General features: G+C 51.6%; 11 protein-coding genes and 3 long non-coding RNA genes across 24 annotated transcripts in view; 10 read left to right on the top strand and 4 right to left on the bottom strand.

Annotated features, from left to right (window-relative positions):
• Positions 1-26,150, bottom strand: part of CDC42 (cell division cycle 42) — a 28,416-nt gene extending 2,266 nt beyond the window's left edge. Inside the window, exons 1-6 of one of the 2 annotated variants that reach the window (XM_075773474.1) lie at positions 26,044-26,146; positions 12,644-12,785; positions 7,754-7,826; positions 5,243-5,352; positions 4,938-5,135; positions 1-671 (exon numbers count right to left, since the gene is read on the bottom strand). The exon at positions 1-671 is cut by the window's left edge and continues 2,266 nt beyond it. In XM_075773474.1, coding sequence (XP_075629589.1) covers positions 582-671; positions 4,938-5,135; positions 5,243-5,352; positions 7,754-7,826; positions 12,644-12,748 — 576 coding nt within the window. In that variant the 5' untranslated portion in view covers positions 12,749-12,785; positions 26,044-26,146 and the 3' untranslated portion in view covers positions 1-581. Of the gene's footprint in view, positions 672-4,937; positions 5,136-5,242; positions 5,353-7,753; positions 7,827-12,643; positions 12,786-26,043 lie in introns of both variants that reach the window. The other variant, XM_075773473.1, reaches the window with a different exon arrangement.
• Positions 26,151-29,680: 3,530 nt separating this feature from the next.
• Positions 29,681-32,868, bottom strand: C21H1orf50 (chromosome 21 C1orf50 homolog). The gene is made up of 4 exons (XM_075773475.1): positions 32,683-32,868; positions 32,016-32,102; positions 30,790-30,921; positions 29,681-30,184 (listed from the first exon to the last, which is right to left on the bottom strand). Exons 1-4 carry the CDS (start codon positions 32,824-32,826, stop codon positions 30,002-30,004), a joined length of 546 nt encoding a protein of 181 aa, XP_075629590.1. The 5' UTR covers positions 32,827-32,868; the 3' UTR covers positions 29,681-30,001.
• Positions 32,869-33,008: 140 nt separating this feature from the next.
• On the top strand, positions 33,009-42,612 carry P3H1 (prolyl 3-hydroxylase 1). Its single transcript, XM_075773423.1, has 15 exons — positions 33,009-33,509; positions 34,002-34,154; positions 34,373-34,562; positions 35,033-35,164; positions 36,723-36,862; positions 37,601-37,690; positions 37,803-37,855; positions 38,225-38,346; positions 38,512-38,639; positions 38,746-38,841; positions 38,967-39,117; positions 41,328-41,445; positions 41,662-41,737; positions 41,905-42,045; positions 42,126-42,612. Exons 1-15 carry the CDS (start codon positions 33,051-33,053, stop codon positions 42,249-42,251), a joined length of 2,175 nt encoding a protein of 724 aa, XP_075629538.1. The 5' UTR covers positions 33,009-33,050; the 3' UTR covers positions 42,252-42,612.
• A 1,176-nt stretch (positions 42,613-43,788) lies between these two features.
• CLDN19 (claudin 19) lies at positions 43,789-47,802 on the top strand. 3 transcript variants are annotated; one of them, XR_012838585.1, is made up of 6 exons: positions 43,789-44,020; positions 44,932-45,096; positions 45,325-45,412; positions 45,866-46,012; positions 46,894-47,012; positions 47,406-47,802. XR_012838585.1 is itself a non-coding variant. In XM_075773467.1 (5 exons), exons 1-5 carry the CDS (start codon positions 43,798-43,800, stop codon positions 47,452-47,454), a joined length of 672 nt encoding a protein of 223 aa, XP_075629582.1. In that variant the 5' UTR covers positions 43,789-43,797; the 3' UTR covers positions 47,455-47,802. The 3 variants fall into 3 exon arrangements, 2 of the variants coding, with proteins under 2 accessions (XP_075629582.1, XP_075629583.1); XM_075773467.1 differs by lacking the exon at positions 46,894-47,012; XM_075773468.1 differs by having other exon boundaries at positions 46,894-47,802.
• A 5,619-nt stretch (positions 47,803-53,421) lies between these two features.
• On the top strand, positions 53,422-56,254 carry LOC104640473 (claudin-16). Its single transcript, XM_075773469.1, has 5 exons — positions 53,422-53,535; positions 53,901-54,003; positions 55,069-55,233; positions 55,382-55,573; positions 56,121-56,254. Exons 1-5 carry the CDS (start codon positions 53,422-53,424, stop codon positions 56,210-56,212), a joined length of 666 nt encoding a protein of 221 aa, XP_075629584.1. The 3' UTR covers positions 56,213-56,254.
• Positions 56,255-58,115: 1,861 nt separating this feature from the next.
• On the bottom strand, positions 58,116-67,785 carry YBX1 (Y-box binding protein 1). 4 transcript variants are annotated; one of them, XM_075773455.1, is made up of 8 exons: positions 67,393-67,785; positions 66,935-66,998; positions 63,588-63,621; positions 61,248-61,337; positions 60,727-61,029; positions 60,266-60,348; positions 59,899-60,164; positions 58,116-58,495 (listed from the first exon to the last, which is right to left on the bottom strand). In XM_075773455.1, exons 1-7 carry the CDS (start codon positions 67,547-67,549, stop codon positions 59,930-59,932), a joined length of 966 nt encoding a protein of 321 aa, XP_075629570.1. In that variant the 5' UTR covers positions 67,550-67,785; the 3' UTR covers positions 58,116-58,495; positions 59,899-59,929. The 4 variants fall into 4 exon arrangements, with proteins under 4 accessions (XP_075629570.1, XP_075629571.1, XP_075629569.1 ...); XM_075773456.1 differs by having other exon boundaries at positions 58,116-58,490; positions 67,393-67,781; XM_075773454.1 differs by having other exon boundaries at positions 58,116-58,490; positions 59,899-60,176; positions 67,393-67,722.
• Positions 67,786-71,445: 3,660 nt separating this feature from the next.
• Positions 71,446-81,843, bottom strand: LOC104631924 (peptidyl-prolyl cis-trans isomerase H). 2 transcript variants are annotated; one of them, XM_075773476.1, is made up of 10 exons: positions 81,740-81,843; positions 80,881-80,945; positions 80,234-80,257; positions 79,694-79,738; positions 79,231-79,273; positions 77,171-77,263; positions 75,521-75,608; positions 74,674-74,714; positions 73,279-73,367; positions 71,446-71,645 (listed from the first exon to the last, which is right to left on the bottom strand). In XM_075773476.1, the coding sequence occupies exons 1-9, from the start codon at positions 81,803-81,805 to the stop codon at positions 73,299-73,301; spliced, it is 534 nt and encodes a 177-aa protein (XP_075629591.1). In that variant the 5' UTR covers positions 81,806-81,843; the 3' UTR covers positions 71,446-71,645; positions 73,279-73,298. The 2 variants fall into 2 exon arrangements, with proteins under 2 accessions (XP_075629591.1, XP_075629592.1); XM_075773477.1 differs by lacking the exon at positions 80,234-80,257.
• Positions 81,844-83,689: 1,846 nt separating this feature from the next.
• On the top strand, positions 83,690-88,907 carry LOC142604743 (uncharacterized). The gene is made up of 5 exons (XM_075773459.1): positions 83,690-83,991; positions 84,180-84,334; positions 84,776-84,864; positions 87,287-87,502; positions 87,848-88,907. The coding sequence occupies exons 1-5, from the start codon at positions 83,798-83,800 to the stop codon at positions 88,013-88,015; spliced, it is 822 nt and encodes a 273-aa protein (XP_075629574.1). The 5' UTR covers positions 83,690-83,797; the 3' UTR covers positions 88,016-88,907.
• A 1,601-nt stretch (positions 88,908-90,508) lies between these two features.
• Positions 90,509-92,037, top strand: LOC142604755 (uncharacterized). The gene is made up of 2 exons (XR_012838593.1): positions 90,509-90,768; positions 91,487-92,037. It is a non-coding gene; the product is annotated as an uncharacterized LOC142604755 (long non-coding RNA).
• A 2,069-nt stretch (positions 92,038-94,106) lies between these two features.
• On the top strand, positions 94,107-99,464 carry LOC142604745 (uncharacterized). Its single transcript, XM_075773462.1, has 5 exons — positions 94,107-94,387; positions 94,576-94,730; positions 95,172-95,260; positions 97,683-97,898; positions 98,244-99,464. Exons 1-5 carry the CDS (start codon positions 94,194-94,196, stop codon positions 98,409-98,411), a joined length of 822 nt encoding a protein of 273 aa, XP_075629577.1. The 5' UTR covers positions 94,107-94,193; the 3' UTR covers positions 98,412-99,464.
• Positions 99,465-101,102: 1,638 nt separating this feature from the next.
• Positions 101,103-102,428, top strand: LOC142604756 (uncharacterized). The gene is made up of 2 exons (XR_012838594.1): positions 101,103-101,164; positions 101,878-102,428. It is a non-coding gene; the product is annotated as an uncharacterized LOC142604756 (long non-coding RNA).
• A 3,140-nt stretch (positions 102,429-105,568) lies between these two features.
• LOC142604744 (uncharacterized) lies at positions 105,569-119,237 on the top strand. Of its 2 annotated transcripts, none has more exons than XM_075773461.1 (5): positions 105,569-105,653; positions 115,362-115,516; positions 115,958-116,046; positions 118,470-118,685; positions 119,031-119,237. In XM_075773461.1, the coding sequence occupies exons 1-5, from the start codon at positions 105,613-105,615 to the stop codon at positions 119,196-119,198; spliced, it is 669 nt and encodes a 222-aa protein (XP_075629576.1). In that variant the 5' UTR covers positions 105,569-105,612; the 3' UTR covers positions 119,199-119,237. The 2 variants fall into 2 exon arrangements, with proteins under 2 accessions (XP_075629576.1, XP_075629575.1); XM_075773460.1 differs by lacking the exon at positions 105,569-105,653 and adding an exon at positions 114,870-115,173.
• On the top strand, positions 111,497-112,823 carry LOC142604757 (uncharacterized). Its single transcript, XR_012838595.1, has 2 exons — positions 111,497-111,558; positions 112,273-112,823. It is a non-coding gene; the product is annotated as an uncharacterized LOC142604757 (long non-coding RNA).
• A 3,745-nt stretch (positions 119,238-122,982) lies between the features above and the next one.
• Positions 122,983-133,216, top strand: LOC142604748 (peptidyl-prolyl cis-trans isomerase H). Of its 3 annotated transcripts, XM_075773472.1 has the most exons (10): positions 122,983-123,086; positions 123,713-123,777; positions 124,402-124,425; positions 124,922-124,966; positions 125,388-125,430; positions 127,399-127,491; positions 129,055-129,142; positions 129,949-129,989; positions 131,296-131,384; positions 133,022-133,216. In XM_075773472.1, exons 1-9 carry the CDS (start codon positions 123,021-123,023, stop codon positions 131,362-131,364), a joined length of 534 nt encoding a protein of 177 aa, XP_075629587.1. In that variant the 5' UTR covers positions 122,983-123,020; the 3' UTR covers positions 131,365-131,384; positions 133,022-133,216. The 3 variants fall into 3 exon arrangements, with proteins under 3 accessions (XP_075629587.1, XP_075629585.1, XP_075629586.1); XM_075773470.1 differs by lacking the exons at positions 131,296-131,384; positions 133,022-133,216 and adding an exon at positions 131,023-131,289; XM_075773471.1 differs by lacking the exons at positions 124,402-124,425; positions 131,296-131,384; positions 133,022-133,216 and adding an exon at positions 131,023-131,289.
• Positions 133,217-134,368: the final 1,152 nt, after the last annotated feature.

Here is a 134,368-nt window from a genome sequence, read left to right as displayed (position 1 = left end):
GTAGCAAGTACATCGATATTTCCTTCCCCCCAAGGACTGACAAATACTCCACTACAGCACAGACAGCCAAAGCAATAGCAACAGAAAAACATCTCACTGCACAAAGGAGAACCAGAAAACCCTTCACATTACAGCGTAACTTGCAGATCACCGTTTCATGTACTTTTGTCATGCAAATACAGTTAACAAGAGTCACAAGTAGAAATTGAAAAAACACACATCGCTTCTTCCAGCTGGATTCAGGAAGATCCAACATCATGTCTTATTCTTTTGATCTTTCTTTAATAATGATGTAACCAGATCCTTTCCCCCAACAGCCTGAATTATAAAGCTACCCACATCTGGCAACCCAAGCAGCAGAGAGTTAAGCGAGTCCAGTTCGTGTTCCACAGTCACAATGTTTTACTAAAGATCTTAAGTATTGTTTTCAGTCCAAGAGTAATACAGAGGTTGCTCTAAGATGGTAAGCAGACACAACAGCTTTCAATCAAGGTGGTTTTATTCTTTTTTTTTTTTTTTTTAAACCAGGTTTCTACAGTAGTGGGACAGAGGAAGCAGCAGCAAGAGGGGAAGGAGAAAGTTTAGAATATACAGCACTTCCTTTTGGGCTGAGTTTCCGGAGGCTCGAGGGCAGCTAGGATAGCCTCATCAAACACATTCTTCAGACCTCTCTACAAGACAGAGGGGAGGAGAAAAAACAGCAGCCAGGTTAGAGGATTAGAGAAAAACAAGCAGATACAAAGAGCATTCAGGATAGACCAGGCTGAATTCACAGAGGCAGTAAACAGATTTACTTTGCAAAAAAAACCAAAGTAGATCCCAGGAGAAAATCTCATTTAGATGACCCAGAAGTCAATGTCAGAGACAGACAGAACATGTGACAGAGTTAGACAAAATGAACACCCAGAAGGGCAGAGGCACAAACACAGCAGCAACTGGCAAGAACACAGGAGTGGGAGGGGCCACACAAAAGATGGTGGTTTCCACTGAAATGCTGAAGATACACTTAGGGAGTTTACAGGGGAATAAACACAGCAAGAGCAGCTTGCCCCACCACAGGGATCGAAAAGGTCAGGGAAACCTTTTTTAGTCACCCCTGTGGATAAGCAAGCACATCAGATGCACGGACTTACTGCTCCCAACCACCCCAGCAGCAGCTAAGTCCAGAGCAGAGGTTCCCAACAACTCCTCTGCTTTGTGAATTCAGCCCCTGAATAACTGAAGATCCCCAGACAGCTGGGAAAACAGGCTCTGGGATTGAAGCAGTACCTCTCTGGTAAGCCATCGTCACCTTCAGTCTTTTAAGAAGCAATGCAATACCTTACCAGTGCTGCTATTCTGATACCGAGAGCCAGCATGGAAATGGTGCATTTCAGTTATTCAGTTTAGTTACCAAAGCAAATATAACCACTCAAGTCACGGGAAGACAGATACGGTGTTAGGATTGGAATAACTGAGATCCAACAAGCAGTCACAGAGCTGCGAGGAGTCTGCAGGGATTACACCGGAGCATGAAGCATGCATTGCATTTGCTATAAGCGCAGTAGGAACACTGCGGTCTGATACCACTCCCACACAACTCTGCCAAGTTACACATCACACCAGAAGTGAAACCTGGCTCAGTTTATGCTAACTGGACTCGCCTAAATCTACTGTCATGAGTGCAACCTTCAAATTCAGAAGAACTACTTTATCCCAGCTAAAGACAAACAGAAAAGCTTAAATTACTTTCTGTAAACAACTGTAGTCTTTGCAAAATAATTTTTTTTTTAAATCATTCAAATATAACTGGTTTCTCCCTCACAGGTTAGACTGGATATATCCCTTTTAGAAAGTCTTTAATCTTATTTTACTGAAGCACATACATGGGAGATCTCTAAGGCAATTCCATCTGGAAGCATTTAAGTCCATCATGTTACATGCAAGATTATACTTGAAAGAACAGAAGTTAAGGAAATTACCATGTACAATCATTCTGTACATCCTCCCCAGCAACTTTTTTTTAACAAGTTGCAACCCCAGCTGACAAAAGAGCTAGAGACTTCAAATAAATAATGCCTATGTAAAGTCTGAGTACTAATTAGATTTTCTTCCTCTGCAAGAACAAGGCTGTAGCATAAACTCAATTATGTACTGTTAGACAGATTAAGAACCCAGGCAGGGCAAGAGTCAAGAAAACACACTTCCTTAATTCTCCTACTCAGGGACTCTTCATTTGTTTTCCTATTGCGCAGGAGAAATTAATTTGTTCAAGACAACAGAATTTGGGATTTGTTTTGAAGGACCTAGCAAAAAATTGGGATAAGGGAAGAGGAGAAAAAGACAAGACAGGGACAAAATTGTTGTGAAAATGGAAGTGGGGTGAAAAGCCTGGATGATACAAGAGTAACCATATAAAGGGAGCTGTGTTTGGTACCACTGCACACAGGCCTCCACATGCTATTAAAGTAACATGGCTCCTGTGCTGCACTGGGAAAGAGGTTGAGCTCAGGCTCCCTTTACCCCCTCCACTCATGGAGTTTAAGACATTTTATAAATCTGACTGCATCAAAACTGCCAACCCAGCATCCAGGGGCGGGGGGAGGAACTGAATTCACTCTTGTGTTAGGTACTATTTAACTCGTAAGTGTAACAGAAGCAACAATCACTTCAGTTGTATTCTGTTTCAGTCACCCTTTGTTACCCACTTTTTACAGGTACTGGGTACTATTTTGTAGAGAAGGGTTGAAGACAGACATTGAAAGTGCCTTCATCACAAAAAGGGATTCCACAACCTGAGGAAAGGGGGGATAGAACTGACAGCTCAGTACTGCAGTTGTTCAAACTCAGGGAGAAGATACTCTGTCTTCACAGCCAAGACTCAAACTTAGCCTCTTACTACTCACCTAGTACTTTCAGAACATCAACTCTTCCATAGAGAAAAGCAAATTCTTCCTCCCAGGGGAAAAAAAACCCAAACACACACGCTCTGGCTCCATCATTTTATGATTATTGCTACTGTGGTGTCAAAGTAATTTCTAAATTAATTGGGAAAGAAAAAAACACCCTAGACTGCAGAGGTGAACTGTGTAGACAGAAGCCAAGGTAAAGAGAGACTGAACTACCCAGTTGAGTCTGGCTTCAGCTGAAATCAGCTCCTACAACATTGCCTTGCAGGTAGGAAAACAACCCTCCCGGCTAGGAAAGCCAGCCGACTGTGTTTAGCAAGCAGCCAGCTAGATCACTGCTGGGAACTTCAAACAACCCTTCACAGATAACCTGTGTGTCTTTTTGGCAGCTGTAACTGAAAGACTGAGAAAAAAGGCGGGGGGGGGGGAAGTCAACAACAAATGAAGGAAGAAGAGTAGGGCAGATGCAAACCGACTTGTCTTCCAGGTGAGAAGGCTTCTGAACCCTCCTCCCAGGTTACTCTTGATTCCTAAAACCATCAATGGATACACAAGCACTAGTGCTCTGGAAGAAAGTCAGGCTGAGCTTCCAAGTGCACAAAACTGTTCTCTGCAACAGATACAGTTTAGTCTATATCCATTCTTTTTATTTCCAGAAACACTGAAATTTCTAATCATATCAACTCATACTCTGGTAATTCTAAGTGCTTCTGTCCAATGTGACCAGACTAAACAAGGCAAGTTTAAAGCTACAGAGGAAAGGGTCTTGGTGAGCAATACAGGACAGAAAGTCCTGGTATGTATTTAACCAACTAGCAGGTTCTACAGCCTAGTTAGCAGCAGCATTCAGGGTGTGTCAGACATCATCTAAAATGGTATTTCAGAACTGAATGGATCTAAGAGAATTACAGCTCAAGCACAAATAACCCTGAACTTGCATGTAAGGAAGCACAGCCAAGACCACCTTTTGATCAGGGATTCCCAGGATGAACTGCAGCATGCCTCGCCACACCACCTCCAGTGCCAGCATCCTGCACAATTCCATCAAAAGCCTTGTCCTTCTCAGCAAACACTCAGGCAAAGCTTTGTTGCAAAGAGTCACAGGATCCCAAATGGAAGAGCCAACGTGCAATCTGAGCAAACGGTGCAAGATAAGTAGAACTTCAGGCTTCATGAAGTTTAGCTATAAAGCTTTGTGCTCAAGATACTACAGATGAATGCACAAAACTGAAAAGAGTGAGGGACTTGATACTGTGCACCCCTACTTCCATGAACATTGGATAGGGACAAATTCTTTACAGAGTAGCATTATGGAAATGGTTAAAGAGTTGTAGTAAATTCTGCAAGAGTAGGCACACAAGATTAAGTTCCCAGGGCATCCGAAGTCAAGGCAACAGGCCAGCAAGCCAGCCAGTGGTTCCCATCCACCCCACCCTAGTATTCCTACCTTAAAGGTTTCCTGGCCTCAAATCACCTATTTTAGTTGGCTTTAGACTCACATTCAGAAGTTAGTTCACACGATATCATCATGTTTATGTCTGAAGAACTATTTCACTGTTATTTGCTGTTTCAACAGAACTTCCATCTTAAGGCGGGCACAGGAAACATAGCTCACCACCGACTGCGCAGGAAGAGAAAGCAGCTCTCACAATACAAAGGCTTCTAGTCTTAGAAGTACCAGAATTGACTTTTCTGAAAAGTTTTTTCTTCGCCTGCTTTCTTCAGTAGTGAGATGCATTCTGTGTCCTAACCCACTTATTGTCTGTAGCATGCCTTCTAAGTTTTCGATAGCTGTTTTCCTCCAACACAAAAGCAAACACAGCAAGCGCATCCTCCTCCATAACCCCTCTACACTACACCTGATCTTTACAGCCTGCCTTTCTTTGTACCACTGCCAACTCCTTGTGCCTTAGAACAACAGGACAAAGCGAAACTTACAGTGTCAACAGCAGAAACAGACTTTATACCCTTTCACATTGATATTCAGCTGGTTTTCCCTTTAACTGAAAAAAAACGTATAAGCTAAGATGGTCAAAGACCAACCCTCACCTGCGTAAGTGCAGAGCATTCCACGTATTTGACAGCCTTCAGGTCCCGGGCCAGTTTTTCAGCCGTCTCTGGAGTTATGGGCTTCTGCTTGTTCTTGGCAAGTTTCTCAATTGTTGAGGGATCATCTCTAAGATCAATTTGGGTCCCAACAAGCAGGAAAGGAGTCTTTGGACAGTGGTGAGTGATTTCAGGTACCCACTAAAGACAGAGAAGACACAATATTTGTTACTAACCACTTAAGAGAACTCCTGACCTATTTCCAAAATCACTGCAGCTGCCCCCTTTTTAAGCAGAGTTCAACCAACCTTTTCTTTCACATTTTCAAATGAAGAAGGAGACACCACTGAAAAACAGACCAGAAATACATCTGTCTGGGGATAGCTGAGGGGTCGTAATCTATCATAATCTTCCTGACCTGGAAGAACAAAAATTAATAGAGTATTAGACCCAGACAATGAAATACTGCCCTTTACAGGTGGTTAAAATGCACACGCCAGCACAATAGCATTATTGTGATTAATCCTAACTCTTAAGCAAATACCCATGCCCTGAACCCAAACATTCAAAGATCCTAGTTTTCAAATACAGAATTCATTCAGTTGCTGTGTAACAATGAGCTGCTTAAAGTCACAGGACAGCTGGGAAATCTGATAGGAGTACCCTCTAATAAATTTTTACATTTAACACCCTCAGACTGCATAACACTTTCCTCAATTATAACGATAGTTGCAGAACATGGATCTGGTTGTAGATGAGGTCTTCTGCCCCTAGCCCATTCATTAAAAGTATTATGCCACCAAGTTTCATCACCCTGCACTTTGAGGAGGGGCAGGGGGAAAGCAGTTTTGTTCGCTAGAACATTCTGATTTATACTCATGAATACTTAGTGAAGTGTCCTCCAAGCAGTAAGAGGAGAACGCTGCTGTTACCAGGGAGTGTGTTCAGGCAGTGAGTGTGCTTCAGAGGAAGCCAGCCTCTTCCCTTTGGATCCCTAAGAGAGCAGGCAGTCCCTGCAGGCCACCACCAGCACTGACCCACAGCCCGACTCTGCCTGAGCTCATTCTTAAACTTCCTCCTGCTCAATTCAGTAGCACTCTGTTTTTAGAGAGCAAACCTGGCACTAAAGGAGCTGCTGTACTTGCTGGCAACCAAATCAGAAAGACTTGCTCAAAATGCCTCAGATTTCAGCTGATGCTCTCTCACCTATCATACAGGACAGAGACCTGAGATCTCAAAAGAGGGGACTCAACACCTGGGACAGCTAAAAGGAAGAAGACCTACAGTTTGAAGACAGAGGTCTAAACAGCTTGTTACAGCTCTCATGCTTGGCTGGACACAGGGGAGCTAAGCACTGACCAAAATACATTGTTGTGATTAACAGACTACTCCAAAGAGCTTTGTCTTCATAGTACAAGTTCAAAACAAAGACTTTTTTTATTAATTTGACAGTTAGTAATAGGGGGTTTATCCATTGTTAAGTTCTCTAACTTGTGCTGGCTACTATTTAGCAAAAAGCAGGTGACCTGTAAAGAACAAAAAGCCTCCCACTTAGAAGCCCAGCTCTGAAAGGAAAGCCCGATTTTCTACAAGTGCGTAGAGTCACCTACATGTACTAAAGCCACTTGGTAAGTTTTCAAGTTTTCAGAATTACTCACTGGATTACTGCTCTCATGTTGATAGACTTTACATGGATATTCATATCTACACATGCGACAGTTTCCAGAGGGCTGAACCCAGAGGACATCAGCAGGAACACAGGCAGAGAAGGACCAAACACAGCTTTTACCCACGCAGCTACCAGACTGCTGTAGTTGAGACCCATGTGAGTATGGTCCCTCCAGCAGCCTACACAGTGTGTGCCAGGAACTCTACTTAACTCCTTATCCATGAAGTAGGGAGTTTGCAATAACTAACACACAAATCACATTTGGGAAAAGAATGAGCTAATTGAGGCTATAACGTTTAATTGGAAGCCTAAGATTGTTTTGTTAATCAAATTAGACAGAAATGATGCATCTGTAAGATTACAACTGGAAACAGTCAGATTAAGTTCTATCCAGACAATTTTAGATAACAGCTTATCAACTAAGCTCTCTGGAAGGACTCTCTTGAAGGAGAGTTTACAATACCAGATGCTGCTATATCACTTTGCTATTATTACAGGTTGGGGACGGGGTAACTAGCAGATGAACCAGTTTCTACTCTTTCTTGCTAAGTTTTCACACAGGCAAAGTGATGTGTGTAGTTGTTTCATCACTGTACATTTCTCCAGCCAGAAACTGAGATGCAGTCTAATAAACAAAGAAGCCTACAGATTTATTTTTAATTTTATAAAAGCCCACAGTTAGAGGGCTTATGAAACTCCACTCAACATCCTGATTTCATCCATGCTAAGAACACAAACACATGCCACATGCACATTTGGTCAAAAAATAGGCTATTTACTAAACAAAACCACATACAACCCACATATTTTATTCAATACAATTTTCTCCTTTAATTTTGTTTAAAAACATAGAAACCCCTTATCCTTCAGGTATCATCTGGATTAGAGGTGAGAGTTTGAAACATGTCATGTGGTGTCACAAAATAAAACAGCTCTAAAAGTGGAAGGTTTTCTTGTTTTGTTTTGGGTTTGTTTGGGGTTTTTTTTTAAATAAACTCAATTTAGCAACTCACCAAAGGTTAGGAAAGGAGAATCAAGAAAGATTTTTCCCTTTCATTTAAAAAAAAGAACCAACTGTATGTCTTCACATTCAACATCATCTGAACTACATCTTGGGCAGGTACAGTAACACAAGCACTTGATTTCTCACCTGCAGTATCAAAGAGGCCTAGGGTGTAAGGCTCTCCTCCAATCATCACTGTTACAGCATAGTTATCAAAAACCTGGAAAGAAAATAGAAATACATTTAAAAGGATGTGAATAAGCCATCTTTCAAACCATCATCCTACTCACCTTGCCAGACCACCTCCAATTTGTACAAGAGTCATCTGCGCAGGATAACAGAAGCCATTAGGCTTACAGTGCTATTACCACTAAGACTGTTAATAGGACAATTCAATTTGGAATAGGGATGCAAGGGCTGTTTCCATGAGGTATCCAGAGCAAAGGCATACTAGGTATACCACTGCATATAACAGGGTAGAAGCCACTGAGCAAAACATCTGCAACAGCCCTTGCCTGTAATTGCAAAGAGGCTTCCCACATTGCTACAGAAATTTCAACCTTCACACTTAGTCTGACACAGTAAACATGTCCCCACAAGGACAGAACTGATAAACTTCAGCCTTGCCCTTCAGGACACAGAGCTATGGGACTTCTCAGAGGTCTGGAGTCCTCTTAAGTTCATCTTTCTGAACATCTAGGGAATTCAATACAGAGTCCAGCTTTTCAACAGGAATTTATCCTCCCTCTTTGGAGGAAGCAATATAGTCAGTCAAAATCAGTCTGTGTCAAATTCACTCTCAATCTAAATGGAGAATCTAGCTCCAGAAAACCAAGTTATACTGTCTCTGTACAGCATCTGGCACAACAGTCCTGTCCTCAAGGGCAGGCCTGCTACGCAGGTCAAAAGCTAACACTACCAAAAATGGTTCACCCAGTTACTTGTTTACAACACAACTGAGCACAAGGACCTACCAAAAGCCTTCTTGTCAACACCCACATACTCAACAATACGGAGGATACTGTCTGAGGTCAGTATCCTTAATTTCAATAACTGTTTTATCTTCAGAACTGCAATAGACAGTATTTCAGAAAGTACCTTTAGCAAAAATCCTTCCCACTGTAAAAAAACCCCACACCTGCCCCTGCATACTGTGCTGCAAGATTACTTGCAGACAGCCGAGGTCTCCGAGTAAGAACAGGGAAGCTCTGCTTCAACGCAAAACTGAGGTTGAGCAGCTCCCGCAGCTGAAGTAAACTGCAATATTAAAGAGGCCAGCAGTCATTACAAAAGCTTTTCATGGAAGTGAAGAGGGAGGGACATGGAGAAATAAGCAGTCACATGCATCTATTAACAGGGCTTTAGTAAGAGCTTGCGTCCTTGAAAAAGTCCCACTAAAAACTGAGATAAGACCAGCAAGACAGTACTTCAAAGCTGAACTTCCAAGAGTTCAGACCTGTCTCCTTTCCAACTGACTGTTCTCATTAAAGCAATACCTGACACCACACTAATTTTTTCAGCTTTTCACAATTCACAGTGATTGAGAAAGCAGTTATGGCCACAGCATGCTGCACATCCCCAGGAACATCAGCTAGAAACAGAAGTCCACCTCTCATACTGTTTTGGATTAGCATTCAAGCTTTGAAATTACTGCAAGAGATTTCAACACTCATCTCCATTACCTGCAGCCCAATCCTTTACACATTGCACTGAGTTTGCCTTACTGAACACCCCAGAAAGTGTCCAGCTACAAATAAGACCTTCAAGCAGGAGGAGGGTGGAAGGCATTTCACAGGGCATATTCAATATGCCACGACGACTACTACTTCAAGATTCCAAAGGACAGGTCAGGATGAGAACTCATCTATTGCTAGGCACAGAACAAGAAATTTGAATGCTCAACACTGAAGGTCAGAGCATTCGCTCTTTCAGATGTCAGAAGATGGTTTGCAGCTTAATCCCCCAAAGATAGCCCCTCATTTTCACCCAGTGAACAGCAAGTCAGTAATACTACTTGTAGGTGCCCTTTAGGGGGATTAGCATGCACGGTCCCTCATCATTTTTTTTCCTTAAGCTCCCTATCTGCAAAATGGGACTTTTTCCCCCCACCCCAAGGTACAGCCACTATCGAAAAGGTCTGGGGTTCAGTCCTAAGGAGGCCAGGGCTACAAGGCTAGCCTTCAGACAAACCTCGCAACTACAGTCTCATAGCATAATCCACAGACAATTTCATCCTCAGTTGTGCCAAACAGGCTAAAAACCAGAGCAACAATTAGCACAACAGAAGTTTCAATTCCTGCCAGTGCCAGGCAGCCCACTACAGCAGGTGGCACAAGCTTTCGTGTTACAGGACTCCCACCTGATCTACCACTGCCTTTCCACAGACATGCCCCTCACTGCCTTTTTTGACAATGGGAGTGACACCGAAAACATGCAGGTGACAAACTACGTGAAGTACCAGTATGAAACCCATCTCCCACCAAGAAATAGCCTCAAAAGAGAGAAAGCTGCAAAACAAAGAGCCAAGAGAAAGAAACTAACCTCTCAGAACTGGAGCATTCTCCACTGATGTTTTGGCCATGTAGCTGCACAAGTACAGCTACGCAGGGCAACAGCACAGGCAGTTTACAGCAGCCACTCCAGTGCCTGCTCGCACACAGAGGAGCTCAGTTTGAAGCCAGAGTGCTACTACTTTGCTAAAACACCCCTACCTTCTACTAATTGCTTTGTGCTCTGTACCCCTGGACACTATCAAGGAAGAAGGGTGCCACCTTCCTCTCAAGTGGGACTTTGCAGTAGCTGCTGCAGCTGGATTCCTGGTGTTTGTTGGTACACTGGCCTTGAGCTACCTCCAGTACTTACCATGTTCTCAAGGTCAGAAATTTATCTCCAGGTTCTTTTCCTGCTTAAACATTTTTTGTTAAGCAGTTTGAATCCTACCCACTTTGTTCTAGGGTCCTTCCTATTCAGCCACAAACATTTGGGAGATGTTAAAGCTTGTCGACCTTCAGACAGCTTGCTTTCATTTTGGGAACAGTGCTAGCTGTTCTATTTCTTTGCCCATATATTACTAGAAGTATTAGCTGGAATATGAGAGGTTACTTACCAGTTTCCAGAGTATGCAATATGCCTCCAGGCCACCCACAGAATTAGGAATAGGCCTGTGATATCCCCAGAACAGTGAGTTCCTCAAGCCATGAGGTTCAGAGGTAAATACTATTCCAGAAACATGGGACAGTTTTAAAAGACAGTATAAATAAGCCTTAGCACATATTAAGCACACTTTATTGGCAAGTAACTTTGTTTCTCCAAGTAGCTTTTCCACATTGCTTGTCAGCAGGGATTTATAGACAGTACTACCATCTGCAGGAGAGCAGACAAACTTGCAAGCTTTCAAAATACACATTTTAAGATTATAACATTTTCCAACAAAATTAAGGGTCATTTCACTAGGGACAAGTATAGAAACGCTCACTGCCTGAACTCACTAACCACTTTCATTTTGGCTTGACCATACAGAACAGCTTAAACAGGGCAAGCAGGCTTCCACAGGTTCAGCACGGGAGGTGGCTGTCCTAGAAGCATCACAGCAGGGTACCTGACACCACTCTCAAGAACTTGAGAATGGCAAAACAGTTTCAAACCCAACTTCTTCCCTACCAGTCCACAATGAGAGGACCTCCATGAGATGAACTTAGGTCTCCACGTCTACAGTACAACCCTCAGGTTCCTAACAGTGGTCACTGCATCCAACCTGAACACTCTCAGGTTTGGGAGGCCTTTCATCTTTAGTTCCAGATCTACAACTGAACACAAACATTTTCATTCTGTGGAAGTCTGTCCTATTCTTAACAAACCTCAAATTTGGCAAGTTGAAGATCTCCGGATAGTGTACAAAGCCAGTACCTCAAAAGGAGGCAATGAAGTTCACTGCAATTTCTTTTCCATAAAGAGAGGACATTTTTATAAAGAAGTAGCTAGTCTAAAAGAGCTCTCAGGCAGAGCTACCTGGCTTCTTGGAGGAGCTACCTGTTCTTTTAAGTTGCTTTATAATAACTGAAAATATCATTAGCCCTTTCACCAACAGGCATTCAACCTCTTTGCAATGCATTTCTGATCCACGTTTGTTTGGGGGATCTGGATAAACTCTTCAATTTGTATGTGTAGAAGGTGGCCTTTTCAGGTCCATAACAGAGAAAACTAATAAAAAGAGCATCCAGATGTCAAAGTCTCTTGCAGCAGCCTCACTAAAAAACTGAACCAGCTCAGTGTCAGCACACCGATCTTGCATATGCAGTATTAACAAGAAAAGCACTTTTCTGTTAGAAAGATAACACGCATGTGCCTCACAGGCAAACTGCTCCCAACTGATCTTTAGATAAGCCAAGGGATTCAGTATCTGAGAAAACTGAGCCCATAAAACTCAAAAAAGTTACTTAGAAATAGTCAAGGACTATTCAAAAGTTGACAAATGTTTGAAAGTAGAACTTGAATGAGATTGCAGTCTACATCCAAACATGACTTCAGCTAAGCATGAAAAATATCTAGCAACACTCCATAGTTCGTTGCACGACCCCTGGATCTTTCAGAGTTGCAAAGCAAAAACGACCATCAGAAAACATTAATTGTTGTCACTTACTACTCTAGCAACATAAAATACTATACTACTTTCCCTAAAAATGAAGATGTGGCAAGAACTGAGAGCGCAAGCTGGAGAGCAGGTGTTCCTGCTGCTTGCCCTCCACTTCACAGTCCTAACAACTGCAATCTTGTTCACAGGACTCAAATGGCAGCCACCAAACAGAACTGACCAGACACAGGAAAGGCATCCCAGCACTACCAGGTAATGCGAGAGATAAGTAGCAGCACTGTACCAAACACGCTGATCGTTACTTTTCCACGACATATTAGTCTCCAACAGGAAAGCAGGCTACAAGAACAAATATTATGGCGTACATGCCACAAAGCTTAGTTAGGAAGGAAACTTGCACTGCCCCACCATACCCAAAGAACAACTGGAACCATTCTTTCACTTACCGTTGGTACATATTCCGATGGGAATTTATTTGTTGTGTAAGAAATTAAGAGACAGGTTTTACCAACAGCACCATCACCCACAACTACACACTTGATCGTCTGCATAGCTGAAGTCTACTAGAATATCAACTCCAATGAGAACCTAGAAGAAAAAAAAAAAGATATACATATATTTAGATGTTTCTCATTGTCACTGGATAGCAGTACATCATCGATGAGCTTCAACCAGAGCCCAAACCACTAACAGCATGTATGGGATCTGAAAACAAGACGTTCCTAGATGAGTTGGTAGATCCATTCTCCCCATCACACACACGGGATGGGAAGCTGCTTATTTTCATAAATGCAAATACCTCCTCCCTACAGCTAGACCCCTCCAACTGCATTTGACTGCCAAACACCACCTAAAACTATGTTTGCCTATAGTTGCTTTTCTACACTGGGCAGAAGGACTAGGTAAACACAGTGCAATTTTTACCTAGTTACCTAGAGGTGGGCAAAAAAAAGTCTTTAGGCTTTTCCAGACCATTTTTAATGCATGGAAGCATCCAGCCTTAAATGCACTGAAAGCTAAAGTGCAAGCTTGGGTCTTGATAGCTGCTAAGTAACATATATGCCTCCCAAGAGATGTTCCCTCTGGAGAACACTTCAGTAAAAGCTCAGCAGTATGAGCTTTGAAACAAGTTTATGGGATAAAAATAAGCAGGTACAGACAGAAGTAAACACAATTAATTCCTCCCCCCACCTTTTTTTTTTTTTTTTAAAGCCCAAGTACAGTTCTACTGTCTTTTGGTTACCGTTGCTACTTAACACATATTTTCATCCCCACTTTGAAGCGGCTAACAGCACTGAAGCTCAGCAGAGCATCAGGTTCCCAAGGAATAACATTGGTTTCCAGACATTACAAAAGTCACAATGCACCCAGCTACTTCAACATTGCCCCAGCACAGACTTTAGCACATGAATTAAATCAATACTTGCCATCAATACCTCCTCCAAACATTATTTAGCTACCTCCAGTGCCAGACACAGCTGCTCTTCATTAATATATTAGTTTTAATTAGAAAAGTACCAGGCCTTTGCCCAGTCACATATAGGTGTGAAATCCTGACCCCAGCAATCCTACTGACAAAAGCTCCCAGTGACTTTCAACATTTCCATGTTATTGGAAATACTTTTATATACAGCAGCAAAGAGTTGCAAACTGAGTTACCCTCTGCCAGAGTGTGGGGGAGAGGACAAGAAGAGACATCCACTGCAGCAGATTTACTGTCAGAATGGTGGCAATGCTTTAGCCCAGCAAGGATGTTGCCATGGCTCTCATATCTGGGTAACTGCATTAAAGAGCTGAACCAATCCCTACTGAACTATGCATTTGGGCACTTCCTGGGGATTTCACTTCTCAGAGTGATCTGGAAGAAATACAATGCAATTCCAGGTTTTTGAGTGTTCTGGCCATAGCTAGCAATATGATTTGATACTGCACATCACATCGCCACGCTTGCAAGGAAAGGTAATTGCTAGTGACTCAAAATCAACCTTGTACCACTAGCTTTTCTTCAGATGCTGCAGGGATGCTCAATAATTTGCACACAGCCAGCTACCTTCATAATGAACATCCTCAACAGTTCCTAAGAAGAGAAGTTGTAGGGAAATACTAATCACCACCGTTCCTAGAAGCCACGGAAAGATCCACAAGCAGTCGATTTTAGGAAATGGCAAAGACTCCTTCTCAGAGCAGGACATCAGCCAGCATCTGGTACGTCACACACTCAGAACACTGCTATCTATACATCTTCTTTCAACACAGAGACAACAAGGGATTGGCATAGGCATCAGGTGTTATCACCAGTTCTGCACTTGGTGCCGTATTTCAAAAATCAAAATAATAAAGTCTGATTTATGCAGCAGACCTCAGTTTCACACAGGATGATCAGCAGCATGCACAGCAAAGCTGTATCAACAGGCCCTCCATTAATACTACAAAAAGCTCTGAAATTTGGCCCAGTAGCAAACATATTTACTCAGAAGGACAAAGCAATCATTTCCATTTCAAAAGGCATTTTCCGTGTTCAGGTCAGCTCAACTGTATCTAAGTAACATCAGTCAACACCACCTCAACTGCTAAGGTGCTCACACAGTTCTGCCTTGCCACGCTGGTGGCACTGATCACAAAGTCACATTTTTAGAATAAAAAAAGTCACCAGAAAAAACAGGCAATGGAGCAGAGTAGCTCAATCCCAAATTAAGAAAGGCTCCATGCTCAAAACAAAGGTGGAAAAGGATGAGTCACTTGTTAAATAGATTTATTTTAAAAGAAAAACAGATCAAAACAAGTATCAGGCCTTGCTAAGAAACTCAAGCACACTCAAACTAAAACCAGCCTAAATTACCAGCATGCCTCACTAGCTTGCCAGCCTCACCCATGCAATAAGGCACCATCATCAGCGTTTTGTTTCGGGATTTGCCCAAACACAGCCATTCAGCTGTGTCGCTGCACAGCACAGGTAACAACCTCTGTGAATTCCTTTCAGAATTAATAAATTTAATAGAAAACAACTCTCCACACTGGATTTCCCAGCCACTACTTGTATGCTTTTTCAGTTTCAACTGGAATTCCTTATGCTGCCCACCCAGACTCAGGAAATCCCTGCCTCAGCTGCCCTTGCTCACCCCACGTTCTATCACAAGAGGATAAGCCCAGGTTAACAGCAGCCACCCCTGCAGAGGAACCTGATCTCACTTTCCACCCTGCCTTTCCCCAGCAGACACCTCCTTCACTCTGTATTCCTCCCTTCCTGCTCTACCTCCTCTTCTACCTTCTTGCCCCACATATTTGTATTTCCTTGTTTACTCATAATTTGCAGGTTACGTATATGCTTCAAGACAGTGTTTCCAGAAACAGGAAAGCACTCTAGAGGAAAAATCCAAACTCTGAAGCACTTCCTATGCATTGCAACATACCAATCCTGTAAATCTTAAAATGTATATGCACTCATACAAGAAAAGCTCACAGATGCCTTTGGTTTTTTTTTTAAAAAAAAAAGAAGGATGTGTTTAACATTAGTCTCTAAAACTCATTACTCCAGAGAGCATCAAGCAAGCAACAAAATGAAACCATGGTATCAGAAAGCACATCAGATCACATGGCTATACTGCAAACCTCCATTTTTTCCTCTCCTCAGACACAGCTACATCCCCATGCTGGCTCTGGGAGAGAAGCTGCTATACTCTGCTAAGGGCTCAGGTCAAAGGCTCCAGCTAAGACAAAGCACAAGCTGTACACACACGCCTTGCACGCAGACTGCATCATTCCTGCAACAGTCAGTACCGACTCTTGCAGTGAACGAGCAACTATCTACATAATTAGTCTTGTACAGTAGAGAACATCAGCAGTTCAAATTAACAGTATTTCCCATAAAAGCACTGCTTATTCTTCCCTGCGCTTCAAATTCACTTAAATTCACAGACTTGGTATGATCCACATCACTGATTCAAATGTGTACCACCCTACACTGGGTGTGAGGCAAAGGCTCCAAACTCAAACCAGGCACCAGCTTTTCCTACCAGGTGACCCAATCCTTTCAGTTTTCTGGCAGTGGGGACAAAATAGAACACAAATAACCCAAGGCCTCACTCTGGAGCGTAAAGCAGAACCTGAACTGCACAACAGGGAACCTGGAAAAGCCTGTGGCAGATGGTGGGTTTTTTCTTTCTAAAATGAAGAAATTAATAAAATTTACCATCAAAATATTGAAATGGCCCACTAGAAGTTCTCTATGTGCCAAGCAACTACCACTTCTCTCACACAGCTCTTTAATTGCCCACCACCTTGCATTAGACACTTCAGGATTAGAGCTTTAAAGGCCCAAAATCATTCAAGCACATCTTTAGGTAAAGGGATCCCCTCACCCTTTTTTTTTTTTTAAATGAATATATAGCTTTATCCTTAAATGCTGAAATAAGATAGTCTAAGTTTTAAACAGGTTTAGAGTCTTAGGCGTAATCCTCCAAAGCCTTTCTTACCAGTGGGAAAGTGGAGTTGTTGAATAAGTTATTTTACTTGGATTAGTAGGCTTTCTAGGTTAGCTGGATGAGCTACTTTATGTTTTCCACTTCTAAGAGGTCCACAGAACACAGCTGAAAACAAGCTCATTTTTCCATAGGAAAAGCTTCAAAGACACATACATCACTGACTTGTGGTTTAAAAGTAACTTAGTCCAGTATGAGATACGACTAGAGAATAACTCATCCCTGGAGTGCAATGCCAAGGGAGGGAGAAACAAGGAAGTTAAAGAGGTTTGGGTTTGTTCCCCCTACAAAGTAGCCTAATAAAAGGAAGTCTACATATAAAACACCCAGCAGGACTAAAGGCACTCCAAGTAGTTTTAACTATCTGACGGAATTGAAACAGACTGGAAAGCGCTGAAGTCATCCCAGTTTGAGTGCAGTGCATGGATTTTGAGCCATGTAATTGTGAGCCATCTGGCCAAGCCCAGAGAGGAGAGCTGATAGACTGGGAATGTCATGCAAGTCAATAAGACTTAGTTCTGTTCAACAAGATCTAAAGACTAAAGTCATTAAAAAAAACCAAACAGTGAATTGATTTAATTTCTCAAACGTCTCTGTATTGTAATCAAAAACTTCAGTGCATTGATACACATTAACTGATCATACTTCTAATATTTTTTGGATTTTATCCTGTTTAGCACATGATCACACCAGCGGGATTTCACAGAACTCAACACTATCCTGGAGCATCCTGGAAGTTGTGGATTACAAAGCCTTGTAAACTACTTCGTCAAATTCATCAGATGGCCCTATTCCAGACTGAATAGGCCCATTTTACAGAATTTTGCTTTAAATCTCAGTCACACTTTTTATGAAAGACAGCTGATCTGCATTTAAGATTAATCTCAAAAAAGTGGTAAAACAGATGCAGGTGTTGCAATGAACAGTAAACTGAAGTCTCCAGTGGGATGTTGTATAGATAGGTAATCCTTCCTAGGGCAAACAAAAATGGGGAATTATGCACTTTCTTCACACAGCCCTGTGCACATATACCAAAAGACAATGACAGATGACAGAAGGCTGAAGAAATCCATGGTACCTACGGCAGGTTCCCATTTACTAAGCACAAGTTGAAAGAAATGCTGTCCCAAACACACCCTGACACCAAGGGCCACAACCCCCAAGCCTAATTTTCCCATTTTAATGGCAAGCACATGAAATGTGGTGTTACTATGGGAGCTCTTTAGTTTTTAAAACTGCTTGTAACGCAGAGTAGTTGCAATATATTCTAGCAGCTGTATGAAGTACTGCCTGTGAAGAATTAAGTGATGTTTTGCGGGTCTTTGTACACAATCAGTGTTCCGTTCTAAACCAAGAGGTAATGATCTGCATGATCTTGTCTTCATTCTTGCTGTACGAGCAATATAAAGTAGAAACCACAAGCCTTCAAGCTTGCTAAGATTCCTTTTATTTTTAAGCTAGTAAAGTCTGTTTTCAGGTTAAAAATGTGTACATTATCCTAACCAAAGGAAACAGCTGTCAAATCTGTCTACACATCCTGCACTAGTTTCCTGTCGAGCCTCAGCAGCACGACGACTTCCTCTTTCAGGCAGGACTCAAACTGCTGCCATTTCATCGCAGGTACCAGCTAAACTCAGCATACTGCAAGCAACTGCCAGCTGATGACCAAGCACCATTTCACGATGCTCTTTAGTACACACCATTAACTCATGAGCCTAAGCTTAAGCAGCCCATCACAGCTTCCAGATCCTGTTTGACAGCCAGCTACACATTACAAGAAAACAGAACCATTTCTGAAGACTAAGACCATTCCCCCCCCGCCCCAAACAATGTAATTGTACAGTAAACAGGTTATTCATCTAACTCCTGCAGGCACAAAGCACTCGGGAGTCCACAATGAAAAGAACAGTATTCACAGGATTTTACTCATGCTGATCTCTGTTAACCACTTTCACCCTTCCACCTTACTTTCATTTCCTAGCTTATAAAAAGGCCCACATTTCTAAAAGTATTTGTTTGCATTTGATAATTTGTTCCTTGATTAAATCACAGCCACTTCAAGGCACCCTTGCCCTACCATTTCAAGGTACTTGCCCTCTCCCACCTCCTCTATCCCTACTACAAACTAACACTTTTGCTTTTCAAACTGACAAGTCTCCCAAACCAGGGGCACCAAAGAGAGAGAATCAGCTACTACGATTCAAGCAATCAGGTTTTCCCCACCAGGTACCTACCAGCATTATACGGAGAAGGTACTAATTGCATGCCTGTATTACAAACCTGGCGCAGCAAACGCTTCATCGCAAAGACCACCACGTACAACACACCAGTTCTCTGCAAAGATCACAAACCACTAATGAAGAGACTGTACAAGTTCAGCTCTCAACCACAGAATTAGAAGACCCTGAACCTCCTGGTACACCGACAGTGTTGCAAACCCATGATGCAAAACAACAGAAGCCACTCTCTGATTAAGAGCTGAACTCCAGAAAGACTAATTGGCACAGAAGGCAAAACTGATTTCAAGAGCAGTATTGCCATGGCCAGTATTCTCCCCTGCAGGTGTACAGCAGCCATTTACAGACATTATCTAAACCTCCCAGCCCAAAGCCCACCTTTCAGCCTGCTAGGAATCATCTTCTTAATGGAGATCTGACCCCAGAGCTAAACACATCTGCCACTTCTACACTAATAATGAGGTAAATGATATTTAAAAGAATCTATTATGCTCTAAACCACCTGGTGCCCAGATCACCTGCCTGTCTTCCCCACAGCTCAGACTGCTGCAGGCACACAAGCTATACACAGAAATGCATTTGCTCCCAAAGGTTCCAAGTTGAGCTTAAGGCCTGGGTATTTAATTGCTTAAACAGAGCTTAAAGAGGCTGTCAAACCACAAACCAGCACAGAAGTTAGACTCCCTCAGAACAAGGCAAATCATGAAGTCCAAGGCAAACCCTGCAAAAAGCAGAAGGGACAGACTGAAGAAACAATCCTGTATCATATCAGTTCAGGATCTTGAAAAAGATATCCTTTTTAAGCATCGGTTGTTTGTTTGGGTTTTTAACTGCCACTAACAAGTCAGACAATTCTTTAAATACTATCTCAGAATTTGTGCTCCACAAGGGAGAACTCTCTCCAAAAAAAGTGTTGCTATTTGGTTTATATGGAAGGTGTCTAATTATGAGACAAAGTGCCAAAAAAGCTCAGTTGCACTAAGCTGGTGTCAAGCCAAACACAAGGATTTGGGCAAAGATCCAGATCTGCAACCTATGGGTCTCAATCTGAAGAGACTTCACAGCAGCAGAGCCCACTGGCAGGCTCCATCTCACATGCCTGCCCACACTCACTCTCAACCTGGTGATGAACACGAGAATGGAAAACATACAGGCAGGCCCACAAAAACAAGCTGTCTGAAGAGACACGGGATCACCAACGTAGCTGGACCTAATTGAGCTCTCGGGCTGATGTTGTTCTTGAAACCCATGAAGTTTGCTATCATTATGGGAACCTCTGTTTGAGATAGGGGTGCTCCAAGATCCCAGGCGCACACTCTAAGTCTGCCACCCAGAGCTTGTGTATCCCAATGTCTCTGTCATTTTGAAGCACCCGTTTCTGGACAAGTTACTGCAAATTACCAAGGAAGACGAGATCTCTTCTCAAAACGCAACTAAGATCAACTGGTATTTTCTAAACTTAATGCAACTTTCTTTGTCTAATTATGTAAGAATTGACAGCCACCTTGCACATCTTCCTAAAGGCTCCTTACAACAAACTGTTGAAGCAGAGACATATACAAGATAGGAAGTGAAGACATCTGGGCAGGGGAATTTTACAAGCCTGAACCTAAGCTACCACCTGTAACATGTGTCAAGTTCTGTAACTTCAAAAAAAGAAGGGGAAAGCCTTGTCGTCCCATTTTAGTCCTAAACTCAAAACATGAACACTGCCCATGCAGCCTGGTCAGAGTATGACTCAGTGGGCTCTTTGGTGCCACACCAGTTAGACTGCAGTGCCCACCTGCCTTTAGCGCTGGAGTTGCCTGTCTATCCCACTTCACCGCTCAAAACAACCACCAAACTTAACTTTATCACAAACTCAACAGAAAAAAGCAAAAGCATCAACTTCCGTTATCACTCTGGTTAAGGTTACATTGTCAAAACCAGCCGTCAGCACTGGGAAAACCTGCCCGAGATTAAACACTGGGAAGTATGTGGGCTTACATTGCCCTTTGCTGTCAAAGGCATTTTAATCTTACCTTATTGCTCTTCCCTTTCATATTCTACAGGAAGCTGTTTTACTCTGCCATGTAGCAAAATCCTCTTCAGTATTTTAGTACCGCATTAAAACCCCATCTTTTTTAGCTTAGTTTCATACTGTTAATATTTAAAAAATACGATCTGTACCTCTACTCCTATTCACACATACTACCAAAACATGGCACACACTGGCCTCGATATTTCTCCCCATAGCCACAGCCAACTACATTTAACAGCGGTAAAACAGACACTGACAGAAGTTCCTCTATTTTAAGGCACATTTTTGCATAATGGCAAGCACCCTGCATGCACGTCAGTTGCAACAGATCACCCCTCATTCCTGTTATGCTCAGGGAACGGGACAATTGTGGGGGCTCCATGCGCACAGCCCGAAGGGTGCAGTGTGTTCAGGGGGGATAGCTCAGGCTGAGTAGCAACATACTATCTGAAGACTAAAGAGATAAAGCTTTGCTTTTTAAAAAAAAAATAAGATTGTAAAAGCGACTTTTCCCAGCCATTGAGCTACCTTGGTGTTTCTGTTAAAACTAATGAAGTAGCTGAAAAGCTCGCTAACACCAGGACAAAGGAGGAGAGGTTGCCCTGTGCTCACCTAACCAGAGGCAGGAACCAGAGCAACTAGAACCACCCTCCCTCACACAGCAGAGGACAAGCCACCCGCCACGACCATGGCGGAAAGACCAAGAGCCTGTTGGGCAACTGGCAGCTTCTCAGTGGTAGGTAAATGCAGAAGACACTCACTCAAGAAGAAGTAACAGCCCCCACTCCAGGACATGGAAGAGGATCCTTCTGAGAGGAACTAAACCTTTAGCTCACCAACAGCTCACAAGCACTAAAAAAAGTCACTAAGCTCAAGCAACTGCTCAAACACACCAAGGTGAACCACAACCAGAGCACACCCGCTGTCAAATCCAAGCCCAGTACATCGCCCTCCCACAACAAGCCCTTTTGCATTCAGCTGTTTACCAGCCACAGCTGGCCCAACACAAACAGCTCCACCAGTTTATGAAGTGGCAGATGCTTTCTCTCCTTACATCCCAAGCTGCAGGAGCATTTTTGGGTTTGTTTTTGGTTTGGTTTTTTTCCCCCAAAACAGAACACTCATCATTGGCCAAAAACACAGCACAGCATCTTTCAACTCGAGAAGAGCTGAGCAATTCAAAACAGCCTGTTACAAACCAAGACAATTCTGGCAGCCTTAGCTATTGCTGGGAGTCTGGCACCACAAGCGACAGCAATCCTCTCCCATTGTATGGTCTGTCTCTGGGCCTCGACTACTCCCACTCCACAGTTTAAGGTTTGCTCTAACACTGTATTAGCTTGGTAAAACCTTCACCCTGACGTAGTTTAGTCTACACTTAGAAAACACACACTGATACCACGCAATCTGATCACAGGCAAAGAAGTCTCGATACAGATGATGGCGCTCTCAGTGCGGACAGAAAGGCTCAAAGCAAGCTCCTGCACTGCCATATTAAAAAAGGCTTTGTTTTGGTTTTTTCAAGAGATAAGAGAACAGTGCATAGGATAACTCTCCTGCTAAGAATTATGCCATAACATTCAAAAGTAATGGGGTGAATTAGCAGCACAAGAGCTTAAAATAGAACGAGGTTTTTTAAAAGCTTTTGCAAAACTAACTCTTTGTTTTCTCTTTATAAAATGTCATTTGTTTAGAAGAAAAGCCAATATATCAAGAAAAGAACAATTCTTTTACAGCTGAGAAAACAGGCCAAACAGTAATTTGAATTTTTAAAACAGAAGTCACTATCTGAAACTCAAAGGGAAGATTACAAAGATCAATTACATGAAAGCAACATTGAAACTCTGCTTCTCATATTCACTATTTTCACTTTACTGCACACCCAGGACTGGATAAACAAACCCAGTTCTTCCACCCAACAACAATCCACCACCAGAAGCTGGGAATACCTTGCCTTAATGCCATTTTGGTCACTTATCTCAGGCATTTACATGCACACCATCACAAAGATGCACCGGGGCTGTAAGAGGCAGCTAACCACTACCTATGCAGGGCCATACACACTCAGGGAGGGATAACTTTGCGCCAGGCTTTAGCCCTACGAGATGCTCTGGTGAAAGGGGTTTACCTACCATTTCCATGGGCAGTCCTTTCTGATGGATACCCTTGGCTAGTACAGTGTAAGCTATTTTAAACAAGGCTTGAAGGAAGCCACCTAGTTAAATTATAATAGGCTGCAGAAGTGTAAACATACCTTAATTTCTTTAGAACTTCAGCATAAAAGCTTATCTAGTCAATACATTGTTTTATTTGTCATATATTAAATACTAAAAATAAGGGGGGTTCACTTGCATTTAGCATAATGGGGTGAGAGGAGCCAAGGGAGAAGTCTACAACATGCTAAGCAGTTAAAGAGAGCTTCTTACTACCTGGAGTACCAGAAACCAATTTCATTTCCATTTAATTTGACAGCACCTTCATCTTCTACAAAGAAAGTGGTGTTCTTTCCTCAGGAACGGAGCATCAAGAGCAAGGATAACTACCTCCTCCTCCAATTCCTCCTTACAGGCTATTACTCTAGAAGCTCGGATTATTGAAATTCATATGATCGAGCCTAATGACAGCATGAAAGCTTGGCTGACCACAAAAAGCAGGCAGAGGAAAGAGAGAGCAAAGATACACAAGCCCATGGATGACTTTTAAAAGCTGTAAGCGCTCACATAAGCGTAAAACAGATTACACACACCTCAACTGCAATGATGCATATTCATTTATTGTACAAGTTCTCAGGAGCCAGATGCAGGGTTGGAACCCAGCTACATCATACGCTGCATTAACTTTGAAGCTTGTAGGGCAACAGATAGCTGTTGAAAAGATTTTAATTAAGATGTCCGGCTGTCTATGCTCATAAGACTTGGAAATTTATTTTAGTACTACAGCTGGATTTTAACCAGAAGGAACTTTTGCATCAGGATTAGCAGTCAGCTTCATGGTATGCTTCACATAGGCCTTGCGTATGCTTTACAGCAAAGTAAGAAAAGCACACTGCACACTCATCAAGGAAATCCCTACGAGTTTCAGATGGGCTCCATTTCTGTTTACTATTGTTCTTTTAGTAGAAGATCTACAGTTTCCATTTCATGCACTCCAGTCACCCTAGGACTTCCAGAGCATTTCTATTCAACAGTGTAAACATCATAAACTTCCCAAAACTTGCCATCAGTTTCAGGCAAACAACCAACCCCAAAGCAGTGCATACAACAAACTAAGAGCATCAGTTGCAGGCCATGAATAACCGAGTTCAAAGTATGCAAATCTAATGATTAAAATTTCTGCCCAGAACACGTTACCAAACTGCAAGCATGTTTTATCTCGCATCACAGTAGTTTTTATTCCTTGCCAAGACTTAAAAATCCTTTTCCTCATTGTTAGTGAAGCACACAAGTGAACAGTTTAAACACAAAATTATTTCTACAGTTAGCAATATGCTGATTCAAGACTTACGTGCATCCACAAGACCTGTTTCAAATACACATTTGCCTATACTGCCCTCCCCGTAACCCTACACTAACAAGAAGGAACAATTTACAAAGCAGAACAACAGATTTTCCATGTATAGCTAGCTGAATACAAAGGCTTTCTATCTAAAGTTGGTTTTGCATAAGACCCTTTTTTGCTAACTGAAAGAGAGACGCTTTAAGTGCTTTACTGAGTTATTCCGATTAGCAATATGAGAAGCTCGATTCAGGTTTTAAATATCCTTCCAAAAAAAAAAAAGGACATTTGGAGCACTGCGATTTAACACTTTGAATAAAGACAGCTAGCACCTCCTTTCCTAGGAGAGAAGAAGCACAGATGAACACAAGACAAAGACAATCACAGATGGCCAGACCGAACTACTTCTGACTACACAGTTGTCATCTAACATGGCCTCCTCATTAAGGCCTTGTCTTCCCCGTGCTTTTGTCAAAAGAGCGTAGCAAAGCTGTCCTGGCTCCACCGGTTGCAGTACCCACACAGACAGGGCAACAGGAATTCTGACCATTTTGCAACTCTTCATTAAGCACAGGTTTCAAAACGCCCGTTGCTGAGTTCACAGCTACCTGCCTGTTGCCACCAGCTGCAAGTTCTACCCGTTTATAGGAAAACACACTACTCAAGTCCAGATCACTAAAACAAACCTTTAAGACGCAGCTAGGTGACATGGCGCTGTAGTACATGCATCTTGATGATATTTCAAGGGAGAAAAAGAAATGCATGCCAACAGCAACCCTGGAAGTAGCACTGGCTCCTACCCTAGCCAAAACCAGCAACATCGCTAGCACTGTATAAGGACAGCTACGAGACGGTCTTCAGGTAAGCCAATGACCGCACACCTACGGAAGCAAACGTGAAAAAGCACCTCCAACTCCTTTACGTGTAGGAACTGACTTTTTTGCAGTGCATACAGCTTAAGCTAAGCCTTTCACAGTGCACTGCACCCCCGCTGCGGTTGAGAGCACTCTGGTGCCCGGAGCCGCTCGCCTGAAACAAGCCAAAGAGCCCAACCTGCAGCCCACAGGCAGCAAGCTGAGCCTCGGGGCTTTTCCCTACAGCCCCCGAGCGCAGCCAAGCTGCACGGAGAAGCAGGAAGCCGCCGCCGCAGCCAGGGCAGGGCAATCCCCGCGGGGAGCGAGGCCCGGGCCCCCCGCGATCGCCGATACACCCAACCCAGGAGCGGGAGCGCTTCCTGCCGCCGCTCCCGACCGCCGAGGGTCCGGCCCCCGCCCGCCGCGCCAGGAAGCGGGGGAGGGGAGGAGAAGGCCTGGCACCGCCGCCCCCCGGCAGACCCGACCCCACAAAGGCCGAGCCCCCCACAGCCGGCACCGGGGGGAGCTCAGCGTGAGACCGCAACCCCAACCCCCCCCCCGCGGCGTTGGGAAAGGCCCCCCCACACCCCGCGGGCGGCTGCCCGGGGAGGCCCCGCACAGGCATCGCGGGCCCCGGAAGGGCGGCTCCCACACGACGGGCGCACCGGCCGGCTGTGCGGGGCCGGAGGATGGGGAAGAGGGGATGGGGGGGGAGGAGGGGGGTCACGGCGGTACCGTGCCCGCCCAGGCGCCGCCGCTCACCTCAGAATCTCCGCCGGGCGTTGGCAGCTCGCTGCGGGGTCTCCTCGGCTCAGGCACAGGGGCACGCCGCCGTGACGTCACCACGCAGCAGACGCCGGGCGGGGCGGTGGCGAGGGGCGCGGCCGCCAGGGGAGGGGAGGGGAGTGGCGCGGCCGGCAGGGGGCGCTGCTCGGCCCGCACGCCCCGCCCCACCGCGGGCGCGCGCCGCCTCTGAGAGGCTCGCGCCAGTGCCCGGGGGTCCGTGTTGTGTATTGGGGGGGAGGGGGGGCACGGGCGGTGCCCGGGGGTCCGTGTTGTGTATTGGGGGGGGGGGGGGGGGGGGGCACGGGCGGTGCCCGGGGGGCCGTGTTGTGTATTGGGGGGGGGGGGGCACGGGCGGTGCCCGGGGGTCCGTGTTGTGTATTGGGGGGGGGGGCACGGGCGGTGCCCGGGGGTCCGAGTTGTGTATTGGGGGGGGTGAAGCACGGCTGCCGGTCTGCCCGCACCCGGGGACCCCGTCCACGCCGGGGGAAGCCCCGGGGCCGTGCCCGCAGCAGCCTCCGCGACAAGCACACGCCGCCGTGCGTGCACCCAGGGGCTGCGGGACCCCCTGCACGGCCGTGGATGCATCCAAGGGCTGCAGGAGCACACGGAGGGTAAAGTCTCCCCTGCAGGGTGCATCCCCACATCACCGTTTCCAAATTCCCTCAATTTTTTCTTTTTCTTTTTTTTTTTTCCCCCTCCTGCCTGGAGCTGAAGCTGAAACAAAAAGGGCCAAAAAGCCACAACTGCTCTTGTTGGGAGACTCCTGGCTGGGAGACTCAGGGGGTGTTACAACCCCTAAACCACACAAATAAAATAAAAACTACCCTTCAGGAAGAAGGGCGCAAGAAGAAAATCTCCGGGCACTGCCAACTGGAAAAGCAGGAGCCAAAATCTGGCCTGAAACAGAAAATCTGTTTAGACTTAATTCGATTTTTAAAAGCCAAGAAGACCTGTGAGCCTTGCAGCGCAGCACAAGAAGGTGATGTGGAAGCAGCAGAAAGCCTGTGATTAAAAATCCCTGCTCTGGGCAGCTGAAAACCATCTGAAAAGACTGGAAAAAAAAAAAAAAAAAAAACAAAAAAACCCACCTCTATATCTTTTTTAATTTTGCCTGCAGTGCCTGGCCCTGGCTCGGTGCCTCCTGCAATTTTAGCACATCCGAGAGATGTTTTCCCTCACTCAGTTACCGTTCTCACCATCGAGCCATTAATAAATCCATCTCTCAGGACCAGAAGAAGACAAGGGGGCTCACAACAGCCCTAAGAGTCAGCGAACGTCACCTCTGGGGAGCACCCAGGGCAGATCAGACGTTAAGAGCATCTCTCTGCCAGCCCTTCTAAACGAGCCCTGGTTTATCTGCACATCCAAAGATAGAGCAAAACCCGCTCTGCCCAACGTTAATGGTGTCAGAAGCCCATCTCTCTCTTCTCCTGTAAATATTACCCATCCCTGGGGATTTTGGAGCAAGCCATTGCCTTCAGACCAGGTTCACTGCTGCCCTGAGTGCTCACAGAGAGGAGAGGAATATTTTCAAAATGAATTTTCAAGATGAAGCCACGAATGGAAACAAAGTCTTGCAGGAGACAGCTGATTTTTAACCTTTTTATCCAGGAAATGCATTCTGTACTGCAGCAGGAACAGAACATCACTGCCCCGTCCAGTCAAAAGCCCAGAAAGGCAACAGCTTGGTAGAGGGTGAGCAGAGCAGATGAGATCGTGAGCCTTGGGGAATCCTCCGCCAAGCACCAGCTCCTTGGTTCTCCAGAAACTCATCCTCACCGCAAGCATTACAGGAGGCTCCAGCTCATCTTTCTGCCACCGGCTCCATCTTTGCCTGGCTACTCAGCTCTGCAGCAGCACCTTCCAGTATTTCTGATGTTGCCTCAGCTCTTTGGGTTTAATTAGATCAAAAACCAGCCAAGATGGCAATGCTGGGCAAGCTGTTTTGGGGGAACGGTTCCCCCTTTCCAGCATCACCTCCCTGCATCGCAGCGGGACCATTCGGCAGCCGCATCTCCGCTTCCTGCGGTGCGGAGAGCACCGAGCATGAGCCCACCATCATCTCCATGTCCTGCCTCTTCATACCTTCTGTGTATTTTCATACAAAGCTGGTGGGGTTTTTTGGGGGGGAAATCCAAGAAAAAGACTTGCAGAGGAACCGCAGGACGCTGGAGAGTTATGGGGTACAGAGGGTGAGGGGTGTTTGCTGGAGATGTAGGAAAGCACGCGTGGAATCCCACCAAAGGCCAGCATGTGAAATCACAAGCTACAAAGGTCTACGGACATCACCTCGATCCCCTCACACATGTCATTGTACAGATTTTAATGATGGGAAACTGAGATAAAACTGGGGCAGGAATCCCCTCTTCCCAGAGGAGCATAAATCAACACATGTGAACATCTCTGACGTTGCTGTAATTAGCACCATGGCAAAGCCCATGCAGTAATTAACTTTCTCCCTTCCAAGTTAAGATTTAATAACATGCAGTAAAATAAGACCAGGGGCGATGAAACAAGCAGGAGGAAAAACCCATCAAATTAGACACTTGTGACTCGATAAGGAATTAATTATACCCTGGTCTAATAATAATAATACTACAATGCTTTTAATCTGCCCTTGTGCTCCAAGTGAGGGAGGGCGAGCTGGGAAAAAGTGCTTGAAACGTCCCGCATTGTCTCCGAGGAACGGGAGGCTGAACCATGCTGGGATGGGGCTGAGCCAGGAGAAGAAAATCCAGGACAAAAAAAAAACCAACCCTGGGCTGCCAGAGAGCTGTCTCAAACCTCCCGTCCTAGCAGGGAACGGGTCTTCCCATGGGGAATCGGTGCTGCCAGCAGCCCCAAGCATCTCTGAAGGCAACTCCCCAGGGTGTGCCAGGGTTATGGGGACCAGAAGAGAGAGAGGCTGGAGGAGAGGGAATAAATTACAGCGATGGCAAGCCCCAGTGATGGTGCTGGTCCCCAAGGGCTCAACTGCAAATGTGGGTAGAAGTGGTGCTTCTTGGTGGAGCCCAACCTGCAGCTGGCGAGCTCCTGGAGGAGCCCTGTCCGGCAGGGAGGACATCTCCTGAGCAGCTCTGATCTTTGCCTCTCCCCAGTTCTTGCTGGAAAAAAGAGAAGCTGGACACGTCCTACCAGTCGCACCGAGTCTCCCTGGTAAAGCCAAAGGGATGCTTGCTGTGCAGACAGGACACAGGGCCTGTCTCAGGTACATCTGAGATCAAGACTGATTTATCTTATTTCCTCCACCGCTCTGGCACAGAGACATTCAGTGTCCCTGCACGTTCCTGGCAGCCAAACCACTCGAAGCCAAGGGGAACACACCAGGACTGTGAAACACCCACCTTTTGAAGAGCACCTGAAGCCTGCATGGCACTTCTGAGGATGCTCTTCCCAAAGAAGAGCGCTCCAGGTCACCCTGTGTGCCAGACTCAGGGGTTCGGACCAGCCGGGACAGAGACCAACAGACTCAGGTCACAACAGACAGGGTTTCAGCCGCTCTTCCCAGGCCACAGAGCTTCCGAAATACAGGCATTTTAATGAGGGGCAAAATCCAGCCCTGAAATCATTACCTGCCGCAGGCAGTCACAGTGAGGCACACCAGAGCCGGACAGATAGGACATATTTTATAGCATTACCACATCTGCCCCAAGGATTTTTACTTTTTGCCCCAAGCCCTCTTGGAACTGACTCCACCTGATGTTATCTGCTTCTTGCTACAGCTTGGCATCAGTCAAAGAAATAAATTACTCAATTACTAGAAAATCCAGTAAGACTGAATGCAGAATAAGTCTCATTAAAGCACAGAGCAAGTACTGGCAGCATCAGCACTTTTGTTTCTTGGTCTCGTTCCTTGCTCTGCCTTTGGCAGCGTGCAGGCACCGCGTGTCCTCACGCAGGGACTCTGCTCGGGGGGTCCCTGTGGTCACTTGTGTCACTTGGTCAGGCCCTGGAAGTTGGGCTCCGTACACGGTGGCAGCGCAGCTTGCCGGCTCAGCAGCTTATCCAGGATGTTTATTTCAGCATCTTGTCTCTCAATGTCCTCAAATGGAGTCCAGGACATGTCGTGCTGGAGCTTATAGGCACCGAGAAATTCGTGGGGACTGGTCCCCCATTCCTGGAAGAGAAAGGAAAGGGTCACGTGGCTGCTCAGTTTCCCTTGGAGCTGGGCTGTGCTGTCCCTCAGCCCAACCTCTGCCCATGCTGGATAGCCCTACTACCTTTGAAGAAGACCCAGCTACGTCATTATCCCTTTTTCTAACCTAAAAATAGGCTCAACTATCCCACGTCTAAGACCAGGTGCTGCTGACACAGGCAGGCTTGGGGATACAAGATCTCCCTGACCTGCACAGAGCTGCTCTGCCTGCTCCGTGCTTTGCTCTAAAGCCTTCACCCTACACCTAATAAAACAGGAGGCCTGGAAGGAGGATACCATGGCAGGTTAGCAGTTGTTCCAGAGAAAGAACTGCAGGGACCAAGAGGCAGAATTCAGGTCCACGCACCAAAGGTCATCTTGCCCACCATCCACCAAGAGCTAAGAGAACTTCATAATATGGTTCTTACACCAGCAGAGTATCTCAGACCAAGGACAAACGCCAGCTGAGCAGGAGCCAACAAATGCCTCCATCAAGTCGGTGCTTTTGTCCGAGGTCCAGAAGTGCCCAAGCACTACAAACATGGTTTTTTGCCCTCCCTGCTTCCTCAAGGGCTGCTACCACCCACCTTGGGAGACAGGATGGAGAAGTATCGCTGGCCACTCTCCCGCCTGTACATGTAGTAAATGTTTCCTGGCTTCTTCACAAGGTTGCAGGCCACATGGTGCAGATCAGCATCTCTGTTAGCTTCATCCAAGACCTGAAAATCAAATTTAAAATTTCCACACTCGAAATAAAATGACAGCACACTGTCACCTCTCAGCCAGAGCCCGAGATACATCACTTGGCACACCGCTCGCGAGGCCTTGTCCTCCTCGGCGCACATCTGGCTTCAGGCAGCCCATCTTCACTTGCCCCAGGAAGCAGATGTTTTCCAAACAGAGGAAGTTTTCTCCAGGTTTTCCCTGTCAGTTGGACCTCGGAGCTCCAGCCCCCCTCCACAGAGGCGGAGATACCACCAAGCATCAAGGACATCTTCACCACAGCCCCAGGTTCGCCTCTGTGCCTGACCCCACCACGTGCAGGACTCGTTCCTCGTCTCACAGCTGCTGGACCCTGGGGGCTTCCCCGCTGCAGTCCCCGGGGAAGGGACAGCAAACAAAGGGGAATTCATCTCCCCAGCTCCACCAGCTGACTGCTCCACCACAGCTCCACCAGTTAACGATTACATGACGAAGCGGCCTGGATGGCAGCGGGCCAGTCGCAGTGACTGGCAGATCCTTTCCCACTCAGGCTCTGAGATTTCTCCCCCAGGGTGAAGTCTGAATTGAAGAGGACAGCCAACCCCCCTGGGCTTGCTGCTGGGGCCACCTGCTCCAGCAAATGAGCTGGGACAGACTGGAAAGCCAAGCCCGTCATCAGCTAACAGCTCATCTTCTCCCAGGCGCTCAGATCCGGCCAGAGCCACGTCGTCACCCCGCTGCGCCGAATCCTCCCGGGAGCACAGCCCACACGCTACGGTGACAGGAGTTGCCTGTCCCAAAACCAGCGTCATCTCTCTGTCCTTCCTGACACCCGAGCTGCTTTTGACCGGCCGCTCTCACTCCTCCACCTTAACAGGATGCGCAGAGGACTCAGGGGAAAGCACCAAAACCAACCCTCCCCCAGCCCCAGCTGATACCAGACAACAAACCCTCGTTATTTTCCCACTGAATCTTCTCTACGTGGCTCCTGGCCACGACCGACACCCAGGCCCCAGCTCTCCCCGAACGTCTTGCAGTTAAGACGGACGTTAACCTCCCTCACAAGCGCCAGACGACGAGCCTTCTGCCCAGCTCGCGGAGGCGTCCTCACCTTCCGAGCCTGCTCCTGCAAGTACCGGATCTGCTCGGCAATGACGGTCAGTTTATTGCAGGCATTCGCTCGGATGAAGTTGTCCGCCTGCGAGGAAGAACGAGGATTGGTCCGAACGGGGAAGAGCCGCGGCCCTTCGGACCACGCTGGACGCGGCCTCGCTCAGGGCTTTACCGGGGCCGTGGCGGTGCAGGAGCTGCCCCGCGAACGGCTGGGGGGGGCGGCCGTGGCACCCCCGGGCATCGGGGTGACAGCCGTGGAGCAGGGACCGGGCGCCGGGAGCTGCCTCGGCACGCTGGGTGGCAGCGGAAGGGAGCACCGGGACGGACGGGGAGGCACCGGGACGGACGGGGAGGCACCGTCGGGGGAACAAGAGCTCTCGGCGGGTGCTGGCACGGACCGGGAGAGGCACCCGGGCACAGCGGGTGGACTGAAGGCGGCAGGGCGTACCGGGATGTTCCGGGAGTCACCGCGGGGCTGCCGGGCACAGCGGGAGGTACCGGTGTGGGCCAGGAACACGGGAAGGTACGGGGGCGTACCGGGAGGGGACACCGGAGAGCAGCGGGACGTGCGGGGAGGCCCCGGGCCCGCCGGCGGCTGAGGAAGCCCTGCAGACGGCGGGACAGCGGGTACCCGCGTGGCCCCGCCGCCGGGGCCCGACCCTCACCTGCTGCACCTGCCGGGCCAGGGCCACCAGGTCCCCGGGGTCCCCGACGCGGGCGGCGCGGCCCGTGCTGCCCTCCACCAGGGCCAGAGCCAGGGCCGGGCCCGCTCCGCCGCCGCCGGGCTCCGCGCCGCCCTCCGCCGCCATTACCGGCCCGTCGCGCCACGCCCCTTCCGCCCAGCGGGGGCGTGACTACGGACGGTACCGGGGCGGGGCTACAGGCGTCGCGGCTGCGGACGCTGATTGGTCGACGGGCGGGGCGAGGCGGGAGGGGCGGGGCGTGGTGCGCCCCGGTGCCCGGTTCGGGGGCGGGGCGTCCGCGCCTGAGGGGCGGGACGGGTGGCGCGCGGGCGCGGCCCCGAGGCTCGGCCATGGCGCTGCTCGCGCTGCTGCCGCTGCTCGTGCTGCTGGTGCGGGCGGCGACGCCACCGGAGCCGGGACCGGGGTCGGTACCGGCCGACCCCCCGCTGCCGGCCCAGCCACCGGATGCTCTGTTCGCCGCCGGCGCCGAGGCGTACTCTCGGGGCGACTGGCCCGCCGTGGTGCTGCAGATGGAGCGGGCGCTGCGGGCCCGGGCCGCCGTGCGGTCCCGGTTGGTGCGGTGCCGCCTGCGCTGCGCCAACGCCACGGCCGGACCGGCGGAGGGGGCCGAGCCCCAGCCCGAACCGGTGCTCCGCGACCTGCTCTTCTTCCGGGGGCTGCTACGCCGTGCCGCCTGCCTGCGGGGCTGCGGGCCCGCCGCGCCCTCCCGGTACCGACTGGGCGACGAGCTGGACCGCGAGTTCCTCAAGCGCAGCCCCTACAACTACCTCCAGGTCGCCTATTTCAAGGTGCGGGACCGGCGGCGGGACCGGGGGCGTGGGGGGGGTGTCTGAGGGCGGCGGGACCGGCAGCGACCCCGGGAAGGGTAGGGGGGGGTGTCCCGGTGCCGGGCGGGGGTGGGGATCCGGGATGGGCGGGATGCCCGGGGGGATCCCCGAGCCGGAGGGGGGTGATGGTGGGATGAGACCGAGAGAACCGGACGTGGGTGATCCGGGGGGGGGGGTGTCCCGGGACCCGGGAGGGGTCCGATTGTCCGCCCCGGTGGGGTGGGGGGTGTCGGACGGCGGCCCCGGGCCCTGCCCGTCCCTCCCCTGCCCCCCCCCGCAGTGCCACGTCGGAGCTCGGCGGAGCCACCCCCCGTCACCGCCCTCCGTGTCCGGGCTGCGGGACCCCCGGCCACCGTGACGCCCCGGGGACGGGGGTCCCCTCCGTACCCCACGGGGGGTCCGTGCCATGGAGCGGGCGCTGTCTCACACCCCCCCCACCCCCGTCCCGCCTAGATGAACCGGCCGGCGCAGGCGGCAGCGGCCGCACACACCTTCTTCGTGGCCAACCCCGGGCACCAGGAGATGAGGCAGAACCTGGAGTACTACCAAGCCATGGCGGGCGTCCGCGAGGACGACTTCACCGACCTGGAGGCCAAACCTCACATGGTGAGACCCCCCCTGCCTTGGGCAACCCCTCCCAAAACACCCATCCACTGCTGGACCTGGGGGGTTAGTCACACCACGGCTGTTGGCTCAGCAAGCTCATGAGATGTCACCTTGGTGCTGGAGGTCCATCCCCATCCCAGGGGGACAAGGCACCCTGGGCGCTTCATCACAGGGAGCGGGGCGTTGAGGCCCCACCATCACTTCTCATCCCTCCGCAGAGCGAGTTTCGGCTGGGTGTCCGGTTTTACACGGAGGAGCAGCCGGCTGCTGCCATCCTGCACCTGGAGAAGGCGCTGGAGGAGTATTTTGTGGCGGACACTGAGTGCCGCGCGCTCTGCGAGGGACCCTACGACTACGAGGGCTACAACTACCTGGAATACAATGCAGACCTTTTCCAGGCCATCACAGGTGGGAGCCGCCCGTGCTGCGTCCCGTCTCAAGAGCTGGGGACAGTCCTGGGGGGGGTGGTAGTCCCCAAAGAGGTCCCAAAGACCAGGGGGAGTGGGTCCCCAAAGAGGGCAAACCCCATCCTAGGTTTTGCTAGGAGGAGTGTGGCCAGTAAGTGGCTGGAGGTGTTTGCCTGTGCTCAGCACTGGGAGTGATGCCCAGGAACCCCCCCAAATTCCAGAGAGATGTGGGGAAGCAGGAGAGGGACCAGCAGAGGGTCACCAGGACACAAGGGTGGGAGGCTGAGGATGGTCACTCCTTCCCCAGAGAGCAGCACAGAGGTGGACAACCACCATCCTTGAGGGTTTCCACCACCGAAAAGCTGTCAACAGCCCTGCGGCAAGCAGGAGATTGGAGTGGAGACCCCTCAAGGTCCTGTCCACCAGCCCTTGGGTGACCACAAGCAGTGACATGGGGTTTTTCTCCACCAGATCACTACATGCAGGTGCTGAGCTGCAAGCAGGGCTGCGTTACGGAGCTGGCCTCACAGCCTGGCCGGGAGAAGCCTTTGGAGGATTTCCTGCCCTCACACTTCAACTACCTGCAGTTTGCCTACTACAACAGTAAGCAGCTCATTGCCCTGTCCTCTGTTGGCCATCAGCGCTGGACATCGTGCTCCACATGGGCCATTCTTCACAGGCAGAAATCATAGACCCTCAGAATGGTTTGGGTTGGGAAGGGACCTTCAAAGATCATCTAGTCCAGCCCAAGATGCAGGGACATTTTCCATGAGACCAGGTTGCCCAAAGCCCCATCCAACCTGGCCTTGAACACTGCCAGGGAGCCAGGGGCAGCCACAGCTTCTCTGGGCAACCTGTGCCAGGGCCTCAGCACCCTCACAGGGAAGGATTTCTGCCTCACATCCCATCTCCATCTCCCCTCCTGCAGCTTCAGGCCGTTCCCCATTGGCCTGTCACTCCCTGCCCTTGTCACCAGCCCCTCTCCAGCTTTCCTGGAGCCCCTGCAGGGACTGGAAGGGGCTCTAAGGTCTCCCCGCAGCCTTCTCTTCTCCAGGCTGAACAACCCCAACTCTCTCAGCCTGTCTCCATGGCAGAGGTGCTCCAGCCCTCCCATCATCTCCGTGGCCTCCTCTGGACTCGCTCCAACAGCTCCATGTCCTTCTTGTCCTGGGGACCCCCGAGCTGGACTCGGTACTGCAGGGGGGTCTCCCCAGAGCAGAGTAGAGGGGCAGAATCCCCTCCCTCGACCTGCTGGCCACACTGCTGGACACGCAGCCCAGGACACGGGTGGCTTTCTGGGCTGCAAGCGCATGCTGCCGGCTCATGTCCAATTTTTCATCCACTGCTATCTCCAAGTCCTTCTCCATAGGGCTGCTCTAAACCCATCCATTCCCCGGTCTTTACTGATACTGGTGGAGGACCTTCCATCTGACGTTGTTGAACTTCATGAGGTTCACACAGGCGTGCTTTTCCAGCATGAAATGTTCCCCAGGAGGTCTGGATCTCGCTGTGCCTGGCTGCGGTAACCCTCCATGTCACTTCAGATGCTCAACTCCCGGGCAGCTTCGCTTTCCAAGTAAAATAACAGCCTGGAGAAGCATTTTTATTTTTTTTTTCTCCTTCCACGTCTTGCTCCAAACCTCAGAGGCACCCTCCCTCTCCAGAACAGTTAGTTATAACCCAGGCAAATATGCCTAATTTTATTTTAGTTTTTAATCACCTCCTTAGAAAATTCTAAACTGTTATTGTGCAAATTTCTCCAACAGGAGGAAAAAATATATGAAGTCCAAGAAGATCAAAAAGCTGCAATCCTGTAGATGAAAGTGGGTCAGAGTGCTCAAGTGGCTGAAAATTGCAGGTTAGGCTGGAAATGGTTGGGTCTTGCTGCCTGGAAATAGGCTTCAAGATGTTTTCCAAGCCATAAAACTACCCAAGCAGTGGCCCTGATTTCTGGTGAGGTGATTTCTGGAGGCAGGAGAGCACCTTGGACTCTTAATTTTGCCGTTGTGGCAGCAGTTATCTTTGCTCCAGAGTATCTGCCCTACTTAGGAGATCCTTTGGAGAACAGCAAGGTCTTTCTCTCTTGTTTCTCCTCCATATCCGTGTTTGCCTTGTCTCTGATGCTCTTGGTCGTGCCATAACATAACGTTTCTCTTTGCAGATGGGAATTACGAAAAAGCCATTGAATGCGCCAAAACGTACTTGCTCTTCTTCCCAAACGATGAGGTGATGAACCAGAATTTGGCCTATTACACTGCCGTCCTGGGGGAAAACCTGGCAGGACCCATCCAGCCCCGAGAGGTGAGCAACCGGCTGGGATGAGCCATCCAAGGGACATCTTGTGCCCTCCTTGGGGACCTTTGCAGAGGTTGTGGCATCTGCTCTGGATGGGTCCGCTCTGGTCCAGCCGCCTTTTGGTGGCAAGGTGGAGAGGAATGGATGGATGCAACAGCCAACAAACTGGAAAATAGCTGAGAGACTGAAAAACATCACTGGCAAAATATCTTTGGCCAAGTGAAGGCTTGATGGCTTGCACAAATGGACCAGCTCTTGTGGGAGAGGTCTGCGAGAGGCAAACGGACAGACTTTTTAGGAGGATCTGAGCCCACCTCTGCTACAGACTTCTACAACTGAAGTGAAATTGCTTAAAAGGGGAGGATTTGGCTTCAAAATAGCTGGATCCAGACGCTTGGGTGCTGCCTGGGATGTGGTAGGCAGGGAGAGAGGTCTCTGCCCCATGTCAGCTGGAGCAGGGAGGCGAATCTGCTTCTAAAGAGCTTCCTGCGGGAGGGACGTGCCTGTGCCTCTGTCTCCCCCCGTCCTCTCCCCAGGGCTCATCCACACGGCACAGGGAAGGTCATGCATGATGGGGAAAGCCACTTGCTTCCCAGCTGCCAGAGGGACCGGGAAACCAGGGCTGCGGGTCCGGCGCAAGGACCATGGGAATGATGTAAACCCAGCACCCTCCTGCCCTCGCTTGGGGTCTTTCCAGAGCCCTCGTGCCGTGCCCTCACCTGGTCCCTCTGCCCTTCGCCACAGGAGATCCAAGCGTACCGCCAGCGAAGCCTGATGGAGAAGGAGCTGCTCTTCTTCAGCTATGATGTCTTCGGCATCCCCTTCGTGGACCCGGTGAGTGGTGGTTGACCAGGCTGGATGCAGTGTTGATGGAAAGGGGATGAGGGGTCTGCATCCCAGCCAGATCCTGATCCAACTTCTGATGATGTTGTTCTTCTGGTTGCAGGACACATGGACACCCGAAGAAGTGATACCAAAAAGGCTGCGAGAGAAACAGAAGTGAGTGTTCTCCCAAGCTGATGGCCAAGACTACCCAATGGGGGGGCCGATGGGACATACCCCTCTTCCTCTGTGGTGTTTGGGCCAAAGACTGTGGCCATGGAGCTACTGCCATGGAGAGTTTTTGGTGTTGGGTCTGGAAGAGGCTGCTGGAGGGCAGAACTTAGCTCCCCATCGGCCCTTGGGGTGATGGGGATGGGTCAGTCATCCTGAGCAGCTCAGGGTGAGGGATGTGTTGAGATGACTCTGTCCAGCCTTGAGCTTTGTCACCAGCCCCTGGAGACAACTCATCCTGTCCTTTCCCTGGTGCCCCTTGTTGTCAACACGGGAACAACAGGGCAGCAGAGCTGATGGCTGCTGCACACACAGGGTGGAGCGGGAGACAGCGGCACGCATCTCAGAGGAGATCGGCAACCTCATGAAGGAGATTGAGACGCTGGTGGAGGAGAAGGCCAAGGAGTCTGCTGATATGAGCAAGTTCATCCGAGAAGGTACAGGGAGCCAGGAGGGGAGGTGGGATGGGGACCTTCATGTCCCTGCTGCCAGCCCACGGTCCCTCCACACGGGTGGTGGCAAGACCAGAGCTTCTCCCAGTGCTGTACCCCAGGGTTGGTGGCACCCATCCCTGCATCCTCCTGATCCCGTTTGTGCCACAGGTGGCCCCTTGGTGTACAAAGGAGCCAGTGTCACCATGAACTCCAAGACCCTGAACGGCTCCCAGCGGGTCGTGGTGGACGGAGTCCTCTCTGCTGAGGAGTGCCGGGAGCTGCAGAGACTCACCAACGTGAGCATGGGGACGGGAGGAGCGGGCAGGGATGGGGCAGGGGATGCTGAAGGGTCCCATCCTGCGGCGCAGAAGTCAGACCAGTAACACCAATTGGGTTTTGCAGGCAGCTGCCTCGGCCGGGGACGGCTATCGTGGGAAGACGTCTCCTCACACCCCCAGTGAGACCTTCTACGGCGTAACTGTCCTCAAGGCCCTCAAGGTTAGGGTGGCTGCGGGGGGAGAAACAGGCTGTGGAGACAAGGGAGGGGGGTTTGAAGGCAGGCAGCTGCCGGTGCTTGCCCAACCTGCCTGGGGCTGAGCGTGCGTCCTGTTCATCCCCCACAGCTGGGCCAGGAGGGCAAGGTGCCCCTGCGGAGCGCCTACCTCTACTACAATGTGACAGAGAAGGTGCGGCACATGATGGAGTCCTACTTCCGCCTGGAGGTCCCGCTCCACTTCTCCTACTCCCACCTGGTGTGCCGCACAGCCATTGATGGTGAGCATGGCCTCGGAGGAGCACGACCCAAGGACAAGCAAGTCTCCTTCAGCCTCTTGTCCTGTCTGGGTCCCCTCCAACAGCTGGGGTGGTCTGGTCTTGGACCTTTCCTTGGAGACCTCCTTGCTGCTGCCTAACCTGCTCCTTTTCCCAAAAGGAAGGTGTGGGAAGCTTGTCCCTAAGCCTGGTTTGGGAAGATGAGCAGCTCTGTTGGTTGCCTCCAACGGGGCAGGTGGCTTCATGCCATACAGGATTTCAGCACTCGGTGGCACTTGGGATCAGGTGCTGGGAGAGGCTGTGTCTGGAGGGCCATGGAGATTCACAGTTTCACAGATTGGTAAGGGTTGGAAGGGATCATCTAGTCCAACCCCCCTGCTAGAGCAGGATCACCCAGAGCAGGTTGCACAGGATCGTGTCCAGGCGGGGTTTGAATCTCTCCAGAGAAGGAGACTCCACCACCTCTCTGGGCAGCCTGTCCCAGGGCTCGGTCACCCTCAGAGGGAAGAAGTTTTTCCTCATGTTGAGATGGAACTTCCCGTGTTCCAGTTTGTGCCCGTTGACCCTTGTCCTGTCACTGGGCACCACAGAGAACAGTCTGGCCCCTTCCTCTAGACACCCACCCTTTAGATATTGGTAAGTGTTGATCGGATCCCCTCTCAGTCTTCTCTTCTCCAGGCTAACCAGCCCCAGCTCTCTCAGCCTTTCCTCATACCAGACATGCTCCAGGCCCCTCATCATCCTCGCAGCCCTCCGCTGGACTCTCCCCAGTAGTTCCCTTTCTGTCTTGAACTGGGGAGCCCAGAACTGGACACAGAACTCCAGATGTGGCCTCACCGGGGCAGAGTAGAGGGGGAGGAGAACCTCCCTCGACCTGCTGGCCACACTCTTCTTAATGCACCCCAGGACACCATTGGCCTTCTTGGCCATGAGGGCGCACTGCTGGTCATGGAGAGCTCGTTGTCCACCAGGACTCCCAGGTCCTTCCCTGCAGCACTGCTTCCCAGCAGGTCAACCCATAACCTGTACTGGTGCTTGGGGTTGTTCTTCCCTAGGTGCAGGACCCTACACTTGCCCTTACTGAATTTCATTGGGTTCGTCTCTGCCCAGCTCTCCAACCTGTCCAGGTCTCGCTGAATGGCAGCACAGCCTTCTGGTGTGTCGGCCACTCCTCCCAGCATAGTGTCATCAGCGAATTTGCTGAGGGTACACTCTGTCCCCTAGCCCAGGTCATTGATGAATATGTTGAACAGGACCAGACCAAGCACTGACCGTTGAGGCACACCACTAGATACCGGCCTCCAACTAGACTCTGTGCTGCTGATCACAACCCTCTGGGCTCTGCCATTCAGTCAGTTCTCAACCCACCTCACTGACCCCTCATCTAACCCACACTTCCTAAGCTTGCTAACAAGGATGTTATGAGAGGCAGTATCAAAAGCCTTGCTGAAGTCAGGGTATACAACATCCACTGCTTTCCCTTCATCCACCCAGCTGGTCATGCCACCATAGAAGGCTATCAGATGGGTCAGGCATGATTTCCCCTTGGTGAATCCATGTTAACCATTCCCAATAACCTTCTTCTCCTCCATGTGCTTATTGATAACCCCCAGAATAAGTTGCTCCATCATCTTTCCAGTGATGGAGGTGAGGCTGACTGGCCTGTAGTTCCCTGAGTCCTTCTTGCCCTTTTTGAAGACCAGAGTCACATTGACTTTCCTCCAGTCCTCAGGCACCTCTCCTGTTCTCCATGACCTTTCAAAGATGGTTGAGAGTGGCCTAGCAATAGCATCTGCCAGCTCCCTGGGCACTTGTGGGTGCATCCCGTCAGGGCCCATAGATTTGTGGATGCTGAGTTTGCCTAGGTGTGCTCTAACTCAATCCTCCTCGACCAAAGGTCTTCCTTTCTCAAGACTCTCTGTCCTGCCTCCAGGGTTTGGGTTTCCTGAGGGCCGACCTTAGCATTAAAAACTGAAGCAAAGGTGGCATTCAGTAACTCCGTCTTCTCTGTAAGGGACAGAGAAGGCCATGGGACAAGGCAACAGAGGCTTGTGCCACCCAAGTGGCCTCTCATGGTCTGTGCTCCAGTGAGTGGAAGGGTTTTAGGCTACAGGTGACTTTCTTGTCACCTCCAAGCATGTGACACTTGGGGACAGACCCTGGTCCTGCAGGGACAAAGGGGTCCTGACGTGCCAGGTCTCGTTCCACCCTAGAGAAGCAAGAAGGCCGGAGTGACAACAGTCACGAGGTGCATGTGGACAACTGCATCCTCAACGCAGAGGCGCTGGTGTGCGTGAAGGAACCTCCAGCCTACACCTTCCGGGATTACAGGTATTGGTGGTGTCTATCAGCCAGAGCTTCCCCGCCTGAGGGCACCATGGCTTGGTGGCACCTGAGTTGGGAGGAGCAGGGTGCGGTGCGAGGACAACCCAACCTGGGCTCTCCTGCCTCTGGCTCTTGCCATGGTGTTGGGGGAGCTCCAGACTCGCCTGCTTGCTGGAGCTGCAGTGATGGTTGTCACCTCTGCTTGTCCCCTGCTTCCTTTAGTGCCATCCTCTACCTCAACGGGGACTTTGAAGGAGGAGCTTTCTACTTCACCGAGCTGGATGCCAAGACTGAGACTGTAAGTAGCTCAGCTCCCTGAAGATCCATGTGCAGCACCAACCCCAGCTCCTGCCTGCTGGCCCCATCCCCTGTGCCACCCCAAGGGATGAAGTTGGGTTGGGGGAGGACCAACTCATCCCCTCGCCCACCGGGCGCATCCTCACTGGGGTCTCCCATCCATTGCAGGCGGAGGTTCAGCCGCAGTGCGGCCGTGCCGTGGGCTTCTCCTCTGGCTCGGAGAACCCCCATGGGGTGAAAGCCGTGACCAAGGGCCAACGCTGTGCCATCGCCCTCTGGTTCACCCTAGACCCTCGGCACAGCGAGCGGGTAAGCTCCCTCCCCGGGCAGCGGGTGGGTTTTTTGGGGGGGATGGCAGCCATGCTTATCCCCGTGGGTCTGCCCCACAGGAGCGCGTGCAGGCGGACGACCTGGTGAAGATGCTTTTCAGTGCGGAAGAGGGAGATTTGCTGCAGGAGACGGAGACGGAGCAGGAACCACCAGCTGCCATCGCGGTGGGGAAGGACGAGTTGTGACGTCCCACGGGGACCAGGATGTCCCTGCCGGGACCAGACACCAGCGTTGCGGCTTCAGGCTGCTCAGCCATGGGTCTGCCGGATGGGACCCCCTCCTGTCCCCACCCCACGTGGGATGGGGAATTGGGGGATGCCCTGCACCACCCCTGTGGCATCCAGCATCCCCCCTGCAGAGCTGACCTGGGGGGGGGGGGGTCACAGAGACTCTGGGGGGTGACATGGGGGACAAGGGAGGGATGCTCTTTTAGGGGTGAGGACCTGGTGCCACGGTAGCAGACGTGTGCCTTTCCGCTTGCTTGAACCTGCGGCTATTTAAGTGCCTTCTGCAGAAAATGGGTAAATAAAGGTGGTTTTTTTCTAAGCTGTCGCTTGCTGGTGTGGGGGGGCTGGAGGCTGCTGTGTCCCCCTGCCCCTTGGCTGTCATCCAGCGTTGGGACACATCCTTCCCTCCTTGCAAACATTTAACCAAGGGTTTTGCAGCCGTGCAACCCCGCAAAGGTGTTTGTGGGGACAAGGGGGACTTTGGGGGGGGGGGGGCAGCAAGTCCCATGGGCACCAGGGGATTTTTAACAGGGGCGATGCAACCCCCGGCATCTCGGAGCATCCTCTGGACCCTGCTCGTGCCGCGTGGGAAGGGACCCATGATTTTGGGGAGGAGGGAACTGTCCTTGAACAAGAAGGACATTGAGTACTGTGGCACCCCCGAACAGGGCATCGAATTGTTCCCGCCGGTGTCCAGCCCCGGCCATTTCCATAACCATCCGGGGAATGTGAGTAAATAAATCCTGCCCCACGCCACCGGAGCCGGACACCCCCATAATATTTGGAGAGGGCGTAGGGCAGGTCCCGTTCAGCATCGGGGTGGGATAGGGGGGTCCTGGGGGACAGTGTCTCTGGGATGAATGGCTGGTCCCACCAGTGGCTGCCCACCATCCCGGCGTCCGACCCCGGCTGGCCAAGCGCGTGAGCAGACTGCTGATGAGGCCAGGGCGGTTAACGATTGCCAGGTCCTGGGGCTGCCGCTTGTTTGGTATCACCAGGGCAGTGGCACGTGTGCCCCCCGCACCCCGTGTCCCCCTCCTGCAGGGGGGACGCCGCCATCAATGCCGGCTCTTGTTGACGCCGTGGCGGCGTGCCCGGGTCCCCCCGAGGAGAGGCGAGGGTCAGGCCCGGCGGCGTGGGGGGCACAACCCCCTTCCCCGCTCCCCTGCTGAATTCCTGGAGCCACCCCCGGGGCCTCTGTGGCCGCAGCGGGGGGTCCTGGCCACTGCGGGGGTGCAGGCAGCCATGGGTGGGGTGGGGGCTCACCTCCCCCAGTCCCCCCTCCCGCGGGGACCCCCATTTTCCCATCTCCCTCCACTGTCACTTGGGGGTTCCCCATCTCCCTCAAGACCCAAATCCCCCCCCAGGCCCTAAATCTCCTCCCAAGGACCCAAATCACCCCCCTCACCCCCTCCATCTCCCCGGGGGGGCGTGGCCTGGAGGGGCGTGGCCGCGGCGGGCCGTGGCGGGGCAGCGCGGTGCGGCCGGGCGCGAAGCGGCGGCGATGGGCGGCGGGGCGCGGGAGCTGGCCGGGTACCTGGCGGCGCTGGGCGGGTGGGCGGCGGCGCTGGCGGCGGCCGTGCTGCCGCAGTGGAGACAGAGCTCGTACGCCGGGGACGCCATCATCACGGCCGTGGGGCTTCACGAGGGGCTGTGGATGAGCTGCGCCGCGCAGAGCACCGGGCAGATCCAGTGCCGCCTCCACGACTCGCTCTTCTCCCTCGACGGTGGGTACGGGAGGGGGGGCCCGTGGGGATGAGCCCCGCTTCCTTCCGTGGCATAGGGCCGCCCCTCCGTGGGTCTGAGCTCCCCTATGTTTCTGAGCTGCCCTCGCCCCCCTGCAGGTCTGAGCCCCTCTGTGGGTTTGACCGCCCCCCAAAATGGGTCTGAGCCCCTCTGTGGGTTTGAGCCCCCCCCAAACAGGTCTGTACCCTCTCCACGGCTGAGCCCCCCCGTGGGTCTGCGGTCCCTCGCCCCCTCCAGTGGTCTGAGTCCTCGGCAGGTCTGAGCCCTTCTAGCACCCCCTCAGCCATGGGTCTGAGCCCCTCTAACGCGCCTGAGCACCCCCTCAAAAGTGTCTGAGCCCCTTTTGCCCCTCCATTGATCAGAGCCACAGCATGGGTCCAAGCTCCCCCCCCTCCAACCCGCGGGTCTGAGCCCCTCTTGGCCCCCAAGCCTCCCTGTGTCTGAGCCCCCCCATAGGTCTGAGCCCCTTTGTGTGTCTGAGACACCCCCCCGCCCCTGTGGGTTTGAACTCCAGGGCGGGCATCACGTTTGGGGACCGACAGTGCCCCATGGGGACATCACAACCCCCGAGGCTGTGCATCACCCCCGGGGCATTTGGGGACTGGGGTGCTGCTGTGGGCAAGGTGTTTCCCAGCCCTGGAAATCATGGCGAGGATGAGTGCGGCAGGGAGGAAGGTCAGGGAAGGGATTGGGAGCGGTGCCTTGGGTTGAGGCTGAGGTCTCCCCATCAGCCATGCGGGGAAGAAGTGACACGGGAGCCATGCAGCGAGAACAGGGTTAAGGACAGGTTCATCCCCAGCGTGGGACGAGGTGACCTTGCTTTCGGAGACCGGCTTTGGCTGAAAGCACATGCTGGCGAGTGGCTTTTCTTCCCCCTGCCCCCGCCTTGCAGCTTACATGCAGACCTCCCGGGCTCTCATGGTGATTTCCCTCCTCCTGGGCTTCTTCGGCATCATCGTGAGCGTGGTGGGCATGAAATGCACCAAAGTTGGGGAAGAGGATCCCGTTACCAAGAGCCGCATCGCTGTTGCTGGAGGTGTCCTCTTCGTCCTCTCCGGTAAGGCAGCTCCACCCTTTGCATCTCTCTCATGCAGGAGACCTCAAAACACCTTTTAAAAGCTGTTTGCTGGAGGAAGGGGAAAGGTTTGGTGATGGACTGGGTGTTGCTGCTGTTCAACATTTGATGTCTAGTTCAAGTTGTCCCTGCTCATTGTGGGGGGAGGGTTGGACGAGTTAACGTGTAAAGGTCTCTTCCAACCCAACCATTCTATGATTCTACATCCAGGTCTGTGCACGTTGGCTGCCGTGTCCTTGTACGCAACACATGTGACCTACAAGTTCTTCGAAAAAAGCACGGTCCCCATCAATGCCAGGTAAGAGCCCGGCTCAGGGGATGCTATTTATTTGAATCCCAGATTGTCCCTGTGCTTCCCACAGGACCTTCCCTTGCCGGTTTTGGCAGCGTGCAGGGTCGTAGGCAGATGTGCCACACGGGGTGGGACCTATGCCACCCCACAGCGGCCATATTGCAGAAGATCTCCCCGATGCTAAAGCTTTAGTTGGTACCACCACCGACTTTGCGCTGGGACAGAGTACGAGCGTTCACATGGAGTTTCAGCCCAAGGGACAATTGAAGTGGGGGGAAGCCTAGTAGCTAGATCTGGCCAACGTGAAAGGTGGGGATGGCCGGAGAGAAGAAGATCCAACATTTGCTTCAACATCACCTGTAGCCTCGTCAGGGCTTTGAGCATCCTTGTGCCCACCTCAGTTTGCACCTCTGCCTTTGCTGCCTTCCCCCCGATGCTCTCCTCTGTTTATTGCCGTAGGTACGAATTCGGCTCGGCTCTCTTCATCGGCTGGGGGGCCGCCAGCCTCACGCTGCTGGGGGGCTCCCTCCTGTGCTGCTCCTGCCCTGCCAAGGACCGGCGAGGACAGCAGTACTACCGGCAGTCGCAGCCTTCGACGGCTCGGGAGTACGTCTGACCCCTAATCCTGCCCTCCTGCCACCCAGCGCCTCCCTCCCCTCCCAAAAACAGGCAAGACCCCGGCGGTCCCACCCTGCGTGGTCACCGGATGCCCCACGAGACCTTTCTTCTTCTCCTCATCTTCCAGGTTGCAGCACCATTTGCAGCACCATCCTCTAAAATAGGGGGTTTTTGGGGGGTCATGGCTCTGTATCCATCATTGCCGGCCCCCCCACCCCAGCCAGGCGGGTTGGCCTCCCTGGGGACCGTGGGTGGCTGGACCGCGTCCGTCTGTCACGTGGATGCTGCGGAGCGACGGGGTGATGCCGGTCCCGTGGGGGCATGGTGCTGGTCCTGCGGGGGTGTGCTGCACAGAGGCGCTTTGTGCTGTGACCCCCCCACTCTGCCTCCTGTTTTCGGGAGCAAGCGGGGAGCGAAGCCGGCGCTTGGTTCTCCCGGGATAAAGCTGCTGCCCACCCCCGTCAGACCCAGCCCAACCCTGGGCTCGAGCATCCCTGTGTCCCGCTTTCGGGGGCAGAGGGATGCTTTCAGGGTGCAAGTGTACCCCCGCCTCATTGCTACCCAAAAGCAACATTTTTTTAATTAGTGTTAATTCTTAATTCGAGCCCAGTTGCTGGTGCTCCAGCTGAGCTTTGCCAGCTAAAATCAGCCCTGGGCTTATTTCTCACCAGGCACAAATATGTGGCCTTGTTAAGCAGAAGAACAAATGGCGTTGTGCAAATTAAAGCAGGCAAAAAGGGGGCTTTGAACACAAAGCAGTGGTTTGTTTTTATTTTTGGTGCCCAGCGCAGCTATTTTGGGTAGCAGATGGACAGACCCGTGAATTTTGATGCCTCCCCGCTGTGTCCAAATCCCTCTTCCCCTGACAGGATCCCCTGGAGCAGGCGGTGAAGTCTTCAGACCCGACATGCTAATTGCCTCCACCTCCTTGTACCTCGTCTGGACCGCTACTAACTGCTCTGCAAATGCCGTAGCTCCAATTTCATCTGTAAATCCCCCAAACCCCCCCCGTACCTCCATCCGTCCATCCGTATTGCATGTGCTATGCCAGCTAACCTGCAGGAAAAAATAGTAGAAATCAACCAAAGAGCTTGATTATATATTTTTTATTATTATTTTAATTTTTTTAATCCCAATTAGCTGAAGGAGCTGATTTTTTTAAATTTTATTTTACTCCATTTTATTTTATTTTGCTCTATTTTATTTTATTTCCCTGTGTTTTATTTAGCTTTCCTCCACTATTTTTTATGCCCATGTGCTGCTTTGGGTCCTGGTCTGTGCTGGAGGGGAAGCCATGCTATTTTTGCCTTGGGGGGGGTGGTGATTTCTCTCTTTCTCTCTCTTGCGGGACTAACAGCCCTCTTTCTCTTTTAAATTGCAGACCCCCTGTAAAAATGTCTTCACCCATCAGGGGAGAGCAGTGCTTATAGTCTGTCTTCACCCGTCAGGTGCTTGGTTGGCTGAACCCAACTTACGGGGTTCCCCTCCAAAAATACACACCAAAAGCTACTGCAGTGAGGATTGAAAAGGAAACACGTGCTTTAAAAAAAAAAAAAAAAATCAATCAAAAAGGCATTTTTATATCAAGAGCTCAGCATTGTGTAGAAGAATTTTTTTATTCTTTTAATATAAAATTGCATTAACTTTTCTATGGGATGCGTGGCTGTGGGAATGGGACCAGCTGGGATTTTTAAATGCATTTTTTTGCTGATTGTCTGTACTAAAAATTGTGACTCAGTGGTATTAAAATATTTCCGATCATGGGCATCTTTGTAAAATCGTCTCTTTGTTCTTCCCCTTTCCAAATCTGCGCCCGTCCCCTGCAAGCGACTCCTTTGCCAGGACAAAACAACTTCTGCAGCATGGTCCAGGCAGGAGATTCTCCCCCACGCTGAACATTTTTTTGCCCTCCTGGGCAGGTGCCGGCTAAATATCTCAAGTCTTTTGCCATGTGTCACTCTCGAAGGAGATGTGGCCTTAAAAATTGCCTTATCTGACCAGGTGACCCTTAGTGGATGAGGGAAAGGCTGTGGACGTTATCTACCTGGACTTCAGCAAAGCCTTTGACATGGTCTCCCACAGCATTCTCCTGGAGAAGCTGGTGGCTCATGGCTTGGACAGGTGCACTCGTCGCTGAGTAAAACACTGCCTGGAAGGCCGAGCCCAGAGAGTTGTGGTGAACGGAGCTAAACCCAGTTGGTGGCCGGTCACAAGCGGTGTTCCCCAGGGCTCCGTCTTGGGGCCGCTCGTGTTTAATGTCTTTGTCAATGATTTGGACGAGGAGATAGGGTGCACCCTCAGTCAGTGTGCAGGTGACACCAAGTTGGGCGGGAGTGTCGATCTGCTCGAGGACAGGAAGGCTCTGCAGAGGCATCTGGACAGGCTGGATCCATGGGCCAAGGTTTAACAAGGCCAAGGGCTGGGTCCTGCCCTTGGGTCACACCAACCCCAGGCAACACCACAGGCTTGGGGCAGAGTGGCTGGAAAGCTGCCCAGCAGAAAAGGACCTGGGGGTGCTGGTTGACAACCAGCTGAACACGAGCCAGCAGTGTGCCCAGGTGGCCAAGGGGGCCAACAGCATCCTGGCTTGTGTCAGGAATAGTGTGGCCGGCAGGAGCAGGGACGTGATTGTGCCCTTGTACTTGGCACTGGTGAGGCCGCACCTCGAGTGCTGTGTTCAGTTTTGGGCCCCTCACTCCAAGAAGGACATTGAGGTGCTGGAGCGTGTCCAGAGAAGGGCAACAAAGCTGGTGAAGGGTCTGGAGCACAAGTCTGATGAGGAGTGGGTGAGGGAACTGGGGGTGTTTAGCCTGGAGAAGAGGAGGCTGAGGGGAGACCTGATTGCTCTCTACAGCTACCTCAAAGGAGGTTGTAGCCAGGTGGGGGTTGGTCTCTTCTCCAAAGTAACTAGCGATAGCACAAGAGAAAACAGCCTTGAGTTGCACCAGGGAAGGTTTACATTGGATATTGGGAAGAATTTCTTCACCCAAAGAGTGGTCAGGCATTGGAACAGGCTGCCCAGAGAGGTGGTGGAGTCACCATCCCTAGAGGTGTTCAAAAAATGTGTAGACGTGGCACTTTGGGACATGGTTTAGTAGACATGGTGGTGTTGGGTTGATGGTTGGACTTGATGATCTTAGAGGTCTTTTCCAGCCTTAATGATTCTATGATTCTAATTCAAGGCTAAACCCATGGAAAATCCCAGATGTCCCATGCAGGAGGGTTGTGTCCAGCATTGCGTGCTTGCAGCCACTACTTGATCCCTCTGCAGGGCTCTTCCCAAAGCTGAAATGCCACCAGCATCCTCCCCTTATGGACCCTCAAGGCTGGGCTCTCCTCTATTTTCTCCCATTTTCCGTGAATTCAGAGCTGGCTTGTGCCTAATGGGGCACTTTTTGCTCATTTAAGCTGATTTGTGCTTTCCCCGTGGAAGGGAAGGACCCCCTTGCCCCATGACGCTGTGCCTGGTTTTCTTTGGGGAACGCTGCTTTCCATCCAGGTTTTCGCACAGCCAGTGTCTTATCTCAGCATCCTTATCCTGCCCGCAGCACCTGGTCCACAAATACACCCCCTCGCACCTCCAAAAGCAGGGATTTGGGGTCCTTGGTGGCTCCCGTGACATCTCCAAGGGTCACCCGAGGGCTTCCTGGGGATGGCTGCCTGGGCTGGAAGCACATCAAAGGGGGGGGGGTGGGGGTGGGAAAATAGCTGAGTGGTGATAATGGGTTTGGGGGTATAAAGAACCCCACTGTCCTCCGGACAATCCCTCATGTGTTTTGCATAGGGCAAAGCAGGATAAAATACGGGAACGGGACGCTGCGCTCACTGCGATACGTGGGATCTGCGCCCATCCACATCGCATCCAGGCTAAAACATGTTGTTCCCCCCCCCCCCAACATGCTTCTTTCATTTAATAAAACCAGTATGAGGAACAATATTTAGGTTTCTGGTCATATCGCTTGCATCTAAAACCCTGTAAAATAGTATTCATTTTTAAATAAGCAGAAATGAGGGAAAAGGGACAATGACCCCCCAGATGCCAAGATCACAGCAAATCTCACCAAATTGCCATGGCACCAAAATTCCACATAGATAATAGAGTAGGAAAAAAAATCACATTTTTTCTTTAAAAAAAAAATTATTAAAATAATTTTAAAATCCATTTCAGCACCCGTTGTTATATTTAGCACAAAGATGTTTCTGCGGCAATGCTGCCCTTTGCCGGGGCCCCGCAGCCGGTCCACACGCAGAGGGGTTTTTCTCACGCCTCTGAGCCATGACTGTTTTAATTGTTTTAATTTTTTCATTTTTATTCATTGGCCTGCCCCAACGGCATCTACAGAGTCCTCTCCACTTCTATGAGAAGGTCCCATAAAAGAAAACATCTTTATTTCTTCTTTTTTTTTTTCCTTTCAGCCATAGCAGGTTTATGCTGCACAACATGTGCTAAAACGCAAAGATTTGGGTCTCCTGTCAGCACTATTTTTTTAACACATGGGTTTTACAAACGTAGTGGGACACAAGATCTGATTTTCACCTTCATTAACCAGGGAAATTATCTTAGTTATTCAACGATTGATAGATCTACCCCTCTGCCTGTATCTTTTTAACCTTCCGAAAGGTTTCAATTGAGAATCGACAAGGCAGATTAGTTTGATATATAATAAACTGACTGTTTAGATGAGCAGAAAATAAAAATAAATCTATTTTGTAGGTGTTACCAGGGCATGCAGCTGCAGTTTTATATTGTAGAATTTCACCTGTCATGGATGTCCAAGTACCATAAATTTTTGAGATGTAAATGTTGGAAAATGAAGGTACACAAACTCCCCTGGAGGTTTTCAGCACTAATTCACCGCTACGTGCCCAAGCGTTGGACCTGCCATGGGTCGAAATCCTGGGGAAACAGGAAAACCTGAAATAAAGCCACAGCAATAGCAGACACCAAGCACCTCGGTGCCTCCGCGGGGCTGAAGCTCAAATTTGCCAGGAGCCTGGTGCGTTCCCCAAATCCCCACAGTTTGACGCTGTAGAGGATTATCTAGAGGGGAAAAAAAAAAACACCAAGCACCAAAATAAACCTAAAAAACCCAAGTGCATCTCTTAAATATAACCCATGAAATGGAAATATGGATGTGTTTTCCATGGGTGTAGGAGATGAGGGCGTAGTGACGTCTGGGAGCCACAGGCACAGCTGAGCCCAGCGATGCTCAGAGGATGCCACAACATGATGCTTTGCAAGAAAGTGAGAGCAAAAAGTGGGTTTTTTTCTAAATAGCAGGGGATCAAGGAACAAACCTGCAGTTTTTAGCGCAGCGCCAAGTGCTAGACAGCTGGGGTATGACTTTCCAGGGCCACAAAAAAACCTCCTCAGGCGCTGACCAGGCACGTTGTCTGAGCCATAACCACTGCAACCATTATCACTTGTTTTCCACTTAATGGGGGGGGGGGGGGGAATAGCTTAATTATTGGCTGCATGCCTGGCCAAAGGGCTTTAATTATCCTCCTTGTATTTTAGCTTTTATCTCTGGCCACCTCCACCCCTCTGTTTCTCTTGCACCATTCCTGGGGACCCAATATGTCTTAGGCCACTCACTCCAAGGCAGTAATTAAAAGGTCTAATTAAAAAACATGGGATATTGGCCCAGGACACAGAGTTCCCCACCTGGGGAGTGTTCCCAGTGGGTTCCCACAGGTTTCCCCACGTGATATTTTTTTGGGAGGCTCCGTTTCCAACCTATTGCCGTTTTAACCGCAGGGGTGCCCATCACGCCACGGAGCACAAAGCCCGTCTGACATGTCATGGAAAAACCTTAAATAGCCCAGCACGGCTCCGGCAGGCGTTGCATTTCCCCGACTCCATCAGGTGGGTCAGGATCGAATCCCATCAGCGCTCGAAAACCTTCAAGACCCAAGTCCCCAGCCCCAGTCATCGGTGACAAAGAGCTTTTGCCATCGTCCCACCCAAGCAAGGATGAGCCTGCGGTGAAGGTAATGCTCCCCCCCCAAAATTTTTATTGCTAACAGGGTTCAGAGCTGGTTTTTGCCACAGTTAAGGATTTCTTTCTTTTCTTTTTTTTTCTTACTCATATAACTCAAATGGCTGAACAGATTTTCTTCAAAGGCTCCAAAACAGCCAGGGTCTAGCAGAAAAAAAAAAAAAAAGGTTATGGAGAGTTAGCTCAGAAGGGAGCCTGGGAAATTAAAAAAAATACTATAAATTAGGGTCTGAGAGGCTGCCTGTTAATAACGTATGCTCTCAGAGCAAAGCTGATGGAAGTGGTCAGAGACAGGGTGAGGGGCACCTCTGCTCCCAGCGACATCCAAGAGAGGATGTCATGGGAGATGTTGCTCACTGGGTGTGGGGATCATGACCATCCTGCCGCCTCTGTGCCATGCCAGGGTGGGCAGCATCTGGCTGAAGGTCACAGATCTTGCCATGGTGAAGAGTCGTCACCCTACGATAATTAACCCATGCAGTTCAGAGACCCATCGGGTCTCATTAATTAACCAAATCATGGGAACTCCTCTGCCCAAAGGGCTGTTCAGGCACTAAAACATTTAGCAACCTGGGTTGCAAAACACAGCAAAGTGAGATTCCTGGCCAGGCTGTGGAGATACAATGTCCTCTGCTCCATCCCTTGGGCACAGCTCCCCTCTCTGCAAAGTCCCTCCATCTCTGGCTAGGATGGAAAACAGATGGTCCCACCTCCTCTGGTCTTTGGAAAGCCTTTGGCAGCGCTCAAGGGCACCCACATCCAGCCCCAGCAGCCGTCATCCACCTCCATAAAGGGAGATGCTTTCTTTGCGCTCACTGTTTGAGATCAGGACACCTCCATAGGACACTTGCTTGTGCTCCAGCCTGGATGTTTCAGCACTTCATTGCTTTTCTTGGGAAAAAAAAAATCAAGAAAAGGTGGGTGATCTTCCCACCAAATCACATGGATGCAGGGATGGAGGCATCAAGAAAATGGATATCATATCTCAGGATATCAAGAGACACATGCTCAGATCACAGGCCTTGACAATAGTAGTTGTTTGACAATGGTTTCCAGCAGCTTTTGATTCCTAAAGGGCAAGTACTAATGGTTGGCAACCTCAAATGCTCTATTTGGAAGAGAGGACATCTAGAGAGCAATCCAATGGGGGTATATCTCCACTGCAAGTGTAATGTGCCCCTGAAGGCCATGTCTGCATGCAAACCTGGTGGCCCAACCTCAGCTAAGGGTATTAGAGCACTTTGGCAGCTCTCAGGACCATGAGATGGGCCCCAGATGACTCATAGGGATCCAGAGGACACCCTGGCCCAGGTGGCACTTTGTCCTTGGTGGATCAGGTACCTGGGAAGCGGCCAGAGCAGAGGTGGCAGACATCTCTATGCCTTTGCAGGTAACTCCATGAGCGCAGCCTTGCAGATGATGGCATTCGGTCTTGCTCTTCTCTCAACCCTCTTCCTGCTCCTTGCAACATGCACCGACTGCTGGATGGTGAACGCTGATGACAGCGTGGAGGTGAGCAGAGCAACCGTCTTCGAGGTTAGCAGAGCAACCACATTCAAGGTTAGCAGCTGGGAGCAAGGTGGGTGCCTTGACATCTATGGGGTTGCACCCCATGCGGGCTATGGGCTTGGAAAGGGGACATGGCGGGACAAACCCCCTGATTTCTGCATGAGTTGGAGGGTTAGACGATTAGAGAGAGAGAGAAATGCCAGAGCAGAAGGAGGACACAGAGAACAAGGCATGGGTAGGGAGTCACTGGGACATGCCCAGCTGTGGTGGTGAAAGCCTGAAGATCCGCATTGCTGGGCTGGGATATTCCTGGGGAGCTGGGGTGCTTTGTGGTGCTTTTTGCTCGAGTGTCTTTCTCCTGCTTCCAGGTAAGTCACAAATGCCGGGGGCTTTGGAGGGAGTGTGTCACCAACATGCAGGATGGGGTCAGGACCTGTGACCAGTATGACTCCATTTTGGCTGACCATCCAGGTAAGATGGCGTGGCCTGGAGGCATTTTTAAAGTTCACAGCTAGAAGTTTTTCCTCTTCCCTTTTCAAGATGATCCTCATTACAAAGGGTTGACCTTCAATAGTTAGCAATGCAGGCCCAGGGCTTCTCTTGGTCTCCTGACCCATCAGCACAGCCTGGACAGCAACCCATGGTTCAGCCAGATCTGCCATGGGTTCACCAAGCAGGGGAGAGGCCATGAAGCTGTGTCACCTCACAACAAAGGTGTTTTGGCACACAAAGTCCAGGTGCAGCTCCTGCCCTCCATTGCATGGTGGGATGTTGCATGCCAGGGGTGAGGACCATTCCCACTGGCCAAGGACTTGCGTCCTCAACTCAGGGACAGTCATATCATGGTATGGTGACTTCTGGCCTGCACAGGGCACATCAGGCCCTGCACAGAAGAACCATTGTACGAGGTGATGACAAGGGTCAACACAGATTCAGGCAGTGGAGAAGGGAACAAGAAGTCAGCATGGACTAAGTGGGCTCTTGTGCTGCTCTGGGGAAAAAGTTTTATAGGGAGAAGTCACATTGCACACAGCTGGTGATGTGACCTGTGCCAGCTCTCATATTTTTCACTGCTATGTTGACATTTGCTGTTCAAAACACCAACTACACAACTTGGTGGAAAAAACAGACAGTCTGGACAGCAGCATCTTCTGTTTAAGCCTGTGCAAGAGGGTCCTGAGTAGGTGACCACATCCCAGCTGCTGATTGGTGCGCCTTAAGTCGTTTGGTTTCTTGAGCTGGTCTAATAATGGGCTTATGAAGTTCTGTCACAAGATTTCAGAAGAGCCTGGTGAGCACCTTGCCTACAGCACATGGCAGGCACGGGGTTAGTGGGTCCCAATGTAGGTATCTCCTACGGACATGCCCATCAGTGAGCTGGATGACTCTAGCAGTGTCATCCACTGCTAGCTGTCATCCAGCTAGACACTAGCATGACTCTCACAGGCAGCAATCTGGACTGGGGAGACCAGTTCCTCTGACCATTCCTCAGTCCCCTTTCTGTTTTGTTTTTTTTTTTTTCCTTTCCCTGCCTAGTGAAGATTGTGGTGACACGGACCCTGCTGATCACAGCGGACCTCCTGGCTGGCCTGGCTTTGGCTACGTTGCTCCTTGGGCTTGACTGCATCAAGTTGCTCAAGGAAGAGCCTCACGTCAAACTGAAGATGTGCTACGGGGCTGGTGTCATCCTCAGCATTGGGAGTGCGTGGCTGGGAGAGCTCAGGGGCCAGATGGACCTTGTGGCCCATGGAAGCTGGGGAGATGCCAGGAGCCAGGGGCACCTCCTCAGAGGTTGTGGGGGGTCGAAGGGGTTGTGTGGCTCTTTTTTAACTGGCCCTGTTCCTTCTAGGTATCCTGGGTCTTGTGGGCTCCATGTGGTACGCAGTGGATGTCTACATGGAGAGGGCCATGCTGGTGTCGCACAATATATTCCTGGGAGTCCACTACGACTTCGGGTGGTCGTGCTGGCTGGGGATGGCTGGCTCGACGGGCTGCTTCGTGGCATCTGTCCTGCTGACCTGCTGCCTCTATGCCTGCACAGGTCAGTCTGCCCTGTCCCACCCCATCCCACCTCAAATAGCTTTTGATCAGGGATGTATGTGGGGTGAAGGACCAGCTCTGGGGGTGCAGGGACTTCTTGTTGGGTCCGGCCAAATCAAGGGAAACCCCTTCGCAGTTTGCCCGTGCCCCTTGGCTGGGGAGGCTGGGTCATGCCAGGCAGGACTGGGCTGAGTGAGGACCCCATGAGCCCCATAAGGGCAGGGAGGGGGTGCAGAAACACTCCATCCACATCTGTGGGATCTTGAGGTGCCGGTGAGGTGTGTTGATGTCTACCCAAGACAGTGGCCGTGCTGGAGCTGTGACCAGCCAAAGCCTGAGCTGGTGGCTACAAGGACATGCCAGTGGCAATCTGGCCGTCCCACCATCAGGGCCACGGGGCAGGTGATGTCTTGCCAGACATCATCTCTGTCCCTTATGCCTGGTCTCACGGGGTGGAAGTGAACCCCTGCCACGTCCCCATGCTGTGGCACCCCTGAGCCCCTCCTGCTACTGCCAGCCATGACACAACCCCAACTCTCTCCTGCCAGACTCCAGCAGCCGCTGGCAACCCCAGAGGCTTCCCCAGCCCCAGGGCCGAACAGCCACTGGCAAGATGTACGCCATGGACTCCCGCGTGTGACGGGCAGCAGTACCTCCCGCACCCGGCCCCGCTGTGGGATGCTCTCCCCATTAAAGCACCATCGCCTACACTGGGACATCTCTGCAATTGCTTTCAGGCTCTGTTTGCAGGGTCCACACGAGCTGGAGCATCAGCGGCTGCAAAAAAGCAAGGGTGCTGCAGAAGTCACCCGCAGAGGAGGGTTTTTTTCTTTTCCCATTTCCAGCCAGGTTTCATAAAAATAAAGCCCAGGAAAGTGTTGCTTTCAAAAAAGACACTTCCCCAAGTCCCCTGGGGAAGCTGTTGGGACACTGAGGGAAGAATTTAGTGGAAAGCCTTTTCTGCACAGAGCAACACTGACTCCACGTGGCTGGTGGCCCTGGTCGCTCACACACCCGGCTGCTGGAAGTTGCCCCTGCGCTTGGAAGTGGCAGCACAAGGTTTGTAGCTAAAAACGGGGTACAGCTAATGGCCTGGAGCATTAATTAACATTACCACGGGGTGATCATTGGAGGAACTGGGTCAGTTTGAAGCCTAATGGAGTTGCTCTACCTGCAAAGCTGGGTTTTGAAGTCCACATGAAATGGGAATTCTGTTTTCCAAGTGAATGATCATCTTTCTTCACTTACAAACCATTATAAAAACAAACCAGAATCCAAAAATACCATCATCTCCCCCCAAAATTGATGACCGCTTAGTTTTTGTCCTTAATCCCTCGCTTCTTACCCCGAGGTCAGCACACAAACTGTGCAGAAAGCTCCCTGGCACGGGCTTTGCAGCCCCAAAAGGCAGCAGATCAAGCCCACGGCCCGAGCAGACATTACAGCTGGTCCCTGCAACGGAACAGACGTGCAGTCACTTCTGTAGCCCAGGCAGGCTGCAACACACCCGCAGCCCAAACCCGAGGGGCTGCAAGGGCCCTTCCGTGACATCATTTCTAGTCTCACCCACAGCAGAAAGAAACCTCTTGCTTTCTTGCACAGCTCCCCGCTGTGGGTGCTGCACAGAAACACCACTGGCCGACTGCTCCCATGCTGCAGGATACAGCAAGTCTGTCACTGCTATTAGCACAGGGTAATTTATTAAATGACCTTTTTTTTTTTTTTTTTTTGGAAAGGCTAATTTTTCCTCAGGGACCTAAAAAAAACAAAACAAAAAAACCCCCAAAAAACCAAAAGGAAGCTGCACAATGGAAATAAAGAGCACGACTGACAGGCTGGGTGGAACAGCAGGACAGCGGTGACCCAAAGGATGGATGGCTGACGCAGCTAGAGGGGTTAGAGTGCGAGCAACAGCCCCGGGGCAGATGGGGGAGCAATTACAAAGAGCAGCATTTGCATGACAGCGAGGTGGGGGCTCAGGCTCCTTCACCCCACATGACAGCAGAGCCACCACAGGGACACAAGGAGCCCACACCTGAAAACAGCTCAAACCACCACCGAGCAGCAATCTGGGGTCTCCAACGTGCAGCTGCTGTTGGATGCTCTGGATTTCAAACCCAGCCAGGAACCTGCTTTTCCCCCGCTTTCCCCTCAATTCCCATCCCATGCACCAGCAGCTCTCGCAGTGACTCAGCTGAGAGACATCACCCCTGTGATGTACCAAGTCAAGAACAGCAGTTGTGCTCTGCACAGCTCCAGCAGCTACTTTTAGGGGTTTGGTGTTTGGGGCTTTTTTTTCCCCCCTCCCTTTTCAGCACCCTCCCACCATCTCAGTTTTGTGACAGCCATATTCCAGCAGAGACACAGCTGAGCTGCTCCAGTTCAATTACTTTTTTTTTTTTAAATTTTTATGCATTTTACCCCAACTGTCTGTATGTTGAAGAAATAAAGCAGTCTTTTTTCCCCAAAAAAACCTTTTAGGGACACTGAATTTCAACCCTTTTACATCCGTAAACAGGTTTAAAACGACCAAGCACACATGGTAATTCTTTAAGACCTTTATTAACAGATGCTTGCAGTTTGACTTGAAAAAATCAGGTGTATATTTCATACAAATTAAAAATGAGGTTCTTAAAAATCTCAACTTGACCAGATATGAAACAATTTAAAAACCTTTAAAGGTATATTGAGAAAAAACAGGCTTTTAAAAAACGTGTTTATCGTTTCCAAAAGGAGACTTCTTTAGGTAAAAATAATAAAAACCCCATGCTGCATAGATAATGCAGATAGTTCTAGTAATCTGGTCAACAGCAAAAAGCAAGCACTTAAGGTCTTCAGTTCCAATTCTTTTGTTCATTTCTTATTGCTGGAATTTCATTTTCTTTTCTTCTTCATTTCTTAAGTCTTTTCTTTGATGACTAAACTGAAAAAGAGAACAAAGAGGATGATCAGACAGGGGTCAGAGGCTTACACAGGTGTTTTGTCCACCACACCCCCACCACCAGCCCACTCCCAGTGACCAAAACGGGCACAGGACTACAGAAGGAGAAGACACTAAATCTGAACGCAAGGGAGTCCCGCCTGCGCCAGTGGCAGCCTCCCGGGGAGCACTGCTCACACCGGGCCCTGCGGACACACAGCTGGAGAACCCTGAGCAACCCCCAGGAAGGCCTGAGGGCTGCTGAAGATCTCCAGAAGGTGGCTGAAGAGCAATTTCTACCTGTGCCTAACAGGCAGCATGGCTTCAGCAAGCCACTGCCCAGACCACAGAAACCACAACTCTCATTCTCCAATATCATCAACAGACACAAAGAGCAACCCAGCGTCCTCTTGGGGTTTCTCAAAGCCTGTGATGTTAAGAATTCATTTGGTTTGTGTTATCCATTAAGATGAACACCAGGATAAAACAGGTTCACAAGCGCACAGAAAACGCTGCGGTGAGGCCTGAAGAGGCATCAAACCATCCAACTGCATGAGGAATCCCGCGGCACCCCAGCCCTTGAAGAACAAGTCCCTCAGCACTCAGAGCTGGGAGGCGTCTGCGGCTACTGCCAGCACCAAGCTACTTGCCACAGCCAGCTCCTGCATTCCCTGCTCATCCTGTTAACATCACCATTAATGTCACCACTCCCTATTGCTCCCACCAGAGCCTAAATGCCTCTTTCTCTTTGCCTGCCCTCCAGGCACGGAGCAAGAGGAAACAGAGGAGAGAGAGAAAGAACCAACAAGGAGGTGCCAGAAAAAAGCAGAGCAGGTAGAAAGACCTAGCGATGAAAATACTGCCAAATTAGCAAAACTGGCCATCAGAAGACAGCACCAAGCAAGCACCAAACCTACCAGTTGCCAGTCTACCTTGCCACAAAAGAACATTTTAAGATGGACCTTTACACAATCCTCCCAGGTGGGAGGCCACACCAGCACCGCAGGACCGCAACAGTCAGACGCTTGCAGAGCCGAGTGTTTCCCCTAGCTACTCTCAAGCCACAATACCAGCACCGCTGGAATTACTATTTCTGGGTGGACACGGACTGCCGTAAGCTGAACTGCTGAGCACAGCCAAGATTTTAAGACTGGCAGTATTCTAGGGAGCAGCTCCATCAATGAAAATTAAAGCCTGGCAACCGAACCCTCCCAATTAATCGGCATTTGTTCAGCAAAGTCTCACAGCTCAGTCTGGCAGACATTAGTGAGCGTGCTCACAAGTGCAGCACATTTGGTTACATGAACAAGAATAGTCCAAACCTCGTAAGGCAAAAATTAAAGGGAAGCGTCAAAAGAAAAAAGTCACTCATCACACTGTATCGTCAAGAACCTCTGGACACGCACCCGGATGATGGTAGAGATGGTAAGCCGGTATTTACTCAGCCCCGCCCTGCTCGGCCTCGGGAGCGGACGTGTTCTCAGCTGGTGGTTCGGCTGTCTTCGTCTCTTTGCCATCTTGTGGTTTAGGGTTCTCTGGGCGTCTGCGTCGGTAGTTGAAGTTACGACGGTACCGACGTTGAGGTGGCTGCTGACTTTGGGTCTCATCCCCTTGGTTCTCTTTATCTTCTTCATTCCCATCCTCTCTAGGCTGTCTTTGACGAGGAGGACCCCTGAAAGTCAAGCTAGGTTTTAACAATGCAGCATCTGACCATCGCCATGTTCTGTCTCTGTTGCTAAAAGGTTAAAAAAAAAAAGTTGATCTGCAGCATACCTGCGAAATCGTGGTCTATAACCTCGATACATGTTCTGCCTGACTGGTCTGCCTTGTTCTCCTGCACCCTGGTTGTCAGCACCCTGGAAGACATTGGGCAACAAACCATCTTAGCCACACGCAAAAGTCCATTAACACCACAACTAGTCCAGCTGTGAGGAAGCCGGCTGTAAGGGGCTGTCAGGTCAAGTCTGCGGTGCACAACAAGGTGGACATCGGTCCTGGGGCACAAAAGTACACACCATTAGAATTTGTGCTTCTTCCAGTTAATCATACAGGAAGTTTCACAAATTCAAACACACTGTTTTTTTTAAAAGCTTCAGCTTATCAACATCTGCTCCAACATTTCACCCTACTGCCAAACCTTACCAAAAACCATCTTCAGTATCTACAAGAAGTGGCAAAAAGCTGCATCCCATCACCCCGCTCCAAAGCGATCAAGCCAGTTTAGCAAACATTACCTCCACTATCTCTCCCTGCACGGGAGGGTTGGAATATTGTGGTCGACGCCCGTAGGGCCTACGCATATAGTAAGGTGGGTACCGCCGCCTGCGATACGGACGGCGTTGCTGGGCTTGACCTTCTGGTATGTTCTCTGCTCCTTCATTCTTTTCCCCACTCTCACTATTCTGGTAGTTTTGCTGGTAGTTGCGTGGAGGACCCCTACGACGTGGATATCGTCTGTAATGGTTACGGTCTGCTGCGTATTTACTGCCTTGCACTGGAACTCCACCAGGACCTGTAACATTAGCTGCCTCCGCACCCTAAAGAGCAGGGATAGCAATAGGTCAGTCAGCATCAAATCACTTACAGCATAATATAATCCAGTGCCGAGCAACGATTTACATCCACATTGTAAAGCAACGAAAAACCATTCATCTCCTTGGATGTCATCAGGCATCAATTCAAACCACAGGCGCCACACCAAAGCCTGCAGACCACGTTTTCCGCGCGTACTCTAACACCAGAGAAATGTATTTACCTTTTCTCCCTCGACCACATCAAACTCCACGGTCTCTCCATCTCCTACGCTGCGGAGGTACTTCCTGGGGTTATTCTTCTTTATGGCAGTCTAACAACGTAACGTTGCAGAATTACATTTACAGGCACAGCACGAGAATGCTACTTAGCATATCTAAAGACGACTTTTTTTTTTTTTAAGATTAAGGAATTTGAGTATTTAGTATCTTAGGAGGAAGACCTGTACTCTTGAAAAAACAATGAAAACACTGAAGAGCCAGGTAGCCATAAAATCTACCTGTATTACTATAGTTCTGGCCTATTTGAAGCGTGCAACAGCTTTACCATTGACTGAAAAAGTCTGTCAACACGCTGCCTGCTAGCTGAAAAAGCAGTTTGAAAAACAAACCAACCCACAATACACACTGGCCATAGTATTCCTAACCAGAGTTTAGCATTAAACACCCCCACAGTATTTATACATTCCTCTGAGTTATATATATCAATACATCAGCCTTTCCAATCATGCACTCAGCTTTCCAGCCCTCTACCATTTCCCACACCACCACAGCGTGCAGCAGCCTACATAAACACATCGATGGCCAGAAACGAAGATACTTCCTTCTCCACGGCTTCCAATGCCACCGCTTCAGCCACAGCATTTACCAATTAATCACACATCTACTCTAGCTGTGTATGACGCGCCAAGGATCAGCTTCTAAGGCATCAGCACCAGACAAGCCTTTATATCGGTACCTGCACATTAAGTGACATTACTAGAAAACACTGAATTTTCTGTGCTATTCAGTAGTGGATTAAATTTCTGACAGATGAGTTATACTCAACATGCACCACCCTCAGCCACATTCTGCTTATCAAACACCCTCACTGAACAGTAATACAAAATAACTTTACAAAAAATACCAGCAACAGAATTTGACTAGATTTTTTTTTCCCCCTAAATGAACAAAATCTATGAAAAAACATGCCCACAAGTCTCAGGCTACAAAGCAGAGATTTTAGGGAAAGACAGGAAGCCTTATTACAACAGCAGTCAAGCGTAACAGCTCTTCCTGAGACCCAAGCTTGATATTGGGGATAGAAAAAAGCACACAGAGTTGTAACTCCTAAAAGAAACTGATTTCTTTCAGATTAGACCTCTAAAACTGTTTTATAATGAAAATTATTTCATTAAAGCAAATCACTGTCAAACTATGCTTTTAGGAACACAGACAGTAGTTACAGGACAAGTCCTGAAATCTGACATCAAGTCAGGGTCACTTACAGTTACCCTACTTGCAAATCAAGTAATGAAAAAGCTTTCCTCCAGGGTGTATATTCCTGCCTCGGTACACAGAAACACAGTAGCGTTGCTTGGCCTTTCTCCACTGCCCATTACAGAATAACCTTTTATAAACAAATGCCTCTACACTTTAATAACAGGTAATTCAGACATAGCACGAGCAAGAAGCTGAGAGCTGGCAAATCAAACTCAAGTCAAAACACCTTCCAGGGGTTACTTTTTCCTCCCTTTGTTTACAACATGAGCAGTATATCCCTAACTTGAAACAAAACAACAATCCACTGGCTCCTAAATGCCAGAAGTAAGACACACTCCACCAAGAACTCTCTGTGGGCTGCTTCACAACAAGAGATCCTAAGACAGGAAGGGTAAAAACACATTGCTGATCACACAGACTTACAAGTCAGACACCAAGGACTAATCTAAGGCCAACCTGCTCCATGAAATAAGCCACAGGTATGGTGTGCAGTCTCACTCTGGTCTAGTTTCCAGAGGTTTACATGCTCCCCAGTGACAATATTTAAGTGTATGTATCTGTTTAACTGAAAAAAAAAATCTATTAAAATGTTTACAGGCTTTCATTGAAAGCCTGGAGCCATAAATTCCATAAAAGTTTTGCAAAAAAAAAAAAGTCTTCACTGGTACTTCAGCCCTATTACAGCCCAATTAGTTTCTCTCCCTGCTGCCAGCTTTTCATTTAACCTTATTTCCATACGCTTACTAACAACTATATGAATCCACAAGGCAACTTAACTGGACTTCAAACAGTTATCCTCGAGTCAAGAATGTACTTGCAGACAGTGCAATTTCCATCACTGTAAGTATCAGCCCGCTTAACCCCACGTATCTCCTGCCCTCATGATGGACATACGTGGATGTGCAAAACCCCCAGCTGCAAGCAGGCTCTACTTGCAATCTAGTAGTGAGAAACAGTTGTTTGTGTTCAAGTAACAGTTCTTGGAAAACCTGAGGCGCTCTCACAACTTCAATCCTACTCACGTAGGTCATGCACAGCAAGTTTCAGAGAGGTAACATGTTTCCGTTTCAAGGAAATCTTACCTGATGGACAAACACATCTTCCTTGGTGTCATTCCTGCAAGACAACAGGAAATGGAAATTCATGTATGAAACACACACTAAGTTAGGCCAGTTTAAATATTCCATGGTTTGGGGTGGGGACAGAACAGGGAACTGTCAAGACGACTAGCTTTCAGCATCAGCTCCTCAACCTGCTCTCAACTAGTTCCCTAGTAGCTTACTGCTCAAAGCAAAGAGAATGTCAGGTAGTCTGTGCAAGGTTCAGAGCATGCACTGACATCCAGTAAGCCACATGTGAAAGCTCCCTCTTGCACACTTCACTAGGATGTGAAGGAGATGTCTGCAGAAGAACAAACACCTGACAGCAACTGGTCAATCATTTCTGACAGGGGTCTGTTTGGATTTCTCCCATCACAGGAATCAGGAAACACCTCAAGCCTGCACCTACAAGAATCTAAAAGCGTCCTTCAGCGCGATGGCGATACAGTTCGCACCATTACCATGCCGAATGAGGCTGGACAAGCACAATATGGTGCCAACTGAAGTCAGTAAAGTTTCTGTTCTGCAATTAAGAGGCACAGCTGAAACAGCCTCTGTGCTGGTTTGAGCGCTGTACATGCCATTTCCACCACCTATAACAAACTTTCAGCCATACATCCAAGCTCGCATCATACAGACTGAACCTTGCTGGGGTAGTTTCATTACTCTGTAGAACAGTTTGAATCAGTAGTAAAGTGGCTTTCATTTCCTAAAATGACTGGTTAAAGACATTGCAAAGCAAGCTTGTGTGAAAGTGTGCTCAGAACTGGAGAGCTTGCAGGTATGGGTGACAGAATCCAGAATTTATTTTTCTTCTTTTAAGATAAAGACAAGTGTTCCTCACCACTGGCTTTAAAACAGGAGGATGACGAGACTTTTCCAAAAACTAAATCCAAGATATGGCTATTCTGTCAGCATCAGTAAAAATAAGTCACCTTGTTTCCTCATGGAATTGATGCCTACAAGCCTCAAAGGTCACTGGGAAAAGATGGTCAAAAGGCAACATGGCATAGCTGGTCTGACCATCACGAGGCACCTTATCTCCAGAGCCCCACGATGCAGCATCCAGAAGCCCTTGCAAAGCCTGAGCCTAAATACTTCCTCCTTCGCAATGTAAGATCTCTTACCAGATGCTCCAAAAGCTGAAAACCTTCAGAAGAGCCCAGAACAGGTTTCCAGTAAAAAAAAAAAAAAAAGTTTAAAAAAATGCTTAGCACATTCCTTCACTCTCAACTAAAAAATGGCAGTAGGAAGTGCTCGTCGTCTGTGCTCTGGAAGCATGGATGCTCCACAGCTCTTGCCCAAGTTCAATTTTGGGCAACCACACCAGGTGCTTATTTTTAAAGTCCTTTTGAAAACACAGTTTCCATTTAAGAGACCATTGATGTTTGAGATCAACGAATGACTCTGTTACACAGATATAATGCAGGTGTACGCACAGTTAGTTAATGGTCAGTGTTGAAGCTCAGTGCCTGCCATGTGGTTCCTGACGGTGTTTTCCAGCAAGCGCATCTAGAAGCTGCAAGCGTACTGCCGCTTGGATGGTGTAATAGTAATAGCCATCACTTTCTCAAAGAAAACTTGAAATGGCACAAGAGAAACCCCAACTCAAGGCCTAACAAGCCCTTTAGCTTATCTTGGCACTAAACAATTCTCCCCTCAACATCTTTAACCCCTGAAATTTAAAAAAAAAAAAAAAAAAGGCATCAGACAAGCAGACAGATGAAAAGAACACCACCCTTACGTCCAGCAGAGCACAAAATACAGAGCCAGATATCAACGTGCAGCTCCAATTATGGTAAGAGGACCAAGCCAGTGGCCTGCATATCCATTTATTATTTTGACTAACTGTGAGAAACAATTGACAGATGCTCAGAATTCAAACTAACGCTTCAGAACAGAAAGACACTTTTAACATTAAAAGAACACAGGAAATACTGGAAGTCAACGTGCACCTACATCAAAGCCAAATTTTAGTTCCAAAGCTAATTTTAGCTGCAAGCAGACCCAGCTGAAGCAAAGACAAGCAAGGGCAGGAGCTCCTGTGAAGTTTCCCTTGCAGCAAGCCAGAGAGATTCCAGAGTTGAGGAAATGTCCTCCAGTTTGGTTCTCAGGCTGCAGCTCTAATCTCTTGATAACACGAGATCACGCTGGGTTTCTCATTAAAAATGGCAACCTCAGGGATTAAACAGCTGCCAAATTAATGGCTGGGGAAGCCATTTGGACGTCTTAAGTAGCTGCTGTTGCTTCCTTGCTTGACTCACATCACTGAGCATTTCCACTACTGAGGGAAACAGGAAAAAGGCTTCCCTAGAGGTAGGGTTTGTGGCCTATGATTTTATAGGCATTTACAAAAGCCAAAGACGCTAAAGCTTACAGCACCGAGGACTATACAATGTTTAACATTAAAACACTACATGAAGAACACAAACCGGGTAGACTCAGCACCAAGTTTTTAAAGTTGCAGAGGCAAAACCAATTAAGGAGCTTGGCAGACACTTAAGATTGGGTCACAAGGTAACAGACAGGTTTAAAACAAAAAAAAGCAATATTTAAACCAAACCTAAATAAAAGGCCCACTGAAAGCACCAGTATCTACACTTGAAATGGTTTGCAGAGCAATTCCAGGATTCCTCTACTACTGGATGGCTTCCCTGATATGCCAATTTTAAGTAACGACACAACTCATGTTCAATTTTTTCTTTAAAACCAACTACTATCATTAAAAGAATCTTCTAGGCACTTGTTTCTTGAGACCCCTTTATACACTCCAGGCTTGCAATATAAACCCAACCCAATATTCATATTGCTCATTTCCCTGTACATTGAGGGTTTCCTCAACAGAATGCGCTTTTAACTACCAGGCACTCAAAGCAATTTCTGCTTGCATTCATGTGACTGAACTTCATGCAGGAGCTTAAACAAATATTGCGTGGTGTGCTAACAATCAGCAGACTTTTATACCCTTAAGAGCAAAAAACAAACAAAAAAGCCCCACGAACCAACCCCCAAAACCCAACCCACCATGAAAAAAATAACGTTAACGTAAGAAATACCGCCATGAAAGTCAATTCACTAGGAGAGCAAGGCTAGGAGTCCAGCAGTAAAAGACCAACCGGATACAAGCTGGCGGTAAGGGATCCTGGGCGGGGGCAGGACACATCTTACCAGTTTCTCCTGCCAAGTGTCACCACGGAGGGTGACAGCGGTGACCCGGGACACCCGCCCCGCTCCCAGCGGCACATGTCACCCTCAGCCGCGCTCCATCTGGGCTCCGACGTCCGCCAGGCCCGAGCTCAGCCGCCCCCCTCCCCCCGCCGGGCCCTCACCTGTTAATGAAGCCGTAACCGTTCCTCACGTTGAACCATTTCACTGTTCCCAAAACCTTCGTTGCTGAGGGGAGGGAAGGGAAGGTCGGGGGGGGGGGGGGGGGGGGAGAGAGGGAGAGAAGCGGCGGCGTCAGGGCGGCACGTGGCGGGGCGGCGCACACAAAGGCCCCGCGTGGCGGACATTTTGAGCCGCCCCGCCCCCACCCGCCGACACGCGGGGCCCGGCGGCGCGCGCGGGAGGAGGAGGGGAGGGGGGGGGCGGGGGAGGGCGCCCAACGGCCGCCGCGGGGGCGAGCGAGGGGGCGCGCGCACCGCGAGGAGGAGGAGGAGGAGGCGGCGCGCGCGCCGCCCCTCAGTGAGGGGGAGCTCGCGCCGCCCCTCGGCGATGGCGGGGGGGGGGGTAAAGCTCGCGCCGCCGCCGAGGCCTCCCAACCGCCGCGGACACCCCCTCCCCTCACCGATGACCTTCTTGTCCCCGCCGGCGGGAGGCGCCGCCGAGGCCAGGCCGCTGCCCCCGTTCCCGGTCCCGCCGTTAGGCTTGGAGTCGGCGGGGGCGGCGGGGGCCGCCGCGGGGACGGGGGCGGCGGGCGGCTGGGTCTCGGCCTCGCTGCTCATGGCGGCGGCTGTTCGGTGCGGACGGTGGTGGTGACTGGCTGTTTGCGCCGCCTCCCGCGGTGTGATGGTGACTGAGGCCGGCCGTGGGGGGGGGGGCTGCTCCCTGCTCCGGGCTCGCTGAGCTCCGCTCTCCGCTCCCGATACCGATCGAACTGGCCACAATGGCGGCCCGCACCGGCTAGCCACTCCGCGCGCCCCGCCCGCACGCGACGCTATTCGCCGTTCGACCCGCCCGTTAAGCGGCGAGCGAACCTATTGGCTCTTCCACTCCCGGCCACCACCCCTCGCGGAACGTCTGTTGGCGGGGACACCTGCCTTTCCTCAGGAGCGCGCGCCCATTGGTTGCTCCGGCCGCGGCTACCAGGCTGTCCTCTTACCGGCCTACCCCGGAGTCCCCCCCCCGCCCCCTGATTGGCCGCCGCCGCCACTCCCGCCCCCAACGGGCCCGACCGGGGAAGTGCCTGCGACCATGTGGCGGCGGCTGCCGGGGCCGCTCCGTCCCGTCCGTCCCCCCCCGCCGCGGAGCACCGCCACTCCCCGGGTCGTCTCGATCCCTCTCACCCCCGTTGAGCGGTGGCCCCCGGCCCGGTATTACCGGGACGCGCTGCCGGCGTTTCCTCTCTCTAGAGACGCGGGGCAGAGCGATCGTGCGGGCAACCCCCGCGCTGGGTGCAGCCCCCCCCCCCCGGGCGCGCGGCTCCCGTTAAGAAAAATAATGATCGGAAGGAGCCGGCGAGTGTTAATTAACGGTGGGAAATGACGGGTCTGGAGACATGGCGGAGCTGCTTCACGTCTGTAATCCCGTGCAGCTGAAGCGCTGTCATCAACGCAGAAACGGCGGGGAGGGCTGTGTGGGCGGGCAGCGAATCGGCCCCAGTACCGCAGCCGGGCTTGAAGCGGGGTGGGGGACCTGGTCTAACCCCCCCCGGGGAGCAGGCAGCCCCGTTTAACCCCTCCAGGCAGCAGGCAGCCTGGTCTAAGCCCCCATGGCAGCCTAGTCTTAACACCCCCAGCCCAGGGTGCAGGCAGCCTGGCCTAAGCCCCCCCCCCCGGGGAACAGGCAGCCTGGCCTAACCCCCAGCCCAGGGTGCAGGCAGCCTGGCCTAAGCCCCAGCCCAAGCAGCAGGCAGCCTGGCCTAAGCCCCCCCCCGGGGAGCAGGCAGCCTGGCCTAAGCCCCAGCCCAGGGTGCAGGCAGGCTGGCCTAAGCCCCCCCCCGGGGAACAGGCAGCCTGGCCTAAGCCCCAGCCCAGGGTGCAGGCAGCCTGGCCTAAGCCCCAGCCCAGGGTGCAGGCAGCCTGGCCTAAGCCCCCCCCCGGGGAACAGGCAGCCTGGCCTAAGCCCCAGCCCAAGGAGCAGGCAGCACGCAGAGGTCCTGAGCCCTGTGCCAGGCCTCCCGGTGAGGAGGGGAAAGGGTCTGGGCTTCGCCTACAGAAATGTGGGGCCACCCCCCGCCCGCCTGCCCCCCGTTTGCATTGCTCCCCAAGGAGCTCCTCTGCTTGTACCTGCCTGGGAAGTTACTCAAGATAAATGCCTCCTAATTGAGCCATTTAAGAGCCAGGCTGTAGCCCCGGGTCAGAGATCTCTTAAAAGTCTTGTCTTTAATTAGTCTTTTCCTAAGCATCCCATCCTGCCTTCCCAAGGGAGCTTCTCTGCCAGTGCCAGAGGGGTGGGGGAGGTGGTGAGGAGCAGCTCGCCTTACCCTCAGCCCTTCTCCCCACCGGGGAAAACGTCTCTGCTGGGTTCTTTATCTGGATGGAGCCCTTTACCGACCACCATTCACCTCCTCCTTGCCTCCATCCCCTGTGTCTTTACCTTACAGCGGCTCAGAGAGATCCAAGATCTCTGCTGGGTTCCCCAGAGGGAAGGTCCGGGGGAAACCCATCACTCCAGCATCTTTGCAAACAATGAGTATCCCCTTGGGATAAGCCCTTCCAACATCGCACACAAATCACTGCCGATTCCTCCCATCCTAGTGTGAAAAACAAAAGCCAGGGACCTGGTTTCCCACATTACACCATGGCCAGGTGAGGGGCTCAGACGGGGCCGAGGTCAACCCACCACAACAACCAATGTGGGTTTACAGACATCGGTCTTGTCAGGCTCTCCTGGCAACTTCCATGAGATCTCCAACACAGGTAACAAAGGAAAGAGCTTTAAAACAATAATCCCACAAGGGATCTGCATCAGAATTCTGATCTTGATGAAGAAACTAGAATGATACCAAAACTGGATGATGCTCAGTAAGTCAATTGAAAAAACAAATCTTAAAATAGAATGGCAAATAGGGGATCTACCATGCAAGAGACCCTAGAGGGAGTAAATTGGGGAGAAAACTTCAAATCTCAGTGATGAAGCCTGTGAGTATGTCATGGCCACTCAACAGCTAAAGGCGTGAGGGGGCAACACCACAGGGCCCACAGGCTCATCTGATGCTCAGGTGAACAAAGGCAATCAGAAACGCTGTCACCACTGGCAGCATCCACAGGTGGAGGAAGACACTGCAGCTCAGAGAGAGAAGATCCATCATCTGCTCTGCAGCAAGAGATTCCAGGACTTGCTACGTACAACAGAACCGAAGGGGGACTTCATCATCTGGGAATAAAACCCCAAAATGTGGTCTATGAGAAACTTTCAGCCAGTGGACAAGGAACAGCAAGAGACATAAGCTGGAAAGCTGAAACTCTGCACATTCAGCGTCAAAGAAAAACGTAAGGGGATACAATTAGACATTGGAACAACTGTCAAAGAGGTTGTAATGGATTTGCTGCTGTTAATTAATTTGGGGAAGCTCTGTGACCCCTGCTATGTGGGAAGCGAGACTAACTGATCCCATTAATACATCAGGCTGAGAAAGTGCTGCTGAGCCTGGGCCAGGAAATAAGCTGGTTTCCCTGGTGAAAAAGTTGGATGAAGTTGGGTACCTGCTGCTGGAACCGCAAACCTCAGCCCTGCAGCCAGCCCGCAGAGCTCCCTCCAGCTGCCTGGAGCCAAGCTCCTGCCTAAACCCCGCAGGGAAGGGCCGCCTGGACACGTTTCCTGAGCAGGACCAGCTGCCAAGTTTCTCTCTTTCTGGTCACCTCTATTTCACAGCTGCCCTCCCAGCCCGGTTTTCTCCACCCTATTGGGAATCTTCAACCCTCCCCTCGCTGCATCCAGAGGGGATGAAGCACCTACACGTGAAAGAACAGACTCTGTCCCAACTCCTTTGCATTTAATCTGCCGGATGAGAAAACTCACGCTGCAGCCCAGCGCCCATGAGAAGTTCTTTATCTCCTTGCAACCCTATTCTGGGAGAGGAAAGTCAGTTTTCCCACCAACCTGCAGCCTCAGCTATGCTCTTTGTAACCACGCAGGATAAGGAACCCTGTTTCTACTCCTACAGCATCATTGTTCTCTGCTTCCCAGCCCAAAGACCTGCTCCAACACCCTCACAGCACCCACGTGAAGTCCTGTGACACCCGTGGCATGGAACGGCCCGACGGCCCAGTGCTGTGAGGTGCCAGGGGAGGTTTTACAAACGCTCGCTTACAACATAACTCATGTCAGAGCTCGGCAAACAGATGGCGATGGAAGTCTTTGTGCCATACTGATTTCTTGCACTTCAGTAAGGCCGCACGTAGAAAGGTTCTGGAGATTCACCCTCTGGAGATTTCCTCTGCCAGGCAGCCTTATTCACCTGCCACAAAAGGAGCTGGTGGAACACGGCACTGCCACGCTCCTTCCACCCCTTCTTTCCCATTTTGCAAACGCAAGCAGCGACGCCCCTCAATATCACGCACAGTAGATGTTCCCTACTGAACCAGCTAGGATAGCGCATGTTGCTGAAGAGCCTACAGCCCTTCTCGCCCGAAGAACCTGTTCCCACGCATGTGAACTGATGTGCGCTGCACGCATATTTAAAAAAAAATCTTTATTTACATTTCAAAATGTATATATGTAAAAAAAAAAAAAAAAGATAGATGCCAATTATTAAATCATTTCAGGAGGACGTCAAGAGCGTGGATCTGGCCTGCGGAGAGGACTGGGGCAGTGGGGGAACTGGCTGGAGCTGGAACTGCACGGAGCCAGCACAGCCTAACCACCGGTGGAGGAACACTGAAACGAAGAAGAAACAGGTCCAAAATGCCGGACAGCCATTCCCAACTCATCCCACAACAGCAAGACTGTGCAGGGACACTGGGTGCCGCTACAGCGATTTTCAAGCGAGCGCTACTTGCTGCATGCACCAGCTCTCGTCAACCCTGAGCTACAGAACTCCGGAGTCCTCCCGGGTCTCCACGCCAGGCATCTGCAACTACCTCTGAACTTAAAACCAGCAGTGCCTGTTTCTCCTGGCTGATTTTCAAGGATCTGGACAAGTAACGGATTTCGCTGCCTGACGTTGGGCGAGACAAACGCTGTTCTTGTCTACAGGCAGCTGAGCGGCAGCAGGGTGCAGACAGACAGTTCCTAAGACCTGGCTGGGAAGGAAGGAAGGTGGCACCAGCCTCACACCCAGAAACGAAACACTTCCAGTCTCAAGTTGGACGTTGCCCAGAGAACACGTACTCCAAAAAGAAACGATCGACGAGGTTGCTGAGGACAACCCTAAAGGGGACCTGACCCATCAGCAAGGGTCTGCCAGAAAAGCCTATTAACAAGGTCGTCCCTATCTTCAAAAGCCCATAAATGCCACCAGAAGTACCAGGGAAAGGAAAGAATGATTCCATTCCCTGTTGTCCCTTCATCAAACAGGAGGAGCTCCCAAGAATCTGAAGTGCTGCAGAGCTGAAAGCCTTTATTATGGAAGTGGGGACACCTCTGTGGGCAGTTCCAGATGTCTTTGGAAATCATTCAACGGAAGGTCAAAAATTGTGGGGATTTGCTTTTGTCAGTGCCTGCCTGCCTGCCTGCTGAAATTTGAAAAATCGGCAACCAAAAGGCTAATACAGCAGATTTTTGACAAGCTGCAGCCTGACACACTGAAATCGAGACAGATTTGTTTAAACGCTTGTGGTTTTTACAGTGAAGTGGGCGGACAAATGGAAACAGAATACTGTACATTAACCTGAGCGCTGTCTTGAGCCTATTGATTAACCAAAATGAAGCCTGAATAATCATAAATGCTGGAAACATCTCCCTTCGGATGAGGATGGTGCTATTTTTTGGAGTAAGACTATGTAACATGATAATTCCTCAGCCCTTCAGTGGTGGCACTCCTATGGTGTACTGAGCAAGGAGGCTCAAGTCCTCTCTTCCTCCTCTTCTCTTCTTGATCCCCGCCTGCCCCGCACATGGATGCTCTGCTTTCTGGAGCCATCGCAGAGCTCACCAACTCGCAGGTGAAAGCAAAGCCTCCCACCCCACCCCCCAGACCGTCCGGGCAATACCAGCTGGATTCCTGCTGCCGTTCCCTTTCATCCGCTGGTTTCTAACGCCCCTCGGCCCCCAGGCAGCCTCACCCCATCCAAGGCACAGCTCCCACAACCCCAACTTCCCCTTGATGGCAGCTGCAAAATCTTATCCCTCTAGCGCTGCCTTTGATGCTTGTGTAGCTCGGAGGGAAGCCAGTTCAGGGAGTTGAGCTGGCAAAACACTAACGCTGTTAGAGAAGCATCTTCTGGTGTTTCACTGAGCTGAGTCAGCTCTCCGCAGACTCGAATGAATGTGAAAGTAAGTCAAGAGAAAAGCACGGAACAGAGCAGCCGGCGTTCAGTTGCACTGGGTGCCTGTGAAGACTGAGACTTACCACGTTTCTGTTCCATTGTCTTACATTTCCCCACACTGAGAGATCACAACTGGCAGCTTGGGTTTGTTATTTGGACCCGTAGGCACATTCTGGGGGACGAACAAATATATAACGTTAAACCTTAGAAAAGCACAGCAAATCCAGTGAGTGACAGGTACTTGAAGACTGGCACGAGGTGTCTGTGCAACATCAGGAACAGGCAAATCTAGACGCAGCTCTGAGTAACACAGAAGCACCATCACGTATTTTGGCAACCGACCCGGCTGCAAGCTGGTGAACTCTCTCTGTGCGCGGAGGTTTGGGATACAGACCAGATGGCTTTGAACGGGAGGGAAGGAACAGAGCAAAAACTGGAGAGCTCCTGGTGAGATACAGCAGGCATCGTGTCACTGGAGGCTGCTCTGGCTGAAATATTTACAGTTACTCATTACAGCTGCAACAAGCAAAGCAAACTTGTATCTGTACAGAAGGGGAATCCAAGTACCAGAGAGTCACAAAGCAACCCCCGTTCTGAACCTCTCGTTCTGCTGGACTCGGCTGCTCTTCCACGAGTCTCTTACTCCTTCCCTTTAATTTGCCCCTCGCTGCAACGATGCACAAAGCAGGCACACCCCAACCCTTCCACCAGTGCTTCTGGCAAAGAGGGCTGCCAACACATGGATTGTATCATGCTGTACGCTTCCCTGCACATCACCTTTTCCCAACACCGAGCAGCTCTCAGCTCTGTGTTTGCCCCACTTTTTAGGTTCTCTCATGGCAAAGGCCCTTGTGCACATTGTCCCACGCGCGCGCCACGAAGTTAGTTTCGGCTGTCTCAAAGAACCCACCGTTATTTGTTAAATCTACTCATTATCCCACCGTCACACCCAGTCACAACGTTGGCAGCGACCAACACCCCCCCCCCCCCCCCGAGCATATTTATCTTCAGCTCCTGGAAGCCCATCAGAAGATTCGCTTAATTTTTCTTATTAAACATGCTGAGGACAGCCCAGCAGAACTGATGATTTAGCACCCACTGAATAATCCCAGGCAATGGCACAGACGTGATCTGCGTTACGCTCTTGTCTGAGCTGCTGATGGAACAGATTTTCAATTCTGCTTCCTGAACAAATGCAAAGCATTGCAAATAAAGCCACAAGAACACAATCCCCGCTCAAAGACTAACCAGCAACCATGAGCGCATAGCATCTCTAAAGTCAATCTATATGACAGCCTTTGCCTCAACAGATTTCCTGCTATTTTATAATGATGACCACCGGTAATACCAGTTATCAACACTGGTATTCCCTGGTATCCTGTAAACAGAGAGCAAGAGAGAACAGAACAACCCTTGGTAATCCTCTACGTGATTTTCCAACGTGGACATTCACAGAGGAATAGGCAAATTCAACTTACTTCAATTTTTCTCATCACCAACAGCCCATCAACAATTTTACCTAGAAGGAGAAAAAGCATCCACTTCAATGGGGCTGATTTTTCACCCCCCACTCATCACAGGTACACGCATTTTTGTCCCTCCTTAAAAGTCTCGTGCAGCGTATAGCTACCGGGCACTCTGGGGTTTCTTACCGATCTCTAAACTGATAACGGAAAGAGTCTCCCTTAAAACATTTCCCACATTCTGAACAGATTAAGGGCATTTTCCCATCGCAGGGGTGGCATGTGTAGAAATCGAGGTTTGGAGACCTACCTCCACCAGCTGTGCTAAAATACAGCGTGAACGCTATCAACACAGCCTTTGTTAATGATGCAAAAACGGCAATGAACGGTATCCGTGTTACTTAAGAATTGGAAGAAGTAGCAAGTAGGCTATCAGCTTAAAGGCTGGCCTTGAAATCCTACAGCTCAAGCGGCAGCATGCGAAAAGTCAGGAATTCCATGAAACCACATCTGCTATCTAAAAACTCAAAGATCTAAAAACTGAGCTGAAAGCTCAGTCCTACTCTCTGACAGTGGAGAAGAAAGGTATTCCTTCGCTCATCCATCTGTCCCTTCTGCACTGGCGCAAGGATTTACGTAGTAACACGATACACCGATCGAGGAACTGATCCGGATTGAAGCTAACCTGGGAAAAAAATGTTTCATTTCCACAGCGATCCATCTCGGTATCTGGCTGCACAGACACCTCTGCTGGCACAAGCGAGGGGGGAAGAGCAAGCAGTCCATGGCTGTTTATTTTAGCAGCTGTGCCACAGGGAGTGTCTGTGAGCTGGTACGCCAGGCCTCCGCCGCAAGTACTCACCAAAAACAACGTGTTTTCCATCCAACCAGTCACATTTGGAGCACGTAATGAAAAACTGACAGCCGTTGGTACTTGGACCACTGTTTGCCTGGGGGTCGAGAACGGCAAGATACGAAAAGTGTACAAATCAAGACTCCCCAAAACCGAAGGCAGAGCATCTCACATAGGAAAGAGCTGTTGCTCTAGACCCAGCCTAGCTTATTTTTAGCTTATTGCTACACAAACCAAAGGAAGCAAGATAAACATCTGCAGGAGAGTTCCCTGTGCTGGGATGTGGCACGCCACCGAGTCTGGCCGTGCCAGCACGCGCGAGAGCCACGCCACCAACTTTTTATTATACTTCTACGAAGGCACATTCAGCACAAGACTGCGCTGAAATCGGGGCTCTAGAGCACGCTCCTGAAAAAAGGCTGAACGTTTTGGTGATGAGTACTTACCGCTGCAGTATTGTCCTGGGGAAAACTGAAAGCCAGGAAGCAGGGCAGGGGAAAAAAAAAGCAGCTGATTTCTGCTATTTGAAAGGTTTCCTCAAAACAACAACAACAAAAAAAAGGTGTCTGTTCTGATGATCAGGATGAGAACGGTAACGATCATGTTGGCACAGGGTTCACAGCAACGGTGTCATGCAGACGTGAAATTTAATTCATACCCAAGCACAACACCCAGAGCGTTTGCACTCTGCTAAGAAAACATCTCTGCAACGCTTAAGTCCATTTCAATTCTTCAAAGCTCTACTGACAACCAGGAGATACTAAAGCCCGTTTCTGGGCTGACAATGAACTGGGCAAGTTTTGCAGCCGCAGGACTGCACAGGACACGGTCACATTGGATTTTTACTTATCGCCAGCCACCTTTGGAAGGATCCAGCTGGGATGGACCATGGTTTGGCCCAGCAGAAGGACTCCAGAGCCACACCACTTTAACACAAAGCTGGCAGTACCAGCTTGGATCCCTTCTCCTGCGCCACGGGACACTTAGCTGTGTCATGACACCTTTTTGGGCCATGTTTTGAACTGGATGAATAACTAATCCAAATGGTGAATGCCCAAAGCAAGTGGTTGTAAGGGCAGGGCAGCTGAAGAAGCTGGGGAAGAAGCAGTTGTGGGTAGGAACACTGAAGCACCGGCTCCACTTGCCTTCTATTGCAAAAGTCAGCGTATCGTTCCTATCAGGCAACATGCAACGGTTGCAGTTTTACCTACAACGTTGAGCAGGAAGCCTATGTTATAAAAGATACCATGGTAACGCTGCTAGGGCTTTGAAACTCCCAAATCTCTTTGTTTCATCCTTGCTGAGGTCAGTGTTTGATAACAGTACGAGGGAAGAAAAAAAACCCCAAACCCCACCACCACTGGCCACTGTATGAAAACTGTAAGAATCGAGCTATTCTGAAAGCTGATCAAACAAAGCCTGCCCCAGCACTCCAACAGGTAACAAAGAAAGGATGCTGCAGGATCAGGACTTCTGCGGTACTCAACACATTAACCCACGAGTAGCCTTCTGACTCGTAGTTACAAAGCAGGTCTTTCAGACCTTGTATCCAATGGTGGAGATTTCTGTTGTCTGGCAAATAATTATACACTCAGGAAAAGGGTGCGGAGAAAGAACCAAAAGCTTCTTAGTCTTAGAATGTCTTTATTTTATACTCACCATAGAGAGCAGCCCAGGAGCAGAGTGTTTCAGCTTGAAGTTTTCATCTGCAAAAGGACCCCTATATATACTGGCTACTCCAGTGCCGTCTCCCTGTGCGAGAGAGGTGCCCAGTCAGCCACAGCAATTGCTACAGAACAGTTCCCTTTAAAAATTAAATTTAAAACCCCCAAGCAAAGGGACAGGGTTACACTCAGCCCAAAACGGACGCTCTACTGCCATTTATATACGCCAGCAGCCAACGCATTCAGATGCTTCATTGCTGAAGAAGAACAGCGACTGCTTTCTAACTACACAGAACATCGTTTGCCATCCATATGTTGGCAGAAACCCGTGGAGATGGTAAGGATTAAGTCCAGGCCTCCCAGAGCGAGACGGAGCCTATAGATCGCTTGCACTTGGCAGGGTAAAGGGTGGGGACGTGGAAGGGTGGGCTGGTGTGACATGGAAAGCAGAAGTGCTTGTGTGGAAAAAGTTGGCTGATGGTACGCTGACTTTACTGGAAACCGGGAAGACATTTCTCTGTTCAGCAAGGACAGTTCCTAAAATACGGAGTTTCTAATTTTTGCTGTACTTGCTACCAAATTGAGACACCTTGTCCTTACTACAAGCCCTAGCACTCAGATCTCAAGACGCTGATAAACGAAAGCAGCAAGGCCCGTAACAGCTGCAGACCGCAAGCTTTGACCGCTCACGAGTTTGGAACTTTGCGGAAGCCTGACGCGTGGCTCACGTTGACACACGTAACCTGTGGGACCGCTGAAAGGCCACCCTGCCCTTGGGTCCAGCGCTGCAGAGACACTCCGTATGATGCCAAAAGGACCGAGCAAGGACCCTTCAATAGAATGGCCTTAAAGATGCTGCAGCGAGGAACCCTCCAGGGAAAGCTGCAGAAGCAATGCAAACAGGTGCCTCTGGCATGGTCAGGTAAATTTACCATTCTGACAGAAACTTCCCTTTCTGTGTCCATTTCTCTGTTGATTTTCCCTTTCTGTGTCACTTCAGTCCCCTTTCTTCTGCCTTGCTGCAACCTGTCTCCCTTCATTGCCTTTCTACTTAACAGATACATCTTTATCAGGCCAAATTAACAGGTAAACAAGACACTGTTAGCATACCATGTGCAGCTCCACGTCTTTTGCTCTGCTTGCCTAGCCCTCGCTTCTTCTCCTCCTATTCTCCGTGGTTTACTTAATCTGTCACCTCTGAGACAGGAACATATACCCTGTCCTAGGGTTCAGTGCGACCGTTCTTGCTCCCCAAGTGGCTTTGTAATAAATGTAACTTATATATTACACATACTGGTGCGATCTGTAACGCTTGTTGAGCTTCAGAGGAAGTAATGAAACCCACCGAATAATAGATTTGGTACTACATATAGGGCTACGGCTCGATATACCCTCACTAGACAATTGAGCAGCATCACAATTAACACCATTAGCTTTTTTCACCCCCCTCATATTTTGAAACACTTCCAGAAATGAAATGATTTTACTGGGTCCTAGGAACCCAGTAAAAGTGAAGAAACCCTGTGGTCCTCCAGCCTTCCCCACATACTCTGCTCATCCCCGAGTCAGAGCCTGACCACCACTGCGGGCACAAGGTCACTTCTATTCTGAGACAATTCACTAACAAAGAACTAATTTTGATTTCAACTCTCTCTTGCACTAGATACTTGCTTCTCTGCTTAGGGTCCCTCTCCACAAAGCTAACAGAAATTGGCTGGGTTTCTCGTTTAGGGCGACAGGAGAAGGGGGAAGCAATGACAGGGTGGAAAAAAAAAAAAAAAATGTTTGCAAGTTTGAAAAGCCTCTAGCTGTACTGCCATGCTGTTTTTAGAGAGGAGATATTTGGGGAAGGAGAAGGCACGTTCACCCAAGACTCCAGATTTGTTTTCAGGTACATTATAGTCTGTTGCAGGAAGATGGCAGCAACTCTATGAGGAAACCTCCAGTTACTACTGGTACCTCAAAAGAGAGCCAACAGATCCCACAAACCAGCACGGACCCTTGGAAACAGTCGCATATTATACCACCTAGGAAAAGTACAAAAGGAGTACATACGTTTACGAAGTCCCCTCCTTGGATCATGAAATCCTTTATTACCCTAAGGAGGTAAAACAATACTTAGTTCTCAGTAGAAAAACGCCTCAAGAAGCTTAATGTGCAATAAAAAGGAGTTCTGCCTCGCAGCGCAACAAAAGGTATCAGGGTCTATATGCTACAGTCTAAAATCTACAATAAATATCAACGACTGGTTGCCATCAGGTGATTTGGGACCCATCGCTGTCGGACCAGGGATCGTAATTAGGTGACAGACGCCAGGAAATGATCTCTGACCTGGCACACCAGGGACGGGGGATCCCTCCCAGTGAGCCCAGCGCACACATCTGACAGCACCCCCAGATCCCCCAGAGCTACAGGAGGACAATGTCAGCTGTGACCTACAATGCCTTCGAGGCAGGTCTCAACACCACATCTAGCTCAGATCGCTATTGACGTGCCTAAATAAAAGCGGATGAATTACCTGTGGAAAGTGCTGCCTTTATAACCTATAGGGACACCATCTTTCCTGCAAGGAAATAACAAGGAAAATCATTGCAGCTTACTGGATATGCCAACACAAAACCCTCCCTGGAGTTCAGCCCTACACGTTAGGAGCTGCCTTGAGCACGTACAACCGAGCGCTGGAGCCTGGCTCTCAGCTGGGCCTGTCAGAGGCCAAGGGAAACCTCGAGTGGGCTCTGCCCGGTAAAGGACACGGTTCCCTACAACATCCATCTCATCCTCTTTACGGGATCCCACTGCAATTGGCAGCATGAGCAGGTGGGAGCTACAGACAGGGCTTTTTAGACCAACCTGACCACGCACACGGTCGTGCCCAAAAGGGAAAGTCTGCGATCTCAGCGACCGACTGAGCCTGTCACAACTTCTTCAGAGCAGACTTCCGTAACTCTTTCCTTTTGTACTGGTACAGTAAGGAAAACTTCCAAGTGAGCCTTCTTCCTTCTCACCCGGCCCTGTTTCTCTGAAAAGGCTACTTAAAAGGACACTGTAACCCGCTTACCTGAATTCACCTGTACAAAACTGCCTGGAAAACAAAAAAAAAAAAAAAAAAAGCAGAGCGTGAGCCACATGTGAACTCTGAGGACAAAGAGGGCAGCTTTCAGCCAACACTCACTGACTCTTGTGCAGGATTTTCCTTACTGAACCCGGGACATCCCCAGTTAAGCGGGAACCAGCAGTAACTCCTTCCCACTTCCACTTCAAAACAGACTTGTATGCTTTCTGGGGTTCAGGAGGTCAGATATTTAATACCGAGGTTGTATGAGACTGAACACGGAGCAGGCACTGTGTTTCACAGAGAACAGGATATATCCATTTCTCCCGTGGAAACAGGACATCCTTCCGCCAGTGGCAGAGAGCTCTGACGTGGCATTAAGGTACTGCCTTTTCTAAATGCACCGAGCGTATCAGAAGCTCCACAGTGGGAGCAGAGAGGGACTGCAGTCCTTCACCCTCCAGGCAGATGGGTTCCCCTGAGGGATCGGGATGCTGCACGGTCACATCCCTCTAGGAACGGAGAGAGGAGCAAGGCAGGCACAGCGGTTCTGGGAGGCAGGTGGGCACTCTGCCACCAGAGACATCCCCGCACCGTAAAGCCTTTGCAGCCCGGGTCCAGGCAGCCCTGCAGGAACGCCGGCTGCTCCTTACCTGAAGTTCTCCGCCGTTTTGGGTACAACGTCGGCAAACAGCTCGATCTTCATGCGGCCGACCTCCTGGAGAGACGGTGGCCAGATCACCCTTCCACGCCCCACTTGCGCACTCCCGCCTCCCCATCTCCGCACCCAGGCAACTCCCCAAATTCACCCTCCTGCTGCACCCCCCATCCCTCCTGATGCAACCTCGCACCCTCCCCAATGCGCCCCGTAACCCTACAGCCCCACTGCTCCCCTGCAACTCCCTCCCGCTGCGCCCTCCAAGCGCTTTGCTGCGCCCCTGCAAACCCCACGATGCGCCCTTGATCCGCCCCTCCACTGCACCCCCCCGTTGCGCTCCTACACCCCCACCAAGCCCTGCAGGCCCCCCCGCCGTGCACCCCTGACAAACCCCTCCCGGAGCACCCCTGGGTGCCCCCCACCCGCTGCCCCCCTACCACCTCCCCCGCAGTGCTCCCCTGCAAGGCTGACTGGCTGGCTGACGGACTAACTGGCTGCCTGACTGACTGACGGGCTGGCTGACTGACGGACTGGCTGACTGATGGGACTGGCTGGCTGACGGGCTGGCTGACTGATGGGACTGCCTGACTGATGGGACTGGCTGACTGACTGACTGACTGACTGGCTGCCGTTTTCCCTTCCCCTTCCCTTCCCTTCCCTTCCCTTCCCTTCCCTTCCCTTCCCTTCCCCTCCCCTCCCTTCCCTTCCCTTCCCTTCCCTTCCCTTCCCTTCCCTTCCCTTCCCTTCCCTTCCCTTCCCTTCCCTTCCCTTCCCTTCCCCTTCCCCTTCCCTACCCTCCCCTCCCCGTGCAGCCCGCAGCCCCGGGGCCGGGGAGCGGCAGCGCCTTCGCCCACCTGCCCGCCGATGGTGACATCGAAGAAGACCACGGGGTTGTTGGGGTTGGACGCCAGCACCGCCATTGCGGCCGCCTCTCCCGGAAGCGGAAGTGGCACAGGAAGCCCCCAGCGGCACCGGAAGCCTCAGGCCTTCCTTCAGTTGCCGCGCCTGGCGCTGAGAGCGGGCCGCGGCATTCCCGTTGCCGTTGCCGGTGGCCCAAGAGCACCTTGTCTCTGGGCCCAGCCGTCCCTGGAGTCAGTCCTGCGGCAGTTACTGAGCTGTGACGCCAGGCGACGCCAGGAGGGTGTCAGAGATGTGTCAGCATTGGTTTGGGATACTGGCGTTACCCTGGTCGTCCAGGGGTATCCTTGATCCCTCATGGACAGCTCTGACCTTCCCAGAAGCCAAGCCCGTATCTGCAGGCCGGGGCTGCTGCCCTCCATCCCGTGGTGCTGGCCCTGCCAGGGGAGCCCCTGCCGTGCTCCCTCCGAGGCCTTCCCCGCCCGCTGGGCCTTTCCTTGCAGCTTGGCAGGGCCGAGCTTCAGCAGGGTTCAGGGCCTGGGCTGCAGGCACGCCTCCGCCGATTTGTGCGGACGTGCTGCAGTGCAGAGGGTAGACAGGAAATCTCCGATGCCCGGGCTGAGATTTCCATGGGCTCCAGGAAGCGGCACCTGAGGAGAAGGTGCTGACGTGCATCAAGGCGACCGTGAAAGTCGTTGTGCGGGCCTTGACCGAAGGCAAGGACTTTGAATTTTTATTCAGGAACATCGGCATCCTGGTTTGCCGAGGAAGGAGAGGGGTCATGAGGTTCTTTGAAGACCTGCTCCGAGACATGGACAAGACGGGGATCCTGCCTAATGTTTTTCTCCATCGACGTTTGGCATGTTTTCAGAGCTCCCTCTAACTCCTTTGCAGCCAGGTCAAAGCCATGGCTTTGGGCAGGTTTCCCACGGACATTGCGGCTGTGCACAATGTGAAGCTCGGGCAATGCTGACGTGGGCACTGTGGAATGTGGGGACAAGAGAAAAGGCACATCCTACGGCAGTGACGCACTGAAAATCACATGCAGAGATGCCGTGCACCCTGGAAGGCACATTGAGGGGTGCGGGGAGACCCCAGAGGCACACGCAGTGGTCCCAGGCACACCGAAAGGCACGCTCGGGGGGACTGGGAACACCAGACAGCAAACCAAGGTGTAGGGGCGTCCCAGAATGGACACCAGGGGCTTGGGGTGCCCTCAGAGGGACACTCAGGGCTCCAGGGATGCGAAGAGAGGCACACCAAGGGGTCCAGGGTGCCCCAGAACTCACGCCGGGAGCCCAGGAAGCACAAAAAGGCAGATGGGGGTGTCCAGCCACCGTCTCTTGTGCTTCCAGGCAGCCTTGCTGGCGAGAGCCTGCTCGGCCGAGCCCATCCATCTCCCACGCAGGCGAGCGCTGCGGAGGTGCTGGGAGAGGAGAACAGTGGGTCCGCAGAGCGTGCAGGGAGGTGGGAGCCTCAGAGAGGTGGCCTTGGGCACCCCTGTGCCCCTGGACACAGTGCGCTGGGGCTGTTTCCCTTGGCCACATGGCCTGTGTGTGGCAGAGAGGTTCTGAGCACGCGCCCCTCTGCCCCCCGACCTCTTCCCCTGGCCCCACCCAGCCACCAGCGCCTTATGATGTCACGGAGCCGTTCATGACATCAGCGTACACATTCACTAGACCTGGGGCGCTGGCACAGGCCCTGCACACACAGTACCTGCTGGTGCTGCTGGTGCTGCAGGTGCTGTGCCGGGGGTACTGCTGGTGCTAGTACTGCTGGTGCTGTGCCGGTGCTGTGCCGGTGCTGGTGGTGCTGGTACTGCTGGTGCTGGTGGTGCCAGTGCTGTTGGTGGAGTTGGTGAAGTTGGTGCTGCTGGTGCCAGTGGTGCCGGTGCTGGTCAGCCCGTAGGCACCTGCCCGTGCCCTGCCGCTCCTCGGGGTTCAGCTCCTGTGTTTGTGGCCGGCACCCGGCAGCGCCCGCCAGCTCCTGCCTGTCACCACTCCCCGGGGAGAGGTGAGGTGAGGCGAGGCAGTGGTGTCCATTCCTGCTGGGACATGAAGCGGATCTGGCGGTTTCTGCGGGGCAGGAGGGCGCGGGTGGGGCCCGTGTCCTCAGGGAGCAGTGGTGGCAATGAGCTGCAGCCGGAGGGCCTGGACGAGCTGCGCCAGGAAGCCGCCACCAGCGACTTGTCCCCAGTGCAGCCACTGGTGAAGCAGCGCGACAGGAAGTGCCAGGACAGGGACGACAGGTAAGGGGGCCCCAGCAGGCGGGTGCTCTTTGGGAGACTCCTGGGCTTTTTTCCTCCCCCAGGGCTTAGCTTTGTGCCTGTGGGTGCTCGTTCTCAAGGGAGGTCAATATGGAAAGGCGGAATAGGAAGGGGCCGTTATCACTGCCACAAGCAGGGTGTACAACTGGATGTGCTTTCTGTCTTTCCAGGCACAGTCCTGATGCATGGCCAGTGGACCCCTGGGAGCAGGAAAGCGAGGGAGAAGCTGCTCCAGGCCAAGCAAAAGAGGTGTCAGCATCCAGCGCTCCCCACGGGGCAGGAGCTGCTGGAGTTACGTTGCTTTCACCCACTTGGTGGAGCACAGGTAGGACTCCCCAGCGTGGAGGAGGTGATGGGGAAAAGGCCTGTGGCCTGCCCTTTCGGCAGGCTGCCATGGAGACAGGAAATTTGGAAATGCTGATGTGGTGTTGCTTATGATCCAGCAAAAAATGCACTGCCAGACGTTGTCCCTGGAAAGCAGAATTCTCAAGAGACTGATTCCTTTTGGGCTCGTTTGGGGTCACTTTGAGTGATCTCCCTGGCATACAGAAAAGGCGCGTACACTGGGGGAAACGAATTCCCAAGCAGGAAAATAGATGGATTTTGAATCCGCATTTTGATAGGTTGCTCGCTAGGATTTCATGGCTTTGCGGCCTGCGTTTGTGCTAAGATTGTGTGTGGAAGCATGACGATTTGGAAAGCGCTCTAGGCATCAAGGAGTTGTATTCGCTCACTCTAGTTCCAAAAATATCTGGTTTTAATATAGACGAGCTTGCCGTATACTTGGAGTCCGCCCTCCCTAAGTTGCAAGCAGATGAAGAAGCCACCGAGGAGATCAAGAGCTTTGGTGGAGAGGTATGTAAACCCAAAGATTTTAACTTAGAGTCTTTGTTATCGGATTATATTGCACGCTAATGCCACATCAGACTTTTCCATGAATAATGTCTCATGCAGAGTTGTTGAAAACTCTTTGATCATCTGACGTCACGTTGGCGACAGTCCTCTTCTGGTTAGATGAAATGCTGCCGCTATCTCCTGTTTCGAGCTCGTTTCCTAAGTTGTGTCCGTTTGTGTTCTTTAACTTTGACCAGGCAGAAGACGTCAGAGCCCAAATACCAACGGAGGGGCTGGATCCCTGCCCTTCCCGCCTGAGCACTGGAAGCCATAGGACATCAGTAGGTGTCAGTGTACACAGGCAGGCAAAGGAGCGGCGTGCTCCACACCTGAAGAAAGAGCAAGAGAAAAAATATGCCATCGACAAGGCAGAACGGCTGCAGCAACAACTGGCCCAGCTCCAGAGGGAAAACCTTTTACTCCGTCTGAAGCTGAGCCAAGCTGAAAGAAAAGCGAGCAGGCTGGAAAACAAAGGGCATGAGCGTCAGACCCAGAGTCAGGCAAACGAACTGGCCCAGCTCCGGAGTGAAAACCTTTTACTCCGCCAGCAGCTGGAAGACATGAAGAACAAGACCGCCCAGGAACAAATGGTGAGTGATGCCTTTGACAAAGTAGGAGAAGAGGGGAGGTGAGCACTGACTTAAAGGGGAGCAGTTCCCAAGGCTATCTGGTGCTTCTAAAAGTCGCCAGGTACAAGGTATGTGCCTGGGAGTCCATCACTCAGCTTGGTTCTGGTTTGTCCTGGTTTTGTGGCAATTGCGGAAGGTCCTGGCAAGCCCTGAGGCATGCTTATGGACACGTAGGTACATAGAAATGCTTAGGCATGCATTGGTTTTTGTTTGCGTAGCAGAAGAAGAGCGTAAAGGCTGATACGCAGAGTCAGCTATAGGAAGCCTTGCCTCTGATCGCTGGAGAAAGGGCCGCAGGACAACTCCAGCGCTTGCGTCGGCACCCGATTCGGTTTTGGCATTATCTTAAGAAACAAGCACGACCCCGCCAGGGCACAGTCTCAGCATCTTCTGAGAAGAACGTGCTGTGAAACAGGAATCTTCCTTAAGAGATGACATTTCTTTAGTTGTCTTCACTTGCCAAGGATGGCAGAGATCGTCAGCTGTGCAGATGCCATCTTCTTCCCGTGGACAATCCGCTTTGCGATGCACTTAGAAAAGTGATCTCGGTATATGAACTATCGAGTAGCTGACAGTGAAAATAGAGATTTTGGCTTCTTACCTCTTTCTTCACACTCCTCTGACGTTGTTGCCCTAGAGAACAGTGGCACAGCTGGAAGGAGAGCTCGCCGATGCTTTCAGAAAGCTGTTGACAGCAGAAGGTTCACTGAAAGCTTGCACACGCCAACGGGATTACCTGAAGCAAGAAAACTCCGTCCTGCAAGAGGACTTGGACAAGGCTAAGGCCAAGGTATACCGAGTCTGTCAACGTGTTAGCATATAGGAAGCTGTTCCTTTCCTTCAAGGGCCGGGAGAGAAGAAAATAGTCGGGCAACAAATGCAGGAGAGATTTGTCTGAGGACGTTACGAGCTTCGACATCCTTAACAATTGTTGTCCAGACCAGAGGGTGCTTTTAGCTCCTGCCTCCTCCCCTCTCGCCCTGTAAAACTCAGCCGGCTCTTCAGGGAGCTTGTGTGGAGGCTGAGGGGCAAAGCAGTGGTGGGTTGGGGGCAGCACCTGCGTGGGGAAGAACGAAGCAGCTGTGCGCTTTCCAGACTCTTCCGACACCATCCAAAGGTCGTGGCCATGGTGGTGCGATATCGCAAGCCACGCGCTCCCAAACGTCTCTGGGCCGGGCTGCTTTCTTTGCACGGTTTTTCTTCTCTCGGCCTCTGCACAAAGATGGCGTCTAGTTCCCTGGTAGTGGTGGTTTGGGGGGAAGGAAAGTAACCTTTGGTTTGCCTTTTTGTCTCGTAAGCCAGGCTTCACCCTCCCTCTAAAAGGAAGGCCTTGAACCTCTGGTCTCCTCCCGCCACGCTGCCCGCCCCCGGCATTAGCGCAGGGGTGTGCGTATGAGAAGGAACGGGGCAGAACAGGAGTGCGATGGAAGCAAAAGGAAATGCAGGGAATGCCATGAAATGCAAAAGAGCATCTTCACAGGCACGGGGGCCTTCTGATGCTGTAGAAGGAGTCGAGGGCCTTTGCCGTGTTGCCGTTTTGGAAGGGAGGGACGGATGGAAGCTGCAGCGGCCTTGTCAGCAAGGGCCCAAAAGGCGTGCTTACGTTCAGACATCCAAGGGGCTTTTCCCTGGGTTGAAATGCAAACGCAGAGGATTGATAACAGCCATGATCACGGTCCATACATTTGATGGAGTTTCGCAGAGGCTGTAGGCCCCACAGAGCCTAAGGCAGATTGTTTTTTCCCCGCGTACAGATGTGCGAGCTCTCCGCGCAGCTGGAGTTGGAGTCCGAAATATCTCTGCAGCTCGAAGCCAGAAATCAGGAGCTGCGAGAGCTGGTGGCTCTTCTGCCGCATCGCTTGGCGACTCCTGAGGAGGGTCATGCCACAACAGCGCTGTATGGAAAACAGTGGGAGCAGCGAGCGCAAGAAGCAGACAGAGAGATGCGTGGTCTCACTCCACGTCTGCAGGTCAGTTCCCGGACCATTTGTATGTGTAGTCGGCGTTGCGTTCACTTGTGGCTGCGGTCATGGCCTTTTAGGTGTTTTGTCTTGGGCATCTAGTTCTCTTTGTTAGTGCGGTGGGTTCGGCTTTCCTGTGGGGAAGCTGGGGAGCTGCAGAAGGCTGCGTCAAAGTGCTGCTGTGTGCGTCGTGGGACCCGTGTGCCTGAAGAATACGCAGCCTTCTCCTCATCCTCCTCCATATAGCGTTGTAGGCTGTTAAAATATGAAAATGGCAGCAAGAGCAGGTTTGTTTGAGAGGGCTGGGCATTGTCTTTCTCTTCCTGTTTCTTGAAGTTGCACCCTCTGCTTTAGACACAGGCAGCCGCTCAAGCCAGAAGAGAAGAGATCAAGACCACTGACACCTCTTGGAAAGAACCACTGATGCAGACAATTAGAGTTCTGAAATGGGACCTGGAGAGAGCATGGAGCATGCAGGAGGAGACCGCGCGGCAACTGGCAGAAATAAAAAGCTCCAAATAATAGCATTATTTGCCTGGCCTGGAGGGAAGAGTCCTTGCGTGCACGCGTGTAGCATTTAAGGCTTTACCCCGGGTGACTCCACCTGGGACCCTCTCTCATTTCCCGAGTCCCAGCTCCCAGCCCATCCCCATCCTCTGTCTCCACCGGGTACTGGCAAGGGGGCCCCGAATCCAGACTTCAGCCTCCGACAGAGCACTCGGCGCTCACCCCCTCAGCCCACGGGGAAGCCAAGAAAAGCATCAGGCCCCTGGAGGCTGCCGTTCCTTGGGCCTCTTCGTAATCCCAGCTTCAAAAGAAGAGTCTAACCCAAAGGCAAGGCACCAAACGGATCCCTTTTGACTGCAGACGTGCTCTTAGGGGGTAGCTCTGACACGCCAGTGCCCATTGCCTCTCCCTGCCTGCAGCGGCAGCAGCGCAGACGGAGACCCAGCAGGAGTATCGACAACGTTCAAGGCCATTTACCCCAAAGCACCACAGGAGAGAGTGGAAAGGAAGGAAGAGCAACACGACAGAAGGGCAGCCTCTGGCAGCCTTCAGCAGAGGTGGCTCCAGGGAAGCAGCAGCCTCGACACCAATGCTGCAGCGAGGAAGTGCCGGCCTCGATGGGGAGCAGATGGCTCTGGGCTGTGCCCCCCTACTGCAGCGGGACTCTTCTCCCCTCCAGGTAGGGTGGGTACCGCTGATACAGGCGGCAACAGGTGATGGGTGCCCCAGCTCGGGGCTCAGCTCCTCTGTTTGCGTCTGGAACCCGGCAGCACCCGCCAAATCCTGCCTGCCACCGCTCCCCAGGGAGAGGCGATGTGAGGTGAGGTGAGGCGAGGTGGTGCAGTGTCCATTCCTGCGGGGCCATGAAGAGGATCTGGCGGTTCCTGTGGGGCAGGAGGGGGCGGGGCGGCCCGTGTCCTCCGGGAGCAGCAGTGGCAATGAGCTTCTGCCGGGGGGTTGGGACAAGCTGCATCTAGAACCCGTCACGGTGATCAAAAGCTCTGGGTGTGGGAGTACATGGCAGTTGGCATGTGTGCAGGCAGAAATAAAATGCTCCAAAAAGCATTATTTGGTTGACCTAGAAATTAGAAGTTACCTCTCAAAGAGATTTAAATACTATGGAATCATAGAATCTGCCCACTGTAGGAGAAGATCGGGTTTGAGAATATCTAAGGAACCTGAAGGTGCACAAGTCCATGGGACCTGATGAGATGCATCCGCGGGTCCTGAGGGAACTGGCAGATTAAGTTGCTCAGCCACTCTCCATCAGTGAGGTCCCTGCCCACCCAAACCATTCTGTGATTCTATGATTCTATGGTTTCTCCTGACAAATCCAGAGGAAAGCCTGAACTCTGCCCCTGTCAGTAGTGCTGTGGCTTCTAATTGCTGTGGAATGTAATTAGCTGCTTTCCCCATCAAAGCCCTTGCCGTACAGCTGAGGCCAAGGAGTCTGAGGGTGAAGAAGAAGATGCCCCTTTGAAAACATAGTGTGGCCGGAAGGAAAATAACTTGGGCCTTGTATTTCTGACGTGCTCAGAGTGAAGATCCTGGACGAGGAGAACGTGCAGCTGCACGAGAGCAAACTCCAGCTCTCTGGCCTCGTGCCCACCTCGCAGCGCGCACTGAGGAGTATCCATGCTCCCAACACAGAGGTGAGACTCTGAGAGGGCTTGGTCTCAGCAGACAGATTGCAGGAACTGATGTCTCCTGCAAATGAATCATAGAAGCATAGAATAGCTCAAGTTTGAAGCGACCCATAAGGATCATCAAGTCCAATTCCCTGCGCCTTGCAGGACTTCCTAATATTAAACTGTATGACTATGAGGGTCGTCCAGACGCTCCTTGAAATCTTGAATGAGGGTTGGTGTTTGTAGCTGCAGCTGAGGGTGCTGGAGAACAGATGAATCAATCCTTCGGTAGGGATGGAAAGGGACACCAAACACACAGCAGATTGCAACGGCTCTGTCGGTGAGGAGGGACTTTGTGGGGAGTTGAAAGCCCGGTGCACTTGCCATACTGCTCCATCCCCGAGCTGCTGCACCATGAGATCCTTTCTCACTTTGGTTCTTTTGCAGATTTAGAGTTGTTAAAAGACCTTAGTCTTAAAGTTAGCTCTAAAATCAGGAGAAATAACCCAGAGCTGTGTGGTTGGCAATGTTACTCCTGCGAGCCAAAAAACCTCAGACCAAGCTGACCGATAATATCGACTACATTGACCTGAATGAAGATATGCCTCACCTAACAACTCTGTTTCGGCTTGACCAAGTGAATGAAGAACTCTGGGGGGAGAAATGGAGAAAAAAATCCAGGAAAGTCAAAGATGATGTTTCAACAACTCTTCAAAAAAACCACGTGGATTTGGAAGCTTATTGGTACATTTTGAAATTTGGAGGGAACACAATTTGGTTGGAAATGAGCTGTTAAGGACGAAAGTGCTGTTTGGGGCCTGACAGAAAGAGCTGTTTGTGTGTTCCACTGTGGCTTATTTCTTTCTGTTTCTTTCACCTGTGCTAGTTAGGGGTTTTGGGGGGTTGGGGGGGGGGGTAAGTTTAAATTCAGACCCAAAGGACAAATCTATGGTTGGTACCTCTGTGGGGCTGGAGTTCACGGGGAGAACTGGGGTGACTTTGAATACCAAGGTTGTATGTTGAAATTTGGGGTCTGACAAGCATGTCCTCCTTTGAAAATCTCTGTTCCTCCTTCCAGGACTCGAAGAGTGTTAACTTCTCTGAACGCCAGAGTAAGGTGTTGCCATCTCCCCGTATCAGGTACTGTGGGGTAAGAGGAGGAGGCAGGGAATGCCTCTCTGCGTGTGGTGAGGGAGAAGTTGAGCATTCTGGCTGCTCCACCCTGTGCTTTCACCTCCAAGGGTCTCTTTTTTTTTTTTTTTTTGGTCAAATTATAGAGACAATGGTATTAAAACGACTCCATGAAACTAAGGGGATGGAGAAGTAAATTTTTCAAAATCTCTTGTGGAACGCTGTGGGATTTAGAAATCAGCCTGGTGCCCAGCGGTTTTGGACGAGTGTCTTTACACCAGAGGTTATGAGGCTTAGAGGACCACTGCTGCCCGGAGCTGTGACCCACGTCCCAGGCTATGGGGCAGGAGGGAGCCTGAGCTATTTCTCCACCTGCGTAGCCAGGAGCAGCACGATCTGTGCCAAAACGGGCAAGCGGGAGGCAGACAGACTCTGCAGATGTGGTCTTTGCTTGCTGGAGACCCAGCGCAGTGGGTTTGCTCGCAGCCTCTGGGTGCTATGGAGGGTGACGGATAGTCTGTTGCAAGTCAGAGAACGTTCTGAGGTAGACGAGGGCCATCAGCTACTTGCCTGGAGGAAGAGCGTCGAAGCCTTAGTCCAAGCGAAAGGCATTGACCATGGCCCTGCACTGCCTCGCAGAGACGTTGGGAGGAGCGTTGGGGCCGTGCAGGTGGCCGAGGGTCAGATGAGTTTGCAGAATGACTTAAGAGAGGAAATTTGTTTTCAGTTTCCCATCGCGAGAACCGCCAGACTCTCTGAGCATCCTGAAGGCCACGCAAGACACGAAGCCTGAAGGAGAAGCCGAAAGCCAAGACTCATCCTTTTGCTTATCCCCCTCTCAACCTTCTGAGATCGGGTACCTAAATGTAGCTTCGCCTGGAGACACCACAGCCTCCCAGCTGCAAGAGGAGAGTCAGAGCATCAGCTCCGAGAACTTCTAAACGGGGAAATATGTTTGTAAAATATTAGCTGGACTGCAAGGTTTTGGGCTCCTGTTGCCATGGGATGGCAAGGACTGCAGGGCAAGAATTGCCAAATGGACTGACCTGGTGATTTCTGGGATATATTTCAGTGAAATTATTCAACAGCTTTTGTTTTAACTTCCCTAACTGCAGCTGTCTGTGTGCATCATCTCAGATCCACCTGGAGACTGGAATTTGTAGATCAATTCAGTGAAGCGGAGGAGGGCTAGGGTGAAGCTTATCTCCCCCTGAACCCAAATTCCTTGTCCAGTCAAAAACTGCAAGCTTTGCGAATAAACTCAGAAAAGTTCCCTTCTGTACCGTCTGACCCCGACCGGTCCCTGCCACGTGCCCGCTGAGAGGGAGGGGACAAGGGAAATGGAATAGGAGCGTGTGTGGAGAAGAAAGGAGGGGATCTGAACATCCAGAGAATGAAACAAGGTGGATCAGAAGGGATGAGAGTGTGAGCTGTGGGGGAGAGAAGGGATCTGAGTGCACGTGAGTGAGAATGGAAGAGATCTGTGCATCCTCAGGAGGACATGGGATGACTAGGAATCACAGTTTGCAGGAGGGGGAACCAAAGAAATCTGAGTGCTCAGAGCAGGAAGGATAGAAGTCCTCAAAAATCAATCTGGAGGGCATTGGAGTGTGCCCGGAGGGCCACAGAAACGCTCAGAGGGCTGGAGCACCTCTGCTATGAAGACAGGCTGAGCAAGTTGGGGGTGTTCAGCCTGGAGAAGGTGCTGGGGGGAATTAAAGGGGGCTGATAAGAAAGATGGGGACAAACTTTTTAGCAGGGCCTGTAGCAATAGGACAATTTTTTTAGACTAAAAGCTACCTTTTTTGTTATATTAACAAAGGTAGATTTAGACTAGATATAACGGAGAAACCTTTTATGCTGAGGGGGGTGAGGCACTGGTACAGGTTGCCCAGCAAGGTGGTAGATGCCCCATCCCTGGGAACATTCGAGGTCCAGTTGTGTGGGGATCTGAGCGACCTGATCTAGCTGAGGATGTCCCTGCTCACGGCAGGGGGCTTGGACTAGACGAGCTTTAAACATCCCTTCCAACCCAAACCATCCTGTGATTCTTTTCTCTCCTGCTCCACTGCCAAGCCTGCAGCCAAAGGCAGGCCAAGGAGTTGGGGTGGCCTGAAATGCAGACCAAGGGGCACTGGGGTGCTCAGAAAGGCATCCTTAGGGCCTCTGGGCCTCCTGAGTCGCACACCAATTGCACTGGAGAAGAGCGACAGTCACCCTAAGGGGACGGGGGCACCCCGACAGGCACAGGCACGGGTCGTGGGAGCACCAAAAGGCAAATCGACAAGCGCAGGGGAACCCGACAGGCTGACCAAGGGTCTCGGAGCAGCCCAAAATGTACACTGAGGGGCCTGAGGCAGACAGAGGGCTCCAGGGTGCACCAAAGGGCACACCGAGGGATTTTGGGTGCACCGAAAGGCACATGCAGAGATGCCGTGCACCCTGGAAGGCACATTGAGGGGTGCGGGGAGACCCCAGAGGCACACGCAGTGGTCCCAGGCACACCGAAAGGCACGCTCGGGGGGACTGGGAACACCAGACAGCAAACCAAGGTGTAGGGGCGTCCCAGAATGGACACCAGGGGCTTGGGGTGCCCTCAGAGGGACACTCAGGGCTCCAGGGATGCGAAGAGAGGCACACCAAGGGGTCCAGGGTGCCCCAGAACTCACGCCGGGAGCCCAGGAAGCACAAAAAGGCAGATGGGGGTGTCCAGCCACCGTCTCTTGTGCTTCCAGGCAGCCTTGCTGGCGAGAGCCTGCTCGGCCGAGCCCATCCATCTCCCACGCAGGCGAGCGCTGCGGAGGTGCTGGGAGAGGAGAACAGTGGGTCCGCAGAGCGTGCAGGGAGGTGGGAGCCTCAGAGAGGTGGCCTTGGGCACCCCTGTGCCCCTGGACACAGTGCGCTGGGGCTGTTTCCCTTGGCCACATGGCCTGTGTGTGGCAGAGAGGTTCTGAGCACGCGCCCCTCTGCCCCCCGACCTCTTCCCCTGGCCCCACCCAGCCACCAGCGCCTTATGATGTCACGGAGCCGTTCATGACATCAGCGTACACATTCACTGGACCTGGGGTACTGGCACAGGCCCTGCACACACAGTACCTGCTGGTGCTGCTGGTGCTGCAGGTGCTGTGCCGGGGGTACTGCTGGTGCAAGTACTGCTGGTGCTGTGCCGGTGCTGTGCCGGTGCTGGTGGTGCTGGTACTGCTGGTGCTGGTGGTGCCAGTGCTGTTGGTGGAGTTGGTGAAGTTGGTGCTGCTGGTGCCAGTGGTGCCGGTGCTGGTCAGCCCGTAGGCACCTGCCCGTGCCCTGCCGCTCCTCGGGGTTCAGCTCCTGTGTTTGTGGCCGGCACCCGGCAGCGCCCGCCAGCTCCTGCCTGTCACCACTCCCCGGGGAGAGGTGAGGTGAGGCGAGGCAGTGGTGTCCATTCCTGCTGGGACATGAAGCGGATCTGGCGGTTTCTGCGGGGCAGGAGGGCGCGGGTGGGGCCCGTGTCCTCAGGGAGCAGTGGTGGCAATGAGCTGCAGCCGGAGGGCCTGGACGAGCTGCGCCAGGAAGCCGCCACCAGCGACTTGTCCCCAGTGCAGCCACTGGTGAAGCAGCGCGACAGGAAGTGCCAGGACAGGGACGACAGGTAAGGGGGCCCCAGCAGGCGGGTGCTCTTTGGGAGACTCCTGGGCTTTTTTCCTCCCCCAGGGCTTAGCTTTGTGCCTGTGGGTGCTCGTTCTCAAGGGAGGTCAATATGGAAAGGCGGAATAGGAAGGGGCCGTTATCACTGCCACAAGCAGGGTGTACAACTGGATGTGCTTTCTGTCTTTCCAGGCACAGTCCTGATGCATGGCCAGTGGACCCCTGGGAGCAGGAAAGCGAGGGAGAAGCTGCTCCAGGCCAAGCAAAAGAGGTGTCAGCATCCAGCGCTCCCCACGGGGCAGGAGCTGCTGGAGTTACGTTGCTTTCACCCACTTCGTGGAGCACAGGTAGGACTCCCCAGCGTGGAGGAGGTGATGGGGAAAAGGCCTGTGGCCTGCCCTTTCGGCAGGCTGCCATGGAGACAGGAAATTTGGAAATGCTGATGTGGTGTTGCTTATGATCCAGCAAAAAATGCACTGCCAGACGTTGTCCCTGGAAAGCAGAATTCTCAAGAGACTGATTCCTTTTGGGCTCGTTTGGGGTCACTTTGAGTGATCTCCCTGGCATACAGAAAAGGCGCGTACACTGGGGGAAACGAATTCCCAAGCAGGAAAATAGATGGATTTTGAATCCGCATTTTGATAGGTTGCTCGCTAGGATTTCATGGCTTTGCGGCCTGCGTTTGTGCTAAGATTGTGTGTGGAAGCATGACGATTTGGAAAGCGCTCTAGGCATCAAGGAGTTGTATTCGCTCACTCTAGTTCCAAAAATATCTGGTTTTAATATAGACGAGCTTGCCGTATACTTGGAGTCCGCCCTCCCTAAGTTGCAAGCAGATGAAGAAGCCACCCAGGAGATCAAGAGCTTTGGTGGAGAGGTATGTAAACCCAAAGATTTTAACTTAGAGTCTTTGTTATAGGATTATATTGCACGCTAATGCCACATCAGACTTTTCCATGAATAATGTCTCATGCAGAGTTGTTGAAAACTCTTTGATCATCTGACGTCACGTTGGCGACAGTCCTCTTCTGGTTAGATGAAATGCTGCCGCTATCTCCTGTTTCGAGCTCGTTTCCTAAGTTGTGTCCGTTTGTGTTCTTTAACTTTGACCAGGCAGAAGACGTCAGAGCCCAAATACCAACGGAGGGGCTGGATCCCTGCCCTTCCCGCCTGAGCACTGGAAGCCATAGGACATCAGTAGGTGTCAGTGTACACAGGCAGGCAAAGGAGCGGCGTGCTCCACACCTGAAGAAAGAGCAAGAGAAAAAATATGCCATCGACAAGGCGGAACGGCTGCAGCAACAACTGGCCCAGCTCCAGAGGGAAAACCTTTTACTCCGTCTGAAGCTGAGCCAAGCTGAAAGAAAAGCGAGCAGGCTGGAAAACAAAGGGCATGAGCGTCAGACCCAGAGTCAGGCAAACGAACTGGCCCAGCTCCGGAGTGAAAACCTTTTACTCCGCCAGCAGCTGGAAGACATGAAGAACAAGACCGCCCAGGAACAAATGGTGAGTGATGCCTTTGACAAAGTAGGAGAAGAGGGGAGGTGAGCACTGACTTAAAGGGGAGCAGTTCCCAAGGCTATCTGGTGCTTCTAAAAGTCGCCAGGTACAAGGTATGTGCCTGGGAGTCCATCACTCAGCTTGGTTCTGGTTTGTCCTGGTTTTGTGGCAATTGCGGAAGGTCCTGGCAAGCCCTGAGGCATGCTTATGGACACGTAGGTACATAGAAATGCTTAGGCATGCATTGGTTTTTGTTTGCGTAGCAGAAGAAGAGCGTAAAGGCTGATACGCAGAGTCGGCTATAGGAAGCCTTGCCTCTGATCGCTGGAGAAAGGGCCGCAGGACAACTCCAGCGCTTGCGTCGGCACCCGATTCGGTTTTGGCATTATCTTAAGAAACAAGCATGACCCCGCCAGGGCACAGTCTCAGCATCTTCTGAGAAGAACGTGCTGTGAAACAGGAATCTTCCTTAAGAGATGACATTTCTTTAGTTGTCTTCACTTGCCAAGGATGGCAGAGATCGTCAGCTGTGCAGATGCCATCTTCTTCCCGTGGACAATCCGCTTTGCGATGCACTTAGAAAAGTGATCTCGGTATATGAACTAACGAGTAGCTGACAGTGAAAATAGAGATTTTGGCTTCTTACCTCTTTCTTCACACTCCTCTGACGTTGTTGCCCTAGAGAACAGTGGCACAGCTGGAAGGAGAGCTCGCCGATGCTTTCAGAAAGCTGTTGACAGCAGAAGGTTCACTGAAAGCTTGCACACGCCAACGGGATTACCTGAAGCAAGAAAACTCCGTCCTGCAAGAGGATTTGGACAAGGCTAAGGCCAAGGTATACCGAGTCTGTCAACGCGTTAGCATATAGGAAGCTGTTCCTTTCCTTCAAGGGCCGGGAGAGAAGAAAATAGTCGGGCAACAAATGCAGGAGAGATTTGTCTGAGGACGTTACGAGCTTCGACATCCTTAACAATTGTTGTCCAGACCAGAGGGTGCTTTTAGCTCCTGCCTCCTCCCCTCTCGCCCTGTAAAACTCAGCCGGCTCTTCAGGGAGCTTGTGTGGAGGCTGAGGGGCAAAGCAGTGGTGGGTTGGGGGCAGCACCTGCGTGGGGAAGAACGAAGCAGCTGTGCGCTTTCCAGACTCTTCCGACACCATCCAAAGGTCGTGGCCATGGTGGTGCGATATCGCAAGCCACGTGCTCCCAAACGTCTCTGGGCCGGGCTGCTTTCTTTGCACGGTTTTTCTTCTCTCGGCCTCTGCACAAAGATGGCGTCTAGTTCCCTGGTAGTGGTGGTTTGGGGGGAAGGAAAGTAACCTTTGGTTTGCCTTTTTGTCTCGTAAGCCAGGCTTCACCCTCCCTCTAAAAGGAAGGCCTTGAACCTCTGGTCTCCTCCCGCCACGCTGCCCGCCCCCGGCATTAGCGCAGGGGTGTGCGTATGAGAAGGAACGGGGCAGAACAGGAGTGCGATGGAAGCAAAAGGAAATGCAGGGAATGCCATGAAATGCAAAAGAGCATCTTCACAGGCACGGGGGCCTTCTGATGCTGTAGAAGGAGTCGAGGGCCTTTGCCGTGTTGCCGTTTTGGAAGGGAGGGACGGATGGAAGCTGCAGCGGCCTTGTCAGCAAGGGCCCAAAAGGCGTGCTTACGTTCAGACATCCAAGGGGCTTTTCCCTGGGTTGAAATGCAAACGCAGAGGATTGATAACAGCCATATTCACGGTCCATACATTTGATGGAGTTTCGCAGAGGCTGTAGGCCCCACAGAGCCTAAGGCAGATTGTTTTTTCCCCGCGTACAGATGTGCGAGCTCTCCGCGCAGCTGGAGTTGGAGTCCGAAATATCTCTGCAGCTCGAAGCCAGAAATCAGGAGCTGCGAGAGCTGGTGGCTCTTCTGCCGCATCGCTTGGCGACTCCTGAGGAGGGTCATGCCACAACAGCGCTGTATGGAAAACAGTGGGAGCAGCGAGCGCAAGAAGCAGACAGAGAGATGCGTGGTCTCACTCCACGTCTGCAGGTCAGTTCCCGGACCATTTGTATGTGTAGTCGGCGTTGCGTTCACTTGTGGCTGCGGTCATGGCCTTTTAGGTGTTTTGTCTTGGGCATCTAGTTCTCTTTGTTAGTGCGGTGGGTTCGGCTTTCCTGTGGGGAAGCTGGGGAGCTGCAGAAGGCTGCGTCAAAGTGCTGCTGTGTGCGTCGTGGGACCCGTGTGCCTGAAGAATACGCAGCCTTCTCCTCATCCTCCTCCATATAGCGTTGTAGGCTGTTAAAATATGAAAATGGCAGCAAGAGCAGGTTTGTTTGAGAGGGCTGGGCATTGCCTTTCTCTTCCTGTTTCTTGAAGTTGCACCCTCTGCTTTAGACACAGGCAGCCGCTCAAGCCAGAAGAGAAGAGATCAAGACCACTGACACCTCTTGGAAAGAACCACTGATGCAGACAATTAGAGTTCTGACATGGGACCTGGAGAGAGCATGGAGCATGCAGGAGGAGACCGCGCGGCAACTGGCAGAAATAAAAAGCTCCAAATAATAGCATTATTTGCCTGGCCTGGAGGGAAGAGTCCTTGCGTGCACGCGTGTAGCATTTAAGGCTTTACCCCGGGTGACTCCACCTGGGACCCTCTCTCATTTCCCGAGTCCCAGCTCCCAGCCCATCCCCATCCTCTGTCTCCACCGGGTACTGGCAAGGGGGCCCCGAATCCAGACTTCAGCCTCCGACAGAGCACTCGGCGCTCACCCCCTCAGCCCACGGGGAAGCCAAGAAAAGCATCAGGCCCCTGGAGGCTGCCGTTCCTTGGGCCTCTTCGTAATCCCAGCTTCAAAAGAAGAGTCTAACCCAAAGGCAAGGCACCAAACGGATCCCTTTTGACTGCAGACGTGCTCTTAGGGGGTAGCTCTGACACGCCAGTGCCCATTGCCTCTCCCTGCCTGCAGCGGCAGCAGCGCAGACGGAGACCCAGCAGGAGTATCGACAACGTTCAAGGCCATTTACCCCAAAGCACCACAGGAGAGAGTGGAAAGGAAGGAAGAGCAACACGACAGAAGGGCAGCCTCTGGCAGCCTTCAGCAGAGGTGGCTCCAGGGAAGCAGCAGCCTCGACACCAATGCTGCAGCGAGGAAGTGCCGGCCTCGATGGGGAGCAGATGGCTCTGGGCTGTGCCCCCCTACTGCAGCGGGACTCTTCTCCCCTCCAGGTAGTGTGGGTACCGCTGATACAGGCGGCAACAGGTGATGGGTGCCCCAGCTCGGGGCTCAGCTCCTCTGTTTGCGTCTGGAACCCGGCAGCACCCGCCAAATCCTGCCTGCCACCGCTCCCCAGGGAGAGGCGATGTGAGGTGAGGTGAGGCGAGGTGGTGCAGTGTCCATTCCTGCGGGGCCATGAAGAGGATCTGGTGGTTCCTGTGGGGCAGGAGGGGGCGGGGGGGCCCGTGTCCTCCGGGAGCAGCAGTGGCAATGAGCTTCTGCCGGGGGGTTGGGACAAGCTGCATCTAGAACCCGTCACGGTGATCAAAAGCTCTGGGTGTGGGAGTACATGGCAGTTGGCATGTGTGCAGGCAGAAATAAAATGCTCCAAAAAGCATTATTTGGTTGACCTAGAAATTAGAAGTTACCTCTCAGAGAGATTTAAATACTATGGAATCATAGAATCTGCCCACTGTAGGAGAAGGTCGGGTTTGAGAATATCTAAGGAACTTGAAGGTGCACAAGTCCATGGGACCTGATGAGATGCATCCGCGGGTCCTGAGGGAACTGGCAGATTAAGTTGCTCAGCCACTCTCCATCAGTGAGGTCCCTGCCCACCCAAACCAGTCTGTGATTCTATGATTCTATGGTTTCTCCTGACAAATCCAGAGGAAAGCCTGAACTCTGCCCCTGTCATGAGTGCTGTGGCTTCTAATTGCTGTGGAATGTAATTAGCTGCTTTCCCCATCAAAGCCCTTGCCGTACAGCTGAGGCCAAGGAGTCTGAGGGTGAAGAAGAAGATGCCCCTTTGAAAACATAGTGTGGCCGGAAGGAAAATAACTTGGGCCTTGTATTTCTGACGTGCTCAGAGTGAAGATCCTGGACGAGGAGAACGTGCAGCTGCACGAGAGCAAACTCCAGCTCTCTGGCCTTGTGCCCACCTCGCAGCGCGCACTGAGGAGTATCCATGCTCCCAACACAGAGGTGAGACTCTGAGAGGGCTTGGTCTCAGCAGACAGATTGCAGGAACTGATGTCTCCTGCAAATGAATCATAGAAGCATAGAATAGCTCAAGTTTGAAGCGACCCATAAGGATCATCAAGTCCAATTCCCTGCGCCTTGCAGGACTTCCTAATATTAAACTGTATGACTATGAGGGTCGTCCAGACGCTCCTTGAAATCTTGAATGAGGGTTGGTGTTTGTAGCTGCAGCTGAGGGTGCTGGAGAACAGATGAATCAATCCTTCGGTAGGGATGGAAAGGGACACCAAACACACAGCAGATTGCAACGGCTCTGTTGGTGAGGAGGGACTTTGTGGGGAGTTGAAAGCCCGGTGCACTTGCCATACTGCTCCATCCCCGAGCTGCTGCACCATGAGATCCTTTCTCACTTTGGTTCTTTTGCAGATTTAGAGTTGTTAAAAGACCTTAGTCTTAAAGTTAGCTCTAAAATCAGGAGAAATAACCCAGAGCTGTGTGGTTGGGAATGTTACTCCTGCGAGCCAAAAAACCTCAGACCAAGCTGACCGATAATATCGACTACATTGACCTGAATGAAGATATGCCTCACCTAACAACTCTGTTTCGGCTTGACCAAGTGAATGAAGAACTCTGGGGGGAGAAATGGAGAAAAAAATCCAGGAAAGTCAAAGATGATGTTTCAACAACTCTTCAAATAAAACAGGTGGATTTGGAAGCTTATTGGTACATTTTGAAATTTGGAGGGAACACAATTTGGTTGGAAATGAGCTGTTAAGGACGAAAGTGATGTTTGGGGCCTGACAGAAAGAGCTGTTTGTGTGTTCCACTGTGGCTTATTTCTTTCTGTTTCTTTCACCTGTGCTAGTTAGGGGTTTTGGGGGGTTGGGGGGGGGGGTAAGTTTAAATTCAGACCCAAAGGACAAATCTATGGTTGGTACCTCTGTGGGGCTGGAGTTCACAGGGAGAACTGGGGTGACTTTGAATACCAAGTTTGTATGTTGAAATTTGGGGTCTGACAAGCATGTCCTCCTTTGAAAATCTCTGTTCCTCCTTCCAGGACTCGAAGAGTGTTAACTTCTCTGAACGCCAGAGTAAGGTGTTGCCATCTCCCCGTATCAGGTACTGTGGGGTAAGAGGAGGAGGCAGGGAATGCCTCTCTGCGTGTGGTGAGGGAGAAGTTGAGCATTCTGGCTGCTCCACCCTGTGCTTTCACCTCCAAGGGTCTCTTTTTTTTTTTTTGTCAAATTATAGAGACAATGGTATTAAAACGACTCCATGAAACTAAGGGGATGGAGAAGTAAATTTTTCAAAATCTCTTGTGGAACGCTGTGGGATTTAGAAATCAGCCTGGTGCCCAGCGGTTTTGGACGAGTGTCTTTACACCAGAGGTTATGAGGCTTAGAGGACCACTGCTGCCCGGAGCTGTGACCCACGTCCCAGGCTATGGGGCAGGAGGGAGCCTGAGCTATTTCTCCACCTGCGTAGCCAGGAGCAGCACGATCTGTGCCAAAACGGGCAAGCGGGAGGCAGACAGACTCTGCAGATGTGGTCTTTGCTTGCTGGAGACCCAGCGCAGTGGGTTTGCTCGCAGCCTCTGGGTGCTATGGAGGGTGACGGATAGTCTGTTGCAAGTCAGAGAACGTTCTGAGGTAGACGAGGGCCATCAGCTACTTGCCTGGAGGAAGAGCGTCGAAGCCTTAGTCCAAGCGAAAGGCATTGACCATGGCCCTGCACTGCCTCGCAGAGACGTTGGGAGGAGCGTTGGGGCCGTGCAGGTGGCCGAGGGTCAGATGAGTTTGCAGAATGACTTAAGAGAGGAAATTTGTTTTCAGTTTCCCATCGCGAGAACCGCCAGACTCTCTGAGCATCCTGAAGGCCACGCAAGACACGAAGCCTGAAGGAGAAGCCGAAAGCCAAGACTCATCCTTTTGCTTATCCCCCTCTCAACCTTCTGAGATCGGGTACCTAAATGTAGCTTCGCCTGGAGACACCACAGCCTCCCAGCTGCAAGAGGAGAGTCAGAGCATCAGCTCCGAGAACTTCTAAACGGGGAAATATGTTTGTAAAATATTAGCTGGACTGCAAGGTTTTGGGCTCCTGTTGCCATGGGATGGCAAGGACTGCAGGGCAAGAATTGCCAAATGGACTGACCTGGTGATTTCTGGGATATATTTCAGTGAAATTATTCAACAGCTTTTGTTTTAACTTCCCTAACTGCAGCTGTCTGTGTGCATCATCTCAGATCCACCTGGAGACTGGAATTTGTAGATCAATTCAGTGAAGCGGAGGAGGGCTAGGGTGAAGCTTATCTCCCCCTGAACCCAAATTCCTTGTCCAGTCAAAAACTGCAAGCTTTGCGAATAAACTCAGAAAAGTTCCCTTCTGTACCGTCTGACCCCGACCGGTCCCTGCCACGTGCCCGCTGAGAGGGAGGGGACAAGGGAAATGGAATAGGAGCGTGTGTGGAGAAGAAAGGAGGGGATCTGAACATCCAGAGAATGAAACAAGGTGGATCAGAAGGGATGAGAGTGTGAGCTGTGGGGGAGAGAAGGGATCTGAGTGCACGTGAGTGAGAATGGAAGAGATCTGTGCATCCTCAGGAGGACATGGGATGACTAGGAATCACAGTTTGCAGGAGGGGGAACCAAAGAAATCTGAGTGCTCAGAGCAGGAAGGATAGAAGTCCTCAAAAATCAATCTGGAGGGCATTGGAGTGTGCCCGGAGGGCCACAGAAACGCTCAGAGGGCTGGAGCACCTCTGCTATGAAGACAGGCTGAGCAAGTTGGGGGTGTTCAGCCTGGAGAAGGTGCTGGGGGGAATTAAAGGGGGCTGATAAGAAAGATGGGGACAAACTTTTTAGCAGGGCCTGTAGCAATAGGACAATTTTTTTAGACTAAAAGCTACCTTTTTTGTTATATTAACAAAGGTAGATTTAGACTAGATATAACGGAGAAACCTTTTATGCTGAGGGGGGTGAGGCACTGGTACAGGTTGCCCAGCAAGGTGGTAGATGCCCCATCCCTGGGAACATTCGAGGTCCAGTTGTGTGGGGATCTGAGCGACCTGATCTAGCTGAGGATGTCCCTGCTCACGGCAGGGGGCTTGGACTAGACGAGCTTTAAACATCCCTTCCAACCCAAACCATCCTGTGATTCTTTTCTCTCCTGCTCCACTGCCAAGCCTGCAGCCAAAGGCAGGCCAAGGAGTTGGGGTGGCCTGAAATGCAGACCAAGGGGCACTGGGGTGCTCAGAAAGGCATCCTTAGGGCCTCTGGGCCTCCTGAGTCGCACACCAATTGCACTGGAGAAGAGCGACAGTCACCCTAAGGGGACGGGGGCACCCCGACAGGCACAGGCACGGGTCGTGGGAGCACCAAAAGGCAAATCGACAAGCGCAGGGGAACCCGACAGGCTGACCAAGGGTCTCGGAGCAGCCCAAAATGTACACTGAGGGGCCTGAGGCAGACAGAGGGCTCCAGGGTGCACCAAAGGGCACACCGAGGGATTTTGGGTGCACCGAAAGGCACATGCAGAGATGCCGTGCACCCTAGAAGGCACATTGAGGGGTGCGGGGAGACCCCAGAGGCACACGCAGTGGTCCCAGGCACACCGAAAGGCACGCTCGGGGGGACTGGGAACACCAGACAGCAAACCAAGGTGTAGGGGCGTCCCAGAATGGACACCAGGGGCTTGGGGTGCCCTCAGAGGGACACTCAGGGCTCCAGGGATGCGAGGAGAGGCACACCAAGGGGTCCAGGGTGCCCCAGAACTCACGCTGGGAGCCCAGGAAGCACAAAAAGGCAGATGGGGGTGTCCAGCCACCGTCTCTTGTGCTTCCAGGCAGCCTTGCTGGCGAGAGCCTGCTCGGCCGAGCCCATCCATCTCCCACGCAGGCGAGCGCTGCGGAGGTGCTGGGAGAGGAGAACAGTGGGTCCGCAGAGCGTGCAGGGAGGTGGGAGCCTCAGAGAGGTGGCCTTGGGCACCCCTGTGCCCCTGGACACAGTGCGCTGGGGCTGTTTCCCTTGGCCACATGGCCTGTGTGTGGCAGAGAGGTTCTGAGCACGCGCCCCTCTGCCCCCCGACCTCTTCCCCTGGCCCCACCCAGCCACCAGCGCCTTATGATGTCACGGAGCCAGTTCATGACATCAGCGTACACATTCACTAGACCTGGGGTACTGGCACAGGCCCTGCACACACAGTACCTGCTGGTGCTGCTGGTGCTGCAGGTGCTGTGCCGGGGGTACTGCTGGTGCAAGTACTGCTGGTGCTGTGCCGGTGCTGTGCCGGTGCTGGTGGTGCTGGTACTGCTGGTGCTGGTGGTGCCAGTGCTGTTGGTGGAGTTGGTGAAGTTGGTGCTGCTGGTGCCAGTGGTGCCGGTGCTGGTCAGCCCGTAGGCACCTGCCCGTGCCCTGCCGCTCCTCGGGGTTCAGCTCCTGTGTTTGTGGCCGGCACCCGGCAGCGCCCGCCAGCTCCTGCCTGTCACCACTCCCCGGGGAGAGGTGAGGTGAGGCGAGGCAGTGGTGTCCATTCCTGCTGGGACATGAAGCGGATCTGGCGGTTTCTGCGGGGCAGGAGGGCGCGGGTGGGGCCCGTGTCCTCAGGGAGCAGTGGTGGCAATGAGCTGCAGCCGGAGGGCCTGGACGAGCTGCGCCAGGAAGCCGCCACCAGCGACTTGTCCCCAGTGCAGCCACTGGTGAAGCAGCGCGACAGGAAGTGCCAGGACAGGGACGACAGGTAAGGGGGCCCCAGCAGGCGGGTGCTCTTTGGGAGACTCCTGGGCTTTTTTCCTCCCCCAGGGCTTAGCTTTGTGCCTGTGGGTGCTCGTTCTCAAGGGAGGTCAATATGGAAAGGCGGAATAGGAAGGGGCCGTTATCACTGCCACAAGCAGGGTGTACAACTGGATGTGCTTTCTGTCTTTCCAGGCACAGTCCTGATGCATGGCCAGTGGACCCCTGGGAGCAGGAAAGCGAGGGAGAAGCTGCTCCAGGCCAAGCAAAAGAGGTGTCAGCATCCAGCGCTCCCCACGGGGCAGGAGCTGCTGGAGTTACGTTGCTTTCACCCACTTCGGTGGAGCACAGGTAGGACTCCCCAGCGTGGAGGAGGTGATGGGGAAAAGGCCTGTGGCCTGCCCTTTCGGCAGGCTGCCATGGAGACAGGAAATTTGGAAATGCTGATGTGGTGTTGCTTATGATCCAGCAAAAAATGCACTGCCAGACGTTGTCCCTGGAAAGCAGAATTCTCAAGAGACTGATTCCTTTTGGGCTCGTTTGGGGTCACTTTGAGTGATCTCCCTGGCATACAGAAAAGGCGCGTACACTGGGGGAAACGAATTCCCAAGCAGGAAAATAGATGGATTTTGAATCCGCATTTTGATAGGTTGCTCGCTAGGATTTCATGGCTTTGCGGCCTGCGTTTGTGCTAAGATTGTGTGTGGAAGCATGACGATTTGGAAAGCGCTCTAGGCATCAAGGAGTTGTATTCGCTCACTCTAGTTCCAAAAATATCTGGTTTTAATATAGACGAGCTTGCCGTATACTTGGAGTCCGCCCTCCCTAAGTTGCAAGCAGATGAAGAAGCCACCCAGGAGATCAAGAGCTTTGGTGGAGAGGTATGTAAACCCAAAGATTTTAACTTAGAGTCTTTGTTATCGGATTATATTGCACGCTAATGCCACATCAGACTTTTCCATGAATAATGTCTCATGCAGAGTTGTTGAAAACTCTTTGATCATCTGACGTCACGTTGGCGACAGTCCTCTTCTGGTTAGATGAAATGCTGCCGCTATCTCCTGTTTCGAGCTCGTTTCCTAAGTTGTGTCCGTTTGTGTTCTTTAACTTTGACCAGGCAGAAGACGTCAGAGCCCAAATACCAACGGAGGGGCTGGATCCCTGCCCTTCCCGCCTGAGCACTGGAAGCCATAGGACATCAGTAGGTGTCAGTGTACACAGGCAGGCAAAGGAGCGGCGTGCTCCACACCTGAAGAAAGAGCAAGAGAAAAAATATGCCATCGACAAGGCGGAACGGCTGCAGCAACAACTGGCCCAGCTCCAGAGGGAAAACCTTTTACTCCGTCTGAAGCTGAGCCAAGCTGAAAGAAAAGCGAGCAGGCTGGAAAACAAAGGGCATGAGCGTCAGACCCAGAGTCAGGCAAACGAACTGGCCCAGCTCCGGAGTGAAAACCTTTTACTCCGCCAGCAGCTGGAAGACATGAAGAACAAGACCGCCCAGGAACAAATGGTGAGTGATGCCTTTGACAAAGTAGGAGAAGAGGGGAGGTGAGCACTGACTTAAAGGGGAGCAGTTCCCAAGGCTATCTGGTGCTTCTAAAAGTCGCCAGGTACAAGGTATGTGCCTGGGAGTCCATCACTCAGCTTGGTTCTGGTTTGTCCTGGTTTTGTGGCAATTGCGGAAGGTCCTGGCAAGCCCTGAGGCATGCTTATGGACACGTAGGTACATAGAAATGCTTAGGCATGCATTGGTTTTTGTTTGCGTAGCAGAAGAAGAGCGTAAAGGCTGATACGCAGAGTCGGCTATAGGAAGCCTTGCCTCTGATCGCTGGAGAAAGGGCCGCAGGACAACTCCAGCGCTTGCGTCGGCACCCGATTCGGTTTTGGCATTATCTTAAGAAACAAGCACGACCCCGCCAGGGCACAGTCTCAGCATCTTCTGAGAAGAACGTGCTGTGAAACAGGAATCTTCCTTAAGAGATGACATTTCTTTAGTTGTCTTCACTTGCCAAGGATGGCAGAGATCGTCAGCTGTGCAGATGCCATCTTCTTCCCGTGGACAATCCGCTTTGCGATGCACTTAGAAAAGTGATCTCGGTATATGAACTATCGAGTAGCTGACAGTGAAAATAGAGATTTTGGCTTCTTACCTCTTTCTTCACACTCCTCTGACGTTGTTGCCCTAGAGAACAGTGGCACAGCTGGAAGGAGAGCTCGCCGATGCTTTCAGAAAGCTGTTGACAGCAGAAGGTTCACTGAAAGCTTGCACACGCCAACGGGATTACCTGAAGCAAGAAAACTCCGTCCTGCAAGAGGATTTGGACAAGGCTAAGGCCAAGGTATACCGAGTCTGTCAACGTGTTAGCATATAGGAAGCTGTTCCTTTCCTTCAAGGGCCGGGAGAGAAGAAAATAGTCGGGCAACAAATGCAGGAGAGATTTGTCTGAGGACGTTACGAGCTTCGACATCCTTAACAATTGTTGTCCAGACCAGAGGGTGCTTTTAGCTCCTGCCTCCTCCCCTCTCGCCCTGTAAAACTCAGCCGGCTCTTCAGGGAGCTTGTGTGGAGGCTGAGGGGCAAAGCAGTGGTGGGTTGGGGGCAGCACCTGCGTGGGGAAGAACGAAGCAGCTGTGCGCTTTCCAGACTCTTCCGACACCATCCAAAGGTCGTGGCCATGGTGGTGCGATATCGCAAGCCACGCGCTCCCAAACGTCTCTGGGCCGGGCTGCTTTCTTTGCACGGTTTTTCTTCTCTCGGCCTCTGCACAAAGATGGCGTCTAGTTCCCTGGTAGTGGTGGTTTGGGGGGAAGGAAAGTAACCTTTGGTTTGCCTTTTTGTCTCGTAAGCCAGGCTTCACCCTCCCTCTAAAAGGAAGGCCTTGAACCTCTGGTCTCCTCCCGCCACGCTGCCCGCCCCCGGCATTAGCGCAGGGGTGTGCGTATGAGAAGGAACGGGGCAGAACAGGAGTGCGATGGAAGCAAAAGGAAATGCAGGGAATGCCATGAAATGCAAAAGAGCATCTTCACAGGCACGGGGGCCTTCTGATGCTGTAGAAGGAGTCGAGGGCCTTTGCCGTGCTGCCGTTTTGGAAGGGAGGGACGGATGGAAGCTGCAGCGGCCTTGTCAGCAAGGGCCCAAAAGGCGTGCTTACGTTCAGACATCCAAGGGGCTTTTCCCTGGGTTGAAATGCAAACGCAGAGGATTGATAACAGCCATGATCACGGTCCATACATTTGATGGAGTTTCGCAGAGGCTGTAGGCCCCACAGAGCCTAAGGCAGATTGTTTTTTCCCCGCGTACAGATGTGCGAGCTCTCCGCGCAGCTGGAGTTGGAGTCCGAAATATCTCTGCAGCTCGAAGCCAGAAATCAGGAGCTGCGAGAGCTGGTGGCTCTTCTGCCGCATCGCTTGGCGACTCCTGAGGAGGGTCATGCCACAACAGCGCTGTATGGAAAACAGTGGGAGCAGCGAGCGCAAGAAGCAGACAGAGAGATGCGTGGTCTCACTCCACGTCTGCAGGTCAGTTCCCGGACCATTTGTATGTGTAGTCGGCGTTGCGTTCACTTGTGGCTGCGGTCATGGCCTTTTAGGTGTTTTGTCTTGGGCATCTAGTTCTCTTTGTTAGTGCGGTGGGTTCGGCTTTCCTGTGGGGAAGCTGGGGAGCTGCAGAAGGCTGCGTCAAAGTGCTGCTGTGTGCGTCGTGGGACCCGTGTGCCTGAAGAATACGCAGCCTTCTCCTCATCCTCCTCCATATAGCGTTGTAGGCTGTTAAAATATGAAAATGGCAGCAAGAGCAGGTTTGTTTGAGAGGGCTGGGCATTGCCTTTCTCTTCCTGTTTCTTGAAGTTGCACCCTCTGCTTTAGACACAGGCAGCCGCTCAAGCCAGAAGAGAAGAGATCAAGACCACTGACACCTCTTGGAAAGAACCACTGATGCAGACAATTAGAGTTCTGACATGGGACCTGGAGAGAGCATGGAGCATGCAGGAGGAGACCGCGCGGCAACTGGCAGAAATAAAAAGCTCCAAATAATAGCATTATTTGCCTGGCCTGGAGGGAAGAGTCCTTGCGTGCACGCGTGTAGCATTTAAGGCTTTACCCCGGGTGACTCCACCTGGGACCCTCTCTCATTTCCCGAGTCCCAGCTCCCAGCCCATCCCCATCCTCTGTCTCCACCGGGTACTGGCAAGGGGGCCCCGAATCCAGACTTCAGCCTCCGACAGAGCACTCGGCGCTCACCCCCTCAGCCCACGGGGAAGCCAAGAAAAGCATCAGGCCCCTGGAGGCTGCCGTTCCTTGGGCCTCTTCGTAATCCCAGCTTCAAAAGAAGAGTCTAACCCAAAGGCAAGGCACCAAACGGATCCCTTTTGACTGCAGACGTGCTCTTAGGGGGTAGCTCTGACACGCCAGTGCCCATTGCCTCTCCCTGCCTGCAGCGGCAGCAGCGCAGACGGAGACCCAGCAGGAGTATCGACAACGTTCAAGGCCATTTACCCCAAAGCACCACAGGAGAGAGTGGAAAGGAAGGAAGAGCAACACGACAGAAGGGCAGCCTCTGGCAGCCTTCAGCAGAGGTGGCTCCAGGGAAGCAGCAGCCTCGACACCAATGCTGCAGCGAGGAAGTGCCGGCCTCGATGGGGAGCAGATGGCTCTGGGCTGTGCCCCCCTACTGCAGCGGGACTCTTCTCCCCTCCAGGTAGGGTGGGTACCGCTGATACAGGCGGCAACAGGTGATGGGTGCCCCAGCTCGGGGCTCAGCTCCTCTGTTTGCGTCTGGAACCCGGCAGCACCCGCCAAATCCTGCCTGCCACCGCTCCCCAGGGAGAGGCGATGTGAGGTGAGGTGAGGCGAGGTGGTGCAGTGTCCATTCCTGCGGGGCCATGAAGAGGATCTGGTGGTTCCTGTGGGGCAGGAGGGGGCGGGGGGGCCCGTGTCCTCCGGGAGCAGCAGTGGCAATGAGCTTCTGCCGGGGGGTTGGGACAAGCTGCATCTAGAACCCGTCACGGTGATCAAAAGCTCTGGGTGTGGGAGTACATGGCAGTTGGCATGTGTGCAGGCAGAAATAAAATGCTCCAAAAAGCATTATTTGGTTGACCTAGAAATTAGAAGTTACCTCTCAGAGAGATTTAAATACTATGGAATCATAGAATCTGCCCACTGTAGGAGAAGGTCGGGTTTGAGAATATCTAAGGAACTTGAAGGTGCACAAGTCCATGGGACCTGATGAGATGCATCCGCGGGTCCTGAGGGAACTGGCAGATTAAGTTGCTCAGCCACTCTCCATCAGTGAGGTCCCTGCCCACCCAAACCAGTCTGTGATTCTATGATTCTATGGTTTCTCCTGACAAATCCAGAGGAAAGCCTGAACTGTGCCCCTGTCAGTAGTGCTGTGGCTTCTAATTGCTGTGGAATGTAATTAGCTGCTTTCCCCATCAAAGCCCTTGCCGTACAGCTGAGGCCAAGGAGTCTGAGGGTGAAGAAGAAGATGCCCCTTTGAAAACATAGTGTGGCCGGAAGGAAAATAACTTGGGCCTTGTATTTCTGACGTGCTCAGAGTGAAGATCCTGGACGAGGAGAACGTGCAGCTGCACGAGAGCAAACTCCAGCTCTCTGGCCTTGTGCCCACCTCGCAGCGCGCACTGAGGAGTATCCATGCTCCCAACACAGAGGTGAGACTCTGAGAGGGCTTGGTCTCAGCAGACAGATTGCAGGAACTGATGTCTCCTGCAAATGAATCATAGAAGCATAGAATAGCTCAAGTTTGAAGCGACCCATAAGGATCATCAAGTCCAATTCCCTGCGCCTTGCAGGACTTCCTAATATTAAACTGTATGACTATGAGGGTCGTCCAGACGCTCCTTGAAATCTTGAATGAGGGTTGGTGTTTGTAGCTGCAGCTGAGGGTGCTGGAGAACAGATGAATCAATCCTTCGGTAGGGATGGAAAGGGACACCAAACACACAGCAGATTGCAACGGCTCTGTCGGTGAGGAGGGACTTTGTGGGGAGTTGAAAGCCCGGTGCACTTGCCATACTGCTCCATCCCCGAGCTGCTGCACCATGAGATCCTTTCTCACTTTGGTTCTTTTGCAGATTTAGAGTTGTTAAAAGACCTTAGTCTTAAAGTTAGCTCTAAAATCAGGAGAAATAACCCAGAGCTGTGTGGTTGGGAATGTTACTCCTGCGAGCCAAAAAACCTCAGACCAAGCTGACCGATAATATCGACTACATTGACCTGAATGAAGATATGCCTCACCTAACAACTCTGTTTCGGCTTGACCAAGTGAATGAAGAACTCTGGGGGGAGAAATGGAGAAAAAAATCCAGGAAAGTCAAAGATGATGTTTCAACAACTCTTCAAATAAAACAGGTGGATTTGGAAGCTTATTGGTACATTTTGAAATTTGGAGGGAACACAATTTGGTTGGAAATGAGCTGTTAAGGACGAAAGTGCTGTTTGGGGCCTGACAGAAAGAGCTGTTTGTGTGTTCCACTGTGGCTTATTTCTTTCTGTTTCTTTCACCTGTGCTAGTTAGGGGTTTTGGGGGGTTGGGGGGGGGGGGTAAGTTTAAATTCAGACCCAAAGGACAAATCTATGGTTGGTACCTCTGTGGGGCTGGAGTTCACAGGGAGAACTGGGGTGACTTTGAATACCAAGTTTGTATGTTGAAATTTGGGGTCTGACAAGCATGTCCTCCTTTGAAAATCTCTGTTCCTCCTTCCAGGACTCGAAGAGTGTTAACTTCTCTGAACGCCAGAGTAAGGTGTTGCCATCTCCCCGTATCAGGTACTGTGGGGTAAGAGGAGGAGGCAGGGAATGCCTCTCTGCGTGTGGTGAGGGAGAAGTTGAGCATTCTGGCTGCTCCACCCTGTGCTTTCACCTCCAAGGGTCTCTTTTTTTTTTTTTGGTCAAATTATAGAGACAATGGTATTAAAACGACTCCATGAAACTAAGGGGATGGAGAAGTAAATTTTTCAAAATCTCTTGTGGAACGCTGTGGGATTTAGAAATCAGCCTGGTGCCCAGCGGTTTTGGACGAGTGTCTTTACACCAGAGGTTATGAGGCTTAGAGGACCACTGCTGCCCGGAGCTGTGACCCACGTCCCAGGCTATGGGGCAGGAGGGAGCCTGAGCTATTTCTCCACCTGCGTAGCCAGGAGCAGCACGATCTGTGCCAAAACGGGCAAGCGGGAGGCAGACAGACTCTGCAGATGTGGTCTTTGCTTGCTGGAGACCCAGCGCAGTGGGTTTGCTCGCAGCCTCTGGGTGCTATGGAGGGTGACGGATAGTCTGTTGCAAGTCAGAGAACGTTCTGAGGTAGACGAGGGCCATCAGCTACTTGCCTGGAGGAAGAGCGTCGAAGCCTTAGTCCAAGCGAAAGGCATTGACCATGGCCCTGCACTGCCTCGCAGAGACGTTGGGAGGAGCGTTGGGGCCGTGCAGGTGGCCGAGGGTCAGATGAGTTTGCAGAATGACTTAAGAGAGGAAATTTGTTTTCAGTTTCCCATCGCGAGAACCGCCAGACTCTCTGAGCATCCTGAAGGCCACGCAAGACACGAAGCCTGAAGGAGAAGCCGAAAGCCAAGACTCATCCTTTTGCTTATCCCCCTCTCAACCTTCTGAGATCGGGTACCTAAATGTAGCTTCGCCTGGAGACACCACAGCCTCCCAGCTGCAAGAGGAGAGTCAGAGCATCAGCTCCGAGAACTTCTAAACGGGGAAATATGTTTGTAAAATATTAGCTGGACTGCAAGGTTTTGGGCTCCTGTTGCCATGGGATGGCAAGGACTGCAGGGCAAGAATTGCCAAATGGACTGACCTGGTGATTTCTGGGATATATTTCAGTGAAATTATTCAACAGCTTTTGTTTTAACTTCCCTAACTGCAGCTGTCTGTGTGCATCATCTCAGATCCACCTGGAGACTGGAATTTGTAGATCAATTCAGTGAAGCGGAGGAGGGCTAGGGTGAAGCTTATCTCCCCCTGAACCCAAATTCCTTGTCCAGTCAAAAACTGCAAGCTTTGCGAATAAACTCAGAAAAGTTCCCTTCTGTACCGTCTGACCCCGACCGGTCCCTGCCACGTGCCCGCTGAGAGGGAGGGGACAAGGGAAATGGAATAGGAGCGTGTGTGGAGAAGAAAGGAGGGGATCTGAACATCCAGAGAATGAAACAAGGTGGATCAGAAGGGATGAGAGTGTGAGCTGTGGGGGAGAGAAGGGATCTGAGTGCACGTGAGTGAGAATGGAAGAGATCTGTGCATCCTCAGGAGGACATGGGATGACTAGGAATCACAGTTTGCAGGAGGGGGAACCAAAGAAATCTGAGTGCTCAGAGCAGGAAGGATAGAAGTCCTCAAAAATCAATCTGGAGGGCATTGGAGTGTGCCCGGAGGGCCACAGAAACGCTCAGAGGGCTGGAGCACCTCTGCTATGAAGACAGGCTGAGCAAGTTGGGGGTGTTCAGCCTGGAGAAGGTGCTGGGGGGAATTAAAGGGGGCTGATAAGAAAGATGGGGACAAACTTTTTAGCAGGGCCTGTAGCAATAGGACAATTTTTTTAGACTAAAAGCTACCTTTTTTGTTATATTAACAAAGGTAGATTTAGACTAGATATAACGGAGAAACCTTTTATGCTGAGGGGGGTGAGGCACTGGTACAGGTTGCCCAGCAAGGTGGTAGATGCCCCATCCCTGGGAACATTCGAGGTCCAGTTGTGTGGGGATCTGAGCGACCTGATCTAGCTGAGGATGTCCCTGCTCACGGCAGGGGGCTTGGACTAGACGAGCTTTAAACATCCCTTCCAACCCAAACCATCCTGTGATTCTTTTCTCTCCTGCTCCACTGCCAAGCCTGCAGCCAAAGGCAGGCCAAGGAGTTGGGGTGGCCTGAAATGCAGACCAAGGGGCACTGGGGTGCTCAGAAAGGCATCCTTAGGGCCTCTGGGCCTCCTGAGTCGCACACCAATTGCACTGGAGAAGAGCGACAGTCACCCTAAGGGGACGGGGGCACCCCGACAGGCACAGGCACGGGTCGTGGGAGCACCAAAAGGCAAATCGACAAGCGCAGGGGAACCCGACAGGCTGACCAAGGGTCTCGGAGCAGCCCAAAATGTACACTGAGGGGCCTGAGGCAGACAGAGGGCTCCAGGGTGCACCAAAGGGCACACCGAGGGATTTTGGGTGCACCGAAAGGCACATGCAGAGATGCCGTGCACCCTAGAAGGCACATTGAGGGGTGTGGGGAGACCCCAGAGGCACACGCAGGGGTCCCAGGCACACCGAAAGGCACGCTCGGGGGGACTGGGAACACCAGACAGCAAACCGAGGTGTAGGGGCGTCCCAGAATGGACACCAGGGGCTTGGGGTGCCCTCAGAGGGACACTCAGGGCTCCAGGGATGCGAGGAGAGGCACACCAAGGGGTCCAGGGTGCCCCAGAACTCACGCTGGGAGCCCAGGAAGCACAAAAAGGCAGATGGGGGTGTCCAGCCACCGTCTCTTGTGCTTCCAGGCAGCCTTGCTGGCGAGAGCCTGCTCGGCCGAGCCCATCCATCTCCCACGCAGGCGAGCGCTGCGGAGGTGCTGGGAGAGGAGAACAGTGGGTCCGCAGAGCGTGCAGGGAGGTGGGAGCCTCAGAGAGGTGGCCTTGGGCACCCCTGTGCCCCTGGACACAGTGCGCTGGGGCTGTTTCCCTTGGCCACATGGCCTGTGTGTGGCAGAGAGGTTCTGAGCACGCGCCCCTCTGCCCCCCGACCTCTTCCCCTGGCCCCACCCAGCCACCAGCGCCTTATGATGTCACGGAGCCATTCATGACATCAGCGTACACATTCACTAGACCTGGGGTACTGGCACAGGCCCTGCACACACAGTACCTGCTGGTGCTGCTGGTGCTGCAGGTGCTGTGCCGGGGGTACTGCTGGTGCAAGTACTGCTGGTGCTGTGCCGGTGCTGTGCCGGTGCTGGTGGTGCTGGTACTGCTGGTGCTGGTGGTGCCAGTGCTGTTGGTGGAGTTGGTGAAGTTGGTGCTGCTGGTGCCAGTGGTGCCGGTGCTGGTCAGCCCGTAGGCACCTGCCCGTGCCCTGCCGCTCCTCGGGGTTCAGCTCCTGTGTTTGTGGCCGGCACCCGGCAGCGCCCGCCAGCTCCTGCCTGTCACCACTCCCCGGGGAGAGGTGAGGTGAGGCGAGGCAGTGGTGTCCATTCCTGCTGGGACATGAAGCGGATCTGGCGGTTTCTGCGGGGCAGGAGGGCGCGGGTGGGGCCCGTGTCCTCAGGGAGCAGTGGTGGCAATGAGCTGCAGCCGGAGGGCCTGGACGAGCTGCGCCAGGAAGCCGCCACCAGCGACTTGTCCCCAGTGCAGCCACTGGTGAAGCAGCGCGACAGGAAGTGCCAGGACAGGGACGACAGGTAAGGGGGCCCCAGCAGGCGGGTGCTCTTTGGGAGACTCCTGGGCTTTTTTCCTCCCCCAGGGCTTAGCTTTGTGCCTGTGGGTGCTCGTTCTCAAGGGAGGTCAATATGGAAAGGCGGAATAGGAAGGGGCCGTTATCACTGCCACAAGCAGGGTGTACAACTGGATGTGCTTTCTGTCTTTCCAGGCACAGTCCTGATGCATGGCCAGTGGACCCCTGGGAGCAGGAAAGCGAGGGAGAAGCTGCTCCAGGCCAAGCAAAAGAGGTGTCAGCATCCAGCGCTCCCCACGGGGCAGGAGCTGCTGGAGTTACGTTGCTTTCACCCACTTGGTGGAGCACAGGTAGGACTCCCCAGCGTGGAGGAGGTGATGGGGAAAAGGCCTGTGGCCTGCCCTTTCGGCAGGCTGCCATGGAGACAGGAAATTTGGAAATGCTGATGTGGTGTTGCTTATGATCCAGCAAAAAATGCACTGCCAGACGTTGTCCCTGGAAAGCAGAATTCTCAAGAGACTGATTCCTTTTGGGCTCGTTTGGGGTCACTTTGAGTGATCTCCCTGGCATACAGAAAAGGCGCGTACACTGGGGGAAACGAATTCCCAAGCAGGAAAATAGATGGATTTTGAATCCGCATTTTGATAGGTTGCTCGCTAGGATTTCATGGCTTTGCGGCCTGCGTTTGTGCTAAGATTGTGTGTGGAAGCATGACGATTTGGAAAGCGCTCTAGGCATCAAGGAGTTGTATTCGCTCACTCTAGTTCCAAAAATATCTGGTTTTAATATAGACGAGCTTGCCGTATACTTGGAGTCCGCCCTCCCTAAGTTGCAAGCAGATGAAGAAGCCACCGAGGAGATCAAGAGCTTTGGTGGAGAGGTATGTAAACCCAAAGATTTTAACTTAGAGTCTTTGTTATCGGATTATATTGCACGCTAATGCCACATCAGACTTTTCCATGAATAATGTCTCATGCAGAGTTGTTGAAAACTCTTTGATCATCTGACGTCACGTTGGCGACAGTCCTCTTCTGGTTAGATGAAATGCTGCCGCTATCTCCTGTTTCGAGCTCGTTTCCTAAGTTGTGTCCGTTTGTGTTCTTTAACTTTGACCAGGCAGAAGACGTCAGAGCCCAAATACCAACGGAGGGGCTGGATCCCTGCCCTTCCCGCCTGAGCACTGGAAGCCATAGGACATCAGTAGGTGTCAGTGTACACAGGCAGGCAAAGGAGCGGCGTGCTCCACACCTGAAGAAAGAGCAAGAGAAAAAATATGCCATCGACAAGGCGGAACGGCTGCAGCAACAACTGGCCCAGCTCCAGAGGGAAAACCTTTTACTCCGTCTGAAGCTGAGCCAAGCTGAAAGAAAAGCGAGCAGGCTGGAAAACAAAGGGCATGAGCGTCAGACCCAGAGTCAGGCAAACGAACTGGCCCAGCTCCGGAGTGAAAACCTTTTACTCCGCCAGCAGCTGGAAGACATGAAGAACAAGACCGCCCAGGAACAAATGGTGAGTGATGCCTTTGACAAAGTAGGAGAAGAGGGGAGGTGAGCACTGACTTAAAGGGGAGCAGTTCCCAAGGCTATCTGGTGCTTCTAAAAGTCGCCAGGTACAAGGTATGTGCCTGGGAGTCCATCACTCAGCTTGGTTCTGGTTTGTCCTGGTTTTGTGGCAATTGCGGAAGGTCCTGGCAAGCCCTGAGGCATGCTTATGGACACGTAGGTACATAGAAATGCTTAGGCATGCATTGGTTTTTGTTTGCGTAGCAGAAGAAGAGCGTAAAGGCTGATACGCAGAGTCGGCTATAGGAAGCCTTGCCTCTGATCGCTGGAGAAAGGGCCGCAGGACAACTCCAGCGCTTGCGTCGGCACCCGATTCGGTTTTGGCATTATCTTAAGAAACAAGCATGACCCCGCCAGGGCACAGTCTCAGCATCTTCTGAGAAGAACGTGCTGTGAAACAGGAATCTTCCTTAAGAGATGACATTTCTTTAGTTGTCTTCACTTGCCAAGGATGGCAGAGATCGTCAGCTGTGCAGATGCCATCTTCTTCCCGTGGACAATCCGCTTTGCGATGCACTTAGAAAAGTGATCTCGGTATATGAACTATCGAGTAGCTGACAGTGAAAATAGAGATTTTGGCTTCTTACCTCTTTCTTCACACTCCTCTGACGTTGTTGCCCTAGAGAACAGTGGCACAGCTGGAAGGAGAGCTCGCCGATGCTTTCAGAAAGCTGTTGACAGCAGAAGGTTCACTGAAAGCTTGCACACGCCAACGGGATTACCTGAAGCAAGAAAACTCCGTCCTGCAAGAGGATTTGGACAAGGCTAAGGCCAAGGTATACCGAGTCTGTCAACGTGTTAGCATATAGGAAGCTGTTCCTTTCCTTCAAGGGCCGGGAGAGAAGAAAATAGTCGGGCAACAAATGCAGGAGAGATTTGTCTGAGGACGTTACGAGCTTCGACATCCTTAACAATTGTTGTCCAGACCAGAGGGTGCTTTTAGCTCCTGCCTCCTCCCCTCTCGCCCTGTAAAACTCAGCCGGCTCTTCAGGGAGCTTGTGTGGAGGCTGAGGGGCAAAGCAGTGGTGGGTTGGGGGCAGCACCTGCGTGGGGAAGAACGAAGCAGCTGTGCGCTTTCCAGACTCTTCCGACACCATCCAAAGGTCGTGGCCATGGTGGTGCGATATCGCAAGCCACGCGCTCCCAAACGTCTCTGGGCCGGGCTGCTTTCTTTGCACGGTTTTTCTTCTCTCGGCCTCTGCACAAAGATGGCGTCTAGTTCCCTGGTAGTGGTGGTTTGGGGGGAAGGAAAGTAACCTTTGGTTTGCCTTTTTGTCTCGTAAGCCAGGCTTCACCCTCCCTCTAAAAGGAAGGCCTTGAACCTCTGGTCTCCTCCCGCCACGCTGCCCGCCCCCGGCATTAGCGCAGGGGTGTGCGTATGAGAAGGAACGGGGCAGAACAGGAGTGCGATGGAAGCAAAAGGAAATGCAGGGAATGCCATGAAATGCAAAAGAGCATCTTCACAGGCACGGGGGCCTTCTGATGCTGTAGAAGGAGTCGAGGGCCTTTGCCGTGCTTGCCGTTTTGGAAGGGAGGGACGGATGGAAGCTGCAGCGGCCTTGTCAGCAAGGGCCCAAAAGGCGTGCTTACGTTCAGACATCCAAGGGGCTTTTCCCTGGGTTGAAATGCAAACGCAGAGGATTGATAACAGCCATGATCACGGTCCATACATTTGATGGAGTTTCGCAGAGGCTGTAGGCCCCACAGAGCCTAAGGCAGATTGTTTTTTCCCCGCGTACAGATGTGCGAGCTCTCCGCGCAGCTGGAGTTGGAGTCCGAAATATCTCTGCAGCTCGAAGCCAGAAATCAGGAGCTGCGAGAGCTGGTGGCTCTTCTGCCGCATCGCTTGGCGACTCCTGAGGAGGGTCATGCCACAACAGCGCTGTATGGAAAACAGTGGGAGCAGCGAGCGCAAGAAGCAGACAGAGAGATGCGTGGTCTCACTCCACGTCTGCAGGTCAGTTCCCGGACCATTTGTATGTGTAGTCGGCGTTGCGTTCACTTGTGGCTGCGGTCATGGCCTTTTAGGTGTTTTGTCTTGGGCATCTAGTTCTCTTTGTTAGTGCGGTGGGTTCGGCTTTCCTGTGGGGAAGCTGGGGAGCTGCAGAAGGCTGCGTCAAAGTGCTGCTGTGTGCGTCGTGGGACCCGTGTGCCTGAAGAATACGCAGCCTTCTCCTCATCCTCCTCCATATAGCGTTGTAGGCTGTTAAAATATAAAAATGGCAGCAAGAGCAGGTTTGTTTGAGAGGGCTGGGCATTGTCTTTCTCTTCCTGTTTCTTGAAGTTGCACCCTCTGCTTTAGACACAGGCAGCCGCTCAAGCCAGAAGAGAAGAGATCAAGACCACTGACACCTCTTGGAAAGAACCACTGATGCAGACAATTAGAGTTCTGACATGGGACCTGGAGAGAGCATGGAGCATGCAGGAGGAGACCGCGCGGCAACTGGCAGAAATAAAAAGCTCCAAATAATAGCATTATTTGCCTGGCCTGGAGGGAAGAGTCCTTGCGTGCACGCGTGTAGCATTTAAGGCTTTTACCCCGGGTGACTCCACCTGGGATCCCTCTCTCATTTCCCGAGTCCCAGCTCCCAGCCCATCCCCATCCTCTGTCTCCACCGGGTACTGGCAAGGGGGCCCCGAATCCAGACTTCAGCCTCCGACAGAGCACTCGGCGCTCACCCCCTCAGCCCACGGGGAAGCCAAGAAAAGCATCAGGCCCCTGGAGGCTGCCGTTCCTTGGGCCTCTTCGTAATCCCAGCTTCAAAAGAAGAGTCTAACCCAAAGGCAAGGCACCAAACGGATCCCTTTTGACTGCAGACGTGCTCTTAGGGGGTAGCTCTGACACGCCAGTGCCCATTGCCTCTCCCTGCCTGCAGCGGCAGCAGCGCAGACGGAGACCCAGCAGGAGTATCGACAACGTTCAAGGCCATTTACCCCAAAGCACCACAGGAGAGAGTGGAAAGGAAGGAAGAGCAACACGACAGAAGGGCAGCCTCTGGCAGCCTTCAGCAGAGGTGGCTCCAGGGAAGCAGCAGCCTCGACACCAATGCTGCAGCGAGGAAGTGCCGGCCTCGATGGGGAGCAGATGGCTCTGGGCTGTGCCCCCCTACTGCAGCGGGACTCTTCTCCCCTCCAGGTAGTGTGGGTACCGCTGATACAGGCGGCAACAGGTGATGGGTGCCCCAGCTCGGGGCTCAGCTCCTCTGTTTGCGTCTGGAACCCGGCAGCACCCGCCAAATCCTGCCTGCCACCGCTCCCCAGGGAGAGGCGATGTGAGGTGAGGTGAGGCGAGGTGGTGCAGTGTCCATTCCTGCGGGGCCATGAAGAGGATCTGGCGGTTCCTGTGGGGCAGGAGGGGGCGGGGCAGCCCGTGTCCTCCGGGAGCAGCAGTGGCAATGAGCTTCTGACGGGGGGTTGGGACAAGCTGCATCTAGAACCCGTCACGGTGATCAAAAGCTCTGGGTGTGGGAGTACATGGCAGTTGGCATGTGTGCAGGCAGAAATAAAATGCTCCAAAAAGCATTATTTGGTTGACCTAGAAATTAGAAGTTACCTCTCAAAGAGATTTAAATACTATGGAATCATAGAATCTGCCCACTGTAGAAGATCAGGTTTGAGAATATCTAAGGAACCTGAAGGTGCACAAGTCCATGGGACCTGATGAGATGCATCCGCGGGTCCTGAGGGAACTGGCAGATTAAGTTGCTCAGCCACTCTCCGTCAGTGAGGTCCCTGCCCACCCAAACCATTCTGTGATTCTATGATTCTATGGTTTCTCCTGACAAATCCAGAGGAAAGCCTGAACTCTGCCCCTGTCATGAGTGCTGTGGCTTCTAATTGCTGTGGAATGTAATTAGCTGCTTTCCCCATCAAAGCCCTTGCCGTACAGCTGAGGCCAAGGAGTCTGAGGGTGAAGAAGAAGATGCCCCTTTGAAAACATAGTGTGGCCGGAAGGAAAATAACTTGGGCCTTGTATTTCTGACGTGCTCAGAGTGAAGATCCTGGACGAGGAGAACGTGCAGCTGCACGAGAGCAAACTCCAGCTCTCTGGCCTCGTGCCCACCTCGCAGCGTGCACTGAGGAGTATCCATGCTCCCAACACAGAGGTGAGACTCTGAGAGGGCTTGGTCTCAGCAGACAGATTGCAGGAACTGATGTCTCCTGCAAATGAATCATAGAAGCATAGAATAGCTCAAGTTTGAAGCGACCCATAAGGATCATCAAGTCCAATTCCCTGCGCCTTGCAGGACTTCCTAATATTAAACTGTATGACTATGAGGGTCGTCCAGACGCTCCTTGAAATCTTGAATGAGGGTTGGTGTTTGTAGCTGCAGCTGAGGGTGCTGGAGAACAGATGAATCAATCCTTCGGTAGGGATGGAAAGGGACACCAAACACACAGCAGATTGCAACGGCTCTGTCGGTGAGGAGGGACTTTGTGGGGAGTTGAAAGCCCGGTGCACTTGCCATACTGCTCCATCCCCGAGCTGCTGCACCATGAGATCCTTTCTCACTTTGGTTCTTTTGCAGATTTAGAGTTGTTAAAAGACCTTAGTCTTAAAGTTAGCTCTAAAATCAGGAGAAATAACCCAGAGCTGTGTGGTTGGCAATGTTACTCCTGCGAGCCAAAAAACCTCAGACCAAGCTGACCGATAATATCGACTACATTGACCTGAATGAAGATATGCCTCACCTAACAACTCTGTTTCAGCTTGACCAAGTGAATGAAGAACTCTGGGGGGAGAAATGGAGAAAAAAATCCAGGAAAGTCAAAGATGATGTTTCAACAACTCTTCAAATAAAACAGGTGGATTTGGAAGTTCATTGCGGTGGGACTCTTCTCCCCTTCAGGTAGTGCAGGTATCCAGCTACACCTGGCTGAATGCCAGGTGCCCCTCAAAGCCTGTGACCCACAGGGTCACAGCCTTCTTAAACCCCTGTGCGTTTTCAGGGTGCATGGCATCTCTTGATGTGCCTTTCGTGGCACCCGAAATAATCCTTCAGAACCAGAAGAGACGGTGGCTGGACACCCCCATCTGCCTTTTTGTGCTTCCTGGGCTCCCGGCGTGAGTTCTGGGGCACCCTGGACCCCTTGGTGTGCCTCTCTTCGCATCCCTGGAGCCCTGAGTGTCCCTCTGAGGGCACCCCAAGCCCCTGGTGTCCATTCTGGGACGCCCCTACACCTTGGTTTGCTGTCTGGTGTTCCCAGTCCCCCCGAGCGTGCCTTTCGGTGTGCCTGGGACCACTGCGTGTGCCTCTGGGGTCTCCCCGCACCCCTCAATGTGCCTTCCAGGGTGCACGGCATCTCTGCATGTGATTTTCAGTGCGTCACTGCCGTAGGATGTGCCTTTTCTCTTGTCCCCACATCCCACAGTGCCCACGTCAGCATTGCCCGAGCTTCACATTGTGCACAGCCGCAATGTCCGTGGGAAACCTGCCCAAAGCCATGGCTTTGACCTGGCTGCAAAGGAGTTAGAGGGAGCTCTGAAAACATGCCAAACGTCGATGGAGAAAAACATTAGGCAGGATCCCCGTCTTGTCCATGTCTCGGAGCAGGTCTTCAAAGAACCTCATGACCCCTCTCCTTCCTCGGCAAACCAGGATGCCGATGTTCCTGAATAAAAATTCAAAGTCCTTGCCTTCGGTCAAGGCCCGCACAACGACTTTCACGGTCGCCTTGATGCACGTCAGCACCTTCTCCTCAGGTGCCGCTTCCTGGAGCCCATGGAAATCTCAGCCCGGGCATCGGAGATTTCCTGTCTACCCTCTGCACTGCAGCACGTCCGCACAAATCGGCGGAGGCGTGCCTGCAGCCCAGGCCCTGAACCCTGCTGAAGCTCGGCCCTGCCAAGCTGCAAGGAAAGGCCCAGCGGGCGGGGAAGGCCTCGGAGGGAGCACGGCAGGGGCTCCCCTGGCAGGGCCAGCACCACGGGATGGAGGGCAGCAGCCCCGGCCTGCAGATACGGGCTTGGCTTCTGGGAAGGTCAGAGCTGTCCATGAGGGATCAAGGATACCCCTGGACGACCAGGGTAACGCCAGTATCCCAAACCAATGCTGACACATCTCTGACACCCTCCTGGCGTCGCCTGGCGTCACAGCTCAGTAACTGCCGCAGGACTGACTCCAGGGACGGCTGGGCCCAGAGACAAGGTGCTCTTGGGCCACCGGCAACGGCAACGGGAATGCCGCGGCCCGCTCTCAGCGCCAGGCGCGGCAACTGAAGGAAGGCCTGAGGCTTCCGGTGCCGCTGGGGGCTTCCTGTGCCACTTCCGCTTCCGGGAGAGGCGGCCGCAATGGCGGTGCTGGCGTCCAACCCCAACAACCCCGTGGTCTTCTTCGATGTCACCATCGGCGGGCAGGTGGGCGAAGGCGCTGCCGCTCCCCGGCCCCGGGGCTGCGGGCTGCACCGGGAGGGGAGGGGAAGGGAAGGGAAGGGAAGGGAAGGGAAGGGGAAGGGAAAACGGCAGCCAGTCAGTCAGTCAGCCAGTCAGTCCGTCAGTCAGTCAGTCAGTCCGTCAGTCAGCCAGCCAGTCAGTCAGTCAGTCAGGCAGCCAGTTAGTCCGTCAGCCAGCCAGTCAGCCTTGCAGGGGAGCACTGCGGGGGAGGTGGTAGGGGGGCAGCGGGTGGGGGGCACCCAGGGGTGCTCCGGGAGGGGTTTGTCAGGGGTGCACGGCGGGGGGGCCTGCAGGGCTTGGTGGGGGTGTAGGAGCGCAACGGGGGGGTGCAGTGGAGGGGCGGATCAAGGGCGCATCGTGGGGTTTGCAGGGGCGCAGCAAAGCGCTTGGAGGGCGCAGCGGGAGGGAGTTGCAGGGGAGCAGTGGGGCTGTAGGGTTACGGGGCGCATTGGGGAGGGTGCGGGGTTGCATCAGGAGGGATGGGGGGTGCAGCAGGAGGGTGAATTTGGGGAGTTGCCTGGGTGCGGAGATGGGGAGGCGGGAGTGCGCAAGTGGGGCGTGGAAGGGTGATCTGGCCACCGTCTCTCCAGGAGGTCGGCCGCATGAAGATCGAGCTGTTTGCCGACGTTGTACCCAAAACGGCGGAGAACTTCAGGTAAGGAGCAGCCGGCGTTCCTGCAGGGCTGCCTGGACCCGGGCTGCAAAGGCTTTACGGTGCGGGGATGTCTCTGGTGGCAGAGTGCCCACCTGCCTCCCAGAACCGCTGTGCCTGCCTTGCTCCTCTCTCCGTTCCTAGAGGGATGTGACCGTGCAGCATCCCGATCCCTCAGGGGAACCCATCTGCCTGGAGGGTGAAGGACTGCAGTCCCTCTCTGCTCCCACTGTGGAGCTTCTGATACGCTCGGTGCATTTAGAAAAGGCAGTACCTTAATGCCACGTCAGAGCTCTCTGCCACTGGCGGAAGGATGTCCCGTTTCCACGGGAGAAATGGATATATCCTGTTCTCTGTGAAACACAGTGCCTGCTCCGTGTTCAGTCTCATACAACCTCAGTATTAAATATCTGACCTCCTGAACCCCAGAAAGCATACAAGTCTGTTTTGAAGTGGAAGTGGGAAGGAGTTACTGCTGGTTCCCGCTTAACTGGGGATGTCCCGGGTTCAGTAAGGAAAATCCTGCACAAGAGTCAGTGAGTGTTGGCTGAAAGCTGCCCTCTTTGTCCTCAGAGTTCACATGTGGCTCACGCTCTGCTTTTTTTTTTTTTTTTTTTTGTTTTCCAGGCAGTTTTGTACAGGTGAATTCAGGTAAGCGGGTTACAGTGTCCTTTTAAGTAGCCTTTTCAGAGAAACAGGGCCGGGTGAGAAGGAAGAAGGCTCACTTGGAAGTTTTCCTTACTGTACCAGTACAAAAGGAAAGAGTTACGGAAGTCTGCTCTGAAGAAGTTGTGACAGGCTCAGTCGGTCGCTGAGATCGCAGACTTTCCCTTTTGGGCACGACCGTGTGCGTGGTCAGGTTGGTCTAAAAAGCCCTGTCTGTAGCTCCCACCGTGCTCATGCTGCCAATTGCAGTGGGATCCCGTAAAGAGGATGAGATGGATGTTGTAGGGAACCGTGTCCTTTACCGGGCAGAGCCCACTCGAGGTTTCCCTTGGCCTCTGACAGGCCCAGCTGAGAGCCAGGCTCCAGCGCTCGGTTGTACGTGCTCAAGGCAGCTCCTAACGTGTAGGGCTGAACTCCAGGGAGGGTTTTGTGTTGGCATATCCAGTAAGCTGCAATGATTTTCCTTGTTATTTCCTTGCAGGAAAGATGGTGTCCCTATAGGTTATAAAGGCAGCACTTTCCACAGGTAATTCATCCGCTTTTATTTAGGCACGTCAATAGCGATCTGAGCTAGATGTGGCTGTTGAGACCTGCCTCGAAGGCATTGTAGGTCACAGCTGACATTGTCCTCCTGTAGCTCTGGGGGATCTGGGGGTGCTGTCAGATGTGTGCGCTGGGCTCACTGGGAGGGATCCCCCGTCCCTGGTGTGCCAGGTCAGAGATCATTTCCTGGCGTCTGTCACCTAATTACGATCCCTGGTCCGACAGCGATGGGTCCCAAATCACCTGATGGCAACCAGTCGTTGATATTTATTGTAGATTTTAGACTGTAGCATATAGACCCTGATACCTTTTGTTGCGCTGCGAGGCAGAACTCCTTTTTATTGCACATTAAGCTTCTTGAGGCGTTTTTCTACTGAGAACTAAGTATTGTTTTACCTCCTTAGGGTAATAAAGGATTTCATGATCCAAGGAGGGGACTTCGTAAACGTATGTACTCCTTTTGTACTTTTCCTAGGTGGTATAATATGCGACTGTTTCCAAGGGTCCGTGCTGGTTTGTGGGATCTGTTGGCTCTCTTTTGAGGTACCAGTAGTAACTGGAGGTTTCCTCATAGAGTTGCTGCCATCTTCCTGCAACAGACTATAATGTACCTGAAAACAAATCTGGAGTCTTGGGTGAACGTGCCTTCTCCTTCCCCAGATATCTCCTCTCTAAAAACAGCATGGCAATACAGCTAGAGGCTTTTCAAACTTGCAAACATTTTTTTTTTTTTTTTTCCACCCTGTCATTGCTTCCCCCTTCTCCTGTCGCCCTAAACGAGAAACCCAGCCAATTTCTGTTAGCTTTGTGGAGAGGGACCCTAAGCAGAGAAGCAAGTATCTAGTGCAAGAGAGAGTTGAAATCAAAATTAGTTCTTTGTTAGTGAATTGTCTCAGAATAGAAGTGACCTTGTGCCCGCAGTGGTGGTCAGGCTCTGACTCGGGGATGAGCAGAGTATGTGGGGAAGGCTGGAGGACCACAGGGTCTCTTCACTTTTACTGGGTTCCTAGGACCTAGTAAAATAATTTCATTTCTGGAAGTGTTTCAAAATATGAGGGGGGTGAAAAAAGCTAATGGTGTTAATTGTGATGCTGCTCAATTGTCTAGTGAGGGTATATCGAGCCGTAGCCCTATATGTAGTACCAAATCTATTATTCGGTGGGTTTCATTACTTCCTCTGAAGCTCAACAAGCGTTACAGATCGCACCAGTATGTGTAATATATAAGTTACATTTATTACAAAGCCACTTGGGGAGCAAGAACGGTCGCACTGAACCCTAGGACAGGGTATATGTTCCTGTCTCAGAGGTGACAGATTAAGTAAACCACGGAGAATAGGAGGAGAAGAAGCGAGGGCTAGGCAAGCAGAGCAAAAGACGTGGAGCTGCACATGGTATGCTAACAATGTCTTGTTTACCTGTTAATTTGGCCTGATAAAGATGTATCTGTTAAGTAGAAAGGCAATGAAGGGAGACAGGTTGCAGCAAGGCAGAAGAAAGGGGACTGAAGTGACACAGAAAGGGAAAATCAACAGAGAAATGGACACAGAAAGGGAAGTTTCTGTCAGAATGGTAAATTTACCTGACCATGCCAGAGGCACCTGTTTGCATTGCTTCTGCAGCTTTCCCTGGAGGGTTCCTCGCTGCAGCATCTTTAAGGCCATTCTATTGAAGGGTCCTTGCTCGGTCCTTTTGGCATCACACGGAGTGTCTCTGCAGCGCTGGACCCAAGGGCAGGGTGGCCTTTCAGCGGTCCCACAGGTTACGTGTGTCAACGTGAGCCACGCGTCAGGCTTCCGCAAAGTTCCAAACTCGCGAGCGGTCAAAGCTTGCGGTCTGCAGCTGTTACGGGCCTTGCTGCTTTCGTTTATCAGCGTCTTGAGATCTGAGTGCTAGGGCTTGTAGTAAGGACAAGGTGTCTCAATTTGGTAGCAAGTACAGCAAAAATTAGAAACTCCGTATTTTAGGAACTGTCCTTGCTGAACAGAGAAATGTCTTCCCGGTTTCCAGTAAAGTCAGCGTACCATCAGCCAACTTTTTCCACACAAGCACTTCTGCTTTCCATGTCACACCAGCCCACCCTTCCACGTCCCCACCCTTTACCCTGCCAAGTGCAAGCGATCTATAGGCTCCGTCTCGCTCTGGGAGGCCTGGACTTAATCCTTACCATCTCCACGGGTTTCTGCCAACATATGGATGGCAAACGATGTTCTGTGTAGTTAGAAAGCAGTCGCTGTTCTTCTTCAGCAATGAAGCATCTGAATGCGTTGGCTGCTGGCGTATATAAATGGCAGTAGAGCGTCCGTTTTGGGCTGAGTGTAACCCTGTCCCTTTGCTTGGGGGTTTTAAATTTAATTTTTAAAGGGAACTGTTCTGTAGCAATTGCTGTGGCTGACTGGGCACCTCTCTCGCACAGGGAGACGGCACTGGAGTAGCCAGTATATATAGGGGTCCTTTTGCAGATGAAAACTTCAAGCTGAAACACTCTGCTCCTGGGCTGCTCTCTATGGTGAGTATAAAATAAAGACATTCTAAGACTAAGAAGCTTTTGGTTCTTTCTCCGCACCCTTTTCCTGAGTGTATAATTATTTGCCAGACAACAGAAATCTCCACCATTGGATACAAGGTCTGAAAGACCTGCTTTGTAACTACGAGTCAGAAGGCTACTCGTGGGTTAATGTGTTGAGTACCGCAGAAGTCCTGATCCTGCAGCATCCTTTCTTTGTTACCTGTTGGAGTGCTGGGGCAGGCTTTGTTTGATCAGCTTTCAGAATAGCTCGATTCCTACAGTTTTCATACAGTGGCCAGTGGTGGTGGGGTTTGGGGTTTTTTTTTCTTCCCTCGTACTGTTATCAAACACTGACCTCAGCAAGGATGAAAGAAAGAGATTTGGGAGTTTCAAAGCCCTAGCAGCGTTACCATGGTATCTTTTATAACATAGGCTTCCTGCTCAACGTTGTAGGTAAAACTGCAACCGTTGCATGTTGCCTGATAGGAACGATACGCTGACTTTTGCAATAGAAGGCAAGTGGAGCCGGTGCTTCAGTGTTCCTACCCACAACTGCTTCTTCCCCAGCTTCTTCAGCTGCCCTGCCCTTACAACCACTTGCTTTGGGCATTCACCATTTGGATTAGTTATTCATCCAGTTCAAAACATGGCCCAAAAAGGTGTCATGACACAGCTAAGTGTCCCGTGGCGCAGGAGAAGGGATCCAAGCTGGTACTGCCAGCTTTGTGTTAAAGTGGTGTGGCTCTGGAGTCCTTCTGCTGGGCCAAACCATGGTCCATCCCAGCTGGATCCTTCCAAAGGTGGCTGGCGATAAGTAAAAATCCAATGTGACCGTGTCCTGTGCAGTCCTGCGGCTGCAAAACTTGCCCAGTTCATTGTCAGCCCAGAAACGGGCTTTAGTATCTCCTGGTTGTCAGTAGAGCTTTGAAGAATTGAAATGGACTTAAGCGTTGCAGAGATGTTTTCTTAGCAGAGTGCAAACGCTCTGGGTGCTGTGCTTGGGTATGAATTAAATTTCACGTCTGCATGACACCGTTGCTGTGAACCCTGTGCCAACATGATCGTTACCGTTCTCATCCTGATCATCAGAACAGACACCTTTTTTTTGTTGTTGTTGTTTTGAGGAAACCTTTCAAATAGCAGAAAGCAGCTGCTTTTTTTTTCCCCTGCCCTGCTTCCTGGCTTTCAGTTTTCCCCAGGACAATACTGCAGCAGTAAGTACTCATCACCAAAACGTTCAGCCTTTTTTCAGGAGCGTGCTCTAGAGCCCCGATTTCAGCGCAGTCTTGTGCTGAATGTGCCTTCGTAGAAGTATAATAAAAAGTTGGTGGCGTGGCTCTCGCGCGTGCTGGCACGGCCAGACTCGGTGGCGTGCCACATCCCAGCACAGGGAACTCTCCTGCAGATGTTTATCTTGCTTCCTTTGGTTTGTGTAGCAATAAGCTAAAAATAAGCTAGGCTGGGTCTAGAGCAACAGCTCTTTCCTATGTGAGATGCTCTGCCTTCGGTTTTGGGGAGTCTTGATTTGTACACTTTTCGTATCTTGCCGTTCTCAACCCCCAGGCAAACAGTGGTCCAAGTACCAACGGCTGTCAGTTTTTCATTACGTGCTCCAAATGTGACTGGTTGGATGGAAAACACGTTGTTTTTGGTGAGTACGTGCGGCGGAGGCCTGGCGTACCAGCTCACAGACACTCCCTGTGGCACAGCTGCTAAAATAAACAGCCATGGACTGCTTGCTCTTCCCGCCTCGCTTGTGCCAGCAGAGGTGTCTGTGCAGCCAGATACCGAGATGGATCGCTGTGGAAATGAAACATTTTTTTCCCAGGTTAGCTTCAATCCGGATCAGTTCCTCGATCGGTGTATCGTGTTACTACGTAAATCCTTGCGCCAGTGCAGAAGGGACAGATGGATGAGCGAAGGAATACCTTTCTTCTCCACTGTCAGAGAGTAGGACTGAGCTTTCAGCTCAGTTTTTAGATCTTTGAGTTTTTAGATAGCAGATGTGGTTTCATGGAATTCCTGACTTTTTGCGTGCTGCCGCTTGAGCTGTAGGATTTCAAGGCCAGCCTTTAAGCTGATAGCCTACTTGCTACTTCCTCCAATTCTTAAGTAACACGGATACCGTTCATTGCCGTTTTTGCATCATTAACAAAGGCTGTGTTGATAGCGTTCACGCTGTATTTTAGCACAGCTGGTGGAGGTAGGTCTCCAAACCTCGATTTCTACACATGCCACCCCTGCGATGGGAAAATGCCCTTAATCTGTTCAGAATGTGGGAAATGTTTTAAGGGAGACTCTTTCCGTTATCAGTTTAGAGATCGGTAAGAAACCCCAAAGTGCCCGGTAGCTATACGCTGCACGAGACTTTTCAGGAGGGACAAAAATGCGTGTACCTGTGATGAGTAGGGGGTGAAAAATCAGCCCCATTGAAGTGGATGCTTTTTCTCCTTCTAGGTAAAATTGTTGATGGGCTGTTGGTGATGAGAAAAATTGAAGTAAGTTGAATTTGCCTATTCCTCTGTGAATGTCCACGTTGGAAAATCATGTAGAGGATTACCAAGGGTTGTTCTGTTCTCTCTTGCTCTCTGTTTACAGGATACCAGGGAATACCAGTGTTGATAACTGGTATTACCGGTGGTCATCATTATAAAATAGCAGGAAATCTGTTGAGGCAAAGGCTGTCATATAGATTGACTTTAGAGATGCTATGCGCTCATGGTTGCTGGTTAGTCTTTGAGCGGGGATTGTGTTCTTGTGGCTTTATTTGCAATGCTTTGCATTTGTTCAGGAAGCAGAATCGAAAATCTGTTCCATCAGCAGCTCAGACAAGAGCGTAACGCAGATCACGTCTGTGCCATTGCCTGGGATTATTCAGTGGGTGCTAAATCATCAGTTCTGCTGGGCTGTCCTCAGCATGTTTAATAAGAAAAATTAAGCGAATCTTCTGATGGGCTTCCAGGAGCTGAAGATAAATATGCTCGGGGGGGGGGGGGGGGGTTGGTCGCTGCCAACGTTGTGACTGGGTGTGACGGTGGGATAATGAGTAGATTTAACAAATAACGGTGGGTTCTTTGAGACAGCCGAAACTAACTTCGTGGCGCGCGCGTGGGACAATGTGCACAAGGGCCTTTGCCATGAGAGAACCTAAAAAGTGGGGCAAACACAGAGCTGAGAGCTGCTCGGTGTTGGGAAAAGGTGATGTGCAGGGAAGCGTACAGCATGATACAATCCATGTGTTGGCAGCCCTCTTTGCCAGAAGCACTGGTGGAAGGGTTGGGGTGTGCCTGCTTTGTGCATCGTTGCAGCGAGGGGCAAATTAAAGGGAAGGAGTAAGAGACTCGTGGAAGAGCAGCCGAGTCCAGCAGAACGAGAGGTTCAGAACGGGGGTTGCTTTGTGACTCTCTGGTACTTGGATTCCCCTTCTGTACAGATACAAGTTTGCTTTGTTTGTTGCAGCTGTAATGAGTAACTTTAAAGATTTCAGCCAGAGCAGCCTCCAGTGACACGATGCCTGCTGTATCTCACCAGGAGCTCTCCAGTTTTTGCTCTGTTCCTTCCCTCCCGTTCAAAGCCATCTGGTCTGTATCCCAAACCTCCGCGCACAGAGAGAGTTCACCAGCTTGCAGCCGGGTCGGTTGCCAAAATACGTGATGGTGCTTCTGTGTTACTCAGAGCTGCGTCTAGATTTGCCTGTTCCTGATGTTGCACAGACACCTCGTAGCCAGTCTTCAAGTACCTGTCACTCACTGGATTTGCTGTGCTTTTCTAAGGTTTAACGTTATATATTTGTTCGTCCCCCAGAATGTGCCTACGGGTCCAAATAACAAACCCAAGCTGCCAGTTGTGATCTCTCAGTGTGGGGAAATGTAAGACAATGGAACAGAAACGTGGTAAGTCTCAGTCTTCACAGGCACCCAGTGCAACTGAACGCCGGCTGCTCTGTTCCGTGCTTTTCTCTTGACTTACTTTCACATTCATTCGAGTCTGCGGAGAGCTGACTCAGCTCAGTGAAACACCAGAAGATGCTTCTCTAACAGCGTTAGTGTTTTGCCAGCTCAACTCCCTGAACTGGCTTCCCTCCGAGCTACACAAGCATCAAAGGCAGCGCTAGAGGGATAAGATTTTGCAGCTGCCATCAAGGGGAAGTTGGGGTTGTGGGAGCTGTGCCTTGGATGGGGTGAGGCTGCCTGGGGGCCGAGGGGCGTTAGAAACCAGCGGATGAAAGGGAACGGCAGCAGGAATCCAGCTGGTATTGCCCGGACGGTCTGGGGGGTGGGGTGGGAGGCTTTGCTTTCACCTGCGAGTTGGTGAGCTCTGCGATGGCTCCAGAAAGCAGAGCATCCATGTGCGGGGCAGGCGGGGATCAAGAAGAGAAGAGGAGGAAGAGAGGACTTGAGCCTCCTTGCTCAGTACACCATAGGAGTGCCACCACTGAAGGGCCGAGGAATTATCATGTTACATAGTCTTACTCCAAAAAATAGCACCATCCTCATCCGAAGGGAGATGTTTCCAGCATTTATGATTATTCAGGCTTCATTTTGGTTAATCAATAGGCTCAACACAGTGCTCAGGTTAATGTACAGTATTCTGTTTCCATTTGTCCGCCCACTTCACTGTAAAAACCACAAGCGTTTAAACAAATCTGTCTCGATTTCAGTGTGTCAGGCTGCAGCTTGTCAAAAATCTGCTGTATTAGCCTTTTGGTTGCCGATTTTTCGAATTTCAGCAGGCAGGCAGGCAGGCAGGCACTGACAAAAGCAAATCCCCACAATTTTTGACCTTCCGTTGAATGATTTCCAAAGACATCTGGAACTGCCCACAGAGGTGTCCCCACTTCCATAATAAAGGCTTTCAGCTCTGCAGCACTTCAGATTCTTGGGAGCTCCTACTGTTTGATGAAGGGACAACAGGGAATGGAATCATTCTTTCCTTTCCCTGGTACTTCTGGTGGCATTTATGGGCTTTTGAAGATAGGGACGACCTTGTTAATAGGCTTTTCTGGCAGACCCTTGCTGATGGGTCAGGTCCCCTTTAGGGTTGTCCTCAGCAACCTCGTCGATCGTTTCTGTTTGGAGTACGTGTTCTCTGGGCAACGTCCAACTTGAGACTGGAAGTGTTTCGTTTCTGGGTGTGAGGCTGGTGCCACCTTCCTTACTTCCCAGCCAGGTCTTAGGAACTGTCTGTCTGCACCCTGCTGCCGCTCAACTGCCTGTAGACAAGAACAGCGTTTGTCTCGCCCAGCGTCAGGCAGCGAAATCCGTTACTTGTCCAGATCCTTGAAAATCAGCCAGGAGAAACAGGCACTGCTGGTTTTAAGTTCAGAGGTAGTTGCAGATGCCTGGCGTGGAGACCCGGGAGGACTCCGGAGTTCTGTAGCTCAAGGTTGACGAGAGCTGGTGCATGCAGCAAGTAGCGCTCGCTTGAAAATCGCTGTAGCGGCACCCAGTGTCCCTGCACAGTCTTGCTGTTGTGGGATGAGTTGGGAATGGCTGTCCAGCATTTTGGACCTGCTTCTTCTTTGTTTCAGTGTTCCTCCACCGGTGGTTAGGCTGCGCTGGCTCCGTGCAGTTCCAGCTCCAGCCAGTTCCCCCACTGCCCCAGTCCTCTCCGCAGGCCAGATCCACGCTCTTGACGTCCTCCTGAAATGATTTAATAATTGGCATCTATCTTTTTTTTTTTTTTTACATATATACATTTTGAAATGTAAATAAAGATTTTTTTTTTAAATATGCGTGCAGCGCACATCAGTTCACATGCGTGGGAACAGGTTCTTCGGGCGAGAAGGGCTGTAGGCTCTTCAGCAACATGCGCTATCCTAGCTAGTTCAGTAGGGAACATCTACTGTGCGTGATATTGAGGGGCGTCGCTGCTGGCATTTGCAAAATGGGAAAGAAGGGGTGGAAGGAGCGTGGCAGTGCCGTGTTCCACCAGCTCCTTTTGTGGCAGGTGAATAAGGCTGCCTGGCAGAGGAAATCTCCGGAGGGGGAATCTCCAGAACCTTTCTACGTGCGGCCTTACTGAAGTGCAAGAAATCGGTATGGCACAAAGACTTCCATCGCCATCTGTTTGCCGAGCTCTGACATGAGTTATGTTGTAAGCGAGCGTTTGTAAAACCTCCCCTGGCACCTCACAGCACTGGGCCGTCGGGCCGTTACGTGCCACGGGTGTCACAGGACTTCACGTGGGTGCTGTGAGGGTGTTGGAGCAGTGTGAGGGGTGGTGGCTGGGAGGGGAAGAGCCAGTAGGTTCACTCGCCGCTTAATGGGCGCACTGAGTGGCGAATAGCGTTGTGGGCGGTCAGGGCGCGCAGGGTGGCTAGCCATTGCGAGCCGCCAGTGTTGCCAGTTGGATTGGTACCGCTGCAGGGCTGAGGGGAGTCCCGCAGGCCTCACCCACCTCCACAACCCTGGGATGGCACCGGCAGCCCCTCCTGCAGCCCAAACATGCCCGTCAGTGGGGGGGGCAGGGAAAGGGAGGTGTTCAAGGGCTTTGCCATCCCCAGTCACTAAACCTTGCTGAGCCTAATGCTGTGCTGCCTCAGGAAGAGACAATGATGGGAAAATACAGCAGATCAGTGCAGGAAAAGAATTTACAAATTTTCATGGGTGTTTTCTACCAGTTCAATAATTGTACTTCAAAGCATTATGCTTGTGTGGTGTTGCCCTGGAAGTGGACTTCATTTGCGTTTGATAGAAGAGCCCAATGTGTCCAGGGAGAATCCCCAGCAGATCCAACTTTATATTCACCAATGTCTGAGAGACAAAAAGGAAGATCCAATGTTAGTTCTACAGCAGATCAAGACCAAGAAGTCCATGGAAAACTATCAAGTGTGACAAGACACTGTAAAGATCTGGAGAGATTTAAGCCCGCCACA

Source organism: Balearica regulorum, chromosome 21 (assembly GCF_011004875.1).
Source record: "Balearica regulorum gibbericeps isolate bBalReg1 chromosome 21, bBalReg1.pri, whole genome shotgun sequence".
Classification (NCBI taxonomy): domain Eukaryota; kingdom Metazoa; phylum Chordata; class Aves; order Gruiformes; family Gruidae; genus Balearica; species Balearica regulorum.
The sequence above is the reverse complement of the archived record's forward strand: the minus strand, read 5'-3'. Positions and strand labels throughout refer to the sequence as shown.

What these genes read in the sequence shown, in the direction of transcription:
- C21H1orf50 (XM_075773475.1), bottom strand. Translation starts at nt 32,826, where the DNA reads ATGGCGGCGGAGGGCGGCGCGGAGCCCGGCGGCGGCGGAGCGGGCCCG. An exon ending in TGGCCCGGCAGGTGCAGCAG is followed by an intron (nt 32,103 to 32,682) that starts GTGAGGGTCGGG and finishes TCTTCCTCGCAG; the next exon opens with GCGGACAACTTCATCCGAGC. An exon ending in TGCAGGAGCAGGCTCGGAAG is followed by an intron (nt 30,922 to 32,015) that starts GTGAGGACGCCT and finishes TTTGATTTTCAG; the next exon opens with GTCTTGGATGAAGCTAACAG.
- YBX1 (XM_075773454.1), bottom strand. Translation starts at nt 67,549, where the DNA reads ATGAGCAGCGAGGCCGAGACCCAGCCGCCCGCCGCCCCCGTCCCCGCG. An exon ending in AAGATGTGTTTGTCCATCAG is followed by an intron (nt 61,338 to 63,587) that starts GTAAGATTTCCT and finishes TTACGTTGTTAG; the next exon opens with ACTGCCATAAAGAAGAATAA. An exon ending in TATAGACCACGATTTCGCAG is followed by an intron (nt 60,177 to 60,265) that starts GTATGCTGCAGA and finishes GTTAAAACCTAG; the next exon opens with CTTGACTTTCAGGGGTCCTC.
- LOC142604745 (XM_075773462.1), top strand. Translation starts at nt 94,194, where the DNA reads ATGAAGCGGATCTGGCGGTTTCTGCGGGGCAGGAGGGCGCGGGTGGGG. An exon ending in TCAAGAGCTTTGGTGGAGAG is followed by an intron (nt 95,261 to 97,682) that starts GTATGTAAACCC and finishes CCCCGCGTACAG; the next exon opens with ATGTGCGAGCTCTCCGCGCA. An exon ending in GTCTCACTCCACGTCTGCAG is followed by an intron (nt 97,899 to 98,243) that starts GTCAGTTCCCGG and finishes CCTCTGCTTTAG; the next exon opens with ACACAGGCAGCCGCTCAAGC.
- LOC142604744 (XM_075773460.1), top strand. Translation starts at nt 114,980, where the DNA reads ATGAAGCGGATCTGGCGGTTTCTGCGGGGCAGGAGGGCGCGGGTGGGG. An exon ending in ACCCACTTGGTGGAGCACAG is followed by an intron (nt 115,517 to 115,957) that starts GTAGGACTCCCC and finishes GTTTTAATATAG; the next exon opens with ACGAGCTTGCCGTATACTTG. An exon ending in GTCTCACTCCACGTCTGCAG is followed by an intron (nt 118,686 to 119,030) that starts GTCAGTTCCCGG and finishes CCTCTGCTTTAG; the next exon opens with ACACAGGCAGCCGCTCAAGC.
- LOC104631924 (XM_075773476.1), bottom strand. Translation starts at nt 81,805, where the DNA reads ATGGCGGTGCTGGCGTCCAACCCCAACAACCCCGTGGTCTTCTTCGAT. An exon ending in AAAGGCAGCACTTTCCACAG is followed by an intron (nt 79,274 to 79,693) that starts GTAATTCATCCG and finishes TTACCTCCTTAG; the next exon opens with GGTAATAAAGGATTTCATGA. An exon ending in TGGTGATGAGAAAAATTGAA is followed by an intron (nt 73,368 to 74,673) that starts GTAAGTTGAATT and finishes TTCGTCCCCCAG; the next exon opens with AATGTGCCTACGGGTCCAAA.
- LOC142604743 (XM_075773459.1), top strand. Translation starts at nt 83,798, where the DNA reads ATGAAGCGGATCTGGCGGTTTCTGCGGGGCAGGAGGGCGCGGGTGGGG. An exon ending in ACCCACTTGGTGGAGCACAG is followed by an intron (nt 84,335 to 84,775) that starts GTAGGACTCCCC and finishes GTTTTAATATAG; the next exon opens with ACGAGCTTGCCGTATACTTG. An exon ending in GTCTCACTCCACGTCTGCAG is followed by an intron (nt 87,503 to 87,847) that starts GTCAGTTCCCGG and finishes CCTCTGCTTTAG; the next exon opens with ACACAGGCAGCCGCTCAAGC.
- LOC142604748 (XM_075773470.1), top strand. Translation starts at nt 123,021, where the DNA reads ATGGCGGTGCTGGCGTCCAACCCCAACAACCCCGTGGTCTTCTTCGAT. An exon ending in AAAGGCAGCACTTTCCACAG is followed by an intron (nt 124,967 to 125,387) that starts GTAATTCATCCG and finishes TTACCTCCTTAG; the next exon opens with GGTAATAAAGGATTTCATGA. An exon ending in AAGGAGGGGACTTCGTAAAC is followed by an intron (nt 125,431 to 127,398) that starts GTATGTACTCCT and finishes TCTCTCGCACAG; the next exon opens with GGAGACGGCACTGGAGTAGC.
- P3H1 (XM_075773423.1), top strand. Translation starts at nt 33,051, where the DNA reads ATGGCGCTGCTCGCGCTGCTGCCGCTGCTCGTGCTGCTGGTGCGGGCG. An exon ending in GACCCATCCAGCCCCGAGAG is followed by an intron (nt 36,863 to 37,600) that starts GTGAGCAACCGG and finishes CCTTCGCCACAG; the next exon opens with GAGATCCAAGCGTACCGCCA. An exon ending in TACACCTTCCGGGATTACAG is followed by an intron (nt 41,446 to 41,661) that starts GTATTGGTGGTG and finishes TGCTTCCTTTAG; the next exon opens with TGCCATCCTCTACCTCAACG.
- CLDN19 (XM_075773467.1), top strand. Translation starts at nt 43,798, where the DNA reads ATGGGCGGCGGGGCGCGGGAGCTGGCCGGGTACCTGGCGGCGCTGGGC. An exon ending in CTCGCTCTTCTCCCTCGACG is followed by an intron (nt 44,021 to 44,931) that starts GTGGGTACGGGA and finishes CCCGCCTTGCAG; the next exon opens with CTTACATGCAGACCTCCCGG. An exon ending in ACGGTCCCCATCAATGCCAG is followed by an intron (nt 45,413 to 45,865) that starts GTAAGAGCCCGG and finishes TTATTGCCGTAG; the next exon opens with GTACGAATTCGGCTCGGCTC.
- LOC104640473 (XM_075773469.1), top strand. Translation starts at nt 53,422, where the DNA reads ATGAGCGCAGCCTTGCAGATGATGGCATTCGGTCTTGCTCTTCTCTCA. An exon ending in CATTTTGGCTGACCATCCAG is followed by an intron (nt 54,004 to 55,068) that starts GTAAGATGGCGT and finishes TTCCCTGCCTAG; the next exon opens with TGAAGATTGTGGTGACACGG. An exon ending in CTGCCTCTATGCCTGCACAG is followed by an intron (nt 55,574 to 56,120) that starts GTCAGTCTGCCC and finishes CTCTCCTGCCAG; the next exon opens with ACTCCAGCAGCCGCTGGCAA.